This window comes from Protopterus annectens, chromosome 17.part0 (genome assembly GCF_019279795.1).
Source record: "Protopterus annectens isolate FY-2018-M chromosome 17.part0, PAN1.0, whole genome shotgun sequence".
In the NCBI taxonomy this organism is placed as follows: domain Eukaryota; kingdom Metazoa; phylum Chordata; order Ceratodontiformes; family Protopteridae; genus Protopterus; species Protopterus annectens.
The window spans coordinates 508514571-508658749 of record NC_056751.1 but is presented as its reverse complement, the minus strand read 5'-3'; positions in this window follow the sequence as shown (position 1 = coordinate 508658749).

Here is a 144179-nt window from a genome sequence, read left to right as displayed (position 1 = left end):
AATCAGCACTATTTGCTCCATGTTTTAATAAAACATTCCATAATTTACCATGTTGCACATTATTAAATATCTTCATGATATCGCAAGCAGTAATTTTCCCTTCTATACAAAAAATCATAAGCATGTTTTTAATACTCCATCATTTAATATAATATAGCCCCATATTTAATTCCTCAAAGTTGCTTCAAATCTTTTCTGCAAATCTTTGTAATTATTTTGTAATCAACATTTACACAAAGTTATCTCTTTCCTGTTTTGCAAGTTACACTTATCAATCTTCTTCCAGAACAACTTGAAAATAAAAGTACAAAAGGCTCTGTTATACAACCCTTCGCCCACACATTCATCATCCATCTTAAAAATGAGTGTATCTCCTCGTCTACCATCTGTTTATAAAAATCATATCCATGTCTCTCACAATCCTGTCAAATTTAATATTTCCTTCCTTGTTTAAACTTGCAAATTATCCCATTGTAACATCTTTATCTGATCTATTGCTGGCCTGTGCTGATTTTTTTAAATTCCAACATATTTTTTCCCATTGTGTTTCACTACTAAACAGTCTCTTAACATACTTACTTATCACACTCATAATTTCTTCTCGTTTTCTCACTATTATTGCTTTTTCATCTTCTATCTTAAATACCCCTCCTCCATATACAACATTGCTTAAAAAGGTGATGCGTATGCTTTTCTACATTTTGTCAATTAATACTGTATTTTCATCATATCTTTCATCTTTAGCTTTTTCAACTCATAAACTTTCTGGTATGTGTTCAAGCAATAAAGATCTCCAATACCTACTCCTTTTCATTTAAATTAATTAATTTTATACAAATCTTTTCAAATCCAGGCCACATTTTTAACACACACACACACCCACACACACACACATACACACACACACACACATATATATATATATATATATATATATATATATATATATATATATATATATTGTTCCCTATCAGAATCCTGAAACACTATAAGCCTGAAAGTCAAAATCCTGAAAACTAATGACTGCAAATGCAAAATCTCGAAAATGCAAAATCCTGAAAGTCAAAATCCTGAAAACACAAAATGGACATGCTGACGTTATTGTGGCTTTGCTATTGTTAGCCCTGTGGTGTTAGGTCATGCGTTGGGTCCAGGTAAGTGTGCGGTTGGTTTTATGTTAGGGTTAGGGGCGGTATAAGTGAGTTAGGGTTAGGGCGCAGGTTAGGCATGTATGCAGTAGTGACAAATATTGGGGTTAGGGGCGGTTTAAGTGAGTTAGGGTTAGGGCGCGGGTCAGGTGAGTGTGCGATAGTGACGGACCTTAGGGTTAGGGTTAGGGTCAGGGTCAGTTGGTAGATATTAGTGTCTTTATAGTGACATATTAGCATTATTTGTGTTTTCAGGATTTTGACTTTCAGGATTTTGCATTTTCGAGATTTTGCATTTTCAGTCATTAGTTTTCAGGATTTTGACTTTCAGGCTTATAGTGTTTCAGGATTCTGATAGGGAACCATATATATATATATATATATATATCTTCTGCACTTTATCTTATCCTGAACCCACCATGGTGTCCATAAATGAAAAATTGACCCTACTCCACTATAATCACTAAACAATTTTCCCCTGTCCTTCTGCAGCACTTTTTAGTAGAACGTCTTGCCAATCTTTTCATATCTTTCCCTTCCATAATGACATTTTCCTCACTGAAACCTGATCTGAATTTTAAGAAGTCTTAATTCCCCTTTACTGTATCTCATCAGACCCATTATTGAATATAATACATCTTTTGCATACATTTGTCTAAACATATCACTCAACATGAGAAAACTGAGAGATTCATAAATAAAAAGTTCAGTAACCTCAGAAATCTTAGTTATCAAGACAGACTGGCAATCCTCTCTCTTTGTTCAGTCATGCAGAGACTCTACCATGGAAATTTGTGTCCTGCCTTTTGAGTCATTAAAGATCCAACTCTGTCTGACCTCCTATTCCTTCACAGAACAAATGACATCTCAAATATCTGGTTAAAGGAACTAAACCTTCATCAAAATATAAATAAAACATACTGGTGATATTCATATTTCAATGTATGACTCACTTATTACATGTCAAATATTGTAGTACCTTGCCACTGCCAAGGTAAACTTATATAGTTGCATGGGCAGTCTTGCATCATCCCCTAGTTTATCTTGTCTTGCCCACCTTGTGGCTGGAGGGACCTTTTGACTGTGTTTTTGATGGGGATTGTAATGGTCTGCAGACTGATTACCTAGTGCTTACTATGAATCTATGAACCTACATAGTCTGAAAAACTACCACATAGACTGGGTCTATATTAGTTTGCCGAACGTTTTTTTCGGTGAACACCTAATCATTGACCCCTATTGAGCGAAAATCACTTCTGCAATTTGGTGAATTTATTAAAGTAGTTGGCCAACTACACAACTTTGCCCTTTTCTCCAGTGTAGTGCAATCTTGGAGTTGGTATATATATATATATATATATATATATATATATGTATATATATATATATATATATATATATATATGTACATATATATATATATATATATATATATATATATATATATATATATATATGTACATATATATATATATATATATATAGTTAGAGGAGGTGTGGATTCGATTTAGTCAGATGTTGGTCCATTGTGCTGCAGGGCAAGTATTTCCTTGCCCTTGGTAAATTCAGTGAATCGTGGAGGCGATTTCCATTGAATAGTGGTCAATGATTAGGTGTTCACTGAAAAAAAACTTTCTGTGACATAATATAGACCCCACAGTCCCACTAAGTACTATCTTAAAATCCTTGAATGCAAAAAAAAAATATGTCCTAAGTTGAGCCCTGTTGTAGGTAAATTTCCATTCTTTACCCACTCACAACTGAAATTTTACATTTATTTTAAGGTGTTTGTGCATCACAATTAAAATCTTCAGCAATCACAATGTCCATATTCACCAATAAATACTTCATCACATCTAACAACTTAATTCATTAAAACAGGCAACTACATATAAAATATATTAAAAAAACACATGTTCCTTAATCTTAACAATCAGCAGCAAGCACCCTGCCAAGTTTTACCAGTGTTAAATCCAACACAACCTCTCCATCATAGACAAAAAAAGCAATATCTGAAAATTTTTCCCTGCCATACAGTGCAGTTTTCTCTCACCCGGAAATAAGAAATTGTGATCCACGTCTAATAAACAAACAACATCATCATTCTTTATACTGTTTACATTCCGAGAAACTACTACAAAATTGCCCTTTGCCTTTTTTGGATCTTCGCTTACTTTAATGTCTAATTCCTTTTTCTGTTATATTCATTCCTGTCACCAATAAATCATCAAATTGTCTTTTAACAGAATTGTAATTGTACAAAATGTACTGTAGCACATATTCCCTGAAATAATATGTTAACTCATCATCAGATGCTTTCTGTCCCATATAAAACTGCTTGAAATAGTCTGTGGAAAACACTGCTTTTTATATCCAAAATCTGCAGAAACTTCTTAAGCAAAGAAATGGAGTTAAACAGTACCTCACAAAATCTCACGTTCTCCATATGAATTATGGAATGCTCATCAGCTGCAATTACCCCCACCAGCACAAGCAGCTTGTCCCATGTAGTATATCTCTTAATAGCTTTAATCAGATTTGACAACTATACAAAGCACATGATGTCTTCTCATCATGAAATATTGTTCTCATTCAGCCATCACTTTTGGATACTATCTCTCTCTGTTTACTCATGCACACTTGTATCTCACACTACAATGAGCTCACCATGCATCCCTTTTTCCTGTAATTCATGAGCAATACAGTCTTGACTAGCTCACAGTCTAAGTGCCAGAATCTCAGCACAGGAACACTTGTCAATAGCATCATACTATGACAACCATGCTTCATCAGTAGTTTTTGCCTCTTTTAATATCTTACTTAATATGGCAACATCTAATCCCCATTAGGACAGTAGGGCCACTTCCACATCATCACAAACCAGACATCTGCAGTGTCTACATCTTCATGGTAATTGCTCTGTGTACTTTCCAGTTCCATTAATTCATTCACTGGATCTGCCTCCACTGTCTTGAGAAAACACACATCCCTCTCCAATTTCAATTTCAACAGGAAAGAGCACTCCAGCTCTCCCTATTGAAAAGAGCTGGGGACTTTCCCCATAGCCCTGGCGAAATGTCTCCTAGCTTGTGTGAATACTACTTTAGGTCTCCCCAGAAAAAAAAAGACCATATGACTAGTGGGACTAAGCCGGTCAACAAAAGTATAATAAATAAATACATGGAGAATGCACAATCATTTATTTAAGTCCACAAAACACATGTAGACAATATTGACAAACTCCTGCAATACTTCCAATATGTGAGCAAGAACAATGTGTTGACGACTGTTCCATGGCCATGACAGATTCTGCATTGCCTTCCCTAAATCAGAAGCTTGACTATTGCATAAGGTATCCTTTACAACACCCTTCCACATGCTTTACCAGGGAGGCAAAGATGTGGGATCAAATTTAAATTGGTATGTACCTTACTGCCTCCCTTTACAAAATGGAGACAAATGCCCCAGTCTGCCATTCCAGGTATATACAGTATAAATATGCATGTGGATGAGATACGTGAAGGTATAAGGAATTTCTTTTGACAAAGCAATGGTGGTAAATGATTAGAACAGCCTCCATGTTAGATACTGTAGTAACAAAAATGTGACAGAATAAGAAGAACACATGGGACAGACATAAGGTAATTGTTTTGAAAGGTGAGAGGTTGGCATAATAGTTAAGGTGTTTACCTTACAGACAGTAGGTAGTGTTTGATTTTCACTTGAGGTAATTGGCTAGGCTTAAAATGCCCCACAAGGACAACAAACTTAGTACCAACCTATGAACCTAAAACAAAAATAAGTTGGTTATGTAGGTCTACATTGACAAAAGGGTGACAAAAGCTGTGTTCTTTTCTAAAAAGGTATACTACTCATTCATTTGAGGCAGTGACAGAATATGGGAGTTATTTATTTTTGAAAAACACAAGTATGCAAACCAAAATCAAGCAACTTGATTTGAAAATGGTAGTTTTCTTAGTTTTCTCTGAATTTCCAAATGATAAAAATAAAGCAAATACTTAATTTTTTGTGAAAAAATAAGTATTACTTTTTCTCAAGTAAGTATTTCTACCAAAGTGATTATAATAATTTGCGATGACTATAGGACACAGTCTTCTCAAAGGAATATGGGGTTCTACCATTATATCAAATACTCATTTCAGACAATTTTTGGGAGACCCCAGATTACAAATATTGTCTGGCACCATGTATATTATATAGCTATGTTTGTTCTGATTGCATTAGTATGAACTAATATTGGTTAAGTGCTTTGTTGAAAGTGTGGCCTATGCAAGTCTTTCCAAATGCATCACATAAACTCCTAAACACTGTTCCACATACTCAATGCCAATTATACATCACCTGCTCCTCCTATCTGACCTCGAATCGGTGCATACAGCTCACGTTTCTGCAAATGCACAAGCATTAAGAACAGTATTTTAATGTATCTTAACTACATCTGTAAATCAGAATAGCTTAATGTTTATGTCTAATATTTCTGCTAATGTAATATTAACTTCAAAATGTTAGCTACACTTTTATTCTTTGAAGGTTCATGTCTCGTATAACAGCAATTCATTTAAACATAGTACTGTAATGGTTAGACAGTTTTATAAAAATGCTTGTTCCTCACTTTATCTTTCAGTGAAGAGAATACAAATATGTTTGATATATATTTTCTGTGCTTTATGTATTATCTGTGATACTGTAAACTTTCTCTTTTTAATATTTCTGCTGACAGTTTGCTTGTACCTCAAAAATATATATTGTCCAAGTAACAAACTGAACCATGCAGTCTATAAATAGGAACACTTCTGCAGATGTCGCGAAAAATCTGTGATGACATGCATTTTGTAACCAGCTCTGCAGACTGTTGCAACATCTACTTTAAACACAGAGATATATAATACAGGCAGATAGTTTTCTAAATGGCTACATATAGATTATGCACAGATCAGCACATAATTATACTGTTTAGGCAGATTTAGGGCTTTTGAATAAAAACTGCCATGGGACTCTGCTGTCCACATCACATTATAAATAATATAGGTTAAGAGGGGCTTCTTCAGGGAGGAATTGAAGATTACATGCAACCAATATTCCTTAGGAAATGGTGTCAAGCCATTATAGTTTTCACTGCTATTAAAACACAATATGATGTTATACTGCAATTTATTTATTTATGGTTGGTAACTAAATAATAAGCATATGAACCAAATTGTATATATGTTTTGTAGATTTGCTTTTGGATGAGGGGCATATTCTTTTATTTATTTCACTTGTTGACCACTGTATAAACTGATAAGAAAGAAACCTTTTCAGGCTCAGTCCAGGTATATAAAAGTAACAAAAGAAATTGCAATCCAACAAGGTAGCTAATGAGATTACAGTGCAATTAAGTAAATCTTTCCTTAAATGTATGTATAAGTCTTCTGATACTTCTGTTGAGTTTCTGGATGTAAAGGTAGATCGAAATATGATGGGAAGAATAGGCACTACCATGTTTAAGAAACTGCGTTAAAAGAATAACATCTAATATAGGTCAAGTATGCACTCCAGGCATGTCCACAGAAATTTGCTGAAAGGCCAGTTTTTGAGGGCAATCAGATTGAATAATGATGCTATTACATTAAGTAAAGTGGTTAGATATATGTCAGAAGACTTTTTGAATACAGGGAATTTACTCTATGAAGTTGAGCACACTGCTATTGAAGTAATTTCCTTAAGGAGTATGACAGCCAAACTTTTTTCTCTGATCTTGATTTGAGCAACAGAGATAGGTTCATAGGTGTGTACTAGGCTAATGGTCCTGGAGCCTTTACATAGGTATCCTGTTTCATTACATGAATGTAGAGCTACCATAGACACTCTAACTTATCTGAGTGACATTAATATGGCATGTGACATTATTAAGAAAAATTGGCCAATTTTGATGGCAGATGAATCCCTTAAGAATGTTTTAGGTACAACGACTAAGTTTTTGTTTAAGAACAATAAGTCATTGAAATGACAGTTGTGTTATAGACAATGCTCAGCTACCGGTAATAAAACTTCAGAGTGTTAAGGGATGTTCCCTTGTCACTGCTTGTAAGTTTATATCAACTACTGCCCAGTTTCTACATCCAGTATCTAGATAGACTACAGCTTTGAGTTTTTATGTGGATTGTATTAGTAGTAAGTTAGTTTATTTAGCACAGTGTTCTGCATGTTGTAGTTTACATGTAGGGAAGACAAACTGTACTTTTAAAGAAAGAATTTTAAAACATATTTATGTTGCAAAAAATTGAAATTATCTAATGCTTTAGTGAAACATGCAAAAGAATTCGGTCAAACACATTTAGTTTGTTGTGTTGGAATTAGTACCTGCAAGTTTAAGGGATGGGGATTTAGTTAATAAAATGGAATATACTGAATTGAAATGGATTTTATATCTATAAGCTGTTTTGTTAAAGCCGGTTTTGAAATTATGTGACTTGGTTCATTAATTGTGCTTCTTAGGATTGTATAAATACTATCACTGTTTTATTAGCGTATTTATCATCCGCAGAAGCACCTTGTGGTGTGAAAGCACTTACCTTATTGACTTGTTTGATTAAATTTGGTTTTATTCAGGCACGGTGGTCATTATCTCTATTTATTACATTTGCATTGCTTGTGAAAAGTCAACCTTAACCGATTCGATTCACTTTTGTTTGCTTGCTAAGTTAGAAATTAAATGCTTAAAAATGAGGTATGTAGAGCAAATATGTTTGCATGTTGTTGTTGAATTACAATCACCTTGGGATCAGTATGAGCTGTTATATAGTACAGAAAGTGCCAGTGAGTAAATAAAAGCAAATGAGATCAATAAATATAAACAGGATGTTTTAGCACTAAATTCTTATTGGTATTAGTGTGGGATGCTTAGTTGTAGTAGAGAAAGTGTTACACAGTAAACACTACAGATTGGGAACTAATATATATATATATATATATATATATATATATATATATATATATATATATATATATATATATATCACATGCAAAGATAGTTGGATTCATTCAGGAAGGAGTTTCCAGTTTGGAATAACAGTAGTGGATATGGTCTGGAGAAATGTAGGTAGATGAGAATGTCAAGAATATTGTGGTGTGAAAAACAGATTTCATAAGTGTAATGACAGATTGTGATGACAGATCTCTCAATCTGATGAATTCAGGATACTATGAGAAGTAGTCAACACAGCTGAGTTACTGACTGACACTGGAATGAATAAAATCAGCTGCTACTTTACTCTGTGTTCCACCTGGAATTCCATAAGGTAACATAGTCCCTTGGATTCAATAACACCTACAATAAGTGTGCACCTTTGTGAGTGAACAGACAACACATGCATAACTCATACCTTATTCCTCTTAATTTTAGTTTTCTTACTGATATTCTTGTAGCTTTAAATATTGACAGGGATTCATAAAGTTACCACAAAGTATAGACTACATGTACACTTAGTGTAATCTTTCTGAGTGACTAGAAAGCACAAAAAATGTGATAAGAATGTTCTTGAATACATATCGTGTACACTTAGTGTAGGCTTTATTGAATCAGGCCCAGTGTCTTGATTGTTGCTGTTATAATATGTGCTACAGATCTGTCCATTATTTACAATAAGCTTTATATCATGAGATATACCCTGGCAGAACACTATGTCTGTTCTTTACATTGGACATTGGGGGGGGGGGGGGGATTTGGCCAGGGCATCTGGGAACTTATCCTGCACTTTAGAGCTGCTAGATGGCACTGGATGGCTCCAACAGCAGCAAGGAAGAAGTCCAAGGCAAGCAGCAGCATGGAGGAGGAGAGAAAAGCTATGGGGAGTTTACAGGTAGAAAATGAGAATGTGGAGAAAACTGTGTTTGATATGGAGTATCAGAATGTAAATAAAGATTCCTGTGTGGTGGACGATACAAACGAGCTGCATTTAGCTGTCTCAATGGAGAATGAAGTAATCAAGTCCATTGGAGTGGTGCAAATAACAGAACTGGCATCAGGAGGACTTGCAGGTGATGTTCTGTTGCAAAACAGAGCAGGATGATCCATGTAATGGTTCTGCTGTTTCATAGGATGAGTTGGAAGATGACTTTTTTTGGAAGTGCTGAGGATGGTAATGTGGAGAAGGGACCAGATAATGTTGCAACAGAGAATGCAGCAGTTAAAATGTATGCAGCAGTAGTAGAAAGTAAAGGAAGAAAGCGGCAACAAGCTGAGAAGGGGTCTGGTTTTGTGACAGCAGGGAACGCACTAGTTAAAACGTTTGCGTAAGTGGCAGCACGCAAAAAAGGAGAGCAGCAACAACCTGAAATTTAAACAGTTTTTAATAAGAAGAGAAGCCCAACTGTGAGAATGAGAGCAAACAATGAGACTGTAATGGACAGATATGTATAGGACAATTTGGTAACTGCTTTGGTCTACAAAGCTCAATACATTCATTCTTTTATACATATAGGGACAGAGAGTTTTTGTGACTTAACATTTGAAACTAAGGGACTGATAATGGAATTTGTGGAACTGTGTAACAAAAAGAATAACATTTAACCAACCTGGGACAATTATATGTTTTCTGGTAGTAATGTAAATGTTAAAAATTTTACTTTGCAGTTTAGATCTGATGAACTTGTAGAAGAAGAGTTTAAACATGCATGTAGGGTTTATGTGAAAGTATTGGTAACATTTTGAAAGTTAAAGATGAGAAAAACTTAAGGAATGTAGGGTGAATGTTGGCTGTCTTGAAATGTGAAAAAAACATGGTGAAACACTTTTCAAGTGTTATTTTATGGGTAATCACAGAGGGACATTAAGATATGTTGGCCAGCCTAAATCATGTTTCTTTTATGGGGACCTATCTCACTTAATTAATGATTGTGACAAGATGCAATGTAACTTGTGTGGGGAGAAAGGACATAATACCAAGAATATGTAACTGAATGCTGGTTGTGTAAAAAAGGGACACTTTTGGATGGACCATCAACAGCAGACAGTAAATAATGAAAAGGAAGGTAAAGGAAAAAAAACTTACATGAGGAAGGACAACAACATGCTGAGGGAGAGGATGATTTAGGTGGAGAAGTAAATGTCAAAAAAGAAAACATATGGAGGAAAAAAGGAGACCAGAGTCTGCATGCAGGAAAAGAGGTAAGGAGAAGGGATTGACAATAAGAATTTTTTTGACGTTCTAGCGAGTGAAAATTATGATTTTGAAGATTAAGGATTATTCATACATAAACTCAGTAAAAATATTCAGTACAAGAAAGAGTAAAAAATAACAAAATTAAATTAAAAAATATTTCCCATAAACTTAAAAAGAAGGAAAAGCAACAATTTTAGAGTATGTTCAGTAAATGTTAACGGTATTATTAACACTCTAAGAAGGATGCGATACTGGAATGGTGTGCTAAATGTGATGTGGGTGATATTATGTTAGAGAATTCAAGATTCCTGACAAGTGAAGAACGACTGCAAACAGAACAATTGTGGAGTAGAAGTTCTGGAGTGCCTGTGTTGAGTAAAAACAAAACAAAAAAAAAAAAAAACAAAACTGCTAGATGTAACATTGATGTGGATGGAAAGGTTAACTATTGTAGAATTATAGCAATGCATGCATATATAACTAGAAGGGAAAGAGAGAATCTGTTTAATCAAATATTAGACTATGTGATAGTTAACATGAAAATGATAAACTACAGGATACTTTAGTTATTGTAATTTAAGTGAAATAATAAAAAGAAAGCGAAAGATGTAAAAAAATACAAGAAGTGATAAAATATGATAGATTAGCTATATGGAACAAATGTTAAGGGACTTATAGAAGGGGCAATTGGATCCGAAATTGTTTTATATTATTAGACGGCATGGCATAGCGGATAGTGATACAGCTGCGATGGGTTTTCAAAGCATTTAGCAATATAGATGGAGGTGATGAATGAAAGGGTGTATATTAAAATGGGAAGGGGAATAAAAAGAATAAATTAGAAATAACAGAGTAGAATTAGAAAGTGGGAAGTATTGCAGTTATGGCAGGATCATATAACTATGAAGGGCTTCCAGAAAAACTGGTCTGAGTTGTGGACTGAATTTAAAAAGAAGCCTAAAGTAGTAGGATAATGTAAGTAAGGAAGACAAAGTGAAGTATGGGAAAATTCATAGAAATATATTAGAGAATAATACAAAAGAGTATTATGATAGTGAAAAAAGAAACAAAAGAAATTGAGAAAAAATAAAGTCAGGCATTACTGTTTAGAAGGAGATGTCGCTAACAAAGGAGAAAGCAAGTGGTATCAGCATATTTGGGTAAAATAGTAAAGGAGAAATGTAAAAGTAGAGGTAAAAGAACACAAGAGTAAATTATGAGTATTATAGTACAGCATGTGGAAATATGTATAAGAGTGTAAGGATGGAAAATAAGAGAAAATGAAATATAAAGACATTTCCAAATCAAGTTAAGGAAGAAATTTGAAAAAGAAACTATTATTAATGAAATGGATGAAATACTTAAGACGTTAAATGTTGCTTCAGTATCAGGTCCATGTGGTATAGGGTATGGAATATGCAAGAAATTAATGAACTGGCAAAGAAGGTTTTTATAAATTTTCTGAATGAATAGTTGAAGGAAGCTTTTATGAAGAGTTGTGTAGTTGGCTATTCAAACGTATATGAAAGAAAGATGAGAATTTAATAGCCTATCATGTTAATTAACATGAATTATAAACTTTTTATGTGAATAACACAGAGGAGAGTGGAATGAAGGATGAGGGATATTATGGAAAAAAGTATATATGGTATAAAAGGGAAGGGGTGTCAAGAATTGTTATTGGTTGTTAGAAAAATTGTGGATGATATAAGTAAAATGGAGTACAGGAAACTTATGGTAGGTGTTATTAACAAGGCATTTGATACGTTAGGACATGATGCTTTGAGGGATGTTATGGAGAAGTATGGAACAGGAAATAGAATAAGGAGAGTGTATATTTCAGCATATCAGAATAACAGAGTGAGAAAGTTAGTGAATGGGTAGCTGAGTAAAGCAATATGCATGATGTGTGGTATAAAATAAGAATGTCCAATGTGTAGAATATTGTTTGCATTGGTGATGAATGTAATAGGAGAGAAGTAGCTTAAAAAATGAAATATGCTACATAATTGATGCAAAAATATATGATAATACGGGTTGTTTTGACAAAATATTTATAGTTGCTTATAACAAAATATGGATGAGAGAAGTGTTGGTTTGTCTGAATGGATATTTAAAGGAAATTGGAATTACCTTGAATAAAGATAAAAGTAAGGGTTTGGGTGATGTTTTGAAAATTTGGAGTGAGGGTATTTTTCTATGAATTAAGTGACTTTGCTAAGAATAACATTTGGGAAAAATGATGTAGTTATGATGCAAAAGGACAGGTTAATAAAATAAATTAAAAAGATATATGTCTTCTGTGGAGGACATATAGTTTAATGTTCAGAAAAAAAGGTTTATCTGGTGAATTTGGTACTAACTGGTAAAAAAGAATACATGTCAAATGTTTATATGTTCCTAGTATAATAGGAAAATGAAACTGTGCAGTTGGTGTTTTCTTTCATATGGGTTCCAAGATTAAACCCAGTGAAGATAAAGGGCAACTGGGGGTTACTAAATCTAGTTGTTTGTTCCACTGCTTTCAACTTTAAACTTGTATAGAGCATTAAAGTGTGTAAATTAAGAGAATGACAATTTAGCAAACAGAATGTTTAAATATAAGTACAAAAATCCCGGAGATAAGGAGAATAAGAACATGAAAAAAAGAAAATGTGAAGGAAGAAGTTAAAAATGTTAAGAAAAATACTAACATGGAAATAAAAAAATGATAATATAGAGAATGATAGAAGGGTGTGGTTTAATAATGTGATGAAATCACATTATTGTGTAAATCCATGGAAAAGTTTAACAAAAGAACTGATTAAAGGCATTTAAGTAAGGAAAAGGTAGTGTATCAAGATAGTAGAGGATCAGCATTTTCTCTGGAGAGTGGTAATAAATAAGTTCCAAGTAAAGGGGAATATTCCATATAAAAATAAAGTTGAAAGAATGGGCTTATTTTGTGGGGAAAAGAGACAACAGAGCTTGTTTTTTGAAATCTAAAAGAGTGGCAAAACTTTGTATAAAGTTGTATGAATATTTTTTGTGAATATTAATGAATAAACAGTACAGACATGACTATTATTATGTATGATATATAAGAATAATAAGAGAGACTATGGGAGAATGGTAGATAAGAATTTATTTGATATAATATGGGTTATTTGTAATGAAAGACTGAAGGATTTTTTTATTGGGAAATGGATTTTAGCTGATGTATTGTGAAAAATCAGATTAAGGTTGTGGAAGAATAAATGGTATCGATTAAGGAAGAATAACAATGAGGAAATTATAAGAAAAATGATAAATAGTAAGAAATAAACGTGTATATATGTACATGTAAACATAACTTTTGTAAATATGTAAATAATGTTTTAATACTGTGTTAAATAAAGGGCATCTACTCTTTTGGATGGGTATTTTTGGATCATTTACATTCACCTGAGCTACTACCAACTCAAGCAGATGGAACCTTTATTAAACATCTCATCCGAAGTGTGACACAGAGAAAAGTGTAGCAAAATATTGTACCACACTGCATATTGTTCAGTAATATCAAAGGAAACATTTGAACTCGAGTTTCTGTTTGCATCACTATCCTGCATCACAATCCACTGCATTCTGCTTCTGAAACTTAACAGACTATATGAATCTATGAATTACTTCCTCTGCAAACATATGAATAATGTCCTTTATAAACATGCAACTAACTGACAGTGTGAGTCTGCAAATCATTGTCTATGAGACTAAATTAGTGATGGTCACTATGAGTATGCAAATTATATAGACTGACTGCTCTGTGATATCTAGTATTTATATCTGCCCACTGAATTTGCTTTAATGTGCTCAACTGCTCACAAGCACATTTTCCTAATATTTTTGGTTGCCTTACTGAAATGACTTGAAACAAACAAATTGCACTTAATTTGTGACAATGGTTTCAGTTCATGACCAGTATAAGCCAGTAAAGAAGCTTTTGATTCAAGCAGCAAGCTTCTCAAACTCTACTCTCAGAATACACTTTCATTTACAATACTATATTCTGCTCCAGTATCTAGTTTAAATGTGATGCACAGTTTTTGGACTAGTAATTTTTAAACTAATAGCACTAATGTGTTTTTGTGCCCATTGAAGACATATTATATACTGTCTCAACACATATCAAATGCACTAATAGATTCTACCAGCTGCGGGTGAGTGAGGAGATTTTCTAAAGTCTGTGAATGCACATTCATAAGTTTTATTTTCATCAGTCACTTGCAAAATATTTTTGCCCTTATTTCATGCTCTGCATACTTTGGAAAATGATTCTACCATTCAGACATCCGGTATTCTTTACTGAAATGATTTCTTATCAAGCAACTTTTTGAACAATGTGGCAATTGCTGATCTTACTGCTTGCCATTCTAACTGCATCATCAGGCTCATGCATAGTTGTAACTGTTTGCTATCCTACAGTTTGAAACATATGTCATTATATATTACCTTGACTTTATTACGCTGTTTGCAAAAACAGATTTAAGCTTTATTTCACTTTTGCACAATTCCAAATATTCAGCAAGCTCATTCATCTGAATAAAGGCTACATGTACTGCTTACACATATTCACAGTCTTCTCCACTGCTAGTTCAAACTCTGAAAATGTTTACCTCTTACTTTGTCATTTTTAATGTCAGGAGTGAAGCATATAACTTGCCAAATTCCCAGTCTTCATCTTTGTGCTTTAATGAGGTTACATATCCATCAATTACTCATCTGAACCCTGGTATACAGTGATAAATAAATGATGGGTATGTGTCAAGTTTGTTTTAGGCTTGTAATAATGTTGGAATTTCTCTTTAATGGCAACCAAATCAAACTGTTATGCTTAATAAAATTACATGTATTAAATACCTTAGCTGCATCATCTTCAGCCTGGTGAAGAAAATCTGCAACTTGAACCTCTTCACTTTACTCAGTCACTGACATTACACACTTGTAGTAAAATACAGATATCCAACAGAGAGTATATAAGAAACAATACTCTTTACCAACACGGCAATAACTGTATAATCAAATAAGAATCTTGAAATTCAGCATACATAATAGCCTTATGGGTTATGAAAGACACAATAATCTGCATATTACAAGAAGCTTGTGCGTGACTATTTTCTTTGGCACAGTTCCACAATGTGATATAAAAAAAATGTTTTTAATTAGTGTTCATCAGCAGTTGATGTTGTAGAGGGATAATTTTGGATTTGTTGCTAATAATACAATTATATTGCCTATATCATAATACTGTATTTCCTAAGTGCACACCAGTGAAAAATGGCCCTTATTTTTTCACAAGCACCCCAAGAGCTATAGAATATAACAGAACACATATGTCCAATGCACTTTTCAGAAGGTCTAAAGGTATTACTGCTCAATGCTCGGAGCCTAAACAAAAAACTCCACTCCTGGAAACTGTCTTTACCCTAGAAAATGCTGATGTCTGTGTGGTCTCAGAGACGTGGTTTAAAACCGTGGACAGCACACCAACAGTACAGGGTTATAATGACTTACACACATTTAGACCAGCTACTTCACAGGCAGGAACTAAAGGTGGAGGTGTCTTTATTTACATCAAAAATAAATATACTTCAAGGCTGGTCAAACAGGACAATGCACTTGAGCTGCTTCATGTTTAAATCACCATAGGTAAAATATAATACCACTTCCTTGCAAGATATAGGTCCCCCTCTATGACCCAGGGAACACGTACCACGTATTTAAACTTATTAGAAACACTATCCAGCCAACCCAATACCATATTCATGTGTGACTTTAATTACCCCACTATTAAATGGGAATCCTATACGACATGAAACATACATGCACAGAGATTCCTGGATTTTGTAAACACAAACTCCCTGGACCAGGTAGCCAATATACCAACCAGGGGTGCAACCATACTGGAGCTGATCCTCACTAATATGGAAGAGTACTGCACACCCCCCTACTGTAATGTCTTCCCTGGTAGGGTCAGACCACAAAATGGTCTCCTTTGAAGTAAAAATAAAAAATGGGCTCGACTCGACAGAGGCACTAGGAACTAAGGTTAGGTGGCACGATGCCAGGCTAATGCTATGGGCTAGGCTTGTAAGAGCTCCAAGGCCATTAGCCTAGTACACACCTATGAACCTATGGACCCCCAGCTAAACCAGGAATATTCAGAAACTATTCTAAGGCTAACCTCCTACTATTAAGTGAGAACCTGGCAAAATTTCAAGCCCCTATAAACCCTGAGAACACTTCTACCTATGCAGAACTGTTCACAGAAACCCTGTACAAGCATGTTAATAGCTGTATAGAGGCAGTTGTACACACCAGGAGGAAGTAGAGAACTAACTCAAAAAACAACCCCACGCTGGTGGAATCACAAAATCAATCAGATGTAAAACAGGAGGAAGGAAAGCATGGCAAAAATTAGGGGGTGCAGCACCCAGCAGGATAAAATAACTCTCAGTAAGTAAACAAACAACTCAGAGGACAAATAAAGTCTACCAAAGCCAAATTTGAGGTAAGTTTGGCCTTCCAGGCCAAGGACAACCACAAAGCATTCTTTAGCTATGTCTGTAATCTCAAAGGCAATGCACAATTGTGTGCAGAGCTCATTGTAAATGCCTTAGCTAAGCACATTAGTGAACACAAAACTCATACATTTAGTTTCAAGGTCTTGGAACTAGTGGCTTTTAACCATAGAGAAGGTGACAACATCAATCAGCTAGCTGTTAAAGAACTTAAATGGATTTTCACCCTGAAAGCTCACATTTATCCAGGAATCAATCAGTCTGCATCTATTAAACCCATTTTGGATAGTAGAAAGTTATAAATATAAAATAGATTGTTTTAGGATATAGGTCAACATAACATTAGTTGTGATTTTTAGCTCATGGGTACTGTCCCCTTCTTTTGACCTGTTTGGTTGACATTCCTTCTCCCTGTAGCTCCTGGCTTATTGAGTACACGTTTTTCTGTGATCTTGGACATGGCTTATATATGCCCTCTTTTGAATATTTTATATACCTATAAGGTGCCTTTGATGTTTAATATATATCACATATATTACTTTAATATCTGATAGAATATTCCTTACACAAGCCTAAATATAGAAGATTTGGTCTATATATACCTCTTTTGTTTGATTTTTCAATAATATATATTTTTTAATAATATTCTCATCAAGATTCTGGGAAATAATTCATATAACACATTATATGTTTTTTTTCATGTCCTTTTACTTTTAAGTATCTTTTCAGATGATCACTATATGCTCTCGGTTGCAATTTACATTTATTGGCCACAGTATTTGTGCTCTTGGAGCAGTATAAGACATTTTTTTATACATTGAGTTTCACAATTATTAGTTTTCTTAATCTCGGTCTCGTGTTTTATTATGAGTTATATGTTTATTAATTTTATATATGAGGTATTAATAGTAACTAATATTTTATATAACATCTATGGCAGTCATACTGTGTTTGTTTTTCTGCATTTGCTGCCTTTTATAGCGGACTCCCTTGGGAAGTTCGGCTTGTGGCATGTTTGATTCTGCGGTGTATTGTTGGAATGATTTTTGATTTGTTTTTGCTTTGATTGCATTTTGCGACGTTGTTCTTGGTGGTTTTCTTTGTAAATATTTTTAGGTAGGTACTGCAATAGTTGCTGTGAAGCACTGACTGGTTCATTTTGATTGATAACTTTCACTTACGTCATCAGACTTTCATTCTCTTGACAAATGTTACTGCCTCCTGGTAAGCGTGTTTGGCTACTGTTACCAGTTTCTTTAAATTACCATTCATCACCTGTTTGAATTTGAAAATTACATTCTTTCAGGCTGATGAAGAACTAAATAATCAGTTTCATGTAAGCGACTCCCCCTTTTTTGATTGGATTTATATTATTTTAACATATTTTAATATATCTTAGTATATTTTGATACATAATTACTACATTCTCCTAATAGGATTTTAGGTAGTATGAATACTGAAGCAGTTCAGTCGATGTTCCTTGAATGCAGGACTTTTAATAATTTAAATTAAAATAGGCATGATGTTTTTGCAATATATTCTTGATGCTTCCTATAAGTATTTTCTGTCTTTCATAGCTTGAGCTTTGTCTCACATTTTAAGTGTATTGTATGTGTTTTAATTTTTGGATCGGTATATGATCTATGTTAGCGTAACTACGGAGATTCCTCATGATAGTTCTATGACAACATGGAATTTTTTATGCTAAAGGTTGTGTCATAATGACAGTATTTATTAAAATATTCAATGTTTTTGACATCAGTAGCGTTTTTTTAATGGCTGTGTATACACTGTTTTTTTAACAAATGAAATTCTAACATGATTAATGAATTAAGTAAAGGCCATTATTGCTTAATTGTTATTTTGCCCGCCAAAATTTCTGATATATAAGAACCTTTGTTTTTACTGTTTAAATACACCTGAAGAAGCGTAGTTAAACTACGTGAAAGCGCTTGTGTTCTTTTATCTCAATAAAGAAGATTTACGTATATTGGTTCGTCTCCAGTGGTGACTCCTGTTTGGATCTCATACTACTACGTATTTAAACTTATTAGAAACACTATCCAGCCAACCCAATACCATATTCATGTGTGACTTTAATTACCCCACTATTAAATGGGAATCCTATACGACATGAAACATACATGCACAGAGATTCCTGGATTTTGTAAACACAAACTCCCTGGACCAGGTAGCCAATATACCAACCAGGGGTGCAACCATACTGGAGCTGATCCTCACTAATATGGAAGTGTACTGCACACCCCCCTACTGTAATGTCTTCCCTGGTAGGGTCAGACCACAAAATGGTCTCCTTTGAAGTAAAAATAAAAAATGGGCTCGACTCGACAGAGGCACTAGGAACTAAGGTTAGGTGGCACGATGCCAGGGTAATGCTATGGGCTAGGCTTGTAAGAGCTCCAAGGCCATTAGCCTAGTACACACCTATGAACCTATGGACCCCCAGCTAAACCAGGAATATTCAGAAACTATTCTAAGGCTAACCTCCTACTATTAAGTGAGAACCTGGCAAAATTTCAAGCCCCTATAAACCCTGAGAACACTTCTACCTATGCAGAACTGTTCACAGAAACCCTGTACAAGCATGTTAATAGCTGTATAGAGGCAGTTGTACACACCAGGAGGAAGTAGAGAACTAACTCAAAAAACAACCCCACGCTGGTGGAATCACAAAATCAATCAGATGTAAAACAGGAGGAAGGAAAGCATGGCAAAAATTAGGGGGTGCAGCACCCAGCAGGATAAAATAACTCTCAGTAAGTAAACAAACAACTCAGAGGACAAATAAAGTCTACCAAAGCCAAATTTGAGGTAAGTTTGGCCTTCCAGGCCAAGGACAACCACAAAGCATTCTTTAGCTATGTCTGTAATCTCAAAGGCAATGCACAATTGTGTGCAGAGCTCATTGTAAATGGAGCCACCTATACTGTGCCAGAAGATATAGCAAACCACCTGGCTGATAAATTCAGCTCCAACTTTACTCCTGTCTCCCTCCTCAACCTTCTCTCAGGAAATATCATCAAATATAACTCCCCCTACTATCACTAGGGAACAGGTCCGTAATGCTCTGTCTAAGACCAAGAACACTGCATCAGTGGGCCCAGACAGTATCCCAGGATGCCTTCTAAATAGCATGTAAAATGACCTATCAGGGCCTCTGGAATTACTATTTAACTGTAGCCTCCAAACAGGCTTCATGCCACATGAATGGAGAAAGGCAACAGTCATCCCTCTGAATAAAGGTGGGCCATCTGCAGACCCTGGAAACTACAGACCCATAAGTCTCACTAGTCTTATATGTAAAGCCATGAAAAGAATTATCATGGAGATGATCAATAGAGATATAGTAAACCTCCAGACACTGGACCCAACCCAGTTTGGTTTTGTAAAGGGCAGAATATGCCTACTCAACCAGATGGACTTCTTTGAGAAGGTCACCAAAGCAATGGATGAGAGCAAAATTATTCACACCGCCTACCTTCCCTGGCCATGTCATTTGACACAATACCCCACTCAGGCATTGTTGACAAACTCAAGAGGTTAGGTACAAACCCATATAGCCAACTGGCTCACAGACAGGACCCAAGAAGTTAGAATTGGGGAGTCTACCTCTACAAAGAGGCCAGTCACAAGTGAAGTCCCTCAGGGATCAGTCCTTGGACCGTTCCTTTTTGGCATTTACTTCTCAGAAGTCAAGGCCAATGTCAGTGGTCTCTGGCTGACTAAATTTGCAGATGATGAAAATTAGGAGCTGCCATTGAATCTCACACTGACACAAATGTTCTCCAGGAGGGGCTGACACAAACAACTGGTGTCAGAGTCACGGACTAAAATTAAATGCCAAGAAATGCATAATAATATCCTTTGGGAAGTCATCCACCCCTGGTAACTATCATATTGACAACACACCCCTTAGAGTTGACCGAGTAGTCAGGGACTTAGGGACACACATAGATAATAATCTAGCCTTTGATCATCATGTGTCTACAGTGGTGAGGAAATCATTCTATGTTGCGCAACTTATAAACAAAGGTATGGTATCTAAGTCAAAGGAAGTCATTGTTCCACTGTATTCAGCATTCATCAGACCTATCATTGAGTACAATGCCCCCTTTGGTATGTACCTAACTAGGCATATCCAACAACTGGATCATCCACAGAGTTTTCACACTAAAACAATACAGGGCATAAGTAATATCTGCTATGCAGACCACCTCAAGGCCCTATCCCTGCATTCTGTCTCCTACAGGCTTTTGAGAGGAGATCTATGCCTTGCATAGAAGGCATTGTCCGACCCCACTCTGATGGACCTCCTGCATATCCACAAAATAAACAGTACTAGATTTACCCATTCTAAAGACTTAAACCTTGCCTGTGATATAAATAGGACCTGCTGGAGAGATAGGTATGTATCCGAGACTACCCCGTCTATGGAATAGGCTCCCCATCCATGTGAAGCAGAGTTCCTCCCTAATCCAATTCAAGTGCAACTTGGACAATTGAATGGGAAACCAGAAATTCATTCCTGGTTTGGCACCTATGTCTCTGATGCAAACAGGTAACCTATAAATGGTTAATCTCCCAGGCCTATGCTTATACTAATCAAGGCTATCAGAACTCGTCAAAGATTTGGGACGCATGGCTAGGCTTAAAAAGGCCCTTGTGGTCATTAGCCTAGTAAACACATTTGAACCTATAATATTTATATTACCTTCTATTAATTTGATCCAATAGTTGGAAAACAAATTGGCTTAGCCCTCCCCCCCCCTCCCCCAGCCTATTGTTCTTGTTTCAAACCTAAGAATTAAAATAACTAGCATGCAACTGGTTGAGTCTGTATAAAATATAATTTATTACACTATTAAAAATAAATATAACTTAATGAGCTGACATTGATTAAAAGTGCTTTGCAGCTTTAACAAGACAGAAGTCACTTACATTACTTCATAACTTTACTACAGATCTAACAAAGGAAGATCAAAGACCAAGTTTAGTGAACATAGGCCTGCTCATCTCTGTCCATATTTATTGTTCTTTGTTAAAAACTATTTGTAGAGAGGACAAAGGAATTTGATTTAAAACATTTTTAATGTACTCAGTGTGTTCAAGAAGCTAAATAGGGCTTTCCTTTGGAGTAATTTCCAAGGTTTTACCTTGTAAGGTACCTTCCTTAGCCAGAGCATCAGCTAGGTCAGGGGTTCCCAAAGTGTGTGCCACGGTGCCCTAGGGAGCTTCCTCACAGGGGCGCTGTGAATTAATAAGCTTAGCCGCAAAATAAACCATAAACTAATAAGCTTAGTTACTAAGCTTATTAGTTCGCTGTTTATTTTGCGATCTCACTAAAGGTTATAGGCTACACAGGAGGAGAGCAGCTAACCAGGAGATAAATATTTAAGAACACTGGACTTTGCTGTATTACAGAATAATGGCTACCTATTGAAAGCATGAAAGTCACAAAGTGCGAATGCTTAGATGAGTGAAAATGCCGCAAATCGAAAATGTTATTTGTGGGGGGAAACACCCCCGCTAAATATATATTTCAACTCTGAGATCGTACTACATGAAGAAAGGGCAAATATTCAGATCTTCACTGTACTGTGATGAAAAATAAACTAAGATTTGCGGCATTTTCGCTCATCTGAGCGTTCACACTTTGTAACTTTTGTGCTTTCAATCAGTAACCCAGAATAACACCTGTGAGAAACCAGGCTAAATTTAATAGTAAAAGCCACAACACTCACTACTCTACTTAATTCTTAAGAGTTGAAAGCTGTAAATCCACATTACTTCATACAACCGGACTGAGCTGTAATAAACACCAAGACAGAGAGAAGTTAAGTTCACCTTGCATCACAGTGGTACACATACCACAAACACGCACACACATACCTTAAATCCGACTCTGCAATACATGCCATACATCTCAGCTTTCAACTTCTTTGCTCAAGAATTCTGGACAAAGTCAAAAATAACAGGATAAAGTACCCAAATCAATGGCATTTTAAGTAGTACTCTAATTCATTTAAAATTACTGCAACATATTTTGCATCAACATTCAATTTCGAAGAAAAAGATGTAAGCAACTGTATAATGACTGACATTGACTGAATGTAATCCTAAGTGACTTACCAAAAAATGAACATTTTATAAGGGACAGGGCAAAGATGCGAGGCAAAATTGGAAATGTTCTGCAAAATCAGAGCCACTCCGGTAGATCCCACACACACTCAATCCACTTGAGTCACCTAATGTTTGTGCACAAGGGTAACTTAAAGGATGCATTCCTTGTTCACAGACCGACAGGGCAATCCGTGTACATAATTAAGGTTCTACGAGGTGTGCTCTGATAATTTGATTATATATAAAACTGCAGCAAACGCAAGAAGGCACAAACACCAAGTTAAGCATGTAGCATGCTTTATTTGTGTTAATGCCATCGATAAATATATTTATACGTTTAAACACATTTAAAAGCAAAATGAATATATCAGATAGCACCTCACACAGCACAGTCCCGTTTCAGCAATAGTTTACTTTTAAAACAATTAAGCGAAAGTTCACAGTCTACTGTGTATTGCTAAAGCGAAACTAGCTGCACTTCATTTTGGTTCAGCCAAGTACATGAATATCCAGTTCCTCACCTTTGTATCCGAGATGAGGGTAGATAGATGCTTAAGATCCAGCTGTTACAACTCTGGCAGTGTAGCCTCCTTCACCTTTCCACGTTTCAAGTCTTCAATGCTACTTCCTTTTGTCAGCTTGATTGCTTTTATACTGCAACCCAGGGGAGCTGGTCTCCCCAGTCCACATTTCTGTAAACACAACATTATATTAAAGGGCGATAGAATTACTTACTGTGACGCAATCACAAACACACACTAGGCTCACAACCGTTGTTGCTATTTTTGGAAAGTGCGTGTCTCAAAATAGTTCTGCAGCAAACCTCAGATAGTTTGTCGGGGGGGGGGCGTGACAAAGTGGGCACTGAAGTAAGTGACCCTTTAAGTTAAAAATATCTGGGCAAGTCTCAGCAGCAGGGTTCTCCTCTTTGCCTCCTGCCCCAGTAGCTACTGCTAGGCTGCACAGCTGGAGATTATCTTTTTCTGTAGGTGTGCTCTGGCTGGGCATTGATTACTGCATGAATGTTGTTCCCTATCTTTTATTATCCTGATTTGAGGTAAATGCAACTGCTCCTACCGACTGTCTTATCATACCTCTCAACCTGTGTGTATGGCGTGGCTGGGGATTTATTTCTGTTCTGTCCACATGGGTGCCACACTGCCCCAGACCCCCACTGCCCTGCATGACATACATTTATTAATTGGTGTAGTGAAGGCTAGACATTTTAAACATGAATGTGAAGGTCTAATCATATATCCAAAATGCTTAGCTGAAGAATCTGTGACTAATCAGGGATAAAGGATTGAAATCACGGACTATATAAATGCTGGCGCTGATCATTAAAAAAAAGTTGATAACATCTGAGGCATACCTCTCAACTGTCCAGATTTTCGTCTCTTATTTTTTAGTCTACTTGTCATAAAATTTGTGGTTTTCTGGAAAATCATAGAAGATTGAAGTCACAGAGTTTCAGACTTCATACCCTTCAGAAAATATATAATAATGCAAAATCTGTCATTCTAGCAACATTTTAAGTTTATAGGAGCAATATTTTAAATCTGTCCCTATTTTTGGGCCTTTGTTGTCCCATTCTTTCTGGCTTTGTCCAGATTTTTTGTATTGAGAGGTTGAGAGACATTGATATTACTGTTTATTTTTCAAGCACATGAATGCATTTATGCGTAATGTCTCGTTATTTAGTGAGTACATTATCAAAGTTTTTGTTAGGAAATCACATACTGTATGAAGGGCAGAGCAAAACTTAGAAGGAAAATCGGTCACTGTATATAATAAACATTGACATTTAAAAAAGTATCAAGCGAAAATCAATGTGGAGAAGAAAATGAGTGTGGCTGTGTCCAGTTTGATTCCAAGATTTGAGAAAATGTGCAGTGATCAACAGGCTCATCCATCCCACTAATTATAATTAGTTGAATTTGTTCAATTACATGTTTTTGTGATCTTAAATACCTGTGCTATTAATTTGTTCAATTACAATTACATTTTTGTGATCTTAAACATGTGTGTTATTTATTTTTACCTAACTAACCCTTTTAATTAAAAAAAAATATTATTTCACAAAGTATACTTGTTAGAATTTGACGGGGGGACGCCTTGAGAAAACCTGGATTGAACAAGGGAGCTGAGAATCGAAAAAATTGGGAACTACTGAGTTAGGTTTTTTCCAGCTTTGTCTATTCCATTTACTTTTGAGTGCCCTTTGACCTTTTCCCAGTACACTAAGGCATGGTTGTGCACTATCTGATCTTTAGCTATTATTAGTTCATCATGTATAACTCTGAATGTTGGTCATGTAGGGCTAAAGTCCTGGCCATAAACTATCATCCTTTAGTTTCTGGCTTCCTAGAATGGCAATGAGCTGATATTGTATCGGTGTCTTTTTGTCTTGTTGTCCTGTTCAGTCATACACACACACACACACACACACACACACACACACACACACACACACACACACACACACACTCCAATGTAAAATACTAGTTTATATTTCCACAATTAAAAACAAAAGTTTAATAACATTAACAAATTGATCAGTTAAAAAAGTGTACCTATGTGGCTAGAACCTTACTGACTTAGTGACTTGTTTTAAAATACATGGAGAAAGAACAGATGCCTGCCTAACTTTATTTCATAGAAGTATATTTCAAATACAAGTGGGCCAGTAAATATGCTCATTAGAACATCACTGTCTGTTTGGTAGATTCAAATAATTGTTCACCATCCCTCACTGACTCTTGCTTGTCAACCAGTCTGCTGTCATCCTGGACACAAACTCACTGACACTGAGCTCTTTGAGGATGGAGTCAGTTCCCTGGTATGGAATAGTTTCAAATGCCTTTGTCTGAGCTAGGTATGCTACATGAATGGTCATGCCTTCATCCATAGTGGACAAGACCTCTTTAAAGAAGTCCACCAAATTCAAAAATTACAATATACACCTAAAAAACCTCATTAATCCTGATAATGGGAGAGAGCAACTGTTTTGCCTGAACTAAATGGAGGTTTATGTGTTTCATCACAGTGTATAGCATGTGCTTCAGTCACAGTAAATAGTTTTCTGGGTCTGATGGAGTATCCTTCTTTGTGTAGCAGTACAATCACTACATGCCACCAACATTCAGGAACATAATATTGGTCATAAGGAATCTGTTAACTAGAAGGTGAACTGGCCATAGTATATTGTTCTGAATACTAAATAGGAAGATACTGAATGGATATCCACAGCCAAAGAACTAAACTAACAGTCTTAATTTTGATTAGAGCATCTGAAACCATATCAGCTGTGACTCAAGGGGACTGGTTCCTCTGCTATAGTGGGGAGTTTATGACAACTCACTATGAGTTTGAACTGAGTTACAAATTTTCTCACCAGGATCTTTAGTAGGCCAGAGTAAGATTTGAAATTAACTGTTAAGTTACTTACATTCCTTCTGATAAACCTTAAATTTTTAACACATTTATAGAATGTTTTACTGTTACCATACTTTTGATATCAGTCTAAATTTTAGAAGTTTCTACACCTTCTTTAATATACTTTTATTACATCAAGAACAATTTAGTTTCTAAACCTGACAGAACCTGATTTCATATTATTGATTTTAAAATCGTACCACAATATTACATAATCTTTATTATACAATGACTGGCCATTAATATTCAAAAATGTGCACACTGATTGGCCAGCGCAACCAGCGTGCCAGTTATAAATCACACAATATACCAACAGAAAAAGGTCTGGTCACCCAGACTTCTTTCCGTTCGTATATTCCAAAACTTTTATTTTTTTTCAACAAAAATTAAAAAAAAAAAAAAAAAAAAAAAACTATAGTCTCCATTCTGTCTCTCTCTCCTACCCCTAAAGTAGCCCAAACTTTTTTTTTTTAACAATAATAAAAAAAAAAAAGAAAACAAAAACAGAGCAATGGAGACTTTCTTTTCTCCGTTGCTTCCTTTTCAAAGCATTGATGTACTATGTATGCATGGGAATGCAAATCCCATATGCATGTGCAGTACATCAAAACAATGCAGCAGTATACCACCAGCCATGGAAGAACAGTAATGCACTGTTATACAAAGACATTATTTAAGAAAAGTAAGTATTTTTTTTTCTTAAATAATGTCATTGTATAATAGCAATAACCGACTCTGTAGTTGTGGTATATTGAAATTTACCCACGGTTGGCTTTATTTAATTAAACCACACCAACCATGCATACAGCTTCAATATACCATACCACATCATCAGTTATTGCTTAAATAATACACAATATTTAAATGTACTTGTGTATTTGTGAACTACTTGAATATGTATAAGGATATAATCGCTGAGTACCTTAGAGAAGTTTCCCACTATATCTTGGATGGATAAAGTATCAGAACTCAGGATTTTGTCCTAGCCAGTGGATGCAAGACACAACTAACTAACTAACTAACTAACTAACTAACTAACTAACTAACTAACTAACTAACTAACTAACTAACTAACTAACTAAACTAACTTGCTACACAGTCCTTGTTTATTTAACGATGGAACTTAGATTTATTCTGAATCAAGTTGACCTTGGTTCCAAGGTTTACCAGAATATTATCATAGGTACAGGAATCAGTAAGGGGTGGAACGTTGTTCAGAAGGGAGATACAAAAATCCAAAGTGGTATTACATCTATGGTATTCTTGCCTAATGTTGGATTTTAGACAGCTGCTCTGGGTTGTTCTTATAAACAATGCCCAGATGTATATGCTGGAAATGACCAGTTATCAAAATAAATTAAAAAAATAATAAAATGTAGTAATAGTTGACACTAATTTTCACACATTATAAAATGACAGTGTTAAACTCTATCCAGAAAAGTGATTCTGCAGTAATAGGGTCAAAGATCACTGTGTAGAACAAAACATTTATTAGTTTTACTCAAGAACAGTTTTAAAAAGATAAAGAAAAATATGCTGGGAAAAAAACAATTAATATTGGAAAGCAATGACCTTAAATGCATAATTATTTTAAACATACAGTTTCAGGTTAAAAATGTCGATTAAAATATTGCAAAATAAGTAATTCCTTTCTTTAATAATTGTCTTTCGGCTTTTCCCGGTTATGGGTCGCCACAGCGGAACTCCGGTCCGCTAATGATTGGCAGTTGATTTTTATGTGCTGGCTTGCCGGGCCTAATGCACAACCTTCAACGAAAGAACGCCTATCCACGCATGTTGACACACAGAAGATGCTCTAACTGAGAATCGAATGGGCAACGTCTAACTGTGAGGTGACAACGCTACTGCAGCACCCAATTCCTTTCTTTAATATGTATGTTTATTTAAAGATCCTAAGCAATTATCCTAAAATTATTTTAAAGGTGTTTATTTGTTAACATGGTAACCAAACAGGTGATTGTCTAACCCCTTTCCACTATAGACATTAAGGTAAATGCAATATTTATGCACAATTTAGAGTAAATAACCAACTAGTAGTTTTTATAATATGGGCATAAACAGATTATCCAGAGAAAAGCCACACAATCACAATGAAAAAATACAAATTCAAATATCACTATACATCATATACAAATATCTTAAATAATAATAATATCAATAAGTGAAAGAAATATTATTTTTTAACCAGCAAGACTCCAACATATTGTAATTAATTAAACACATATTAAAAACATTTAAACATTTTCAATATAGATATCCCAAGGTAAAAGTATGATTATTTTACATTATTCCCTATAGTATTTGTATAGGAATGTACAGATAACCTGAATTGTCAAAAAATGTTAAGCTTAAAAATAGGGATTATTATATTTTGGATTCAAATGTTATAAAAGATGAAAGTGTTTAATGCAGGCTATTTGATAAGTAAGCATGATTTGGATATGGAAAACTGGCTTATACTCCAAAGCAGTCTATAATTTTCTAAATAATCTCAAAAAGATTGTGATGTAAGCAGATCATATTTATCCATATTATAAAATAATTAAGATGTATAAATGCTGAATCAAAGATAAGTTGAGAGATTATGCTCGTCGAATAAGCTGCTTGACTTTAACTACAATAGTTGAAAAAGTTACCCCCCCCCCAAAAAAAATTTGGGAAAAAAAAAAAAAAAAATATATATATATATATATATATATATATATATATATATACACACACACACACACACACACACACACACACACACACACACACACACACACACACACACATGTTTATTTTGGAGATTATTCTCTACATAGATCATGTATCACTCCAAGGTATTGGTTATCAAAGATTTAAATCTTTAATCAAAGTAAACTGGTAGCATATACTTTATGATTGTAAAGTTTTAAAACCGTTTAGAAAAAAAGATTTAATGCTCTCATCGTAAGTCTGCCCTAATTCTGAAATTCTTGCTGTTAGTGTAAGTGAGTAAGGCCTATCTATAAACAGACTTGCACTGAGGGCTGCTTTCCAAAAGACAGCAAATCTTTTAAAATCAAGCCCTTAATCTTTCTTGCAAGCATTGTGGACTGATACATTTATGTTAACTATCATTTGGTGTTGTTTAATGCTCCATTTCTTAGATGTGCACCAAGCCCCAATTTCAACTTCTCTGGAACGTATTAATAACAGCCAGGAATATTACTGCAAAGAACCAAAAAAATGAGGTTCTTCTTACTCACTGATTTACAGAATTTATAAATGGTGCCACTGTTGTGTGCCAAAAAGAAATGTCTACTATTAAGATGAAAACTAATAAAATGACATAGAATGTTAGCAATGGATATAATATTAATATATGTTTTATGATCATTTTATAAAGTCTGGTTGCTTAATGACTCTTAGTGATGTGTATCCTGTATATAAAAGTTCAACAAAAATATTTAGAAAAGAATATGCAAGTTGCACACAAACAGTAGCTGGAGGTTGGAGCTGAAGACCAGATACTGGAGTTGTAAAGCAGAATTCTTAACCGCTAAGCTGCCATAATACTAAAGGCTGGAACATGAATACTTTTCCAACTGTAATTTATGAAGCAGGTTCTAAAGCTTAAGACAGAATGTTATCAGGGGGATTTGCTCCATGCAAATTATAGCTTATAAAGTTTGGTTTGTTAAGTTTTAAACTATTCATTCTATGCTGTTTTTAATCTGGTTTTACAATTTATAATCATACTATTCCATGATGTTTCTAAAGTTTGTATTTCCCCAGGCTGAACCTGAAATTGTTCCATTTGGATCAGTGTGATATGCTGATCATCAAATGTAAAATAAATAAATAGATAAATAAATAAACTGTAGTTTATTGAAGTACAGCAGAAGCAATAAGAAGTTGTATGCTTTGTTTTAAGTATCTTCTAACTAAAACATTTCATGATTTACCTTATTCTTAATACAATATGGCACTGATTTTAGAATGCCTAGTTAATGCATAGCATACAGCTTGCAGAATACCTTTATAGTTCAACACTTCGTTTAATAATTGTCTTTCTTTTGCCTTTAGTGAAATTACAGAACAAGTCAGACTTATATATTTTCCTATGAGTCTAATGTACATCACTCTTTACGTAACATTGCATATTTCTTGTTCATTTTTTTGCATTTGAGGAATTGGAGTTAAGGATTTCAAGATTTTAATTTTGTTACTTCAGTCATTTACAGTACAACCAAACTATATACAGTCATAATTTGAGAACTATTCATCAGTGTTTATATTCTAAAACAAGACCTTAGGAAAGGGAATAAACTATATATTTTTCATGAAGGTAAATTACACCCCACGTGATATTACGCTTCCCTACTCATGGCTCAGTGTGTAAAGTGAATGAAGTTACAACTCAGTAAGTACTCTTCTCAGATATACAGCTCAGTGATAGGTGTTACCCAGACAGACTCACTGCCATTGTGGTTTCTGTTTGTATGCCGGCACTGATTCAAAGTTTTGGGTCTTCTCTTTCTCTTCTCCTAAGCTATGTGATCATAGTGCATTATAGCTGCACAGAATGCCTGCTGCTGATCTCAAACAATAGCACTGTTAGTGAGTGATAAGCTTTGACAGGTTGCTTAACTACAGTGGTTACATCAAACTCTGCCATGCAACAGTGGCATGACCATCTATCTCCGTAGGCAACAAATGCATCAGAGCCACACATGTTAGGTGCAGTCCCACACTGAGGATGCCAGCCATCCTCTATGTCTGTTGTGGTACACCATCAGTGTTATCAAAAACACCTGCCCAACAAAGCCCATCCTCTTTCCATATATTCTTTGACAACATTAAATTATTACTTAATCAATTATTTAAAACATTTGTTAAAGTGACAGCATAGTTTCAAACACTTCATCTATAAAAAGTCCAATTAATATCAACATTTAAACTATGAGGTTGACAAGTTTTATACATCAATATAAAATAAGTTTCCTTCTGTTGTATCCAACTTTTAGCAACAATTCTAATATCAGGGGAATACTGAAGGAAAATAAAATATCTAAAATTCTCCAATCTATGTGTAGTAATATGTAAATCTCTAGCCACTCAATTCTCCAATCTATGTGTAGTAATATGTAAATCTCTAGCCCCTCAATTTGACATTTTTACTTTTCTTACATCATAAATATGCTCTAAATTCTTTTCTCTAACATTCTTTTCATCTGCCAATATAAATCTTAGAACATTCACATATTAGAGTATTTAAAAAAAAATTGTATTAAATTCTAAACCATTCAAAATACATGTATTCCCTTCCAACATAGTTACAACTATAACAACTATAATTATAATATAATATATTATATTATAACAAGATAGTGTTAGCACCCAATGCACCTCTGCCATGTCAGATGAAGTATGTGAAAGTTAGCCAACAGCAGCTGATGAAGTCTCAGCAGAAATAGTGCCTTGTCCACCTGTGGATTAGATGGCACCCTGTGAGTGCTCTGAATTACACATGGTATGTAACATTAGACAACTAGAACACAAACAATTGCTTTTTGACATGGCCCCACATATACCACAAGGAATACAGGAAATGCCATGTAAGGGGTAAGACAGGTGGAGTTGCTTGTCCATTGTTAGTCAAGCCTTTGTACTCATTTCTTGGAGGTATATATATTCTGACCCTTCCACTGTGCCCTGTCTTTCATGCAATTACTCATGCACCTGAATTCCACGGTCACAAGCTATAGTAACATCAGTAACTTCCTGTTTCCACCAACTGAAAGTTAACTCTTTATTCCTGCTGCAGCTTATTAGTAGAGTACTATGCAGAAGGCATCAGAACTGTCTGTGTTCACTGAAGTTCACCTTGCTCTTATTTTCTGTTACTTCTATATAAAAATGACATTTCAGTAAAGCAGTTTAACTTAAAACAGCAGCAGTGTGAATCTACTAATGTAATGTACAAAGAGAAAAAGAAGGTGAAGTCCAAATGTCTGTCTCACAATACCAACACCAAATGAATGTCTTACTACACCAGGAATAGTGCACAATGAAGTACAAACCTTGATATTACTAGTGTGCACAAATGTTATAAAGATAGTTAAATAATTTTTACTAGGCATGCATATGTAATAAGGCCAATGCCACTTCCAGTTTCATGAATCATGTTATTTCTATGATATGTAGTTCTGCATTTGGGTAGCCAGTGTGTGCTAGTAATAGCTACACTGTCAGTGTTTTGTGGACTCTGCATGTGCTTATGTGCATAGGAAACTGACTGTGCATGTTTCCTTCCATGTTGCAGTATGAAACCTGCATATGTTAAACCTTTTCCAGGAAAAACAACACTATGTAGAAGATGTGTCTCCATGTAATCAGGCAAATAGTTGCAGCAATGCCATGATATGTGCATTCAACAATGTGCACAGCCCTTCATAAATGATTGGCATGGCCACGTTTGAATGGTATCATAGCTACACACAGAGTGTTACCTTATGCCCATTTAATGTGTCACAATAAATTTTTCCCTTTAAAAATGGCTGAAAAATCAGGGAGAGAGCAGTCAGATGTCCCTGCACCCCATATGGGGCAAATAAGAGGTGAGGTTTGTCATGAGCCATGTCCCTCATTAAAATTTAAAAAAAAAATCACGTGGGCAGGAATCAACGCCTGAAGGGAAGACCATGTTGGACACCTACACCAAGATAGGTTTACACATAGCAGCTGATAGTGAGATATGTAGGAATGGGCTCAAGGGTTAGTGGTCCAACCTGTCCTGGTGGCAGCCTGAGTGCCGGGAATGCCTGTGAATAAAGGAAGAGTAGCATCCACTAGCTGCATTATTTGAGTATCAGATGAGCATATGCGACTCATTCATATGTGTTACAGCACTCGCTATAGTGCTAAATAATTTGTTTTAGAGCTTGAGGATATTGTTGAAAGCCATCTGGCTTTTTGGATCAAATAGCAACACCTAAAATGAATGTACAGTAATCACAGAGCTAGTATAATCCAGATTAATGCACATTAATGTGCGCCATATCGTAACGATATGCTGCTTTCCAACATATGCATCCTGTGAATATCCTTTGTGAATGGTTTGCCACATTTTTGCACACTTATCATTGTGTTCTGGAAATACCTGTAGATAAGTTTGCCATGTATATCCATTGCACATTATATACTACATACATGCAAAACTACCATTCTGTTCTGGGGCACCTGTGTACAAAGTGCACCAAACATATCTGTAGTGAACTGTTTTGCTACATTTGTGCACAGTTACCAAAGTATTTTGGGGGCACCTGTGTATTAAGCGCATCATGCATGTTCATACCACACTAGCCACTAATTTATTTTGTCATTGAGAACATTGTCTCTAAAGTGGAGCACATATATATATATATATATATATATATATATATATATATATATATATATATATATATCAATATATATATCCACACTGCACAATGTGCTACAGTCATGCAGTACTACACTGGGTTATGGAGACACCTAATTAAAGTGTATTGTGCAAATCAATAGTGCACTGTGTAGTGCATTTGTACTACTACAGTGCTCTGAGGACACCTGCATATGAAATGCACCTTGCACACCTATAGCATACTGTCTGCCACATTCATGCATTACTTCCACATTGTTTTGGAGATGTGTTTAGAGTGTGCCAGGTATGCCTATAGTGCTGTAAGTGCTGCATTCATGTGCAGTACCACCACCACTGTGCTGTGGGCACACCTGTGCATAAAATACACTTGCTATTTTTATATTTCTATAGGCTATTTCATGCATTATTCAGCTAGGTAAGAGGGTGTTACTTTATGGGTATACCTTTGCTTTAGATTAAAGGACAGTTGGTATTAGTCTAACTGCTCCACAAAAAGAATATGTTTTAAAAACTTATCTGCTCAGATATGCATACAAATGGATGGTTGTCAGGTTGTGTTTGTAAAATTGACATTTACAGACTTGCTGTGTAGCATAATCCTTCATTATTTAAAGGTACATCTAATACTAATTGCTCTTGGTGGGATGTGCACTATCTAACTGACACTTGCCTCACATTCTGCAGGTCCAAACTAAACAGCATATATGCAGAGGCATATTTCAGCACCCATCTTTACAAACATGAGACTGAAACTTGTGTTGTACTCTACCCAGGTTAACTTACTGTAGTTTCATTTTTGAAATACTTTTCACCCAGTACTGTATTTCTAGAGTGTCTTGTTAGCCACTTACACCATTTTATGGGTGACTAGTTTGTCTACAACATTTGGAATGCACATACCCTATTCTAAACATCCTCATATACCACTGATGTAAAAAAAAATAGACACTGTCATTTGTGCTAGCCTGACTGGCTGAGGTTTTGTACATACATTTCAGATTAACCTGTGTATTATATGCCAGCATGACTTTATAATCTATTTGTACAGAATGTTTTAAAGACTTGAACAGTATTCCTTTACTTTTCTAACTGAAGAAGATTCTAACTGCAGACTGTCTCAGAATCGGCTGATCTGCAGATGTCACTCGAATGTTGACAGTTGATATGTGTTACTGTCAGAGGCTGTTGGTTCAAAATATGAAATGAAAATTAGAACTGGAACAGTTATAACAGTTAAGTTAGTCTATAAAAAAGCCTGCTGAAAACAGTTGAAGTCAGTTATAGTTGTTGTGATTTAACAGCCAGTTATAGCTGCAGTTATAGTTACAGTGCTACTGTGCAGTGGCTGCCCAAAAGGACTCACCAAGAACTGTAAGCCTGCCTTTGCTCTGTTATAATAATTTAGTTTAGATCAGGAACATTGTTCTTTAGCCAGATAGGAAAACTATAACTAATCAGTTATATTTTTCTAAATGTTGGATTTCTATCCTTCAGTATTAATTTCATTTTCCTGGTGATTGAGCTCTGTTTATTGGAAGTTATTGTTTTATATTTTTTAGTCTTTTTGCTCATTATTAAACAGGGGTGGCTCATGCTATAGGACTGCAGGACTGCAGCCCTCCCAGCTAGAAAACGAATAAAAATAAAACTAAGAAACACAAAAACAAACACCGTAATTCCCGGAAGTACTCTGCTCATGCATGTATGCTCTATATACATGGGAACACTCTCAGCAGTCTAGATATGGGGAAAGGCATCTCGGCCCCAAGATGCCCAGCAGTCTGTACGGTGGTGACATCACCGAATGGAGGCACTACTGACTGCAGCAGCAGCAGGCTGGACCAATCAAGATGCATGTAGCAGCTAACGAGGTGCGCTGGACCAATGGCGAGCAGCTAATGTACACCAGCGGAGATTTGGACTGTTTGGATATCTAGGGTTGCTCATTGGCAGTGTGTGTGTGTGTGTGTGTGTGTGTGTGTGTGTGTGTGTGTGTGTGTGTGTGTGTGTGTGTGTGTGTGTGTGTGTTTGTGTGTGTGTGTGTGTGTGTGTAAAATGCCCCAGTTGCTAGAGCAAACTCATGGTGGTGTGGTAGAGAATACCTCAGGCTTGAGCCCTGTACCTTGTATGCTGGTGGTAAGGGCCTGAATTCCCTACCCACCACCATTTGTAAAAAAATTGCAGATGTTTTCCTCATATTTGATCTGTTCTATTTCTCATAATATCTGTGGTTTCTAATTATTTAAATACTTAGATATTTGATAGTGCAGTGGTAGCATTGTTGCCTCACAGCTACAGGTTCTCAGGTTTGATTCTTGGCTGGGGTGCCTTCTGTGTGGGGTCTGCATCTTTTCCCTGTGTTTGTGTGGGTTTGCTTTTGTGTCCTCCCATGTTACAAAGACATGTGTCTACATTATTTCTTCCTGGGCCTCTGCTGAAAATTGTTTTTTTTTTTTGTTCCAAGTCAGACTGTCCTAGCTAACAAATGTTAAATAAAATTTGCAGGCATTTGAATTTCAGACTTCAGGTTTCTGAATGTTTAATTCCTTAAATATTTGATGGTGCAGTGGTAGCATTGTTGCCTCACAGCTATAGGTTCTCTGGTTTTATTCTTGCTGGGGTGCCTTCTGTGTGAAGTCTGTATCTCCTCTCTGTGTTTGTGTGAGTTTGCTCTGGTGTCCTGCCATTTTACAAAGACATGTGTTTGCAGTATTTCTCCCTGGGCCTCTGCTGAAAATTGTTTTTGTTCCGTCAGACTTTCCTGGTTAACAAATGTTAAATAAGTAAAATTGACAGGCATTTGAATTTCAGACTTCATATTCTTCAGAAAATACATAGTAACACAAAACCTTTTATTCTAGCAATTTTCTAAGTTTATAAGATGAATATTTGAAATGTGTCCCTATTTTTGGGACTGTATTCCCCCATTATTGGCTTCGTCCAGGTTTTTTGTGCTAAGGTTGACAGCTATGGCAAGAACTGAATTCACTGAATATGTTTGAGGGCTGTATTCCCTCATTACTGGGTTTGTCCAGGTGTTTTGTGCTAAGAGGTTGACAGCTATGGTGAGAACTGAATTTACTAAATGATAGCCATTTAAGTTTCAGTCTTCCTCTTTTTCACAAAGCAGCTGATTTGGCATAGTGGTATGTTGCTCTGACTGTTTTGCACAGGGACCTTGGCAGTAAAATGTATGGTGGTAACACAGCATTTTATTCTAGCAACTTTTCAAGATTATACAAGCAATGTTTAATGTGTCCCTGGTTTTTGGGCTTTTGACCCTCCCCAGTAAATTTTGGCTTTTTCCAGATTTCTTGTGCTGCGAAGTTGAGATGCAGTTGAGTATTGAGTAGATTTTACCAGGAGCTGAGAGTTGCAGGGGAAGAGAAGTGTAGTGCTGCTTATGCTGAGTCTGCTTGCATTGTTAATAGCACAACAGGTTGTGTACTTGCTTTGGATGCAGAAGGCTGTGGGTTCTACTCCCACAAGGGGTGGATGCTGCCGTACTGAGAATGTCTTCTTTGGCGAAGATACTAACTATGAACCTGTTATCAGTTTGCCATCCATTTCCTATTGCTATATTACTAGCTTATCAGTTTTTTAATGTAATATAGGCAATTTATTCCTCAGGGGCAACAGACAGTTTATTTTTCGATGAAACCATGAAATATAAAGGTGTTTGCTAGCAGCAACCTCTTCATTAGTTACAGATTTCTTTAATGTAGAATTATTTAGATGACTTTTACTTCTTCAGAGATTGTGCATATTTACTGATAATGGTGGACTGTAGAAGTTTGAGTAGACTTTTATGATAGAAATGTTCTGAACTGGGTAGTTTTGTCATTATTGATGCGTGTATTTTGTTTCATTGTTTACTGGAAAAATGTTCTGAATTGGGCAGTTTTGTCATTATTGATGCATGCGTTTTGTTTAATTGTTTACTGGAAAAATGTTCAAAACAATAAATTTAAAACGCCCTCTCACAACTGTACTGTGTTGTACAAGGAATATAATGTAGTACAATCAGGAAGATGTATCAAAGAGCACATGTATGTTTCATGTGCAAGGGGCCTATGATTTGAAAACAGCCCAAATGTAATCTTTATCTGCCACTGGCAAAATGTATTTTCTTTGAATGTGGGTTTCAATGCTGTTTCAATGAAAGTGAGTTTCAAGGGCAGAGAAGTTTTATTGCTAAGTCTGATTTCATTGTGAGACTGCATTGCTTTGTTTAGCAGATGTCTTAGTGTTTGTGCTGTAAAATGCAAAATAAAACTTTCAAATGAAGTCCAAGTCATCATAGAAGTAAAGCAGTATGCACATTAGTGTTTATGGTAAATGGGGTGAAATAGCCAAGTAATGGTTCATTGGAATGGCTGCAGGGGGGAGGCTCCATTTGACCATGATTTTGTGAGGGGGAAGGGTGGCAAACTCAAAGACAGCCCCGGCTGAACTATACCTCCCAACTGTCCAGATTTTCACAGAATGAAAAGATTTTTGCTTCTTATTTTTGGTTTGTTCCTCATAAAATTTGTGGTTTTCTGGCAAATCATTTAGGAATCAAGTCACTAAATAATGACAGACACTGAGTTTCAGACTTCATAACCTTCAGAAAAATGCATGCTAAAGTAAGACCTGTTATTCTATCATCTCAGTTTATACAAGAGCAATTTTAGTACTGTTTATATGTTCCCCCAGTATATTTGGCCTTGTCCAGATTTATTGCATTAACAGATTGAGAGGTACATGCAAATAAATTGCTTTATAGAATTAGGCACAGCCAAACCTCTCAACTGTCCCCGATTTTGGCTCAAAATGTTGCTCTTCCCCTTATAATCCCTCCGCAAAATAGCAATTTTGGAAAAAAACATGGAGGGTTTACAATTAAGAAAAAACTGTTAATAATCAGTTATATATTACCTTTTTTTCAGAAATGCATGTAGATTCTTTTATTTTGTCAGCTACTCAAGTTAGCAGTACTAATATTAAAAATGTGTCTCTTCTTTGACAGGTTCCCAGCTGTATTGTGTGGCTATTTTATATTTTTGCATCACATTTTTTGTCCATTTTTCATAAAAGTGTGTTTTTTTTGGCAAATTAGTGGCAAATCATTAAAGACTGAAGTTAGAAAATAATGACAGACATTTGAGTTTCAGATTTCATACCCTTCAGAAAATTCATACTAATGCAAGACCTACTATTCTATTATCTTTCTAAGTTTATAAGAGCAATATTTAAAAATTGTCCTTATTTGTGGGCCTTTGCCACACTTGTATGTATGGCTTTGTCCAGATTTCTTGCTCTGAGGTTGAGAGGTATGACAGATGTGTCAGGGCTATCACAGTCAGCCAGAGACATTTCAAATTGTGACATACTTGTTGAACCCCACTCCCCCATGTAGTGACTCTGGATGTGTCCAGGCAAGGCAAGGAGCAGTTTTGTAGTGTAAATGTGCAGAGTATCCCCCCATCCAAGGTAGACACAAGTACTACAGTGGCTTTTCATTTGTCCTTGATTTTGCAGAATGGTCTGGTTTCTGTCATATTTTTGTACTGTTGATTTATGCTTATTAATCAGAAAGTGCCTGTTGCTCTGTGTTTAAGTAGCAATGCTTTAATGACCATCAGGTAAGCTTGTCTGAGATCGTAAGATGCAAGTAAGCTTTAATAAGCATATTGTTAAAGAATTGTCAACAATGAAAGCCTTTCTGTTGTTGCCATGCAGAGAATACTTACATAACTAGATAATGTATAAGCCTTGGGTATTGAAATGCATATGACAGTATTTGTAATAAAGGACAGGATTACATTATTTTAAGAAGCTCATTACACTTGTTGGAGACTTCCAGTCATCTCTGTAGGCTTTACCCGTAAACTAAACAGAATGCCAATCTATCATGTGTGGTCCTTAACCTGTACAGTAATCCTTTAAGCAATGTATCTTGAGCTTGTTTCTTGTTTGCTTTTCATTTTTGACTTTGATCATGTTTTCCCCATGAAACAAGTAGATAGTTGTCAGGCAGCAGGTCTTTTTTGGATAAGAAACATTTTTACAAGTGGGGGCATCACAGAGATTGCTACTTTCAACATGTTACTTGGTACTTTAATAAAGCTGAATATAAATTATAATTAGAACTGCAGTGCAAGGAGAAGTGGTTTGAGTTGAGTGCTGCTTGCTTTTCTTATACTAGATTTTGACTGGCATTCCAGTAATGTATTTAAAAAGTAATTTATTTTTTCATGCCTCACAACCTTTTTGTTTCCATCTAGATATTAAGTAAGCTGTCATGCAGCCAATGCATTGAAATATTTTTTTTCTTCTACACTGTCTTGGTTGGACTCTCATAATGACGGTTTGGCGCCCAGGGCAGCGTATTTAATTAAAGTTAGTTTTTATGGTTTTGAGCATAGCTCCTCCCCTTTCTAGTTGGCTGCACCCCTTCCCATTGACCCCACCCATTCAGCTGTCTCCTGCAGCCCCCACTTTGATTTGAAGTCAACAGCCGCCACTGTTATTAAATATTTTTATTAACTTACATTCTGGCTGGTCAATCACTGTTTTCTTTAGCAATTTGAGAGTGCTTATATCTGCTTTGATAACTTCCAGGGCCACTCTGAAAGCCTGGCAGCTTTAGATCATTTGCTATCATTTGTTTTAATATCTAATGTATAATAATTGGACATCCCTTTGAAAGGGCATGTGACATTCTGGTGGCAATGGGTTACTGTATTATTTTGGGAAAGGGACATAGCTGGAAATCTGTGTCAGGCTTTCCCAGAAGTGTTTGGATGTGTGAGATTTAATGTATTTCAGTGTGAGTGTTTCAGAGGTCTTAAACTGGGACACATTGCTCTGAAGCGTGTAATAAGGAGTTATATTTTGGTTAACAGAAGTATATAGTCCAGCCCCAGGTTATAGAACATGTTTCTGCTGTGCTATTAGGGGAAATTGTGATATTTTCCTCTTATTTAAGTGACGGTCTCCTATTGGAGTCAGTAGTAAGGATCGAAGCTCCTTAATTACTGACCCAGCCCTGATAGTAAGGGATATTATATTATTGTTGGCAGTCCTGTGGGGGTATTGTCTGGATGTCACAGATGTAGTTCTAGTAACATGGCCATTTTATCATGCCAGTCATCTGGACACATCATAGGCTTTCAAACGCTTTCACGGATGTAAATAAGTGACAGGTTTTAAAAATAGTTTTATTTTGAAGTTCATGCACCGAACAGTGAAAAGTCACCATAATATGTTTATGTGTCTTTTCACACCAAGTTGTGTGACATATTGGTAAATTTGCCTGTAAAAATGATTGTAGTCATACCCATATAGCATGGTGGTATGCACTAGATGGTCATATGTGACTTGTGTGGCACTTACCATACCTGTATCACTAGCACTGCAGTCATACACATATCTGTTTTTGGCACTCATACAGTATGGCCTATATAATGAGTATAGGTGTCATTTAAACACATGACCTGTTGTCCATTGTACATTGTCAGATGTTTGCCTACATGCTGGATCTGAACATTGTTTTGATGGGGGTAGGTTTGTGGTTAAACACCTGTATAACTGTATAACTGAAATGAGTACTGTTGTTGAACAGGTATGTTTGCAATGTAGTTTACTTGGTAGTTTTTTTTTACTTACTTGCTTAGGACTTTGAGATCATCAAAAAGAGGTATAGGAGGCACAACAGTAGAAGGCCCAAAAACAAGTCCTATTTTCTGTACTTACAAAGGGAGACACTGGTAGAACCAGCTGCCTACCTCTTCCTTAAGAAAGAAGATGAATTATATCAGCAGGCTTAACACACAGAGGAACTGGCTGAGGATTCCTCAGTGCTTGAGGGATGCTGGTATTAGAGTAAAGAGGCTGGCTGAAGAGATCTGTACTTTTTATCTAGGGCTTTGTGGATGCCATAGAGTCATATGGTTGAAGGGCTTGCCAGTGTGCAGGTGAGCAGAACATCCTGACACAGATTGTTCAGAACCAAAGAGCGGCCTTATGTATATCACATTTCCTATTTTGTACGGGATTTACAACAGGTAGGTCAAAACATTGTTCTACTCCCACTTCCCAGAAACCTTGGAGAACTGGGTGATGTGCTACAACAGGTAGGTCAAAACATTGTTCTACTCCCACTTCCCAGAAACCTTGGAGAACTGGGTGATGTGCTACAACAGGTAGGTCAAAACATTGTTCTACTCCCACTTCCCAGAAACCTTGGAGAACTGGATGATGTGCTACAACAGGTAGATCAAAACATTATTCTATTCCTACTTCCCCAAAACCTTGCAGAACTGTGTGGCATGGTGAACTTGGGCCCTCTTCAGCTGATACTTCTTCCTGCAGGTGCTATGAGGATTGTTTACACAGAATGTCCATGCTGGCTGCTAGGATCACAATGGCCTCACCACCCTACCTCCTCCTAGAGTGCCTACCACAGGTCCAATTACAGTACAGTCTACTGTTACCTTAATCAATAAGCCAGATGCAGTGGTATCAGCCCTTGGACATCTTGCTGGAAAATTGCAGGCTGCCTAACTGATGTACTGGCGCATACACACACACAAATGTATTTATATATATATATATATATATATATATATATATATATATATATATATATATATATATATATATATATATATACACACATAGCGGTAACAATTTTATTTCTGAAAAATATGTTAATACATTTTTTAATTAATTTGCTGTGGTTGCCTGCATTATGTGGGAGTTGCAGCTGCATCTTTATGGGTCTGCTGCATATGCTAGTTGGGTTAACATTGCACTGGACATGCTTTTATCTAGGTCTGAAAGCTATAATTAAACATCAGACAGAAATGATGACTATGCAAAGAATATGTTTTGGCATATATGTGTGTGGGGCTAACTCATGCATCTTCTGTATTATTTGTAGCTTTGGCAAACCAGTATATAAATTCCCTACAAAATTACTTGTGAAGGGCAGCAATATCTTGAGGCTCACAAAAGGTACTGTGTCCATATGTGGAATTGATAGCTACTTCTCTATTTTTGCAGATCAGTTGATAATATTTTGTTTGCTGTGCATTACATTTCCTATCTAAATGTGTCTTTTGCTGTGTTAAACTTGGTGGGCTGTGAATTCTCTGTGGGGTCTTGCTGAGATTGCAAGAATCATAATTACAGTCATTGGAATATTAAACAACTAAAGCATTGTTGTATTTGGCCTTGTATTCTGGGAAAGTGTAAATATGAGTAAAGCACAAATATGGGAAGTATATACCAAGTCCAAGGCTGCATTATCATGGAGTGCATCCCCTTACACTGAGGTCCAGTAATCTCACAGTTATAAGTAAGGGTATGTGGGATACAGCTGCCTGAATCGATAGTTTTGGGGAGATGATGCTCACCTACAAAAATGCTTTAATGGCATTAAATGAATTTTTTGAGATTCCCTGCATTTCTTTTGCAGTGGCATGTCAGTTTTTTGAAGTTGTGGTACTCACAGTTACTGGTTTCCCTATCATAATATACTATGTTTGGACTCATTAGTAAACGTTTTATACAAATTCCCTCTTTGTGTGTGCTGATAAGAACCACCATTTTTGACAAAAGTGGTGGAAGGTACACAACAGCGGCCAGCTATAGACCAACTTAACTTGATATATATGGGATATGTGCCCATAGAATGGCGCACGGCAACAGTGGTCCCGCTACACAAGGGTGGGGCCACAACTGATCCTGGGAACTACAGACCAATAAGCCTGACCAGTCTGATCTGTAAGGCTATGGAGCGAATTATTATGGAACTCATAAATGGAGAGATTGGAAACCTCCAGTCGCTGGACCCCACACAGTTCGTCAAGGGCAGATCATGCCTCCTGAACCTGGTGGATTTCTTTGAGACAGTTACTCAGGCTATAGATAAAGGAAAGGAGGTACACATGGCTTACCTTGACCTTGCTAAAGCATTTGACACCATTCCCCATTCAGGTATTATTGATAAGCTCACCAACCTGGGCATAAACCCTTACATCACAAGATGGATCGCAAACTGGCTCTCAGACAGATCCCATAAAGTAAGAGTAGTGAGATCTATGTCTGAATCCAGACCAGTAATGAGTGGTGTGCCTCAGGGCTCTGTCCTGGGGCCCCTCCTGTTTGGCATATACTTCTCAGAAGTACAGACAAGCACGGAAGGGCTGTGGCTGACTACGTTTGCAGACGACTGCAAACTGGGTGCTATAATAGAGTCTCCGGCCGACATGGAGATCCTCCAGAAGGGCCTAAATGAGACTGATGCATGGTGTCAAGGCCATGGTCTCAAGCTAAATGCAAAAAAATGTGTAGTAATCCCCTTTGGAAAAAACAGAGTACCCGCAAACTACAACATAGGAGGTAATCCTCTGAAATCTGAAGAAGAAATAAGGGATCAGGTAGATAGTCAGCTTTCCTTTGATAACCATGTTGCCAAAGTGGTTAGAAAATCCTTCTATGTGACCCATCTGATCACGAAAGGGTTTGCATCAAGATCTAAGGATGTAATGGTGCCCCTCTACTCTTCCCTCATCAGACCCATTATTGAGTACAATGCACCAATTGGAATGTACCTGGCTAGACATCTCCAGCAGCTGGAGAGACCACAGAGGTACCTAACCAAGAGGATTACTGGCCTCAAACAGTTGCCCTATGCAGCACGATTGAAAAAGCTAAGACTGTTCTCTGTTGCATACCACTTTCTCAGAGGTGATCTCTGTCTAACGTACAGAGCCATGTCCAACCTAGAATTGTTGAACATGCTCCATCCTAGCAAAACCAAATCTACTCGAGCTACACACTCTAGGGATATAAACCTCAACACAACAATGAATAGAACATGCTGGAGGGATAGATTCCCTTAGAGACTTCCTTACTATGGAACAGGGTCCCGATCTACATAAGACAGAGCCCCTCACTATCACTCTTCAAGAGGAACCTTGATGAGTGGATGGGTAACAGAAAGTTCACACCGGGGATCACATGAACAGCACTACTAGATAGGGGCCAAGGGTACTAGCTGCTAGTACAAGGGTCTAGGGAACTACTAAAGGGGTGGTGAATACCGCACAACCTGGCTGGGCTAATATATGCCTTTGGGCAGATAGCCCAGTACCAACCTATGCACCTATGATCCTAATACAGACTAATGCATCTGGCTTGTGCAGCACAATATACTTTTGAAAGGTCATCTGGGGGTGGTAGCAGGTTCTGCTTTATCTCTGGAGCAGTGAGATGATAGCTGTCACTTACCCCTGTCTTGTTTGCAGTGTTACAGAATTTTTGGTACTGTGCAAACGTAGATGGCAGTTTATACTTCACTGTGCCTTTACATAGTTCTAACACACTGAATAAATGTGCCTTATATAATTGAAATATTCTCCTAAGGATACGTCAGATACAACCCTGCCTGGTGCAATAAGGGCTACTCTGTGTCAGACAGACTAACAAATAATATTTATTCAGCATCCACTGTGTTACCAGGGATTTTAATTAATTGTTCAGCCTCTGCTGCATGGAGTCACTGTTGGCAATTCTGACCCATATAGTGAAGGATTGTGCTAGATCACCAGGGAGAGTTTAAGAATGTCCCCTAATGCGCGTTGTTGCTGTTCTTGCTAATAATGAGGACTCCCAAAAGAAATGCATACCATAACTACTTGTCAGCTCCAGAATAAGAGTTTCTGTAGACCAAAAATCTTGATTACATTTTCCCATAACTATTTAGTTGCTCCAATAGAAAATATCGCACTTTGTTGATTTTGTTTGTTCCTGATTCAGCTGTTCCTAGAACCAGTAAAAAATTAGAGTTTTACTTTTGTTTCGTATCACTGTAGTAGCTCTATATATGCAAATTTGGAACAGAGCATTTAATCAGCCTTAAACTAGGAAAAGATCTAACTCCCTGTGGCAGTAAAAATGGTTGATGATGTTCCTTTAAATTGTAACGAACAAGACAAAATGTGACGGTGACAGAGAAAATAATTGCCTACAGTAGCTCTAAACTCACTTACTGCAATGCGGTGATATTCCTTCCTTGCAAATATGTTCATCAAGCCTTTTTAAGGTTTCTTGTAAACAGTACATCAAAACAGAGCTCTGGATGCACATAAGGGAGCCTGGGAATTAAGCAATTGTTCTAATTATAAATGTAATGGGAAAAAAATGGTAGCAGTTCATAAAGGACCACTGGGTGGTGCCATAAGGTATAGAATGAGTTTCCAGTAAAAACAGCATCAATTTAATTCCTTGCTTCCATGATCCAAAATCAATTACTACTTCAGAGGTAAGTGCAAGCATTTTATTAAAGAGTGTCTATTTAAAGGTAAATGAAAATATTTTAGTACAAGAACCAGTAATGAACACATGGTCTGTCTGTACATGACTGCTTTATTTTGCAAAACATGCTGTTTATGTCACAAATTAATTTTTCTACTTGCAGCTTTAAACAAGAGACTAATTTACTAATGGCTGTCTATATAAATGTTTGCACTACTTTTCAAGATAAAAAACTGAGAGGCAAGAAGTGTGCTGTCATCACATAACAGACCTGGGTTAAAAACTGAAAACAGTTATGTGATGACCTGATATTTGTACTTCCAACCCACACCAACCAAGACGGCAAGAAAGCCGCTTCTGTGTTGCATATGAACATATGCGTATCTATGCATAAAACAGTAGAGCAGAATAAAAGCCTCCCACTGTTTATGTAATTCATCAATGGAGAGTGTCCCCTTACTCTTAGTCTGCAAGGCCAAACAAGCCAAAAAGCCTGTATTAAATTATTAGACAAAATATAGTCCTGCTAACAACTTAATCTGTTGTTGAGAAAAAAATATATTTGTGGTCTTCCGGGTTTCAAAATGCTTTTCCACTTGAAATCACATTGGAAGACATCTTAGTCCCCATCAAAGGCTAAAAATAATGTCTCTGTTGGCCCAGATAACATACCAGGCTGCATTCTCATCAGTACCAAGTGCACTACTTAAACTGTTCAAACTCAACCTAGCCACAGGATTTATATCTGATGCCTGTACACAAGGTTGGCCTCTCTACAGATCTAGATAAATATAGGTCCATCAGCCTCACCAGCCTTATATGCAAAACCATGGCATGAATCATAACAGACCTTATATATGCAGAAATATGCTACTCAACTGACTCCACTCAGGCTGGTTTTGTGAAAGGCAGGTGCTGTGTCCTGAACCTAGTAAACTTCTTTGAAAAGGTTACAGAGGCTGTGGATAAAGATCACTTTGTGCACACTGCTTCTCTTGACTTGCCCAAGGCTTTTGACATTATTTTCCATACTGATATTACAGAAAAGTTAGGCAGACAATGTAATCCCGTATGTTGTCCACATTATTAATTATATCTAACAGATCCCATGTAATGAAAGCTGCAAGTATCCTCTCTGAATGTGAATTTTTAACTAGTGGGGGTATCACAGGAATCACTGCTTGGCCCTCTTCCTGTTTGGCATTTATTTTGCAGACATCCACACTAATATCTCTGAAGTGTGATTAACCAGGTTTACTGATGACTGCAAGCTGGGCACTGTTATCTGCTCATCCAAAATATTAAACTACTCCCAAAATAGGCTGGAATATGCACATAGCTGTTGTACTGAAAACAGTTTCAAGCTAAAAGCAAAACAGTTCAGCATAGTAGCATTCAGCAAAAAAGCCGTTCCCACCTTATGTGTTATAAATCGTACTTCTCTTTAGACATACACAGTCATAAGAGATCTGGGTACTTACATGGGCAACTCTCTCATTCAGTCAACACGTTTCTACCATACCATAATCAAAGAATCACTCTATCTGTCCCACATAACTTACAAGGGATATTTTCAAGATCCAGAGGAGTCAAGTTACTACCATACACTTTCTTTATCAGACACATTATCAAATATAGTGTACCCTTTAGTATGTACAAATTCAAGCATATTGCTTAAGTAGAAAGGTTGCAACAATTTTTAGACAAAAAATGAAAGGCCTTAAATCATTCAACTATCCCGATATACTGGCACAACTCTCCTTATACTCAGTAATCTACCAGGTGATCCGAGGTGACTTGTGTCTCACATTTCAAGCCATGAAAGATCCAGTCCTATTTGACCCCCCCCCCTAATTTTTTGCAAAACCAGTGCATCTAGAAACACCCATACCAGGGACCTAAATTTACACCAACAAATAGGATAGGTTCCTAACTCAATGTGTTCCAGGCCATGAAATAAATTACCACCACAGGTCGAGCAAAGTACTGCTTTTAAGGCTTGTCTTGATGATTGGATGGCTACAGGTGATCCCCATTTTTCCATATACTGTATTATATTTAGAGACTGAGCTAAAGTAAAGATGATGTAGGCAGTGCGAAAACATAACGGTAATCTCAGACTAATATCACTGACCACCATCACAGATTTTAGTCTAGAAGCTAAGGATGTATTCTGAGACCTATTTAATCTATTTTGTTCCTGCCTTATGTTGAATGGTTCAGCCACTTTAACCCTAACATGGCTAGTGACAAGAGCATTCTTACCTTTTGAAGCATCCTTCTGAGGTTTGTTTCATCCTACCTGAAATCACAGGGCATGGCCCCCATTTCCAGAATGTGAAATTCAGTATAAGAAGATCACACTTCTAGCATTACTTAGGAGCAGTAAAATTTAAATGGCATCATTCTAATTCCCATGTCTTGTACTGGGTATAGGTTAAGCAAGTCATGATGTGCTTACAGGACAGAGTAAATAATCCTTACTGAACCATTCCCAGAGCCCGACTCCTTTTTTATATAGATTGTCATTATCAGAACTGGAGATTTTACTGTAAGTAAGGATGTTCAGGGCCCTGTAAAGTGTCAGGTGTACCCAATCCTTTCAGCTTTGTGGTAGTTTCATTGTCAGTAGCCACACACTAAATGGAAAAGCTGAGTTCTAGTGTAATAGTATCTTAACTGCTAAAGCATGTTTTTTCAGCACAGTGTCAGTATCTATGGGTTTCTACAACCAAAATAGATGGCTCTGTATTACACAATGGCCTGTGTCATGTCCCAGTCAGTTTTTACATTTTTTGTTTTATTTATTTATTTAGTTTTGCATGAGGGCAAGTGCTACTCAGAGTCTACAGAACTGGTAAAAGGCATTTGGACTAATAGACCTGTAATGTTTATTGTTGATATGGGACATGGTTCAACAAAAGAAATGCAGGGTGCATAACACATTCTTAACAACTACATAGCATAGAACCACTTGCCAGACATTTGAGTTTTGAAGAACCACACAATGAGCAGTCTAACAGCATGGAATTTAGGAGAACCATCATCTACTCCTTGCCAGAACAAACGATACTTAACTTACGCCTGGGGGTGGGGTGGGGTGGCATAATGGTTAGGGTATTCACCCTGTGGGTGGTGTGGGGTGGCATAATGGTTAGGGTATTCACCCTGTGGGTGGGGTGGGGTGGCATAATGGTTAGGGTATTCACCCTGTGGGTGGGGTGCGGTGGCATAATGGTTAGGGTATTCACCCTGTGGGTGGTGTGGGGTGGCATAATGGTTAGGGTATTCACCCTGTGGGTGGTGTGGGGTGGCATAATGGTTAGGGTATTCACCCTGTGGGTGGGGTGAGGTGGCATAATGGTTAGGGTATTCACTCTCTGGGTGGGGTGGGGTGGCATAATGGTTAGGGTATTCACCCTGTGAGCGGTGTGGGGTGGCATAATGGTTAGGGTATTCACCCTGTGGGTGGGGTGGGGTGCCATAATGGTTAGGGTATTCACCTCATAGATATAAGGTACAATTTTGGTTCTGACCATGGGCTATTGGCTAGGCTTAAAATGGCCCTTAACAGCAGTTAGCCTAGTATTTTTCTATGAACCTAAATGACTGAAACTTATCTGGCGATGGATGTCTGACAAAATCAGTAAATTATGACCTCCCAGACTCACAACTCAAAATGGATGAAGGACCAGACCTTAAACAAGAGAGGAGACAGATAATCAGAGTAATTTTACATCACTGTGTTAATGACGTGAAGATAAAACACAGATGCTGAAACTGTATGCAAGTGATGTAGAAAAACAAAACAGCATTCTGTCTAAATACATGACCCTGATAAACTTCAAAACTGTATAAAAGTGTGTTTTTAAATACCTTCTGCTGTCTTGACATTTGACCTGTAAAGAAGGAAACAGTGTTTTACATCTACTTATTTAAAAAGCATTAACCAATCAACTATACCACTCATTTATGGCATTGGTTAATTGTGATCTTCTATTAATTAAGCATTTATAGCTCTCTTAATGTTTAAATACATAGTATACTATAAGGTAAGGTTTTAAATATGAGTAGATAAATATTTCTGCTTAACAAAAATCAGCTTTGACATGAGAGGCAATGACTTAAATTTTTGGCATAGTGGGCCATTTTAGGCCACATTTATACTTTTTTGCTGCAATATACTTTAGTCCAAATTTTATTTAAATTCCAGAGTCATGAGACAGGATTCAAAATCTCCTCCCATTTACAGAATAGAGTTTGTAAGTACACTAAAGAGTGAGGCATTGGTGTTGCTTGTATGTGCTTGATGCAATGAACACATACTGTAGTTAGTTGCTGCATGGTTTCTTCTTACATCACTCATGTGCTCAGTAAACCTCAGTTTCTGTTTCTGTTTAGTTTCACCTATGTAGCATTTCTTACACCCAATGTGAAAACATTTCTTAATGCGGCCTGTAAAAGGCTGAATGAATTTTGGAGGTATCTTTCAGTAAAACAAGCAACAAAAGCATCTAAAGCAATAAATAAGAAAGTAAAGCACTCCAGGGATGTCATTGTTTCCCTTTACTCAACCCTCATTAAGCCAGTCATTGAATATAATGCCCCCTTTGGGATGCACCTGTCCAGATGCATACATCTGGAACACACACAGAAATACCTTAATAGAAGGATACAAGACCTAAACAACATGTCCTATGTGGACCAACTGAAAGCATGTCACTATACTCGGTATCCTACAGACTGCTATGAGGTGACCTGTGACTGGCATACCCAGTACTGATGGATTTAATGCACATCGGCAAGTCCAAAGGCATCATAAATACTCAGTCCACAGATCTAAACCTCTTGTATAACATCAACAGAATGGTTTGGAGGGACAGGTATATCTTACACAGGATACTACTGCTCTGGAACAAAGTACCCATCAACATAAAACAAACCTGATCCCTGTCCATATTCATGCGCAACTTATATCTGTGGATGGGAAACAAAAAATTTACCCCAGGCCTGTCCCCTGTACTACTAATGGACAAAGCCAACTCCTAAATGCTTTATTTAATCCATGGGTACCCTCAAATTATCTATGGTATGATCCCAGTTATTCTTATTAGGGGTAATATACAATTATTGACCATGGGATGGGCAAAGCCAATCTCTAATGAAATGGAACAGGTTAATTTGAGCACAAAAAGAGAAACTGGCTAGACTTAAAATGGCCCACAAGGGCACCTAGCCTTGTACTTACCCATGAACCTATAATAAAGATGTGAAGTTCAGAAAACCTATATTAAACTGAGTTAACCATAATTATTTTCAGAAAATAACACAAAAGCTATGCAAATCTTGAGTTTACTGCTTCCAGTAAACCTTGCAACATGGGAAATGTGATTGTTTGTTTTAGTTATCAAACAGTTTTAAGAGTAAACAGTAATTGTGTTCTTGATTTGCTAGATTGGTCTGGATGGTGGTAATATTACCTAAAAGACAAAGAAAGGGGCACTAGCACTAGAAAGTTATCTAAGGTATCACTAGTCTCTCCTGTGTGAATATGTGTATATACCAAATTATCTTGGCTGGGTTTGTTTACAGCACTGAAATATGCTGGTCTGAGAGCAAAATTGGTGAAATTCTGGGAAGTAAGTGATTATAACTCTGATCTGCAGATGTTCACTGTAAAGCTTGTTTTTGTGTGGAAAGTGTTGATCATAGTCTGTGGAAGTTATGTACATTTGCTTTTTGTACATTTTAGCTGGAAATGGCACTGCAGAGCAAGTGACTGCAGCCTCTGATCATTTCATGGCATAATCTTTAAAATTTGTTTCCTGTTGAAGTGCCCTTCCCTTATACTTTTATGTACTATTAAGCCATACACCAGCATCTACATTTTTCAAATCTAATCCTTCAACAAAACCTCCTCCTCCATATTCATTCATGTGCTTCACTAAAGTTTTTTCCTTCTGGGGCTCTAAAAGTAGAATGCCCTTACAGAAGAGCACTAGAGTTCGCAGAATAGATTTATTGAATTAACATAAGACCAGATTTGCAGACTTAGTTACCTCATCAGTTATAACAAACAAAGCTTGTGATCTTTCATTTAATCAGATCTCCAGTCATGTGAATAAACTCAAACTCAAAAAATCAAAGAAGAATGATGAAAAATAGAAAGCATTATTCACAAAATCAAAACAATGGCAAATGTATAATAAAACTAAATATATTTTGTTTGTCTCAACATCTTATTATTTTAGCATATTCATGGCTCACAAAAGATGCAATGTAATATCATCACTTATATTCCTAGGTTCATAGGTAAGTACTAGGCAGTCTGCTGACCATCGCAATCCTAGCCAATAACCCATATACAAAAGTTCCTTCTAGCCAACAGAGGGCAATACAAGATAGACAGGGAGAATCTGAGGCCGCCAATCAAATTGTCTAGGTTTGCCTTGAAGCCCACAAGGGTTCTATTCTGCTTGACATGTAGCGAGAATTTGTTCCAGAGGTGGGCGATACATTGAGATATGAATCTAGCATGCAGATCTATCTTATTTATTTGAGGATTAAGTTTTAGTTCCATTAACCTGGTATTTCAGAAACCATTTGTTTGTGAAGAAATAGGTCAAAGATCTTTCATGACTCAAATGGCTAGACATAGATGCCCATGAAGTTGTCTATAAAAAAGGAGTATAGAGAGATGGCTGCCAGTATATCATGATGGGTTTAGGACACATGCTCGACTAGCATATGTCCGAATCACAAAACATCAAACACACATACACAAAAGTGCTTAACATCGAAAAGCGCTTTCTTGTATGTGTAGTTCAAAAAAAAAATCTACATTTCTGCAGGGGGGCTTCACCCCCCTGTACCCCCCATGTGGGGGCTGTGCCCCCACACCCCCTACTTTATTATTCTCACTCCGAGATCACACTACAGTGGGGAAAAGGGAATTTTCCCTTACCGGCACTGTAGTCCGATCTATGAAACAGGCACACATACACGGAAGTGCTTGTCGATGTTAAGCGCTTTCGTGTATGTGTGTTCGATGTTTTGTGATTCGGACATATGCTAGTTGAGCATGTGTCCGGTTCCCAACATGATATCTAATATTTTTGTGACCATTGATCTTTTTAGTTAGGAACCACTGAGGTCTCCAGAAAAGGCACTATATTCAACAATGGCCTGATAAGGTATGAATTAAAGGATTTAAAACTGCTTTGGATCTAGAAAAGATGTCTTTGAAAATTAGGTAAGTGAGAGAATGCTTTCCTGATTACTGCAGAGACATGATGTTAAAAAGATAAAGAATTATCAGCAAAAGCACCTGGATCTCTTAGAATAGTGCCTGATTGGAGGGGTTTGCTACCTAAACATTTTATTCGCTAATATAAACTATACTACATTTTTTGAATTTAATTTGAGACCATTATCCTTGCACCAATTGTTAACATGGTCTAATCCATGTTGGAGCAATTGTGAGTTAGTGGAAAATGGAATAACAACTCCCACTTTACAGACAAATCTAGATAAACATTAGGCCAAGATTGTTGGCCTGAAGATCTGAGAAACAGATGCCAAGTAGGAGATGGTTTCAAAGTGAGCCCTGTGTTGCACCACTGGTACCATTTTTGCTTATAGAAATACCACCTACATAGGTTCTATCAGGAAACCAGTTAGCTATTCATGTTAAGGATTTATATTCAGTATTACGAGATTGTCAATAATGCCTGCATGGGGAATACTTTTGAATGCTTTGTCCATGTCTAGATATGCTTTATGCACCACATAAACAATATCCACTGCTTCAATGACATTTTTCAAAGAAATCAACAAAGTTTCAGAGTCAGGACCTTCCTTTGACAATGCCAAATTGAGAGTCCAGATTAATGACATCAGAGACAATATGTTCTTTACATATGATGCTAGTGAGACTAACTGGTCTATAGTTATCAGGCTCTGTTTTTTGGGCCACCCTTGTTGACAACATTACTTTTTCTGCTCTGCAGGCTTCAGGAATGTAATCACTGGATAGATTTATATTTAACAGGTTATGTAGAGGTTCAGATAGGACATATTTGCATTGATAGTTAGGCAACCTAGTATATTATCTTGGCCTATGGAGTCATGGAGAGAACAGCTTCTTGTATGAATATATGTACAAAAGGTATAAAAAGCAGATAAGAAAAATTACAATGACTTCAAGCAATTGAACAGGATGAATGTAAACAGAATTGTTTTCCCTGTAACAGCAGGAGTCACCTCTCAATTCAGACTAGTCATTCAATGTAAATGCCCAACACTACCTTCCCAACTAAGCAATCTCATTTAAAATAACCCCACCCTTCAGATGTGTAGCTTGAGGAAACATATTATTTAATATTGGACCTGCTTGCTGGTATAACCTACCACTGGACACCAGAACCCTGCCAAGAAAATTAAAGAAAAAACTCATTGCTGAAAATCTGTGCAAATTTTTCAGAGATTCTTGTTCATATATGTCAGATTAAAACCTTCTCTGCAATATTGCTGTGGCTACACATCAGTAAATATGCAAGTATCCTTTATTGTCAAGTTTTTGCATTTGAATAACTAGATTAACACATATTTGTATTATTTGAATATTGTGCATTGTATTAGCAGTTTGTACCTCTATATCTGTGATATTTTCTGGTGTTGCTGACTGAGCCCAAGTTGTGGTTGAAAAAGGCCTTTGGGCTAGCCTACTTCTCTGGTTAACAAAATAAATAAATAACATAAAAAAGAAACATACATCTGATTTTGTACAAACCTTATAAATTTAGAAGCTCCAAGACTGAGAACTATGCTTCATGCCATCTGCATCCTGTGTATCCAGTGCATATCACATGCTAACTAGTTTTATGTGGATCATGACTAAGAAATTAGTATCATGCCTGCAATGCATGATGCTGGCTAAGGAGAATAATTCAACTCAATGCAGACAGCATGTTAAATCTGAGCATGGGATTATGGCATTCCACCAGATAAAACATCAGATGTCCGGATACATATCAGGTCTTACATACAAGCCTTGAGCCTCCTTATAAATTTCATTCAGAAGGCTTAATAATGAATGGAAAAAACAAATGTACTGCTAAAACAAGAAGACACAAAGGATTATGTCATACAATTCACAACTGTTTTCCATACCTCCTTATTGCTGCTTTATTAAAGTCTTAAGAAAGATTACTTCTTGAAGAATTGTTTAACTCTTTGCACTTTTGCTTTGCAACAATTTATACTGAGAAATTATACTAGCTTCTTTTGGCTTGATCTAGTAGGATTTCTATAGTGTTGGTATTGTGGAAAAAGAAACATGGAACTTTGTGCTATAGTGCTCTTTTTTGTTTCATTTGTTTTTCTTTCAGTAGGTAGTCATTTAAAATAACCATATAATGCAATGTTGTTGTTGTTTGTCTTTCGGCTTTTCCTGGTTAGGGGTCGCCACAACGAAACTCCGGTCCGCTAATGATTAGCAGTTGTTTTTTATGGTATTGAGTTGCCAACCTGACACCCAACCTTCAATGAAGGCACGTTTATTCAATGCATGTCTTTTGAACGCCCACCTGACCGCAGGGAGGCCATGCAGACTCCACACAGAAGGCACTCCCAACCCAAGCTGAGAATCTAACGGGAGAACCTCTTGCTGTGAGGCAACAATGCTGCCGCTGCACCACCGCGGAAATCAGCCATATAATGCAATATTTTATATATTTTATTTACTTTTTTGTAAAACAACAGCATAAGAATTTAATAGCAATCATTAATATGTGATCTATTCATTACTAAGACCCATCCGTTACACTGAAAAACATCATCAATATTGCTGTATGGCCCAGGAGAGTCCTGTGTGATATATCAAATTCTAGTAAATTTAATGAGCGGCAGGAATAGAGGGAGAAGACAACTGTTCTTAATATTAATATGCAATAAAATATATAGAATAGAAACTGACCACAAAGGAAAACTCAATATGGGGGAGCATAAGAGTTTATTTAATATGTATACTTGTTGAAGTCTTAAAAAAAGGCCTTTTGGCTATTACAATATAAAGAAACAGACAGAAAAGAAACAGCTTGTTCAGTTTTGGTTTAACATATTCTAATATGCTGAAGAAGGCCTATTTTATATCCTAGTAGTTTTGTGTACGTAATTTGTTTTGAGCTGTGCCATTATTTTATATGTAACAGGCAGATTTTGAGACTGTAGGAGTGAGTACTTGTGATGTGAGGGACTGTATTACAAGTCTGTTATAGTGCAAGCATGTATTTAACTGCTAGTGCACTATTTTCTATGTTGCAAAAAACAAATAGAAAACTAAAAGATAAAATCAAGGAATATATGAAAAAAATAATGAAAACGTTTGTTGACATTGCTTTGCATTAACACATTAAGGCTGGTATTCATAGATTGCATAGTATGTTGTGCGGTCATTCAGAAAGTTAGAGCATGCATTTAGGTAATGATTCATAGAATTTGGTAGTGCATTGGGGAAGGAGAGAAAAGCTGCAAATAAGGGGCATGCAAATGAGTGTATGATGACATACAAATGACTTACATTTTAATTAGTACATCTACTGGTTATTTCCTTCCCTGTAACTTCTACCTGTTAACTTTCTTAGGAGGTTAAGGCTTAAACAGCTCTACCCTCCAATTCTCATGTAACAAGAACATGTTTAAAGTTATTTCCCATGTGTAAGTCTATTGTATCTACCATGGTTATGTTTATATTTTGTTTCTGGGATTTTCTCAAATTTGTAAATTGTTATATATTGCCATTTTTACCTTGCTTATTTTCATAAAACTGTATAAGTATTTGGGGATTTTCTCCTCAAGTCTCCTCTGAAAATGGGCTTTGGCACAGTAGGACCAACCCAGTTAACAAATGTCAAATAAATAAATAAATAAATAATAAAAACGTAATGACTTGTAAGTAAAGAAAGCTGAAAGTAGGTCATGATTCATAGACCTCATGTCTGAAGTCTGGAATCATGTGTCTGGTGATAATGCTGGGAGCAGGGGCTTCATTAATGCAGCAGCAGTGCTTTTTATATATTTGTACTGCTACCACTCACCTGACAGGATTTATTGGCAGTAATCAGCATTATTGAATGCGATATTGAAACAGGATGGCATTACATCAGATGACACACTGGCAGGCCCCGACCATCTACATGTGGATAAAAACATCAGGCAGACATTAATAAAAACAATCACACAATGGAAAAAAAACAACAAATACATTTATTAAATTAAGCATTTTCATACCAGTTTCATAAAAGGATGTCATCAAAACAAAAATCAGAACACTGAATCGGCAAGTTGTCAAACCATGTGGCCCTATTGAATTAACTCCTCTAACATTATGTGGTATCAGTAACTTCACTATCATTAATCAATCCAAAATGAAAAACCTGACGGAAAAAAAGGATAAGATGAAAATATTTAATGAAAGAAACTCATGTAGTATTGTTAATGCTGCTCTGCAAACTTCAAATGGCATAGGAATATTAGGCTAAAAATATAGATTTCTCACTAACTCAATATCTGCATGTTTGCAAGAACATTGAGAAACAGTCATTTTAAGGGCCTCAGCCTAAGAATGTTCTTTTGTAGCATAAGAATATTGTTAATGCAAATGGACCAACCCTAAATCCCACAGCCCAACAAATCATAGGTTCATAGGTAGGTACTAGGCTATCGGCCCTGGGGCCTATACAAGCCCAGCCAAAAAGGTGCCCTGGCTTTTGCCACCCAAGAAAATTATTTTCCTGTGCCACTGTTGAGCAGAGCAACAGAGGTGATCCCCGGGGTGAATTTCCTATTTCCCATCCAATCATCAATATTTTTCTTGAAGAGTGCTAATGAGGAGCTTTGTTTGATATAGATAGGTAGTTTATTCCAGAGTATGGGAAGTCTCTGGGACAGGAATCTATCCCTCCGGCATGTTCTGTTTATAGTGGTGACAAGGTGTAGGTTCCTAGAGCGTGTAGCTCGGAGGGATTGGGATTTCTTTAAGTGGAGCATGTCCAACAGCCCTGGGTTTGACATAGCTTTGTATGTTAGGCAGAGATCACCTCTGAGTAGGCGATATGCGACGGAGTAAAGCTGGAGTTTTTTGAGACGGCCTGCGTAGGGCATCTATTTGAGGCCGGTAATCCTCTTTGTGAGGTATTTCTGCGGCCTTTCCAGTTGTTGTAGATGTCTTGTGAGGTACTTACCAAAAGGGGCGCTGTACGCTATAATGGGTCTAATGAGTGATGAGTAGAGGGGAACAATGACCTCTTTTTTTCTGGATGAGAAACCTTTTGTGATGAGGTGTGCCACGTAGAAGGATTTCCTGACTACTGTGGCGATGTGATTATCAAAGAAAAGACTACTGTCCACCTGTGTCCCAAGGTCTCTTATCACACTTTCGGTGTTAAGTATACTACCGCTTATGTTGTAGTTCATGGGTACAGAGTTTTTACCAAAGGGGATGACAATGCACTTTTTGGCATTGAGCTTGAGACCATGGCTTTGACACCAGGTATCTGTCTCAGTGAGGCCCTTTTGTAGGATGTTCACATCTTTAGGAGTTTCAATTATGGCTCCTAGTTTGCAGTCATCTGCGAACTTCATTAGCCAAAGACCTTCTGTGTTAGCCTGTACTTCAGAGAAGTAGATACCAAACAGGAGAGGACCCAGGACTGAACCCTGTGGTACTCCACTTGTCACTGGTCTGAAGTCGGATTTGGAGTCTGCTACTTTCACAGTGTGGTTTCTGTCAGTGAGCCAGTTGGCAACCCATCTTGTGACATAGGGATTTATACTTAGTTTAGTGAGTTTATCTACAATTCCAGAGTGGGGGATGGTGTTGAAACCCTTGGCAAGATCTAGATAGGCTGTGCTAACCACCTTACCCTTGTCTACGGCTTTGGTGACTGCTTCAAAGAGGTCTGTCAGGTTTAGGAGACATGATCTGCCTTTTACAAACCCAAACTGGGTGGGGTCCAGAGTTTGGAGATTACCAGTGTCTTTGTTTATAAGTTCCATGATGATACATTCCATTGCCTTGCAGACCAGGCTCGTCAGGCTAATGGGGCGGTAGTTCCCGGGGTCCGTAGTGGCTCCCCTCTTGTGGAGTGGGATAACCGTTTCTGTGCACCATTCAGCAGGCACAAAGCCTGAGGTGAGGCTATGATTGAACATGGTACTTAGGTGGGGTGCCAGTTTGTTCTGTAGTTCATGTAGAACACAGCCTGGGTATTGTCTGGTCCCATGGATGCTGTGTTCTTGGCTTTGGAGAGTGTGGTTTTAACCTGTGCAGCTGTGATTACAGGAATTTTGCATTCTTCCGGTATAGAGATGGGCTCTTTAGGGGGAGAGAGGGGGGTAAAGTTAGCACTGAACCTATCTGCCAGGGTGTTGGCAATATCAGTTGGGTCTGTATATTAAGTGCCATTGTGCTGTAACTCAGAGCAGATCTGAGTGTTGCCATTGAGATTCTTAACATAGTTATAGAATGCTTTGTGGTTGTCTTTAGTATCAGTGGCGATTTTGTTTTCGTAACTAGCTTTGGAGGATTTTATCAGGGATTGCATCTTCTTACTGAGGCTGACCAGGGAGCTCCTCCACTCGTGGGATTTTACTCTCTTTTGCAACAGTTTCTTCCTTCTGTTGTACAGTTTGTTTATGGCTTCCTTTTTTTGGAGGATAGCATCTTGGTTCTTTTTGGGATAGCACGATCCATGCACTCATGTAAGTCCTTATAAAGTGCAATTGTGTAGGATTCAGTAGTCATAACTGTATTGTCCATCTGCATGGGTGTCATGAAGTTCACGACTTCTGTCTTAAGAAGCATGAAGTTGGCTTTGGAGAAATTTTTTACCATGGTTTCCTTAATGGGGGGGGGGGGGGCAGGATGTGGATATCTAGGGTAATTAGCTCATGGTTGGATCGGACCAATGAGGCATTGACTTCAGGTGTGGAACACCGGTCACTCATGTTGGTAATGACTAGATCTAGGATATTGTTGCCCCTGGTGGGGCTGTGGATAAGTTGATCCAGGGCATTGGAGTTTATGAATTCCAAAAAGCGTTGAGTGAAGGAGTTGGTACATGAGTAATTTTCCCAGTTAATGGTGGGGTAGTTGAAATCACCCATTATTAGGGTGTTTGGTTGAACCCTAATATTTTCCAGTACATCAAGAAAAGAGGAGTGGGAATCCTGGGGCATGGTGGGTGATCTGTAGCAAGCTACAATTTGGATTGCAGTTTTGCCCAGAGTTAATTGCACTTGGATAACCTCAGCTGCATTATGCTGAGCAACTAGCCTGGAGGTGTGGATATCCTTAATGAATATGGACACACCTCCGCCTTTGCTGTTCCGGTTCAGGTTAAATGGCTGAAAAGTGTGCAATGAGTTATAGTCTGGTAGTACAGGGGTGCTGTCTGGAGCCTTAAACCAGGTCTCAGTCACTGCACTCCAATGTTCTCCATTTTAAGGAGTGCCTCGAGTGAGTGCATTTTGAGATTTAGACTTCTAGCATTGAGCAGCATCACACTCAGTTTTTGCTTGCCTGTTCCTGTTACGGTGGTGAATTTGTCATTTGAACCTTGCCTAAAAAAGGCACTATAGGGGCGGCAAGAACCTTATCCAGTATCCGGAATCCCAGGGGTGACAGGTGCAGGCCATCTCTGGCAAAGCATCGTGGTCTGTCGACCATGTCATCCCAGGCAGACAGATACTGGATCCCTTTAGAATGGCACCAGAAGCTTAGCCAATTGTTGAAGTCAATCATTTTGTCCTTGTACTGCAGCATCATTCTGGGTGATGGCAGAATGCTACTCAGGGCTAGGGTCATACCTGCCTGGGCTACAAGATTGGAGAGCTCTTCCATGTCTCTTTTCATGTAGTCCAGGGAGGTACATCTCAGGTCGTTCACACCAACATGGACAATGACAGAATCATATTTGTACTTGCTGTGGAGTGACCTGAGTGCATGGGTTATGTGGTGGATCCTGGCACCCAACAGGCAGCTGACAGTAACCTTCTCCTTGTTTAGCCTGGTGAGTAGGACATCAGTGTGCCTGACTATAGCATCACCTATGACTAGTGTGTTGGGTACGTTGTTTTGCATTATGGGCTGTGGTTGAGTGGCACACTGAGTCTGCGGGCTATGTGTCATTTGGGTTGTGTTGGGGGGGTGGAGGTTGCTTGCATTTCTGCTTTGGAGGTCTCTGTTGCTTGAGCAGATTATTATTGAGAGCCTCCGCAAATGTTTTTGTGTTTCTATGTGTGGATTTTGGTGGTGTAGATTTAGTGAGACTATGGGATGAGTGTGGTTTGGTGTGGTGCAGGTGTTTACCTTCTCCTCTTGACTGTCAAGTTCAGTCTTGATTGGAGAGAGCTTTACCTCCAGTTTGGCTAGATAAGTGCATCTCACAGGTTGTAGTGTTGGGTGGTAGGAGGAGAGGGCTGTCTGTGTACATGAGGCAATTTCTACATTGCCCCAAGATGCCCAGATTCATCAGATAGACAGGAGGGAACACTGGGAGCTGACCCTTGGACATGCCTCAATAAAAAACTATTTTCTTCTAGCTAAGTGAGGAAAGTGAGTACAAGAGCTATTTTTCTCTAAGCAAGTGAGGAAAATAAGTACCAAAACTGTTTTCCTCTAGGTAATGAGGAAGGTTGAGTGCTGTAGTAATTAGTAGGTTATTTAGTGCTTACAAGTTCTGAACAAGTGCTGATCATGAATAAGCAAATTCAAGTGCTAAAACTAAGAATCTGTGTCTGGACTAAACTAGTTACAGGAAAGGGGAGAAACAAATGCAAATGTGGGCTTTTAAATCAGAAAGTTGAGAGAGATGGAAAAACTGCCCATACGGCCAATAACTACAATTTCTGGGCCAGAACCACTCTTTATGTGGTAGATAGGTTACCTAGTGCTTACCACTCCCACTGATAAGCTAGAAGGCTTCCCTCCAACACCGAAAGCTTGGGGGGGCTCAGAAGCTTACATACAGTCCTGGATAGAGCAAATCTGAATCTGGACTACACTAGTTACAGGAAAGGTATTTATATATATATATATATATATATATATATATATATCTACAGAAAAGTAGCTAAAACAGCAGTCAAAACAATTCAAATGCAGTGCAAGCTAGTACACGAGTATGTAGCAATGTTAGACCAAACAGTTTAAAAAATGCAATTTTTGCAGGTAGAATGAATTAAAGAGATGGGACTGGGGGGAGTGTCCCAGATCAAATCTACAGTGGGGGCGGGCAACTGCAAAAGCCTCCAAATTTAAACAAAAACACAGGAATAGAGAGGGTGGGTATGGGAAAACCAACACCTTCAGCAGAAATCTGAAAAACTATACAGTGAAGCAAAAATAACAGTGCACGACTCTGAAGTCAGCCAGCAATGATATAAAATTAGTCAAACAACAATTACCAGTACACAACTCTGAAGTGCCAGAAAAATATACTCAGCTCTGTATATCTCCAGATAGTTTGAAGAGCACTCTGTCAGGACACAGGAAGGCTCCAGCAATGATATGAAATCAATAAATCTCTCACCATAATGACCATTAACCTGCAAAGTATCAGGAATAAAATTCCAGACTTCCATGCCTGGATTTCACACAGTAGGCCAGATATCATAGCAACCACAGAAACTTGGCTTAAACCATATATAAAAAACTCAGAATTTCTACCACTTGGCTACTCCTGCTTAAGATATGTCAGACCCCGTAAAAACGGAGTGGAGGTGTTGCATTAATTTACCCAAGTAATTTCACAATAGTACCATATACCGACCCCCACCCCATAATTCGCATCTGCTGAAATTGTTGTAGCATTCCTACAACTGAATACCACCAAAAAGCTCTGGATCATTGGAAGCTATGTCCCACCAGGCAATAACATATCCATCCTAGAACAAATCATTGCCTGGACTTCAAAAACCTTTACCAGTGAGACAATTATCCTTGGAGATGTCAACATAGATTGGACAGATGAGTCAAAAAATCAACCCTCAAATATAAATCTATTCAATTATGCCCAGCTTATCAATAAAGTAACTAGACCCAACAAAACAACTAGTGTTTCCATCATAGACTGGATACTAGACTCATACCCAAACAAAGTAGCTTCAGCAGGGACTGTACCTCAAACCATAAGTGATCACCTCCCAGCATACATAATACATAAATCCATCCAAGTCCCCAGCCAACACCAGTACAGACTAACTAGAAATATCTCCAATTTTGACCAAACATCTCTAAATGACACTCTGGCACAAGTAAACTGGAGCATTCTCAAAGTCCTCCCGCTAGGTGAAGCTGTTGAATTCTTTAATTCAGCCTTCTTAGATATCCTAAACAATCTAGCCCTCACATGGCAAAAAAGAATTAAAAACAACAATGCTACCTGGCTTACTCATCCCACAAAACAACTGATGTCTAAAAGAAATAAATGTTGGAAGCTTTGGAAAAAATCAGACTCCCAATGCCTCCTACAATTCAAACAACTTTATAATCAAGCAAAACATGCAGTAGTAAAAGACAAAAAACAATTCTGTCTAACTAAAAATGCCATAAACAAAACCCTAAGAAATTCTGGAATGCAATCTCTACCCTAGTTAACCCAGGATCCAGTAACAACCCCTGCCCTGACCCAGACAGAAATTGCCACAATATTCAACTCGCAGTTTATAGACTCCATTGCTAAACTTACAGGAAACTTCCCTCAAATAAATATCACAGCACACTTACCAAATATAAACTCCACACCAAACTTCACCTTCTCCCCCATCCCTACCTCAACTATCTTGAAACTACTCCTTAAACTCAAACCATGTACTAATGCATCTGATAACCTACCCCCAACATACCTACAGATGTCAGCAAAGTTTATAGCTTATCCAATTAGCATACTTATCAATAGATCTCTCCAGAAACAGCAAGTACCCACTATCTGGAAAAAGCTTATATTCTCCCACTACATAAAGGCGGCCAAAACATAGATTTCACCAACTTTCCACTCATAATAATCCTTTCTCCTCTATCCAAAATTCTAGAAAAATGTGTCCACAATCAACACCTAAAGCACCTCCTAGACAATAAAATCTTGTCCCCCACCCAACATGGTCTCAGACCTGGACACAGTACCAGCACTGCCCTTATATCATTCTTGGGCACTGCAAACCGTGCAAGAGACAGAGGGAAAATTGTGTCCTCTTTATTCTTCGACCTATCAAAGGCATTTGATACCATCTCACATCCCCTGCTGGTCACTAAACTATCTAACCTAGGAATCTCACCCCGTACCTTAGATTGCTTCTCTAACTACCTTACAAATAGAGAAGAAACAACAAAATGGGACCAGTACTTCTCACCTTATCTCCCGATATCAACAGGAGTTCCCAACGGCTCTGTACTTGGGCCCCTCCTTTTCAGCATATTTGCTAATGACTTCCACTCTTCCCTGTCCCAAACCTCACTTATTCAATACTCAGATGATGCCACCATAATCTGTTCTGCTACTCCACCAGTGAACTTCAAAAACTAACTCAAATCGCCTTCTCATCCACAGAAACATGGATGAACAACAATCACCTAGCTCTAAATGCTAACAAAACCAAACTCCTTCTATTCACCCCTAAAAGATTCACCCCGATAAACAGGTCAGAATCTACTATTCAGTCTCAGCATTGTCACCAAAGTAGTGCCCCACACTAAACTCCTTCCAGTTACTATGGATGAAAATCTCTCCTTTGATCTTCATATCCTAAACAACATCAAAAAGACCCGCCAAAAGTTAGGTCTGCTTTACAGACACATAACTTACCTCAACCACTCAGCCAAAAAAAACCCTAGCATCCTCCTTTCTTTTACCATCTCTACTATATGGTGACTCCTGCTCACAGGCATTCAACTCTCTCCAAAAAACAAACTCGAATCTTGTTACAATAAAGGAGCAAAGTTTGCCAACAATGCTGCACATACCTCCCATCACTGTACATCCCTTCAAAACTCAATTGGCTCAAACTACCTCACTTCATAAGTTACCTACAACTGACTACTGCAAATAAAATCACAACTAAACCAGAAACTTGACCATCTGTAGCCTCACTAATGTCCCCGTACAACCTCGCTAGATACCTCAGATCAGAAAATAAATGTCTTCTAAACTTAGAATTACCCAACCTTACAGCTGACCGAGCTCTTTACTCCATTGCTATAGCCAAGATGTGGAATTCCTTACCCACCACAATCAGAAACCACTTCTAACCACACCATTTTCAAGAAGTCTCTGCAAGAATACCTCTCCAAGCTATGGCTCTGTATATGCTCAAATACTTCTTCCAGCATTAGATGAAACTAGAAACCTCTTCTAACAACTTTAACACTTTGAAATATCTATATTCACTTAAAATAACTCTTCTCCCTCTCAGTTTCATATATCTTCAGCTACAAGATGAAATTTAAAGAAAAGAAAGCCTAATACTAATTGTACATTAACATGTATATATTGTACCTGGATGTAAATCATTGTTATTGTTGTATTTTGTATAATGTTGTTTACTAGTAACTTGAATCTGTTAATAGTCATTATGTAACTTTATCTCATCAATGTATATGTAATATGTGAAGCTTTTCTCCCAGAGCCTCCACTGAAAATGGGCACTCCTAGGTCCAGTGGACTATCCCAGAAAACAAATGCAAATAAATAAATAAATAAATAAATAAATAAAAGTAGTCAATTAGAGTAGGTGGGTGACTGGCATATAATAAAAATTGCCAGTGTAACTCTTTGGTCTCCAACCTACTATTAAAATCACCCCTCTACAATCATTGCCCAGTTTATCTAGTATATTGAACACCTTTTTAAAGTTCTTAAGATGCTAGTGGATGTTGTTGGATGTTAACAGGGCATTGTTAGAAGTTTTAAATATTATGACATAAAGGTGGTCATATATATTCTGCAGCAGTTTTCTTGCTGTTTTACTAAGATATAAAGTACTGCAAGTTATGCATCTAGCCACATAAGCTAAACCAATGGAATTGTAACAAAACTTACCATTGGCATCATACAATTTTTGGATATATTATATCTGAATGTGAGGTCAAGGAGTGACAAATCAACAGTAGCTGCTAAAGCCACACAAGTATGTACCATCTGATCTTCTGCCACCCATGCTGTCTATCATGACCCTTTTGGTTACCAAAATCTGTCTGAGTCTTAATGACCTCCACCCTTCCTTGTTAAACAATGCAAACATCCAACTTATTGTAATAATCCCACATACAGAAGCAGCATCAATAGAAATTGTGATAAAAATACTCATCTTAAGAAATATTGTTCATTGTTTTTCCATTGTTAAGTGTTTGTTTTTTTTATTGGCTGTTATTATTACACACTTCCTGCATTTGGCTGGATTTTTTTTTCCGGGGTTAGCGGTATAGTTAGTATTTTGTATGATGGAAATACAAAGAACATTGGCCATCCTCTAGACTTACTGTTACATTTTCTACTTGCGGATTATTGTTAGACATTTTTGTAGCTTAACAAATCCATTACTGATTGTCAGTTTACACAACTGAATATAAAGTACTGTAAGTTATGCATCACACCACCAAGCTAGTTGCCCAACCCAATGTGTCTGAAATTCTCCAGGTGCAACTAACACTAGGTAAGACTGCAATCCAAATTGTAGCTTGCTACAGATCCCCCACCATGCCCCAAGGTTCTCACTACACCTTTCTAAACATACTGGAAAATTTTAAGATACAACCAAACACCCTAATACTGGGTGATTTCCACTACTCTGCCATTAACTGGGAAAACTACTCTTGTACCAACACCTTTGCCTAACGGTTCTTGGAATTCATAAATTCCACTGCCCTGGATCAACTAATCTTTAGTCCCACCAGGGGCTCCAATATCCTAGACCTCGTCATTACCAACATGGGAAATCGATGCTCCACACCTATAGTCACCTCCTTGTTGGTCAGGTCTGACCACAAGCTAATCACCCTTGACATCCACATCCCACCCCCAACCCCCAGGAAGGAAACCTCTGTAAAGAAACTTCTCCAAAGCCAACTTCATACTATTCAAGTCAGAAGTGACAAACTTCATGATACCCATGCAGACGGGAACTGAAAGTTCGACTGCTGAATCCTGCACTAAGGCACTGTACGACCACATCCACTCGTGCATGAATCGTGCCATCCCCAATATATCCCAGATCCTCTCCTCCAAAAAAAGGAAGCCAATCTGGTGGTCCCTTGCCATAAACAAACTTTACAACAAAAGGAAGAAACTGTTGGAGAAAAGAGGAAAATTCCAGGATGCAAAAAACTCCCTTACCAACCTCAGTAAGAAGCTGAGATCCCTTATAAAATCCTCCAAAGCTAGTTACGAAAATAAAATTGCCAAAGATTCCAAAGACAACCACAAGGCATTCTATAGCTATGTCAGGAATCTAAACGGCAATGCTCAGATCTGCTCTGAGCTACAACAGAATGGCATTAAATATACTGATCCCAAGGATATTGCCAATATCCTGGCAGATCGATTCAGTGCAAACTTCACCCCCCCCCCCTCACCCCCTAAAGCGTCCATCTCAATACCGAAAGATTGCCAAATTCCGGTAATAACAGCCATACAGTTAAAAAAACGCACTCTCCAAAGCTAAGAATATAGCATCCATGGGACCAGATGACATCCCAGGCTGTGTACTACATGAACTACAAAATGAACTGGCACCCCACCTAATTTTCATGTTTAATCATAGACTCACCTCAGGCTTTGTGCCCACTAAGTGGCGCACAGCTACAGTTATCCCACTCCACAAGGGGGGATCCACCTTGGATCTCAGGAACTACCACCCCATCAGTCTGACAAGCCTGATCTGCAAGGCCATGGAATGTATTATCATGGAACTTATAAACAAAGACATTGGCAACCTTCAAACACTGGACCCAATGCAGTTTGGGTTCGTGAAGGGCCGATCTTGTCTCCTGAACCTGATTGACTTCTTCAAATCAGTCTCCAGAGCCATGGACAAGGGTAAGGTGGTCCACACAGCCTATGTGGACCTCACCAAGGCCTTTGACACCATCCCCCATTCTGGAATCATAGATAAACTTACTAAGCTGGGCATTAAGCCCTACATCACTCGATGGGTTGCCAACTGGCTTACTGACAGAACCCACACTGTAAAGGTAGCCGAATCCACATCCAGCACCAGACAAGTGACAAGTGGAGTACCTGAGGGTTCAGTCCTGGGACCGCTCTTGTTTGGCATCTATGTCTCTGAAGTACAGGCCAACACTAAGGGACTCTGGCTAACAAAGTTTGCAGATGACTGCAAACTGGGAGCCATTATTGAATCCCTAAATGATGTGGATATTCTACAAAAGGGCCTTATAGAAACAGATGCTTGGTGCCAGAGCATGGGCTCAAGCTCAATGCCAAGAAATGTATAGTTATCCCCTTTGGGAAAAAAACATGTACCTGTGAATTACCACATAGGTGGCAGTACACTAAACACTGAAAGTGTGATGAAACTTAGGGACAGTGGTCTCACCTTCAATAACCACATCGCCACAACAGTCAGGAAATCCTTCTGTGTGGCACACCTCATCACTAAGGGCTTTCCATCCAGAAAAAAGGAGGTCATTGTCCCACTGTACTCATCCCTCATTAGACCCATTATAGAATACAATGCCCCATTTGATATGTACCTCTCAAGACATCTGCAACAACTGAAAAGACCACAGAAATACCTCACTAAAAGAATCACAGGCCTAAAGCAGATGCCCTATGCTGACCGTCTAAAAAAACTCCACCTATACTCTATCGCATATCGTCTACTCAGAGGCGATCTCTGCTTAACATACAAGGCCATGTCAAACCTAGAGCTGTTGGACATGCTACACTTACAGAAATCCCAATCCCTCAGAGACACACGCTACAGGGATCTAAACCTTGTCATTACAATGAACAAAACATGCTGGAGGGATAGGTTCCAGACCCAGAGACTCCGGAATAGACTGCCCATACATGCCAAGCAGAGCGTCTCTTTGGCCCTCTTCAAAAGGAACCTTGATGATTGGATGGGGGATAGGAAATTCACCCCGGGGATCATGTCAGTCGCCCTGCTAGACAGGGGTCCAAGGAAGTAAATACTGTGGGAAGAAATAGCCAGGGAATTGTTATGGCTAGGCTTGTATAGGACCGATAGCCTAGTACCAACCTATGAACCTATGAATGTCCCTGGTGTCTTGACTAAATATTCTAGCTCTCCAGATATGGCACTGGAGACATTTTGGATTTCACCTGAATCACATCCTCTTTTGAATCTTGTCCAGGAGTTGGTATAGTTTGCACAATAGCCAATGCTGATTTTGGATCAAAATGGGACATTCAGTTTTTTTCTTTTGATGTCTACTTATCCGTTAAGGACTAACAATATTTTCCCACTTACTGAGCCAGTTACGTCTGATTTAGATACTTTTATCTAAAGAATTTGCATGAACGAATATTTAGTTTAAACTGTTCATTTGGGACAACTATAGTTAAACAAAGCTTAAACCACAAGCATGTACTAAAGGTCTTGGAATGTTAAAATTTCCAGATCTTGTCCATTGTTTCTTGAACTGATAATGTTTTGACAAGGCTGGCTTGCAATTCATAGAAAATTCAGTGAAGCACAAGAATAATCAATTACATTTATTATTTATTTATTTCCAGTTTGATTACTGGGGAAGTCCATTGGGAGCAGAGAGCCCATTTTCAGTGGAGGCCCAGGGAGAAAAGCTCTATGAAACAGATTACAGTAAAGATAGCAGTCCAATAAAAATAGAAGTACAAGTGCAAATACATATCAAATAATACAAAGTGTGAGCAATACTGCCCATAGTGGAAAAATATTGTGCAGATACATTTAAACAAATTCACAAATTCACACGGTTAAAGTCAAAAGCTATTTACAATATTTAGAGAGTGGGAATTGGCTAAAGAAGGTTACAGCCAGCTATAAGGTGCTTAGGAACTCAGGAGGATACCCTCCCAGGGGCTTTTGTTAAAGAGTTCTAGGTAGGGAGAATGCAGTTACATTTCCATTTGGAGGAGAGGTAGCTGTAAAGCTGAGTTTTGAAGTTGTTTGTGTTTGACAGCATCATTAGTGTGGAAGGGAGAGAGTTCCATTTCTTACCTAAGGATAAGGAGAGGAGAAGTTGTCCAGCAGGACGTTTATGTTTGTGGACAGTAATTAAGTTTTGGTGTTCAGATCTGAGAGTTCTATTTGGGGTGTATGGGGGAAGGATGTTAGTTAGAGCAGGGCATTTAATTGGATTAATTACATCTTTTTCAAACTGACATTGAGAAAGTTGATCTTGACATTATCAGCAGCTTCAGTCAAATATAAAATATATTTTGCAAACGAGAAAGACATGAGGCAGCTCTTAAATGTAAAGAATTAAAAAAATATTTAGGGATAAATGCGATTTTTCCAAAGGTAAAATAAATTTTATTGAACAGCTAATTTTGTTTTTATGTATAAAACTTGGTGATAAATCAACAATATAACAATGTGGATATTCACAGGGAGGATTTTATTTTTTCGTTTTAGAGAACTTTCAGGATTCTGTCTCTCAGCATCACTGACCATCCAGATTGATTGCAAAACAGCCCAACAGTTTTCAGTTTCAAACAACTTACATTAAATTGCTGTCTGAATTGTTTTTGCATGTGTCCTCAGCCAGATCAAAGCTTCTGAGAATGCTAAGGGAATTAAAAAGTTACACTGGCAAGTAGAAATTGGCTTACTTTGGTAAGGCAAACTGTGTGGATACTAACATGATGCAGGTATTTTAAATGATAAAAATATAGCCTCTACCTTACTGAATACCTTAGCAAACATTTGAGATGATTTGTGAGGCTAAGATTGAAGAACTTTTGGCTAAACATTGTGGAAAACACTTCTAGTACATAAGTGCTGATGAAAGAAGAGCTTTGACTGAATTGAGATCTCTGGAGGAGTCGACTTTATGGCACTGTGATGTTTTTGGGGCAGGGCGCATGCCTTTGCCTTTGTACAAGCTTGAGGTCTTACTTCTGCAGAATTGCATTTCAGTGTGGTAATGCAGATGGTACTGCCCCAATGCACATACATGTTATAGTGTGCCCTATGTGTAAAGTTGTGGGCACCTTGTTCTACTTCTACTTTATTGCACATACCCATAGTAGTACAAAATATGTGCCAGACTGTAGGTACTCTCACACAGACTTCTGCAGACTGTGGGTACTGTTACAGACTGCTGCTTTACTGCACATACCCATAGTAGTACAAAATGTGTGCCAGACTGTGGGTACTGTCACAGACCCCTGCAGACTGTGGGTACTCTCACAGACTTCTGCAGACCGTGGGTACCGTCACAGACTTTTGCAGACTATGAGTACTGTCACAGACTTCTGCAGACTGTGGGTACTGTCACAGACTTCTGCAGACTGTGGGTACTGTCACAGACTTTTGCAGATTGTGGGTACTGTCACAGACTTCTGCAGACTATGGGTACTGTTGCAGACTTCTGCAGATTGTGGGTACTGTCGCAGATTTCTGCAGACTGTGGGTACTCTCACATACATCTGCAGACTTTGGGTGCTGTCACAGGCTTCTGCAGACTGTGGGCACTGTCACATATTTCTGCAGACTGTCGGTACTGTCACATATTTCTGCAGACTGTGGGTACTGTCACAGACTTCTGCAGACTGTGGGTACTGTCACAGACTTCTGCTTGCTTGCACTCACATGTTTAACCGTAGCTTTTCACTGTTGTCTACATCTCCTTCACACCTGTATGTCATGGCTTGTTTGGTCTGTTTGTTTTTCAAAGTAGAGCAGCAGGCGAATGACTTCAACTGCTATAGGAAGCAGAAGAGACTTATGGCAATGCAGGATTGGTGGAGCTCTATTTTGTCACCTGTTCCTCATCAAGATCTAACTGTGTGTCTTCATCATTAGTAATGGCACTCATCACATTATGTCTCCCATCTATAGGTCACAGTAGCACTTTGGAGCTACAAGCATCTCTTCCCTAGCTGAAGCTGCAGTACAGGTGGGTGAGCATGGTGGGAGTGGAAGTGCCTAACCTGGGACTGTTGTGGCCAGTCATGGGCATGTAGCCCATCCCAATTACCTGTTGTAGCACAGCTGGAGCTGGAGCAAATGATGAAAGTTGCTGATGACTGGGTGTTGACATTCTGATTTTCTGAACATAAACCCCTCCTGCAGTGGACTGCAGATTTTCTGGATGGGTTGGCTCATGCACTAGGCTATCCAAGGCTGATGTAGCTCATGTCACTGGCCATCTAGATCAAAGATTTCCATCTCTTGGGTCCTAGTAATATCCCACTGTGTTAGTCAGCAGCTGGCATATAGCCTATGTCCCACTCTGTGCTTTAACATTTGTCCATCCTCTTTTTTTCTGTTTTTATCCTATGTCTCACCCACTCTGTCCTTTACTATTTGTCCATCCTCTTTTTTCTGTTTTTATCCTATGTCTCACCCTCCTAGTGTGTTCACATCTGCCCCTGTCTTTCCAATTACTTTTGTGTATATGCCCCTGCCCCCTGTCCTCACACTGCATTGTCTCACTCCTCCCTTCTTCCCTTCTTTCTCTTTCTGTCTCTCCACTTCTCTCTCTCTCTCTCTCTATATATATATATATATATATATATATATATATATATATATATATATATATATATACATAGATAGATATAATGGTGGCCCTCTCCCCACAAAGAAACATGTGCCTTTCTCACCAATATGTCTTATTTTTATGTGTTTATACAATGTACTGCACTGATTGTTAACTTCCTTTTCATCATTTCCTTTACTCCCCTTTCTGCTCCTTTCAGGGAATCAGTAAAGTGTCCATATAGTTGTGTACCTGTTGAATGGTCTTCACCATCTGTTATATGTTGTTCCTTTGTTACAAGTAGTGGTAAGTTGATACAGCAAAAGCCTATGTGTGCTATCTGCTGTACATGTCATATGCATTCTTGTAAGGTTCACACAAGGGCGTGCGACAGTACTACTTTGCCCTTCTTTGTATGCTACCAGCTACATCATTGTGCTTCATTTATGTCATTTCCAAACTGATTATTATAGCTCCCTATAGTGCAGTGTTTGTCTGTTTGTGTAACAGAGCCATGCTTAGTTAATTATGTCTATTTTGCACAAAAGTGTATTACCTCCACGTTGTATAAGCTATCACCATGAGATGCATCACTATGAATTTCATTCCAAGAAAATAGGCGGTGATTGTGGTTTTAAGTTGGCAGTAATATGTACTGTCAGTGATATGTTCCAAGGTGATATGACAGGTGAACTTTTGTTTTTTGTGTCAAAGAGACATAATGTATCACATGCACATGACTCACCTGGAATAAATAAGAGGCTTCTGTGGTTTCTGTTGAAAAGTAAGCCTTTATACTTACTAAATTAGTGTTTTTATTTCTTAAAAAAATAACAAACAAAAACACTTTTGTATTAAGTGGTTGTAATTTTTTTTATCTTGACAAAGCATATGTTCATGTCACATGAAATCTACATTGATTTAACAAACTTGTCACTTCTTTTGATCATTTGATTTAATACATTTTTCACTGCTTTATATCATTGTACTTTTTGTCTTTATTTTTCTGTCTTATGTTTTGCTGACTGGGTTAGTATTTTCAGGGAATTCATGATGACTAGGAGAAATAAGGATGCAGCACTTCCCCTACACTGTAGTGCGGTGATGTTTTGTTTTCTGCAAGAGTTATGAGTGAGAAAACACCCCAGAATTCAGAAAGAGTATCTCTTCCAGCACTAACTGCTGTAGATACAGGCATCCAGACAGATGAAAACAACATGCTACACACACACACACACACACACACACACACACACACACACACACACACACACACACACACACACACACACACACACACACACACACACACACACACACACACACACACACACACACACACACACACACACACACAGTACCATTATGCTTGTGTGTGTGCAGGGGAGTGGTTACAGTGCATTTAAAAGTTAAAAGCTGATCATATTTTCTTATACTTTCCATTATAAAATAGACCTTACAGATGATAGTTGGCTGTCTTTGGTGGTTTGGCAGGAAGAGGATGTGTGAAAGCAACTATTCATTGCCACTATGGAGCAGTGAGTAGCATTACGATCTTACAGTGCTTTACACTGGTTGAGGTCTGCATCCCCTCCTTTGTCTGTGTGAGTGTCTATCCATGTGCTCTAGTTAACCCCAGCACCTCAAAAACATGCAGCAGGTGAAATAGAATTCCTACCTTTTCCCTGAAGGTAAATGTGCAGCATGTTTGTGTGTGTGTGTGTGTGTGTGTGTGTTTGTAAAAAAAAAAATCACCACTTTTTATCTGTGCATACACAATAATGCTTGTACACATATACTAGACTATCAGTCTATTACATGCCTAGCCAATAACCAGAGATCAGAATCAATCCCTGTACTTTGCATCTGTTGGGGAAAAGATCTTAACTGTTATGCCAACCCCACCCCCTCTTCTGGATAGCAGTAAAAAATGTAGTTGACAAGTAATTATATTTCAAAAATAAGGCTTAATATATATCACAGAACATTCTGACACATGGATTATCTAGGAGTCTGGTGGCCTCCACTCCCCAGATAGTATAAATGGATTTTGATATGGATTTAGTGGTAGCCTTTGCCCTCACCTGCATCAGTTCTAAAACCAGCCCTGCTCAGATGTGTGTGTACCCAAGGGTGAGGTAGGTTATGTGGGGGGAAGGGCCAGAGATTATGTGGTCATTACTGTAATTGTCATCACAGTCAAACCTTTGAAGTATACACAGTGGATCATTATTAACTTGTGTATGGGCTGGGGACAGTGTGGTCATTGTTTCATTTACTTTTTTCACAGTCCTCAAAGGTGTACAAAGAAGGTTACTATAGCTTGTGCAGGGGCAGTGAAATGTATAGTAGTAACAAAGTGGATAAATTAGTATAATCGTTACTTTTTTCACTTTCCTCACAATCTCACATCAGACATGTATACAGATGGCTGCTGGGGGGGTGGGGGTCATGGAAGAGAAGTGAGGAGCATGCTATGTATATGTATGAGAACAGTCACTTAAAATACATGATTGTGACCTTTTGAACCAGATAGATGCACAGGCAGTGACTCTTTTTTTGGGAGGGGCGAGGTACAGGGAGGCAGGTAATATTCCCAGACAGGATATGTGTATCCTCGAAACAACATAACAATTGTCTTGTTTGTTATGAGATACTACTTTGTCAGCTATGAACATTACATTAAGTTTTGGGCACAACTTATGTCTACTTTGAAAGAAAAAAAATCAAGTTTGAAATTCTTTTCTTACTCATGATTTTTGCTCAGGCTACCACTGGATTAAAAGGTTTCGAAATGATCCAAAATGCATCCTAGAGCATCTATGGCTTCTGAAGGTCCCAGTTTAAGAGTTATTTGCTAAGAGGTTATTACTGCACTTTTCTGGTCAGGAAAGGTCTGTTGAAAGGATGGAAGGAAAACTAAAGCTGAACAGCTACACTGAATTTATTTCCTTAAACATAGTTTCTGTTCAAGTCATCACTGGATGAAAAGGTTGTATAAAAAGAAAAAAACATTAAAATACACTTCAGAACATATAGAAAGTCATGGCTTCTTGAATAAGCTGAAGAGCAAATGTAATGTGCATAGTGTGGTTAGTTCAAGATAGGGGAAAACAAAGGGGAGCACTGGAGTGCATGTGTGTGTGTGTGTGTGTGTGTGTGTGTGTGTGTGTGTGTGTCGGGGGGGGGGGCAAGAAACAGTAGTCAATGCCTAGGGTGCCATTTTGCCTAAGTCCAGCCCTGTACATAGAGCTGTTGCAACTAAATGCCAGTAACTGTGAATGTTCTTTTGTGAGAACGGCCAACATATTGTGCTACATATGCCTATCAGAATGTAAGAGCATTTTAGCTACAGTTCAGTCTGTTCATACTACTCCTAAAACTTTGCAGCATGAACTAAGAGGTTGCTTAGGAGTGGTGGCAGGGACAGCATGATACTTAGACGGGAAGCACCCAGAGGGCCCCCAAATTGATATTTGGTGGGGGCCCTCAAAATGTTAACACCGACCCTGATGCCAGCAGAAGGGAGTACACTTTTCTACTTCATGCTCCAAACAGAGCAGTAGTGCTAATCTCCGAATCAGTCTACTGTGATATTCACATGCCAGTGATATTTCTGGGGGAAAGAATACATGACTAATTAGCATTAGCTGCACACCCTCCCTTGACTTTCACATTTGCATTTTGTCAGGCATAACACTCTGCAAAGATCTGCAAAGGACAGGCTAGCAAAGTGCATTATGCCTTTCTGAATCCTACGGACAATGTGAATATTGCAGTAAATGCTTCTGTTTCAAGACCTTGATCTATCATTGTGGAAAATCTTATTATTTCTGCTTCCAAAGCTGAAGACATTCTTGTGGATATTTTTGATCACTCAGCTCAGATCAATGAGATACAAAGATGAGACCTTGGTGATTCAGTGGTATGGAAAATGCTGGATGCTACAGCTGTACATGAACACAAAAACAAGTGCTGGAGCCATATTATGGAAGATCTTGACTAAATATTTTCTTTCACCTTTCACTACTTTGCTTGGCAGTCAGGATTTCCTATAATCACAAGTTGCAAATAATGCTGCTGTTTCATCATGCACAGTTGGGCCTTCTTTTTGTACTGCTTCTATTTCTGTTCAGTCTGCTATCGGTCACTCAATGTTTAGATCTTACCCTGCTATTACTGCTTCAAATTGGATGACACTGTATGACCACACCAAGGTGTTTATGGGGTGCCAGCATAATTCAGCATGTTGTGGTGAGAGTGTTTTCCAAAACAGGTATTATTATTGCTAGAGCTTTTGTGTGGGACTTTGTAAATAGACCATTTAGTTGATAGTCTCTTATTCAGCTTTGTATAGGTATTTGTTTACATGTGACATTTATGTCATCTGGTCTTGTTGGCAAGTTTCTTAGTATGTTTGACTCCAAATGGAATGTATCAGTTTGGAGTGAATAACATTTTGAATTTTACTGGAAGCAGAAAATGCTGTCTGTTTATACAATTTCACAAGGAAATTTTAGAATTAGAGGATTTGTGCTTCTTCTTGGAATAACATTGTGTGAAGATGTTTGATATTCTACAACTCAGAGATTTAAGACATTTATGGAAAGGGGTCAGGAAGCTTGGGCTGAAATGAAAGTTTATGCTGGCAAGGCTGAATATTTTGATAGCATTTTCTCCATACATGGGCTTAGGGGAATGTTAATGATATTTTACACAACCACAACTCTTGTTTTTCCCATTGAGATCAGAATCATTTGATACAAGATTGTTCTAAATATGTGTGGGACAGGAGGTTATGAAAGTGAACTGTGGGCTCATTGTCAGCATTATAAAAGTGCTTTATGTTTTTTAATTTGATTGTACCATGATTGATGTTCCAGTACAACCAAAAACCCTTACTCCAGAGCAACTAGTAGAAAAATATGTAGCTGTAGGGGTAAAAGGTTTCCTTCCACCCCTCCTATACCCACTGTGTCTGCCCCTTCTTCTTCTCCTGATTTCATGGAAGGTAATCAGGATACTGTATGTTGTCAAGCACTGTCTCAAAGTTATAGTTGATCAGATACATTTGCTTTATTATCTCCTGAAGCAGAATGTTCTGAGGAGGATGGTACGCCCACTGTTTCTTTTCAGGGTAAGGGAAACCCATCTTAGAAAGTGAAGAGAAAGTCAAAAGCTGTGAAAAACTGAGGGCAAATAAGTATTTGTTCTTTTGAATGTTAACAGCATACAGTCCTGTTTGTGGAGATGGTTAGTAGTACAGAGGACAATTATCTTTCGTACATTTACATTTGTTTACTGGGAAATTCCAACTGGACACAGGTCCTTTTTCAGTGGAGGCCCATACATGATGTTTAATGTGCTTTGGATATACATCTACAGCAAAATCATCAATGTCCTGATTTGTCAATTATTTGGAGATGCCCATCTCCATTTTTAGACTAAAGGAGATGATAGATGTTTTAGAGCTGTTGTTTCATTGCCTTCTGGGTACTGGACACTAGCTGACATAGCTGCCATTCACCCTGGGACATGTGTAGTTCTGGACGTGTCCTGTTTGCAACACATATTAGGATTATATATTTTTATTACTACTCATAGAAAAAAAGTGTCAGAAAGATTATGCCATTCTTTTCAGTTGACGTGATGATTATTTAGCTAGGAAATTGCCATCTGAATCTTAGAAGATCTACATGGGCATTTGTCGTGATTTAAAGGTATGGCAGGAAATCTGCATCTTGGCAAAGTTTTGGCTAGGTGTGCCTCACCCTTCACCTTTTGTTATAGTTATAGGAGGTCTGAGGTAGACTTTTTGTCTCTTTTTACTCTTTTGTTTGAATTTTCTTCTTCCACTTTCATGTCATTTTTTCTGATTATGTTGGTGTTATTTCTTTTTGTTTAAGGGCTGTCTTTTAAGTCTCTTTTAAAGGTATTCTGCATTGTAGTACATGAAGCTTGGTTTCTAAAGGAGCTTGCAGTTTTGTGTGTGGGCTGGGGGAGGTCATATTTATTTACATCTTCATTATACAAGTTGGGTTAGTTAGTGACTGGATTGGTTGGAGAAGTTTAAGATGTTTGTGAAATCCCATCTCTTGATTAGGGAAGTTAGGAAATCTGATTATGATGTGATATTACAAGCTTTTAATACAAGTTCCATTTTAGAACATTTCTTGCAGCACAAATTGCTAGAACAGCTTCACAAGGCTAACTTGTTGAAAGCAAATGATTCTTCATGGTAGCAGTGTTTTTGGTTAGGGGCACATAGAACCCTTTTTTTAGGCAAAGTCCATTAATGGGAATGGATGGACATTCCTGAACCATAACTAGGTTATCTGGTATCCTGAGCAATTCCTCAAAATAGTACCCCCTCAACTGAAAGTTAAGGACAAAAAAAGTCTTGAAGAAGTGAGGACCAAAAAAAGTATTTTGTGCTCTTGTAACTGTAGCAGGCTAATGGCTACAACTTAACAATCACCTTGTTGCACATGCTACCACATGCTCAGCTTCAACAGTGGTAAAACAAATGCAATATCGATATTTATTTATTTATGAAGCCACAACATACTTGTGGCTTCATAAAACAGTGCTGGTATTGCAGTTTGTCATTAGGTAATTATTTGACTTTTTTGTCGTCATTCAGAAGACAGGTTTATTTGGTTCATACTGTTCTTTTGAATCTCTTTACTTACACTGTATTGTTAGTCTAATCTTTTCTTTGAGGAAAGCCGTCCTGATTTTAGTTTTCACATTTGGCATGGGATTGTATACAACTCCTACTGTAAGGGATGGTCTTCATTTGCTAAACCTATTTGTTTATTTTGCATCTTTTCATGTTGTTCATGTGTTGACTGCCATCTTGTCCAGTGCCAACTCCTAACTAGACATGTTCTGCTTGTTATTTATGCCATTTATGCCATTTTTAGGATGGGATTACCACAGGAAAACTATAGGCATATCCTAAGACTTATTTAGATGTTGATTATCAGGTTGGGATTAAGGTGAAGAACATTAACTCACCTTTTCCAGCATGTTCAAGACAGGAGTGGTATGATTTCATCATGCTCACATTTTTTTTCTCATTAATTCTTGGGACTCTTTGTCACAATCGATTCTTTGTGGTTTGCATGCAAGCCAAAGGTGTTTTAGTAGCTTATTGTAATGGGGAGCTTTCCTTTGTCTTTATTGGGAAAATTTCCTGTGAAAGGATGTCATGCTATACAAACATATATGGGAATATTAGTGCTCTGTACAAGCTTGAGGGGCTCATGATAAAATTTGCCATGTTTTTCTTTCTTTCTTTCTTTCTTTTAGGAGGACTAACAACAGAAAAGCCTAGAAATACATAAAAAAAACAGTATGAAACTGACCAATAACTCACAAAAAATGCTGCAATGAATCACTCGAAGTGTGTGTGAGAGTGTATGTATGTGTGTGTGTGTATATATATATATATATATATATATATATATATATATATATATATATATATACATAAATAAAACAGTTATTTCCTTGTATTTCTGATGAAGTTCGACTTTGCAGTGTGATAGTGAACGAACAAAAGCACTTAAATACCTTTTTTTTGTTTTGCAGTTATGTGGATATTTCACTATTGTTTTTAATCAATTTTTGCTGGAAGATTGTGAATATTTTACTGCTGGAATTAAATCAATATTTTGCTGAATACTGATGGAATTATATAGATTATTTTTTGCTGTGAAACAAGTACCTGCTGCTTTACTTCATTTCCACAAGGTTTGTGTTTTTTATAAGTTTCAGTGAACTTTGAGACAGTTAAAGTGTTTAATATATATATATATATATATATATATATATATATATATATATATATATATATATATGGGTCTACCTGAGAATATCGAAACCCCATATCAGTGAATCCTGTTTCATCGAGATATCAATATCGAATCTTCACTTACACGAAACCTTAAAACAGTGAAAATGTTTGCTGGGAAACTAACCACTTGGCCACCCTGGAGGTATTTGCCCTTTTCCCCACTATAGTGTGATCTCTGAGTTGGTATATCTAGGTGGGGGGGGTGAGGGGGGAGTCCCCTACTTTGGTGGGCTTTAATTACTTTGTTGTATGGATGTTGTCCTGGTGGTCAAGTGGTTAGTTTCCCGGTGAATGTTTTTGCTGGTTTAATGTTTTGTGTAAATGAAGATTTGATATTGTCTCGATGAAATGGCATTCGCTTATATGGGGTTTCGATATTCTGAAGTAGATCCATATATATATATATATATATATATATATATATATATATATATATATATATATATAGTTATATACACACTCACACACACATTCACACACACATACATACACACACACACACACACACACACACACACACACACACACACACACACACACACACACACACGTTATACTCTTAAATATATATTTATATTTAGGAGGATTACAGGATTTTGGTTTGTAGTTAAACGAATGTACTCACTTTTATCATCTTTACCAATCATTTTATATGACCATTATGATACCTTCAATGGGCACAGATTGAGGTGATTGATAGAATTTTATTTAGTTGGCTATAGTCTATTTGTATGCCTTCTGAGAAGGTTGGGCACCAGGCTGGCAACTCGACAATGTAAAACTACTACCACTCATTCTGTCGACCTATGATCCACTGTGGCAAGCCCTAATGGGAGCAGCTGAAAGTAGTAGAAGAAGAAGCAGAAGGAGAAGAAGAAGAAGCAGAAGAAGAAGAAGTAGAAGAAGAAGCAGAAGGAGAAGAAGAAGCAGAAGAAGAAGTAGAAGAAGAAGCAGAAGAAGAAGAAGAAGGAGATGAAGAAGAAGCAGAAGAAGAAGCAGAAGAAGAAGTAGAAGAAGCAGAAGCAGAAGAAGAAGAAGAAGTAGAAGAAGAAGCAGAAGAAGAAGAAGAAGATGCAGAAGAAGAAGAAGTTGAAGTCTATTTGGAAGGGCTGATGTTTTCATATGTTGTGGAGTAAGCAATGGGGGCAATTCAGACAGGAAAACATATGGCGGTGGAATAAAGGTGACTATGTTGTTTACACCAGAGCCATGATTAGGGGTAGGATGAAAAGGCAGCTGCTCCAGGTGCAAGGTGTTATGTGGCTTGATCATCAGTTGCAGACAGGGTGTGAGGGCAGTACCAATATTCATGTAATAAGTCACAGGTGATATTGGGGATTCTTAAATGAATGGATTTAGTAGCATTTATTAACTTGTATATATATTTTTGGTTGAGGCAAATGCCATTCTGGGTACTGATCAGGAAACCACACCTAGCCAAGGCACTGGTTTACAGCAAGCCTCTGTTAATTCAAATTGGTTCATATTTAATTTTTCTGTTATTGTTTTTTCTGTGTTTTGTTATTTTTATGTATTTTATGATTTTGTTATTTACAATAAAATTTACTGTACCCCTTCTATTTTCAATAAGTACTATGGGATCTTTTACATCCATTTAATCGACAGATAAGTCAGACATTTGGGACCTTGGTTTCATGTCTTATCTGAAGTACAGTATACTCATGAGTGCAACAACCTTATTAAGATGTTTTACAGTGTTATTATTGAAAAAATGAATCTAAGCACATGGTGAGGACTAGAACCTACAGAGTTTTGATCTTCTATCATCAAAAGCAAGTGTGCAACTTGTTGACCCTTTGCCCATATACTGGCATCTTGTTTGGATTATTCTGTAAATTCTGCTTGATCTTGATATATTGTATAAAGAGTCAGCACTAAAATGGGTCTGTGACCTCTGGTGCCCTTAAATGTAAAATAACAGTGTCTTCCTTTAAATTAAAATTTGGAAGTATCTACAGCAATAGCCATTATTTAACAAGAATGACTTTTCTAATAAGCTACATGGCATAGAAGGCATGAACACAATGCAGATGACCAGGTTATGGGAGCTGTCCAGGGAGAATGGAAGTGAATGACCACTGCTGACTTGCCCATTCTTGGGGGTGGGAGATGACTTTGGCTTAACACATGTGTTACACCTAGTGAAAGTATATACACACACAAAGCGGAGCCTGAGCTTTCTAAGCCCATACTGTCCCAGTGCACTCTCACTGTTCTCCAAAGGGGAAATCAGTATGCAGAGGCATGCTTCCATTAGAAGTTAACAGTAGCAGAGCTTGGAAAAGCTGCCTAGGGGACGGGGGGGGGAGGTACTCTTAGGTGGAGATGGTAGGCTGTCTTGCAGGGCTGGTAAATTGGCCAGCCCTATTTCACCCAACTCTCATCAGCGAATAGAAGACCATACAAGACTCCAAAGCAGGAACAAATGGTCCACAGAGCAATAGGGCTGCCAAATTTCTAGGAGTGTTTGAGTCCCATCCTCCCCAGAGTAAATGGGCCAATTGTATGACATCCTGCAGGGTGCAGAAAGAAAAGGCTACTCTAGACAATGAATATCAGCTGCTGCCATGAATCTACTCCATTTTGTTTATTAATTGTGTTGTATTTATCAACTAATATGCATTTCAAGGATTATTGCAACTCTGATGATTTGTAGAACTAGTGGGAAAATAATTTTCATATATGATTATGAATTAAAAAATGATTTTAAATAGCATTCACATTCTATGTCAAAACATTGTAAGCCATACTCTAAGCCAGTAATCTAGCACAGTACTATAAGAATCATAGCAGCATAGTACAACAGTAATGCTACAGAAATGCCTTTAAATTGACTTTTATTAAATATGTCTTAAGAACAAAAAACTAGAATAGTAAAGTTCTACCTTAATCACCCTGGATCTAACCCAACAAGATCAAGTCTGAGTTGAGATGTAAAACAACTAAAAATAATGTAATTTAAGAAGTATGCAATTTACATATTGAGTTCCCTATATTGCATAAAAATATGTACAATACTTAAATAAGCTGATATATAAAAAGTCATCTAGCCTAATCCCACATGACAAAATCTAACCAACGACATGCATACTGAACATTATTATTACCTCTTCAAAAATATGAGTAATTCACCTGTATATTTATAAATCTAATAAAGTGTCAACAGGTGAGATATTTTGAAGACTTCAGGGTATTGTCTGCTTGACATCAATCATGTATTTCTTTAAACATTTCAGAAACATTAATGGTAAAATACTAACATAGTCACTCATATTAACTGAAAGTCTTAAATTGCCAAGATCTGTAGCATGTACCATATAAAATACAGTCCCCATTGTATTATTTTGTACAATACAAAACCAACTAAATATGTTTAAATAGTAACACTCTAGAACAGCTTGACAGCTTGAATGAAATGTTAAACATTAGCCCTCTTTCATTTCTTTATATTTTTTCCTGGATAAAACTCAGCAAAGAGCAGCCATCAAAGTTAAAAATGTATATGGCTCTAATAGTGTTGAAGTTTATATATTATATTAGTTACTTTCCCCATATCTTAATTGGCAGTGGTATTGTATAGCACAAATTAGTCTAAAATGAAAGAATTCTCAACTATTGTAGCTAGCAATTTGAGTATATATTGAGTCTTTCTAACTTCTCCAATGTATATTTGCTGGTAGTTATACCATTAATAAATTAGGTGCTGGTGCAACATAGTAAATACATATAATTTTAAGTTGCCAAATGTTTTTTCATTAAATCACATTTTGTTAGAGCCACTTAATCAAGCTAAGTTTATATAAAAAATTATGAGCTGTATATCTGTCATCATGTAAGTGTGTAACTGTGCAGCTATTGAGGTTCATTGTATGCTGTATTGCTTTAGGACTCACATTATTTTGGGGGTGCATATAAGGTATTGGGGGGCAGTAGGTGCATGGTGCTTGCATTGGACCACAGTAGTTTGTAACAGTGTGATTATGGAATAGTGTGGCTTCTGATCAGCTTACATTTAAATGTGATGTGTACGTATACCAATATACTTTCCAAAAATATCAGATACAGTCCTAAAATCAATTCTGCAAAGAAAAAATAAGTCTTGGAGATACCTTATGTATCATGCAAATACAATTTTCATATTATATAAGTTTTCAGTTACACCAATATAATAACTGATCAAGCTTTACCCCTACTAAGATTAAGAGCATTATCAGTGAATGCTATTGGAATTTTTTAATGCTATTTCTCCCCCATTTCCTGCTGATCATCACCCCCTCACTCTCAGGAGCTATCATACAGGAAGCTATCAGAAGTTTTGTGGATAAGTCTCCATCCTCACCTGCAGTGGATGACATAAACACCCACATCACTCCATTAGCATATCCAATCTCTAACATATGTCTATGAGGGTGCCATCACTGTGTTGCAACAGTCCTGTAGCCATTGTTGTCATGTTTCAACAAGAATGGCTACCCTGCTTGGAGAGGGGCAATTTGGCCAACTGGTTACACCATTTCCTCCTCTTGGGAAGGGCAAACAAGCATGAGCCTCTCATTCCCACTGTCCCATGTCTGGTTCTTCTAGTGCCCGAGGCACTGCTCTAACTCTGGTACTTTGGGTCATGGTCAGGACTTCATCCACTTTATGCCATAGACCTGGGAACAGTTAAGAATTTGTAACCTAACTTAATTTGGTACAATTTAATGTTAACAGCAGCTTAGCAAATCTAATCACTTCAGTATAATCGCAGCATTAAAATATATATTATTCATATCTAGTCCAGGAGGCTTTAATGCATCCATAATAGTCAGAAACAAATGCAAAAAAGGGTAATTTATATTCAAATTACTAAGAGAAAACAACTAATTAAACCTCTTGCTTCATTAATCCACAAAACAGTAAAAATCTCCATAAAGAAATTACAGCAAAATATGTTAGTGGTTGTTACGATATTCAGTATGTGTTTTATCTATAATGTATCAGCTTCATTAATTCCAATTCACATCAATTTGGAGTAACCATATAAATCACAAAAATTTAATCAGCAACTTTTTCTCATTAAGCAGAAAGTTGTGTTGCTTCCCAGTTAAGACTAATGGCTGCAAGTATGAAAAACATTAACCTTGTTGGTTTACCTTAAATCCAGTTCCTATCATGCTCGTGACTGTTTCTGTGGCACATTAATTTATTTTGAAAGCATTAGTTAAGTGTTGCTAAATTGGAAATTGATTACAGTAAGTCTATAATGCAGACACTTTCATTCCATAGTACCAGATACTGCTTCCATGAAGTCAAAACAACATATTTATTGTATCTAGATACATGACATATGATTACTAATGTGTGTAATATACATTAAGATTAATAAAGTAAACTCACTTACCTGATCCTGAATATGACTAACAAAAATTCTATTTTCAAGTAAAATTCTCATTGTATTTATATTAATTCTGTGAGTTTTGATTCTCCAAGGGACTGTAACTTAGCATTAACATTTCATAGTTATATATTTGTCATATGTGTTACATTATTAAGTAAAAGCCATGCATACAATAAGCCGGATCAGACATGCTTAAAAAAAACAAATGCCCTCTTTACTGTGAATGTGCTGTATTAATTTTACATTGGTAGCCTTTCTGACATATTGAACTTGATGCATTGTGTCGAGTTAAATCTTTTTCAGGAAAGAATGTGACCTGAACAGTGTACAGCAGGAATCTAATTTCTTGAACTAATTAGAAGTTTGTAAGAGACACTATTGTGTATGGTGTCATATTTTGCAATGCAGCCGTCACTCTCCTTTCTCCAGCTGCAAACAGTGTCAAAAATGTATATATCTACTATCTATGCTAGAAAGCTAATATGGAAAGCTATTGAAACAAAACCCTGTTTAGATAAGAAACACATTCCAGCTTGTACCAACAACAGAGAACAACCTACATCGAACATATAATAAATATGAAAACACTAAAAGAAAAAATAAATCAGTTAACTGTCAGACATGCAATAAGCTTCCTGAAAGCTTAGTAATGCAACAAACTGGCTAACTCTCAGATATGTTATGAGCTCCCTGAAAGTGTACTAACACAACATTTTAATTCAGAGAGGCCAGGGAGGCTGCTGATTCTTATACCCAGTACTTAACAATACATCTGATAAGCCATACTGCTTATAACAAAACCATCCTGGTGGATGGTGCACTATTTAGCCTTCTTGTTTAAACTGAAATTGCTTTGGAAAGTCATAGTTGACTTGCAAAACATTTTTTTAATTTTAACACCTTTTTGAATTATACATAAGACATAAACAAACATACATTTATATAAAAGGAAACATACCATGTAAACATGTTTACATTTCCAAACCTTATACATCAAATATATTATTTTATGCAATTATCATCAATACAATATTACATAAATTGATCAATTCCTGCTTTTCCTTAAACCTCACTCCTCCTCCAAAACATTTCCATTTTTCTATGTAATTTGCTCTTACCCTTTTCTAAAGATCCCACTTTGAGTTCTATAATCTCTGCTACAATATTAGGTACCTGAAATACAGTGCATTTTCTTGTAACTGCATCATTGTCAGCCACCAGAATTAAACGTAACAAGACCCTGCTATGTCTAGTCAATTCAGATCCTGTATCCCAGCTCAAATAATAATTTCCTTAGTTATACCCATTTGCTCACCCAATATTTCTGACAGTACTCTGCAGGGAATTTTTAAAGTCTGCCAAATCATTGCACCCCAAAATGTATGTTCCCAGTTACTTCTTTCTTCCCCATAACACCTCCAACATTTGCCATCTAACTGAGGAAAAAAAATCTTTGGAGTTTGCTTGGGGTGTAAAAATACCTATACAAACAGTTCTAAGTAAAAATACTAAATCTTGTAGACTGTGTTGCATATTTGGGAGCCATGCATATGTTCTCCCATTGTTTCCTTGTGAATTGTTTATCCAGTCTGTCTTTCCAGCCTTTTCTAACCTCCTCTGATTGATTTTTATAGTTATAATGCAACATCTTATATGCTCTGTTAATTTTCCCTTCTTTAACAGCAGCTACTGTTCTGGATTCAGCTAAAAACTCTACCAGAGCAGGTCTTTCACTTAGGATTCCCCTATCCCTTTCTGTTTTTCTATACTATGATATCAATCCCTGACAGGGAAGGCAGTCTGCACCCTGTAGAGAAGGCAGTCTCTAGCCTGCAGTCCAAATGTCTTCGTGGCCTCTTCTCACTCTATTACCTTTCTCTCTCTAGTTATTTGCTCCAAATAGCCTGGTTTCTTTGCCAGTTTTCTCCAGTAAATTCCAGCCTCCTCTTGCCTATTCTCTGCATCCCTAATTGCAATCATCCCTATTGGTAGAATCTCCTTTCTCCATTCTTGTTTTGGCTTAGTTCTTAAAATACTTTCTGCTGATTATAAATATAATATTTGTATCACTGTTGTTATTCTCCTTCACTCATTCACTCCAATGGAGCTCAGGAAGTGTGCAACATAACTTCCAATGGGGGGAGCCTCATCCTTTTGACAGAATCAAATTATGACCTCACATTTCAAACAAAAATGTTCATATCTCTGGAACTACAGGGATTACGAAAGAAGTATAAATGGCAAACTCTTCAGCACAAACTATTTATATAGGTGTGGTATTCTTTAGGTTCTAGGTTTTAATACTGAATTGAATTTTATAACTTACAGTAACACAGTAACTATTACATTTATAATATTTTGTAAACACCTTATAATATCTCAGCAACCACTCAAGTTACATACATACTGGCAGCAAAATGTTATTCATCTAGCTGACAGCTTTCATATGAGGCTAAAGATTTCTGTCTGCGTTACTTGGTTGTTTGTTTAGAAAAATGTGAAAATTATATCTATATAAATTATTATCATAAAAACAACAGTTAATATCTATTTACCTGCACTAGACAGAGGTCAAATATTAATGTAGCTGAGTTTGCCATTGTGTACGCTTCAAAATTAAATCTTTTAAAACCTTGTAAATAGCATGGTTTTGGAATTATTGATGCAAATATGAACAAGCAATATTTGACACTTAGAGGTATACGTTAACTAGAGATGCACCTGGAGGTGTCACTCGGATGTAATGAGTTAAGGATCTGGATTCAAAATCCCACTGTCACCTTATTTCTTGAACCCCACAACAATAAAACCAGGAACCTGGTAAAGGCACAAAACAATAAAACCAAAATCCTTGGACAACTTCTCACCACGACAAAGTTCTTTTATTGGAGAACCACACAAATAAGTTAAGTGCTTTCGTCAGCCTAATCAGCTGACTCCATCAGGACAGAGTAAAAAGTGCTAACAGCCATATATATATATATATATATATATATATATATATATATATATATATACACATATACTAAAAAAATGATAGAATTTTAAAATTGAATTAAAGTGCCAAGTGCATAAAAACGTGTATATAAATAAAAATAAAAATGCATCCAACTTGTTGAAGCACATAATATAGTTAAAATTCCTACAAAAATTCACTCATTAACAACAAATACAAGGGAAGTTGATGAAAACTAACAGCCTAAATACAACAAACATAAAAACAGTGCAGTGTGTCAGGAATGTCAAAACAGAATAAATAAATCAAAACAAAAAGTCTCATCACATCATGTCTTATATGAGAGCAACTTTAACAAACTGCTAAAATTCAAACTGTCATTTAGGCCAGGGAAAGTAAATGCATCTAATCTCACTTGCCACCACAATTCCCTGAACTCAAGATAGTCCTCCCAAGGACCCCGCCCTAGGATCCTGCAACACTTTTTCAAGTACAAAAAACTTGAATTCGTGTCCAGGAAATTTGTCAATGTGTTTGAATAGGGCACTTGTATTATTACCGGTTCTAATGTCCCTCAAATGCTTGTAAATTCTCTTCTTGAGCCGTCTTTTGGTTTTGCCAATGTAAAACATTTACAATTGCAATCTGTGCACAAAACCACATAAACCACTCCTTGGGTGTAATAAGAATATTTGCCCTTCGGTCTAATAGTAGTGTAATTAATTTTAACTTTATCTGAACATAAAATAAAATTACATTAGGCACAAAATCCACATCGCGTGGTACCTGGGCCACTAGTAAATGAAATAACACTAGTTTCCTTTTCCAAAAGATTTTTAATAGATGGCCCTCTTCTAAAAACCACACATGGCTCCATCCCTACTTTGCTTAAAATGCCCTCTTGTCCATAAAAAACACACCAATTCTTCTTTAAAATACTGTAAATGTCTTGACAATCAAGGGAAAATGCAGTGAAAAAAGAACAAGCATAGTTCTCATTGGTCCTAACAAATGTAGGGTCATCAGAAAAGTTGTTTTGTGCATTGTTGTCTCTACTAAGGAGAGGTTTAAATTTACCTTCACACCTCTTGTTTGAAACAACCTTAAAAACTTTATCGATCAAATCAATGGGGTATCCCCTAGCCAAAAACATTTCTTTCATTAGTACAACCTTGTGAATAAAAATCATCCTCAAGACTAACCATACTCGAAATTCTAACGTATTGGCCTTTCACAACCCCCTTCTTTATATGCTCAGGGTGACTACTCTGATAGTGAAGTAAATTATTAATAGGTAGGCTTCCTGTACAAGTCACTTATAAATTCAGCTTTGTCAATGTTCTTCTTAATTGTGACATCCAAATAATTGATGTCACTTGTTCTATAAACGTGGGTAAACTTCAAAAAGTCAGTAGTTCCATTAATGAAAGTAAGAAACTCCTGAACATCTTTTTCATCCCCCTTCCAAACAAAAAATAAATCATCAATATAACGTAGGTATAAACCCCATTTGTAACAGAAGGGGGATGTGAATAGATACTTTCTTTCCCACATAAGCATTACAATATTCACAAAAATGGGGGCACAAGAGACCCCCATGGCAACTCCACTTTTCTGAACAAAGAACTGCCCATCAAAATAAATGAAGTTGTATTTCAAAACTATTTCCATCAAAGTAACTAACACAGAAACCTGGTTGTTATCAAACAAATGGCTATCAAATAAAAATTCTTCAAACCAGTCCAGATGTACAGAATGAGGAATGACGTTAAACAAATTAACAACATCAATGATAAGAAAAGTGGAGTCCACATCATAAACTAAATCTTTGAGCTTGCTCCAAAAATGCCAAGAGTCAACACAGATGTGTTCCTCAGTTTTAAGAACATTTTTAAGAATGGTGTCAAGGTATCTACCCAAAAATGGGTCTTGGACCCAGCTGCGCTGACTATAGGTCTCATAGGCGGGTCATTTTTGTCCGTACGGATTTTAGGTATGCCGAAAATACTCAACACCCTAGGAAATTTTACAGTAAGAAAATCCAACAAAATTACATCAGTTTGCCCCTGGTCAAAAAGATCTTTAAGTTGTAAATCATTTCTATAATAAGAAATACTGACATAGTTCAAAAGAAACTTCCTCATAAATGTTTCATTTAATAACAAAATATTCATTCTGTTACTGTAGTCCTGTTTATTTCTTGAACCCACCCCCTGCTTCATCATCGTCCCTTTCCACTTTGAATTATAGCTTTCTACTTGCGTTACGTATATGAGCCCAAACTTTGTAGCTCTAAAATATCCCATTCAAATCAAGTAATCATAAACCACTTTGTTTTATTGCAAGAATCAACTTATCCCTTGCCCTCTTCCCCTACCAGATAAAATGTTTCACTTCTGAAACATTGCCTATTTGATATATTTTATTCTGCCATGAAAATGACACCTTTATGGGGGATAATAATTTAAAATCTTATGTTACTCTTCATGATACTGGCTAACAGAGAAAGTTTTAGTCACTGAAGTGTGCACTCTTGAAGGATATCAAGTCAGGAACTTAGGCTTGTGATTATTTTATTGAAAATCCTTCTTTCGTTTGATACATTTGAGAACTTTAACCACATCTTGATAGTTCAATATTTTAATGTTGATTTGCTTGGGAACATCTAACAGCTTCACTACCTTCAAGACTCCGTCAGCTATTTCTACAGTTCATTTTTTGTAAGTCCATTAAAACAAAAATCACTTACTTCACAGGCTCTATCAAGGGATTCATCTTTTTCTGGGTGGCCACACAATAAAATATCATTTTTTTCTGCTTCTTGGCTCAAGATCTAATAGAGTTTCTATAGGGCTATAAATGTCCATTTAGTTAAGGTCTTACCTTTTCTCTTTGTTGTATTTATTGAATATAGTTATGTAATTGGGTCTATATTGAAAGCCCGAAAGCCCTAGTCACTGAATACATAAACACCGACACATATTCCGCGAACCGCGAACACATCGAATGCCCTAAACCGTGAAATTCAAAAACTCGAACCATCATAGTTGTCCCACCCTACCACCTGCTACATACTACCTACCCAAACAAACTAAATAAACCACATACATGCACTAACCAAAAACCCTACTTCTAACCCTAAACTAAGCCCTACATCTAACCCTACACTAAATCTTGCATATACCACCATTTATGCACTTACCTTAACCCGCACCCTAACCCTAAGGTCCATAACTATCGCACACTTACCTTAAGAAGCTATACCCAAACAAAATAAATAATCCACACACATACACTTAACAAAACCCTACTTCTAACCCTACATTAAATCTCACATACATTACCATATATGCACTTACCTTAACCCGCACCCTAACCCTAAGGTCTGTAACTATTGCACACTTACCGCAGAAGGGCCAACCATGATGATTCGACATTTTGGATTTCGCGCTTCAGGACGATCGATGTTTTCATGGTTTGATGAAGACATGTCGGCGTTTACGTATTTGGGTAAGTGCACCTTTGAGGTTGTAATAGTGAATCATGTAATCATATTTTCCATGGAACCCTGGATAGACATAAGTGCTTCTTTTAGTTCTGCTAGCAAATTTTTAAACAGGACATGGCTCTTGAAAGACTTGTCTTCATTTTTTCCTTTAGTACTTTTATAATGAGTGTCTTTTTCAGATGATAGAATGTCAGATGACTTACTGTTTGCATCTCAGTTTGTTTACCTGCATTCTCCCTGTTAATTGACCGCTTTTCCTCCAGAGCAGACATGTTGGACAGTTATTTATTTATTGCTGACTGGGAAGAGAAACCTACCCCTTTTCAGTGGAGGCCTGGGGAGAAAAGCACCATTTATACATTCACAGAAATTTCCAATTAGGTGACTGAGTACATTTGACAGCATTGATTATTGTAATTAGAGCACAGAGTAAAAGTATTATTACGTGTCAGCAGCTAGCAGATTAAGTACATTTGGAACTATAATAATTAAAATTTGATTAAGTACATTTCACAGATGTGAAAATTATAATTATATTGCAGAGCAAGGGGATATAGAGGAGAAGAAGGTAAAACAAAAAGGAGAGAGGAATGAAGGAGAAGTGGCAGGACAATGAGTATCTATAGACTAGATATGTTTTTAGGTACCCTTGGTAATTAAAGAAGGCAGGAATTCAGTATGAGTATGGGGAGAGTAATTAGAAAGAACCGAGACAGAGAGATGTGGATGATGAGCTAGATCCTTAGGTACTTACAGCCCAGAGAGATGCAAGTGCAGATCCATTGGTCGGTAAGGTATTAATTTAGTTGCACTTTGAATTCCTTTGTGTTTTGTAATACTCTAAGAGTGAAAGGAATGGAATTCCATCTCCTGCAGAGATACAAGGAACACAGAAAGTGTGATTTGGTGGTGGATAATAACATTTTGTCTGCTGAGCAAAGGGGTCTGCTGGGTGCATAGAGTTGGAAGATATTTAAATTTGGACATTTGCCATTTGGCTTGTTGTTAGATGAGTTTGCAGCGACTATCTGTGAGTTAGGTAGTATCTTACTTCTAGACATTCAAGTTGCTTAAGGGCATGGCAAGGATAAGACCTATAATGTTAATTAGTTACGGATTTCACCATTTTGTTAAACCATTGAGCTGATAATGAGAGCTGGTTGGCCTGAAGATTCATTAGAATGAATGCTGTATACAGGACACAAGGAAGGATGTAGTAATATACTTCCAGGCATTGTTAGTGGAATATGATTTAGCACTATGTAGGGCTCCTGGTTTTAGCTGGGTTTTCTTTACAGCCTGTTGTATGAGAATTTCAGGTTATCATCAATGATAACCCCAAGTAGTTTGGTGTGGCTTACTAGTTCTACATTAGTATTATTGGCAGACATTATTGTGAAGTTCTTTTTGTAGTGTGGGATTTGTTTAGGTGTAAAATGGATTAGTTAGATTTTGGTACAGTTGGGAGTCAGTTAACCAGGAATCAATGTTGAAAAAAGATTCTTAGATAAGCTGTTGTAGTTTTTCTACTTTTTGTGCAGCAGATGAGTGTTGAGTCATCTGCAAATTGGATAATTGTGACTTATTTACTTGCTTGGTGCAGATCATTTATGGGAATATTGAATAATGAAGGACCTAGAACTGAACCTTGAGGAACACCTACTGCAACAGGGAGAAAGGAAGAGATATTGTTTTACCATTTCAATGCCTGTTGTCTATTTGAGAGGTAACTGTTAAACCAGAATACAGAAGATGTATTCCTAGGGAAAATAGCTTATGTAGCAGCTTATGGTGTGACACTTTGTCAAAAGCCTTTGACAGATCAAGAAATAATGCACAGACAAAATTACCTTTATTTCAATACTGATGTACTGTACTTAAAGTTTAGTAGGGCTGTAGTGGTGCTGTGGTGAGGTTGAAACCATGTTGGGTTGGGGATAGAAGTTTGTTATCAGAGATAAAAATAAGTACTTGTGATACATTTATCTAGTATTTTTGATAGAAGGGAAAGGATGGTTTGGTCCTAACATTGGACAGATCAGTTGAGTTACCACCTTTGTAGACAGATATTATGTATGATTTTTTCTGAAGACTGCATACATAATTTTCCACAATATAACAAATTTGTTATTATAGATATTGGATATACCAGACCATTAGCAACAGTTATTTTGATGTATTCACCTGGTATGTTATCAATGATAGAAGTAGGTTTTAGAGTTAGGATGTTTTTTTTTTGTGGAAGCTGGAATAGGCTGAAGTGATAGAGTGTCAAAGTGCAGTTTGGGGTTGGGAGTTTGTGTGCTATTAGTAGAGGCTGTAGAGGTAATGAGTGAGGTAACAGTTTGAGTAAGATGTAAATTAAATTGGCTAGCTATGCAGTCTTTTTGATTGGGGTGGATGTAGTAGACTGTGTTATGGACCCCATACTTAGTAGGTGATTGACAGAGGACACTAACATTTTTTTCATTAGTTATCTGAAATTTTGTAGAGCAGTTTTTTTGTCAGTTTTAACTTTTTTTGTAATGTTTCTAAGATGCATATATTGGTTGTGTGTGGTTGTATTTTTTTTTTTTTGGCTTCTATATTTTTCATGCACTGTCTCTGATTTTCACTAGTTGTTTTGTTGCCTTAGAAATCCAGGGTGCTGGGTTAGTTCTGAGTTTTTTAAATCAACTAGGAGCATATTAATTTAATATGTTGCAAAATAAGGAATTACATTGTTGCTTTGATAATATAGTGCAGATGCAGCCATGTGAGCACTGTGAATACACAAATGAAGCAAGAACTCATTAGCATTCATGAATTCCAAAATTTGTACTATGTGCAAGGAGTGTATAGATGGTGTAAGGACCTACATGATTGTATGTGCATGCTCCACCTCTGCACAGCAGGTCACTGAGAAGTGTTACCTGCTAAATGTTTGCAAGTATAAATGATTAGTCTGATTGCAGAATCAATCAGGGTGTGTCGGTGAGAAGGGACTTACAAGAAATGTTGTGACTTCTGTTGATTGAATTAGATAAGGAACATTCCTAACATTGATATGGATTGTTTATGACAACAGTTTCTGCCTCTCAACACAGTTGTGTCTGTAATTATAAGAAAGTAGATTGATTACTCTTTGAAACATATATCAACTGCAAGGCAAAGCACATAGAAGTCTTGTTAGTGAAGCATAGAGCTTGGAGTGATGTTCACAAAATAAAGAGCAGGAAAGAGGTGCAGTGTTCATTTTTTTAATTTTATATTTTGTGAGGAAAAGTTATCTTCTCTTTTGCCAGGATCACAGATATCCACACATCTAACTGCAAACTACACAGGACAAAGGTCAGGAATTTTTCCTGGTGTACCAATAATGTCAACTGATATTGTCACATATTAAGTATACATAACTTATTTTTTATTTTCACAGTATAATGTGAGTGGCACATAGAGATAAGAATCTGAACAGTGTCTTGTCTATGACCTGGTGTCCTGTGGTACTAATCCAGAGAGTGTGGTGTTTGTATGAACATAATGATGTTTAATGAACATATGTTCATGTTGAAACACAACCAAGTTGAGAAAATATTAGAACTATAAATTTTAACTACTTGTTTCATAATGTTTGCTGTATTTCAGTACCTTTATTTTTCCTTTTGTCTGCATTATTTGCACAGCATTTGATATTGCCCAGTCTGGATTGGAAGCAATCTCTATCAGTGAACTACAATTCACTTCCTAAAGAAATTGTGAAAGCATCGATTTAGGCTGCCTTCTGTAAGACCACATTGCAAACCATCTTGGTGCAGGTGCATGGCTGTCTGTACTTTGAATAATACTTAGTGAAGAAAATGTACCTGCCAGGTGTCTTTCTCTGTGGCACAAGGTATAAGTGCAGTGACCTTAGAGAAAAAAGGACAACTAATGCAGGACTTGAATCCAGTTAGCTGATTATTTTACATAAGGAGACTGAATGTGTATTAACACACATTTTGTGATATAAAACTCAACTATTCTCAGTACTGCTAACATGTGAGCTCTTGTCTATCTACTTTCACATTATTTGGCATTAACTACAGTTCTGATAATTTGTGATAGAAATTAAATTTGTGATGTGTCAAGGAGATGTGAGAATGATGAATGTGCCACTTTAATGCCATTTTTGCTCTGTTCATTGCTAGGTATACCTTTTGCTTGATTTAAGTTTTCCTTTCAGCTTTTTTCTCTGTTAATTTTTTGTTTAACTTTTTTATAATGTCTTTTGCATTTGCTCTGCACTCATGCAAACATGGTTCACTTTGTAAGGAACAAGGAGAAATTTTCATTTAGGCTGTCTTGTGTAATTCCACTTAGGAGACGTATTTTCTATGACTGAGGATTACCCTCTAAATTTGTATTACCCCCAGGCAATAAACAGTTTTGGAAACACAAAACTTATATCACTTTATCAAAAATAAACCATATGAAAGTGGTTGTATGAGTTACCCTGTAGCACTGGCTGTTGACACTGTGGTCTCTAGACTACATAAGTACAGAGGGAGGAGGTTTGAATCCAGAAATAATTGACTACTGTCCATGGGTATTTGTTTGTCATGCTGTGTAGAGAAGGCTTCTAATGCATGTAGTATGTGCAGCTGTGCAGTGTTACTGTGCACTTCAACCACATTCATATATTTTTAGAACAGCCACAGCAGAGGTGGTGAGACAGCTAGAAGGGTGCTTGGTGTGACATCTGGACAGAGGAAGGAGACCTGGTGGTGGAATGGGGAAGTACAGGAGAGTATATAGAGGAAGAGTTTGGCGAAGAAGAATTGAGATTGTCAGAGAGATGAAGAAAGTAGACAGGAGTACAAAGAGATGAGGTGTATGGTGAAGAGAGAGGTGGCGAAGGCTAAGGATAAGGAGTATGAAAAGTTGTGTGAAAGGTTGGTCACTAAGGAGGGAGAAAAGGACCTGTACTGATTGGCTAGACAGAGAGACAGATACTGGGAAAGATACGCAGCAGATTAGTGTGATAAAGGACAACGAGGGAAACATACTCACAAGTGAGGAGAGTATATTGAGCAGATGGAAAGAGTACTTTGAGGGGCTGATGAATGAAGAGAATGAGAAGGAGAAGGGTGGATGATTTGGGGATAATGACTCAGGAAGTGTGGTGGATTAGCAAGGAGGAAGTAAGGACAGCTATGAAGAGGATGAAGAATGGAAAGGCTGTTAGTCCAAATGACATACCTGTGGAAACATGGAGGTGTTTGGGAGAGATGGCAGTGGAGTTTTTAACTAGATTGTTTAACAAAATCTTGGAAAGTGAGAGGATACCTGGGGAGGGAAGAAGTGTATTGGTACCGATCTTTAAGAATAAGGGTGATGTGCAGAGCTGTAGTAACTACAGAGGGATTAAACTGATCATCCACAGCATGAAGTTATGGGAATGAGTAGTGGAAGCTAGGTTAAGAAGGGAGGTGATGATTAGTGATCAGTAGTATGGTTTCATGCCGGGAAAGAGCACTACAGATGTGATGTTTGCTCTGAGAGTGTTGATGGAGAAGTACAGAGAAGGTCAGAAGGAGTTGCATTGTGTCTTTGTGGACTTAGAGAAATCATATGACAGGGTGCCTAGAGAGGAGTTATAGTATTGTATATGGAAGTCAGGTATGGCAGAGAAGTATGCAAGAGTGGTACAGGATATGTACGAGGGCAGTGTGACAGTGGTGAGGTCTGCAGTAGGAGTGACGGGTAAGTTCAAGGTGGTGGTGGGATTACATCAAGGATCAGCTCTGAGCCCTTTCTTATTGGCGATGGTGAAAGACAGATTGACAGATGAGATCAGACAGGAGTCCTCATGGACTATGATGTTTACGTATGACATTGTGATCTGTAGTAGTGAGAGTAGGGAACAGGTTGAGGAGACCCTGGAGAGGTGTAGATATGCTCTAGAGAGGAGAGGAATGAAGGTCAGCAGGACTAAGGCAGAATATATGTGTGTGAATGAGAGGGAGGACAGAGGAATGCTGACGATGTAGGGAGTAGAACTGGCAAAGGTGGATGAATTTAAATACTTGGCATCAACAGTTCAGAGTAATGGTGAGTGTGGAAGAGAGCTGAAGAAAAGAGTGCAGGGAGGGTGGAGTGGGTGGTGAAGAGTGTCAGGAGTGATTTGTGACAGATGGGTACCAGTAAGAGTGAAAGGAAAGGTCTACAAGATGGTAGTGAGACCAGCTGTGTCATATGAGTTGGAGACAGTGGCATTGACAAAAAGGCAGGAGTCGGAGCTGGAGGTGGCAGAGTTAAAGGTGCTAAGATTTGCATTCGGTGTTATAAGGATGGACAGGATTAGAAATGCGTATATTAGAGGGTCAGCTCAGGTTGAAAGGTTTAGAGACAAAGCTACAGAGGTGAGATTTTGTTGGTTTGGTCATGTACTGAGGAGGAATGCTGGGTATATTTTGAGAAGGATGCTGAGGATGTAGCTGCCAGGTAAGAGAAAAAGAGGAAGGCCTAAGATAAGGTTTATGGATGTGGTGAGAAAGGACATGTAGGTGGTGGTTGTGACAAAACAAGATGCAGAGGACAGGAAGAAATGGAAACAGATGATCCATGACTGTCACAGTCATTTTACTCGCCGGTATGAAAGACATACCTTTATTCAACACATTAGTCTCATCTTCTGTTAGTACTCGGTGGGAAATATTCCATACTACCGTCCGTTGACATGCTACCACATTCTCTTGATTGTCAGCGGCTGTTATTCCTCTGTGGAAGCCTTCCGTTTCATTTGGCCCCTGTTATATAGATACTGATGTGGAATTTATTTATCCAGATACAAAGAGAGTTTTTATATTTAAGTTGGCAGCCAACTGTAATAGCATGAACATTGTCTATTTAGCTCATTGTTCAGTCTGCACTTCTTTCTATGTGGGTATGACCACACGGAGACTGTGAGATCACATGAGGGAACACCTGTATGATATTGCAAGAGGGACAGATACTAATGCCTAGCAAGACATGTTAGGGAGGTTGGAGATGCACATACGTTTACATTTTTGGTGATAGATAAGGTGTGTATCAACAATAGAGGGGGAGATGTTAAGATTAAAGTAGAAACTAAGGAATTGGAGTGGTTTGTAAGGCTACGGGCCAATATGGGAAAAGGCTTAAATGATAAAATCAGTATCAAACCAATCCTGATGAATAGGGACTTACAGAAGTAACTATGTTAAATATCATTGGAATTGGACCCATATTGAACTCCAATATATTAATCTGGAGACTTTCTATGTGGGACAAGATTTAATATTTAAGTCCTATTTAATATGGTTTGATATGTTAACATACTACAGCCCTAAGCATTGTTTATAAAATTTCATAAACATATAACTGTCAGATGTGTTTTAGAAGGTTATTTGTGTGTTTGTTTGTATTGATATATGCAGGAATGTCTATGAATGTTTATTTATATTTTTATTTTTTTATTTTTATATGTATATTTGCATATGCTTAAGTTATATGAATTTATCTTGGGGGATTGTGTTTGTTAATTTTTATGAGGGTTGCAGGAATGTTTTTCTAAGGCAGTGCTTAGGCTGATTAGCCCTTTATGTAGTGGTTTTTATTCATTACTGTGTGACTTTAAATTTCTTTAAAGGACAATGATGTTTTGCATAATTAATTGATGCACTGAGTATAAATTTTGTAGAGCAGCATTCTTGTATTGTTTGATGAAGTGGCTTGGGGCACGAAAGCGCTGACCTGGTACTTGATTGTTATTTTAATAAACCTTTTTATGTGTTGTACAGCCGTGGTCTGGAGCCTCCTCTACTTGCTTTATAATTTGGATTTATTGCTGGAGGAACATTTACTAGCATCATTTGCTTTTTGTTTGTTGGGATGCCCAGTATAATCCTGTACTAGATGCGGTTCATTTACAAAAGGAAGCCTTGAACTACAGCATTGTCTTCATATCTGTGTTGTCATTTGTCACTTGTGTATTTTGATTGGTATTGTATTACTGTTTGTGATGCATATGTATATAAAACACATATTTGTCTCAGACATATGTCAATGTAACATAGCCCCCATCTATGATTGTCTAATAGCAAATGTTAAAACATCCCTTTTGGCTGTGTATGACACAGCTGTGTATAGCTCATGCCTTGTTTATACAGGATGGCTTGGAGGATACAGCACTACAGGCAGTTATCACACATACATTCTCTGTATATACATATTATATTTAATAACTGCACTGTATGGGAACGGCCCCTAACGTATCCACCGTCCTTGCTAAATATTACCTCAGCTTGGAATGTTATCAACATTAATATCACATTTACTTACCTTTCTTGCAATGTTGCATCGTGTCCCTCTCGCATACATTGTTAGCATGCTCATTTTGAGTTATGTACATGGGTAAACACTTAAAACAGGATTATTTATTATTGCCATCAATATGGATGTCTTTCTATGTTTCTTTGTGTCATCATCACATTTGAATACATTGAGAACATTTTTTTTTCTATTTACCCACATCTCATAATTATCCCTGAACTATTCAGATTGTGTTCTGTGTAAATCAACCCATTTTCAAATCCCTTACATCTTAAAAGTCATTTGCCTTTATTTCAAATAATCTGTCCACATATGGTCACATAATACATTTGCCTACAGGCAAGTACCTTTGTTTGCACTGTGTGGTCATGCTTCCAGCACCATTTCATGGCCATCAACACTGCTGCTGGCCATGAAACTGTGCTTGGAATCAATTATAGCCTTCATATGTTTAAATGTTCCCTTAATTTTAGTGTACCCTTGTTTTGCTTTTGCTAACAGTTCTAACATATTTTATGTTATTTACAGAAATTGCAGTTCTAGTATCCATTTTCTGCCAGGAAGTGGTGTTGTCCCTCTGTTAGCACATATACAAGTTCAGCATCTGTGTTCTTGCATTGTACACAATGAGTACCTTATACTTATATTTAGGGGCCAGATTCTCACATGCATTCATCTTTAATAACACATTCAATATTTTTAATGGATACATGTTTGATATTTGTAATAAATAATACTATATTGGTGTCACTTTCTTTATTTTTACCCCTGCTACTTTAGTGGTGACCCATATGATTTTTATGATCACTTTTAGTCAATCTATATTTCAAACACAGTCTCTCCTGCCATTTCTCTTTCAGTTTCACCCACTCTCCTCTAAATTAGTTTTGTGATCCATATTGTCGCCTTTGTATACCTTATCTGTCTTTGATGTACCTATTTGCATTTTGATTTTACAACTTATAAGCCTTATATAACTATTCCATTTGCACAGTTTCTAATTGTGCCCTTTTTATTGTAATTTATGCAGGTTTTGTCTTTAAACTAACAATCAGAAGCATTATGTGACATTTTGCCATAGCAAAAACATGATTGTCCCTGTGTGTGTTTACTGGTTATTTCGGTAATAGTGCTCTCAATCAATTCCTATTGTAATTCAGTGGCATCTCTTGCAGCTTGAACATCCCATTGTGTAGTGCCTTCTGTAATGCTAAATTCTTTAATAGCATTTTTACAATGGTGCATGATCACATAATGAATATGACTCACAAGCCTGTCGCTTTGTGCCTCACCAAGTCCCTCTGAGAAGTGAAAAGGCTCTGACAATCTTCACACATCTAACATATTTTCATAAAAGCTTTCATATCTATAGCTATATCTATATCTGCACCTGTTATCTGTACCTATAGTTATAGCTATCTATATTAATTTGTTTACTTAAACAGAATCTATATCATTTTGAAACTGTAAATGGTTGAAGTCCAATGGCTTTACAAAGTTTCTAAAGTTTGTATGAATATGTTTTTTTCCCTTGTGAAACCACTAATTATTAAATTATTACGAAAACTTGCTGGTATTATCTTAGATAACGCAAGCCAAATGTACTTTTCATAAATTTTTCTTAACATCCTAAATTGCACTGTATAGACCATTTCCTTGTAGAACCAATCATTAGTTTCTTTATCGTGCGAAACTATCAGTATTGGCTTAGACAAATCACCTTGCAAAGTGTGAGAGTAGGGCCTAAAACAAACAAGGAAACACATTTCTACTAGCTTCACTTGATCCTCAACCTCACCCCAAGGAACAAAGATTAAGATTATCCATAGCCCCAGGACTGGTTCCTTTGGTGGGCATGGCGATGAGGGAGTGTCCATTTGCTTTTTTTCCAGCTTAAAGCTGTCTAAGCAGCAAGGTGGTGAGGTCATCTCCTATGAATATGTGCTAGAAACAGGAGTAAATTGTAGATTCCTCCTAGTATACTGTCCACCAGGTTACTGGCGGTATTTCTGCACGAGTTCACAGATGTCCTCATCAGCCTTGTCCTTGAGTCACAGAGTTGGTAAGTTCTCAGTGATTTTAATGCTCAAGTGGACAATGTGTCCTACAAACTTGATATGTTGCTTTTGAATTTAATGGAGTCCTTTGGCTTTATTCAAACTGGCTTGACTGCTGCTTACACATTTGACCATTTGCTGGACTTGGTCTTACAGCCTGGGTTAGAAACCAGGGACTTGGTGGTGGTGGAACGCATCTTCTAGTCTGACCATTTTTCTAGTGCACTTCAACTTGGGTCTCCCCATTAGTCAGTACCCCATACACAATGGTTAAATGCAGGTTATCTCTCAGATTGTTTGTTCTACTCTTGACTATTTATATGAGGGGGATCAATGTTAATGATCCAGATGGGCTTGCTATGGCTTATAACAAAATAATTACAAGTGCAATGGATTCAGTCACCCTAGTGAGTGCACACTTCTGGCCTGTGTCTTATTGTGTCTGTGGCTTGAACATACTGTCTTCATGCAGACAGGAGCAAAGGTCAGAGAGATGGTGGAGACAGATGCATGTACTTTAGGACAAGATTATTCTGGACAATCATTATACTCACTGCTGAGATCTCTAAAAAGAGAACCACATTTTTTTTTTCAAATGAGACATCAGCAGCAATCAGCCTACCTTCTGAATTCTTCTGTGTTTTTTGAAGGCTGTGCAACACATCCAGCTTTGCTGCCCAAATAATTTTTCTCCACTGTTGACTACAATGAGGTAGCTCAGTGTTTTTTATTATTAAGAGTGTCTGGATTGGGAGCTGCATCTACACAGGGTCTTGAGATGAGCATGTTCAAATGTATGAACTGGTTGACCTGGATTTTTCTTGGGCTGATTGAATATGTGAGATACAAAGTCTCATGAACATGGTTTTGGTGATGCATTCAACCTGATGTGATCTGGAACCATGGTTTTCAAGACTGACTAAATTATGCCTTACGACCCTAGGTCCATTGATTGTCTGCATTTTCGCTAATTTTTGAGGATAGGGAAATTCTCAGACATTTAAGGGAGGCACTGGGGACCCAGTTGGTCAAAAAACCTTCTTTCAATTTTTAACATTTTGGAGAGTCATCAACCTGTATCTAGACTTTCCCTCATCAGTAATGTTATTAAGAAGGTAGTTTATGCACAACTGTATTCTCCTTTAATGTGGGTGGCCACGGTGGTGCAGTGGTTAGCATTCCCACCTCACAGCAAGAGGTTCTCTGGTTCGATTCTCGGCTGGGGTGCCTTCTGTGCGGAGTCTGCATGTCCTCTTTGTGGTCGCATGGGATTCCTCCGGGTGCTCCGGTTTCCTTCCACATCCCAAAGACATGCAGTAGGTGGATTGGACACTCTAAATTGGCCCTAGGTGTGAGTGTGTGCATGTGTGTGCCTTCTGTGGAAGGTTGGGTGCTGGGCTGGCAACTCAACACTGTAAAACTCCACTGCCAATCACGAGCAGGCAGATGATCTGCTGTGGCGACCCCTAACCGGTAAAAGCTAAAAGAAGAAGAAGAAGAAGATTCTCCTTTAATGTCTCATGAACTGCTGGATCTTTGCTAGTTTGTCTACAGAGCCAGGCATAGCATGGATGCAGAACTCATTAAAAGGCGTGAATGGTCTCTTGATGGTAGTGGTCAGAAGAAATACTCCATACTGGTCCTACTTGATCTTTCGGCAGCATTTGATGACATGTTTCAGGGGATGCTGATTGATTACCTAAATCAATACTGTGGGATTACTAGAATAGTTTTGAACTGTTTTATGTCCCGCCTTTCTCGTCAAATGCAGCAGGTAGTCTCTGGTTTAAATTCATCTCGAGCATACACATTAGAGGGTATTTCATGAGCTTGATAATGGATCCTTTATTATTTACGCTATGCATGTTGCCCCCTGAGGGAGGTCTTTGTACAGAAGAGTATTTCTAACCAAGCATATGTTGATGACACAGTTTTACCTTTCATTTTTTCTCCAAGTGCAATGCCAGACTTTACCACTCTAGAATGTTTAGAACCTAAATTTGACTTGAATGTTCATGCCTTGATTGATTGAAATGAAGACTGAGGCTGTACTAATGCATGTTATTGTCCCTCTGTCATATATTCCAATATTATCAGCTATGATCATCTGTGGTGATAAACAATTGGAATTTTGTATCTAAAGTTTGTAACTTGGAAATAATTATTGATGACAAGATGACCTTTTGGTATCATGTCAGCTGTTATAAAAATATTCTATTTTCATCTTAGAAATATTGTTCACATTAAACACAGTTTATCTAACTTGGACTTTATGGTGGTGATAAAAGACTTCTGACCACTATAATGCTCTGTAGCTTGGACTATCTGATAGTGACATATTGTACCTGTAATGAGTGCTGAATTCCACTGCCAGATTGATTACTGGTTGCTAACTATTGACGGCATACCAGTTCTCCAGTATGTGCTCTAGCTGCCAGTTGAGGCTACTGGTATCTTTAAAATCTTGACGGTCACTTTCTATGCCTTTCTTGATCATGGTTTTATCTATCAGAATGAGATGCTGCAATTCTACATCTTAGGTAATTTCAGTCTTTCAGTCACTGCCATATTGATTATTGGTTGCTAACTACGAACATCTAAGGGACATTAGAACGTGCAATACCAGCAGTGCTTTATTTAAACATGTAGATAGATATCCTGGTCATGAATTTAGATTTCTTGTGATAGAAAAGGTGTTGCAGAACCTCGGGGTGGTCCGTGGGAAGACTTCCTCGAATTTGAGGAATTATGTTGGCAGGTAAGGTTGGACGCCCTTACTTTTCCTGGGCTTAATGACAGTCTCAATTTAAGCAGCTTACTAAAGCTGCATTCGTATAAAACGTAATGCTGTTTTTATGAACTAAGACATCATTTGTTTGTTTTTACTCTGCAATTAAATTTTAAAAATATTGGGTTGCTGTATGTGTAAACAAAAGGATAGAGAAAAATGAAAAGTTTTAATATTATTGGGTTTACCAGTTAGGTATTTTGAATTGTATTTGGTACTTTAAATGTTTTATCAATTAACATACTTTATTACTTGAATGTATCATATGATGACTTTTTAAGGAATGCATTAAGGAGATAAAAGGTTTTTTATTGTTCTGAAGAAGTCAGCTGGTTTATGCTGACGAAAGCGCTAAACAATAAAGTTCCTTGGTTGAGTTTGAGAAGATGTCCTTGGTTTTGGTTTCTTTTGGATTGTCTTTGTGCTAGATTCCCGGTTTTTGTATTGGTTGCTAACTATTTACATCATACCAATTCTACAGTATCTGCTCTAGCTGGCAGTTGAGGCTACAGATGTCCTTAAAATCTTGATGCTCACTTTCCCTGTCTTACTTGATCTGGGTCTTAGTTGTCATAAAAAGTTGTTGGAATCCTACATCCTAGTTAGGTATCTTTAGTCATTTGGTATGGGGCTTCTTGCTATTCCTGAGGTGTGGATAAAATACCAGAGAGAGTGACTTGTTTTTATCTTGGTCCTGTCATCTGGAATAGGCTATCATGCTGGACTTGGGCATGTAAGGCAAAGTCTACCTTCTGTAGGTCCCCAAGATACCATTTTTTGGGACCGTATTACGACCCCATTAGGGGTTTTCAGTTTCTTAATTTCTGACAGTTTTGGATTATGCACTGTTTTCTGGTAATTTCATTTCAATTTTTCATTCTTAGTGCATCTTTTGAGTTCTTTTTACCTTACATGATGACTACAAATTGTTCACTTTGATTATTATCTTTGTTGTTCATTGTTTCACTGTAAATGCTTAGAGATAAGCATTATATTTTAATAAATGATTAATTAATTAGTTAATTAATTAAGTAAATCTTTACATTATTTGTTTTGGTATACTACATAATACTGTGTGAATGTTTCTTTATAGTATATGTGAAGTATAATGATTCTTAATGTTAATTTATTAATACAGTTTGATTACTTTTGTATAATTTGCCTATGTCACAAGTGACATTTCAATAAAGGTATTTAAAAAAAAAAAAGAAAATCACTACATAATCATGTCCATGCCAGCTATTCTTCAATAAAATCAGCTTCATGCAAAGAATCAGTTGTGCAAATAGTTTTTTTCAGAATCACCAAATAAACTCTTATTATGGGGAAATTCATCTTTTATTGCTTCATGAATCTTTCTTATGCATAAAGTACTCTGTATAAATAATTCACTTGTGTGCTTGATAAATGGCATCTTGTCATGGGAAAAATCACACTACATAAATCTCTTCATATGTATAAATCACTTTATACAAGTTTGTGTTAATCCATAAATAAATTGTTTTATGTATCTGTAAATAGTCTATTGGGGGTACAGCAATATAGTGACATTGTCAACTGACAGCAAGAGGTTCTGTTTTTTGTTTTTTGGCTGAAATGCCTTGTTGTGGAATTTGCATGCTCTCCCTGTGTTCACTTGTTGCCTCAGGGTACTCCGGTTTGCTCAATATTCCAAAGACATGTAGTAGGTGGATTCACAAATTTAAATTTTCCCATAAGTATGTGTTGCTATATGTGTGTGACATGGAAGAAAGGCCTGATAATCAAATTCCATTCTTATCATGCCATGTATTTATTTATTTATTTTGCATTTGTTGACTGGGCTAGTCTAGCTGGATACATGTCCCTTTTCAGTAGAGGCCCAGGGAGATTAGCTCCAAGCAAAGTAAAATTACAGAAAACAATAGTTAAAAAATACAATAGTTAAAAAATACAATACTTAAAAATTTCTAAATTGCTATACATAGGAGAATATATATAATATTTGGAAAGAAAAAAAATAAAAATTATGTTTAAGAATAGTAGTATAGAGTCAATGCAAAGTTTAAGATCCACACAAGTACAGGTAAACTCAAGGGTTTAATGTTACCATTTATAAGACAAAAAGGAGAAAAAGAAGGTTTTAGAGGAAAAAAAAGCACTGGCTAGTATACAGATGGCTTCTATAGAATCTTGTTGCAGAGAGGACATAGTACAGGAGGAAGGGGTATAGTAAGAAGAGAAAAATAGGGGGAAGAAGTAAGGTTCAGTCTGGTTTAGAACAGGGACAAAGCCAGAGGAATTTCTGATTTCTGATGTAAGCTCTGTGGATGGCACTGACTGTTCATGGGGCTGCTCGTGGAGTCAGATAAGTCTTCCTTTTAAACTTGACAATTAGCCTATTTTAAACACTAAACGCATTTTTATTTCCTTCGATTTCTAATTCACGTTTACTGACACCTACATCTTCTAGATTCATGGCAACACAAGTTCTCCTATAACATTTTTTTCTGCTCAGCTCACCAATATTATTTTACTCTGTCCTCCACTGACCTCAACACTCCCCACTACCCATGCCATTGATTCACTTGTTCTCTCTTTGTGAGATGCTTACAGCTCATTTATTCCTTATGGGGGGAGGGGGGATCAGATGAACTGGGAACAAGACTGTCATTTATGAAAAGGAATTGTTTGTGTGCTTTATGCTCTAACATCCAACTGTGCATGCCCGGGACATTTCAAGGTGTTTACATACAGTGTGTTCAGTTATTGCTGTAAATGTCTCTGCAAGTGATGTAATCAAAGCTGAGTGCCCCTGCCCCCCATAAGCTGCACCAAAGTGTGAAGCCTAACCACCACCAAAGATTCAACAGGTGAAAGTGTGCACATGCTTCCGACACTGTTTTCCCTAAGAGATTTAAACAGACTTTGCCCCATCATTCTTCTGTCATCCCACCTGGCTTTTATATCGCTGGGGCTACTAAGTGAGCTCCAGTCACCTGGGTCACCATTAAGACATGTTCATCTACGTCGCAGAGCTGGACTCTGTTCATCTATTCTATCAACATTTGCTAATCTTGTCAACACTTTATGAATCAGTCTGCAGACTCAGGTTCCCTAGAATATTTAATAAAGAGCAGCAGGGAGGCATAGCATGGCTCATTACATCCAGTCACCACAGTTTTGTATATTTCAGTGGTGCAGCCAGTAAGGCACATGCTTCCCCATGATCCTTTACACATGCAAATGAGCATTACATATGGTACTGGCTCAATCCACCCATCATGGCAGCTCTCAGCATCAGTTAAATCCTGTTTTGAACCAGCTCAGGCATTCTGTGCAACTACCTGTTTTTTACTACTTCTCAGTTCTCAATCCAGAAATGTACTATTGCACATAACAGGTTAATACTTGGCTGTTAACTAAGTGAAAACCAATCATAGCTCATATCCACACCCCAAATCTCTCAGAAAACATACTGTCGCTGCATCAGGATTTTATCACTTCTGCTTACTCTGCCTCATGCAATGGTACTAATGTTCCAGTCATTAACTCCATTGCTACTGGTACAAGCATGATCATATCTGTTCATGGTTATGATAACACTCACTAAGGTCACATACCTCATTATGAGGAATGTTCCTCATTTTGAGTCTTAATATCTCATTGTTCCACATTCTTCTACACTGAAAGGGTCTGCCACACTTTCAGTGGTAAGAATGTTTTAACTGATATCTATGGTAAATAATACTGAATGATATTATTTCATCAAAAGAACTTTGTATAAGTATAAAGTAACACATTTCAATCATCCCATGAGCTTCTGAGTTGAAGTGGTTAGTAAGCTGTCAGCAGGTGTTTCACATTTTGACCATTTGTTCCACATTATGGGACGTAGTGCTCCACATTCTGGACTTAGAAGGTTTAGAAGTATAACTAAGTTGGTTGTGTCATTAGGAACATGATTATCATATATATTCAAGCTGTCAGCAGGTATTTCACATTTTGCCCATTTGTTCCAGATTATGGGACGTAGTGCTCCACATTCTGGACTTAGAAGGTTTAGAAGTATAACTAAGTTGGTTGTGTCAGAAGGAACATGATTATCATATATATTCCATACGGTGTCTAGTATAACTTTTTTCTATCATATAACCCAGCTGTTCGAGTGCCACAAATGGTGAGAATTTCCATCCTGTTCTTCATCAACATTTTTACTGCTAAAAGTGTTTTTTGTGTGTGAAGGAGCATGGTCTTGATGGGTGGTGAGAAAGGCAGTGGGATGCCACTGTAGTCTGTTAAACTATACTGTATAATTAGCAGACCAGACAAAAAAATGCATGCCCCAGATTTTTAGAATGCCAAAACATGCTACTGACTTTATTATAGGGACATATGAAATACATTATATCTCCTTGTATAGTAATACAGTCTTGACCATTACATATACAGATATATGTTGCGCTACTGCTATGCACAGTTTATTAAATTACTCATGCAGAATTTAATTCTGTTCAATGTACATTTCATGTATTCATGTGACATCTCACATGCTTGAATATCAGGTGCTTGGGGGGTGAGTAGAAGAACAGCTAGGGCATAGCGGAACGCCCTTACTATAATGTGATGTGACCGCCCCTGAGATCTGCTGCCCAGTCTTGGCCTTTCTGGGAACAAACACGGCACTAGGCTTTGGGTGAATTCTCAGAGGTTAAGGACAGTGGTGTGGTGAGAAAAAAGTCTTCATGTAACACTATATACATTATATATTATATATACAGATTATATTTTAACACATTTACAATGATATCCCTACATCTGATATCTATCACACACAACCAGTTGCAAATCAATACAAATTAATTTGTGTCTGCTTGATTCTTCACACATTTTTTGTTCATTTTATTATCTCACTGGTCAGATTTTAAAGAGAAAGCAACTATTAGCAGAGACTTTTGATTGTGACAGAAATGTTCCAGCAACCCTGCCTTTTCTGATACTTTGGAACGGTAGTAAATTTGAGCCATGATTCTTATTTTGCCGCAGAGGTCAAACAATGAGGGGATGTCTTCACAAACCATTGTCTGATGACAGGTGAAGGAAGCCTGGCAATGCTTCCTGACATGCTTGAAATATGTACTAATATGCATTTTCTTATTTATGCAGAACTTGCTAGATATATTCATTAGAGGACAGAGAATTACTGACTGACAGAATGACAGCTTTCTAATGCACTTTTATTTAGAATATATTAAGAACATACTATATGAGGTGAATAAAACAGACATTTCCTGATGTTATTCTTGGAGCCTGTGAGTCCTGAGTCAATGCAGACTGTGGCTGAGTACATACATTTATTTTATATGTCAGGAAATGCTGCATATTTTATTCACTTGCAGATAACTGCATATGAGCTGAGACCCTCAGCGGTGCCATTACTAGTAATTACGCTATAAAACAGAGTCCTGTAGCAAGCAAGAATTGCAGCTTATTTTGGTTGAAATGTTTTTTCCTTGTAAAGTATTGGAAATTCATTTATATGAAGTATCTGCAGGGGGCTTTATCCAGCAAAAGTTAAAAAAAAAAATCTCTGCTAAGACTAATGCAGAAATTCCATTTAAAATGAGAATGGGACTGTTATTACTTGCTCATAGAATCGGCTTTCCTGGAATGGGAAGGGGCATGTCTCTTCTGGAATGCGGAAGAGAGTGAAGTTAACAACCAGATCAGTCAGGAACCACAAAGAACCCCATATTTGTAACTAAATATCAATACAGTGTTTTAATGTCCATATTTTATAACTGAAATTAATAGTTTATGAATGTTCTAATAATGTGTCATATCCCGTACAGAAGCGATTACTTTGCTTTATTAATAAAACCTAAAACAAGACAGTCTTACAAAGTCTGACCCAACTGATAAGATACTACTTGCACCATAACGTTTCAGTCTCCATGTTTTATCATTGTTGGTATTATATGGTGCATTTGATATACTGTATGGCCATCAGTTCATCTACTTCATTTACAGATTTATTACCATAATCCTTCAGAAATGCATAACATGCACAGCTTCCATACAATGTTTCAAAAATTACAGAAAAGCAACCTTGTTATATCTAGGTACACGGGAGGAGCACTAAGGATTTGAAACCGTTCAAAATCACAAATGCATCACATTCTTACATATTTTTTTGGGAACTAGTAGTACATATGAGCAGCTGAAGTATTACAAAGACTTTTGATCGGGTGTAGTCAGTCATTAAGGACTAGTTAAGTTTCTCAATACAGATGGCAGAATTCACTTCCTGAATTTCGCTTTGTTCTGCATTGAGGTGAATTTCTTGACACCCATGTCTCTTAAAACAAATTCATTATGGTTTGGGACATCATTATGGTTTGGGGCATCATTATTATCTTATATATTACAGTCACATTTTTACACATGAACATCACTTATAAAAAGTAAGTGAACTTTGCACTGCCACACAGATGGCAGTCACTAGAGAAAACAGCTTACAGCTTTAAAAGCTATAACACACCATAGACCATGAACTGCTACACAAATAGCATCTAGATGTGAAAAGTACTGTTAACTACCAATAGCTTTAAAACATCTTACACACCATGAACTGCTACACATCCTTAGGTGTTATCATATATTGGCATCTGAAACTCCCCAAGTATTAGGTAGTAATCAGAATTAGGTGTGCAATCACAGCAATTTGCTATGAGTTCTGAAAATGAGTACAAGAAATGCAGTCCTTGAGTATCACTTGAAGTGAATTTCTTTTCATCCATTTCTTGAATAAATAAGTTATGATGGGAGATCCCATCATAATGCTCCATATGATTAGTTTACTCATGCAAATATATAAATGTGGTTCCATTGTTAATAAGCAGGAGAATCCCCAGGGACTGTGACATCCCCATGCTATGTTATTTAGTTTGCTAAAAGATGTTAATGATACTTACAAACATCAATGCAGCTGGCTGTTTACAGGTTAAAATACTTTTGGTTGCAACAACATGAATAAAAATAACATTAAGCTAGTCACCTTGATGCTTAAGATATAAAATTGAACAAAAATATTACCTTTACCTTAATTGATGGTGGCAGTTATGCAATTATGTAAGGGTGGAAAATGTAGGCTTTATTGCAAAATATGCAAGATAGGATGTATAGATATTACTGCATGCAGGTGGTGTTGTGAGGCATGATGGTACTGATGAATGCAAAAAGAATCCAAAGGGTGGGTTTTTGTTATTTAATTTTGGGACGCAGAAGAGAAGAAGTGCTTTTATTTGCATTTTATTTTTAAACTAAGAAACCAAGAAGTGCTGTTATTTTAATTTCTTAATTGTATATACACTATAAGCATGTGTTTTTGTATAACTCAGTGACTCCAGTGTTCCTTAAACTTAATAGAGATGGGAGTGCATGTGCAGCTGGCTAGTGACTTGTAATGAGCCCTTCCTCACAGTTACTCTGTTGGCAAGTGCAAAACACAGTTTGTTTGCAATTCCATGTATCTCTACTACTGTTGTTTTCCTGAAGTGTTTCTATCGCCGTTCATGCTAACTGCTCTACTGTCCAGAATTTTGCAGAATATCCTGACTTTTGCCTTCTAATTTTGGTCTGTTCCTCTTAAAATTTGTAGTTTTCTGGCAAATCCTTGAAGACTGAAGTCAGTAAATACTAATGCAAAACCTGTTACTCTAGCAACTTTCTAAGTTTACAACAGCAGTGCTTAATACCTGTCATGATTTTGGGGTTTTGTCCCTCTTCCTCCATTATTTTTTGCTTTGTCCAGAATTCCTGTACTTTGAGTTGAGGATAATGTGCTCATGGGTTGCTGACCTGGTCACTAAAACCACTGAGGTCTTACTAAAAATGCTTTTTGATTTACATGTGGAAACTGGCTAAAAGGTTGTAAAACTACAGAAACATCTAGTTGTGCTGGTCAGTGTAGCTGCTAAGTCCAACTTGGTGCCAACCATGAATAAAATGAAAAAAGGATGATGACCACCAGTCTCACTTGGTGGCTTTTGAATGGTATGCCACCTTAAAGACCTGTGGAAATCAGACCGGGCAAAAAATCCTGTCATCCCTTCTGACAGGAGATGCACTGAAAACATGAAAGGACATGGATGAACTGATTACATGGAGTATGGCAAACTTAAGAAAGACATTTTAGCTAGGACTCAATGAAATCTGAAGTACAAGCAAGACAATGTTATAACTGGAATTTTAATGCTAACAAACTGGCAACTATTTAGATGCACAATTTAAAACATATTTTTTTTAGCTATGGTTAGAGTCTGATAGCAAGAGCAAAGTGAAAATGTCAGACTTTTCATCAGTAGATAGAGTTAAAAGAGCTTTGCCTAGTAATATAAGAAAACGGATATTGCAAAGTGATCCCAAAAACTCTGATGGGCTAATAACTTTAGCAGAAATCTCAGTTAATGAAACAATATTCAAAACTAAATTGTATACTTCTAATACTAAAGTTACAGTAAGAAATGTGCCATCATCTCTGAAGCAAAAAGTTTGAAGTAATGTATTAGAGTGTTTCATATGTGGGAGAAGGGCCACATTGTTACATTTTGTACAATTAGTACTGACCAGAATGCTAGTAGTAACAAGAAAATTGAAATAAATGCTACAAATGAAACCATTATGTTATAACCAAGTTATATGTGTGCTATATTTTTAGAAATAGGGGAGGTTCAAGCTGTACTTCATCAATGGGCCCAGACAATATCTCGGGATACCTTCTAAATAGCATGAAACATGATGTATCAGGACCTCTGGAATTGCTATTTAACTGTAGCCTTCAAACAGTCTTTGTGCCTCATGAATGGAGAACAGCAACAGTCATCCTTCTGTAAACAGGTGGGCATCTACAGACTCTGGAAACTACAGACCCATAAGTCTCACTAGTCTCATATGAAAAATCAAGGAAAGAATTAGAATAGATTCATAGGAGGTTACTAGGCTAGTAGCCCTAGAGCCTTTACAAGCCTAGCCATGTTAATCCCAAGTATCCCTATTTGTTCTTTTTGGGTAGTTTGCAGAAAGAATTTATTAACAAAGCTGGTCTGTGATCAGCAATGGCTACCCCTGTCCAAGCGGGACAAGAGTGCCACCCCAAGGGTGAATTTGCAGTCTCCCATCGAATTTTCTAGGGTGCATTTGAATAGGGTCAGCAAGGAGCTCTGTTTTACATGAATAGGAAGTCTATTCCAGAGAAGCGGCAGTCTCTGGGAGACATATCTGTCTCTCCAACATGTTCTGCTAATGTCACAAGCTAGGTTGAGATCCCTAGAGCTAGTGATGATTGTGCTATTTGACTTGTGAATGTGCAGCATTTCCATTAGGGCAGGGTTGGAGATTGCCCTATAGGCCAGGCGCAAGTCACCTCTCAGCAGCCTATGAGATACATATTGTCTTAGAATATAAATATATAAATGTATGTCATGGAAGATAGATATATTGTCATGGAAATGATCAATAATAACATAGGAAACCTGCAAACACTGGATCCAACCCAGTTTGGTTTTGTCAAGGGCAGGTTAAACCTACTCAACCTGGTGGACTTCTTTGAGAAGGTTACCAAAGCAATGGATGAGGGCAAAATGGTTTACATTGCCTACCTTGATCTGGCCAAGGCATTTGACACAATACCCCACTTGAGCATTGTTGACAAAACCAAGAGGTTAGATACAAACCCTTATGTCACCTGGTGGATAGCCAGCTGGCTCACAGATAGTACCCAGGAAGTTAGAACCGGGGAGTCCACTTCTACAAAGTGGCCAGTCCCAGGTGGAGTTCCTCAGTGATTGGTCTTGGAACTGCTCCTTTTTGGCATTTACTTCTCTGAAGTCAAGGCCAATACCAATGGCCTCTGGCTGACTAAATTTGCAGATGATTGTAAATTAGCAGCTGTTATTGAAGCCCCTACCAATGCAAATGTTCTTCAGGATTTGCTGACACAGACAAACAACTGGTGTCAGAACCATAGACTAAAACTAAATGCCAAGAAATACATAATATATCCTTCAGGAAGTCATCCATCACTGGTAACTATCATATTGACAACATGCCCCTGTGAGTTGACCCAGTAGTCAGGGACTTGGGGACAGACATAGACAGTAATCTAGTCTTTGACCATCATATGTCTACAGTAGTGAGGAAATCATTTTGTGTTGTGCAACTTATAAACAAAAGTGTGGCATCTAGGTCCAAGGAAGTCATTGTTCCACTGTATTCGGCATTCATCAGTCCCATCATTTCTTAAGCAAAGGTTTGAATGGAATGGTTGTATATTTACAGCTACAGTGCTGATTTTTTTATTGAGCAGCAACTCGAACAGCATATAGGGCACTGGATTATTTTACATGTAATAGTGAGTATGTAGTTTATGTAGCTGTATGCACATTCTGTGAATGCTTCTACACAGGATAAACAAACAGAAGGCTAAGAGAAAGGATATACAAACAGTAAGAAGAAGAATGAAATGAGTGTCCTTTATAATCATAAAAAGATACATAGTGGTTTTAAAAAGTTTGTATTTTCAGTAGTAGATAAAGTAAATGGGAGTTCTGTGGGGTAAAAAGATGATAATTTAGAGTATAAAGAGTTACAATGGCAAATTAGACTGCAAGCTAATAAACTTTATGGACTTAATGGGATGGAGAGTTTTAAGGCATATTTAAAAAGAAAAAGAAAAGGGAGAAAATGAATGCTGGACTGGTCATGTGAATTTTATTACTTGGTCCTATGATTAATGTGCATGATCATGTAATTTTATGTGGAGGCTATATAAGTTTTTTTTTTTTTTTAATTTTGCTTAGTAGTCTGATAAAGTCTTGGTGAAAGTACTTATCTGTATCTTCCACAATTTTTTATATCAGAATAGAACATTGATCCCTGTGGACCAATTTCAGGCTCAGCTCCTGAGGAAGAATTAGCAAGGTAAAATAAGAAATAAAGCAAAAGTAACTAATAGCTAGATATTAAATTTATGCCAGTAAACAGAGAGTTCTTACAGTCAAGAATTGGTGGCATGCTCAGCATAAATGGCATAAAAGGTAATGTACATTTCAAATGAATCTAACTTAGTAAAATCAGTCAGAATATACTGATAAGGAAGGTGTGACAAAGGAGAACATGGATACATCACAGAAGAATGGAGTATCAAAGGAGTATAGAAAAAAGCAAGTATAAGGATATTTACTAGCAGAATGTGGGAAATAGGGGAGGGTCATAAAGGACATATGGAGTGGCACTACATGGAATGGGAGGGGAGATCATGAAGGAGAGTAACAATGTGAGTAAGGGGGTAAAAAGTGTAGAAGTGAATTAGGCAGAGCAATGGGAGGAGTGTTAGAGTTATGTGATATGGACTACAGTGAGGTATTTGCAAACTGCTAGCCTTTGCAGGTGAACTTTGCGTTGAGAGCTGACAAAAGAGTAAAATGTTATATTTTTAGAGATCAGCAGGGAGTGCTTCCCAGAGTGTTGGACAAAAGGTTGAGATGTAGTTCTTTGTACTGTTAAGATTAATTTTTGGACATTTTCCAGGCCATCTTGGATTGGAGGGGGCCTATCTGCACTTTAGTGAGAGAATTGTGTTTGATTGGCATCTGACAGTAAAGGGAGGACAGTCTATGGCTTGGAATAAACATCATTATTGGTCCTTTTGAATTTTATTTCTTCATGTGATTTTCCCCATTTTAGAGCACTCATGGCAGTAGAAGAGACTATCCATCCCAAACATGCAGAATTTCAAAGAACTGTAGGAAACCTTTTGCATTTTGTCACTGTGATACCTGATTTGGCTCATGATGTAATATTAGGAAAGATTTCCCCATTTTAAATCACTATGGAAAATGTGGGAACAGGGAGAATCCATAGACAAAGTGTGGCAGGCTGACACATTTGATAAGGAAGAGGCAAAACAACAACTTGATTCACCCATTCAGTATAAGAATGAGGAGAGAGCAAGACATTGACACTCATATAGAGGTCTAGAATCAAAGCCAGGAGAAGAGAGCAGGTATAGAAGCTACACATGAGCTATTATTTGGTTGTGGTAATTGAGCAAAAAATATCCTGTTTGTTATAAGAAACATGCTAAAGTGATAGAACAACAGAAACCTAAAACTGGGCCTGCATGGAGAGATGAAATCAGTGCAAGAAAGAAAAGGAAAATGGAGGTTTTGTTTTGGACTGAAATCATCCTCAGGCCTTGGTGGGTACCTTCACATACTGGGCTCATTGTTTACTAAATCCCACCAAGGGTGTATATATATATATATATATATATATATATATATATATATATATCTATATGTGTGTGTGTGTGTGTGTGTGTGTGTGTGCACGTGTGTGCGTGTGTGTGCGTGTGTGTGTATGGGTCTACTTCTAATTCTCGATGACCAGAATACCAATGTTCAACATTCTGACTCGAAACTGATGAAACCATGAAAACCCAAACGTTGGTTTGCATCATGGTAAGTAAACACTTGTACAATGATAAACAGAAAGCATGCTGAGGTAAGTGTAATATCCACCTAGGTGGGGGGGCTGTGCCCCCATACATCCTCCCTAACTTAATATATCAGCTCTGGGATTGCACTACAGTGGAGAAAAAAGCATGTTGGCTTTGGTGTGCATTTCGTTTTGCAGTGGGCAACTGTTTACTTACCTTGGTAAAATGCCACCATTTGGGTTTCTTTGACTTCGTGATTTTCATCTCAGGATATTCGTCTTCTGTATTCTGGTTTTCAGTAATTAGAAGTAGACCCATGTGTATATATAGACTGTCACATATATCATGGAAAAAAATAGGAAAAAAGGAAGAGCTGGATGCACTCATCCCAAGATAAAAAAAATGCCCAGCTCTACCAAACACAGTAGGGCCAGAGCTTGTAGAAAGATTTGTGCAAAGTTCTCCAAGAATGGAAGAGATCTTGCTGCTCTGCTAGGCCCTGATCCAACAGATGATCTAAAAGGGCATTCAAAAACCATAGTCCACGAAGAGTTAAAAAATTGATGAGCCAGAAAAGATGCCTGGAAACAGAGAAAAGGACAGTTAAGAACAAATAAGAACTTATATTTTGTTTCTTCTAAGCAACAGCCCAGAGTTCTCAAAAAGGGTTAAACTGCAAGAACAATGGAAAATACAGAAGAGAAAAATCATTGAAATAGAAAAAAATGGCAAGCATTACTGAATAAACTAGACAAGAAAACATTGAGTGAGTTGGAAAAGGAAGCAAAAAATGAAATAGTAAGAGAGAAAGAAAAAAATCCACAGGTATTTGTAACATTAAAGTTTGAGGAAAAGACACGATTGAAGAAGCAAGACTTAATATGATGCAGTTTATAGACAGAAAAATGAATGTTAACTAATAATTGTAAAGCAAAATCTAGATGCGAACCCTTTTGTGATTAGGTGGGTCACATAGAAGGATTTTCTAACCACCTTGGCAATATGATTATTAAAGGAGAGATTACTATCTACTTGGGTCCTCAGATCCCTTATTACATGTTCTGTATTTAGGGGACTACCACCTATGTGGTAGTTCGTGGGTACTTTGTTTTTTCCAAAGGGGATGACTATGCACTTTTTGGCATTTAGCTTGAGGCCATTTTTTTGACACCCGGTATCCGTCTCAGTGAGACCCATCTGGAGGGTGTCTATATCAGCCAGAGAATCAATTATGGCCCCTAGTTTGCAGTTGTCTGCGAACTTGGTCAGCCATAGTCCTCCTATGCTTGCCTGTACCTCTGAGAAGTATATACCGAACAGGAGGGGTCCTAGGACTGATCCCTGGGGGATGCCACTTGTAACCAGTTTAGAGTCGGATGTAGAGCCTGCAACTCTCACCATGTGGGTTCTATCCATGAGTCAGTTGGCAACCCATCTCATGATGTAGGGGTTTATGTTCAAGCTGGTGAGCTTGTCTATAATACTAGAATGGGGAATGGTGTTGAAAGCCTTTGTGAGGTCTAGGTAGGCTGTGTGGACCTCCTTTCCCTCATCTAATGCCTTGCTAACCATCTCAAAGAAGTCCACCAGGTTTAGGAGGCATGATCTGCCCTTAACAAAGCCAAACTGGGTAGGGTCCAACATTTGGAGGTTCCCAATGTCTCTGTTAATGAGTTCCATGATGATGCATTCCATAGCCTTGCAGACCAGGCTAGTCAGGCTTATAGGGCGATAGTTCCCGGGGTCCTTTGTGGCTCCACCTTTGTGGAGCAGGATAACTGTTGCTGTGCGCCACTCTGTGGGTACGTAGCCTGTAGAGAGACTGACTTTGAACAGTGTGTTTAGGTGAGGGGATAGTTCATTTTGGAGCTCTTGTAAGACACAGCCCTGGACACCGTCCGGTCACATTGAAGCTGTTGTTTTGGCTTTAGATAGGGCTGTTTTAACCTGTGTGTCGGTGATTGATGGGGCCCTACATTCTTCTGGTATGGTTAGGGGGTGAGAGGGGGGGGTGAAGTTTGCACTAAACCTGTCTGCCAGAATGTTGGCAATATCAGTCGGTTCAATGTATTTTGTCTTTATAAAATTCACAAAACACAGAGGATGAGCATTTTCGTCTAATGACTAGACTTCATCAGATAGACGAAAGCGCTCATCCTCTGTGTTTTGTGAATTTTATAAAGACTTTTTAACCTATGTGGAGTCCAGGACTTTTTTGATATTATTTTTGGTTGAATTGGTACAATTTATTACAGTTATTTTGTCAATGTATTTTGTGCCATTCTGCACTAACTCAGAGCAGATCTGAGAGTTTCCACTTAGGTTCTTGACATAGCTAAAGAACGCTTTGTGGTTATCTTTGGAGTCACTGGCAATTTTTCTTTCGAAACTAGCCTTGGATGATTTAATGAGGGATCATAATTTCTTGCTGATACTGATCAGGGATGTCTTTCCTTCTTGGGATTTTACTCTTTTCTGTACTAGTTTCCTCTTTCTGTTGTATAGCTTGTTTATGGCAGGGGTCCACCAGACTGGTTTCCTTTTCTTGGAGGAGTGAGTCTTGGTTTTACTTGGGATAGCACGATCCATGCATTCCTGCTGATGCTCATAGAGTGCCTTTGTAAAGGTTTCAGCAGCTTGGACAGCATTGTCCTTTAGCATAGGGGCTGTGAACCTTTCCACCTCGGTCTTAAGTAATGTGCAGTTTGCTTTTGAAAAGTTTTTCATGGGGGTTTCCTTGATTGGAGGTGGGGGCGGAATGTGAATATCCAGAGTGATTAGTCTATGGTCTGATCTAACCAGTGAGGGGTTGACCTCCGGTGTGGAACACCGGTCACCCATGTTGGTGATGACCAGGTCCAATATGTTGTTCCCTCTGGTGGGGGTGTTGACCAGTTGATCCAGGGCATTTGAGTTTATAACTCCTAGGAAGTGTTGGGCAAGGGAGTTAGTACTTGAGTAGTTCTCCCAGTTTATGTTTGATTAATTGAAATCACCCAGTATTAGGGTGTTTGATAGGACCTTCATATTTACCAGTGTCTCCAGAAATGCAGAATGGGGGTCCTGAGCCATGGTGGGTGATCTGTAGCAAGCTACAATTTGGATTGCAATTTTGCTCATTGTTAGTTGCACATGGATGATCTCTGATTCATTGTGCTGCACCATTAACCTGGAGGTGTGGGTATCCTTGATGAATATGGATACACCCCCACCTTTTGTCTTTTGGTCCTGGTTCTGTGGCCAAAAGGTATGGTATGAGTTATAGCCTAGTAGTGCTGGGGTGCTCTCAGGAGCCTTAAACCAGGTTTCTGTTAATGCACAGATGTCAATGTTTTCCATACTGAGGAGTGCCTCAAGTGAGTGCATTTTGAGGTTAGACCTCTGGCTTTGAGTAGCATTACCCTCAGTTTTTGGTTACTTGTGCTATTTATGGTGGTGGATTTGTCTTTTGAGCCCTGCCTAAAAAGGCACTATGGGGGCGGCAAGAGCCTTGGCCAGTATTTGAAAGCCTAACGGTGACAGGTACAAGGCATCTCTTGTGAAGCAACGTGGCTTTTCGAGCATGTCATCCCAGGCGGACAGATACTGGATCCCCTTTGAATGACACCAGAAACTTAGCCAATTGTTGAAACTGATAATTTTTTCTTTATACTGTGGCATCATTCTTGGTGAGGGCAGGATGCTACTCAGGGTCAGGGTCATACCAACGTGGGCTACATGATCAGAGAGCTCTTCCATGTCTCTTTTCATGTAGTCCAGGGAGGTACGTCTCCGGTCATTCACACCAACATGGACAATGCCATAGTTGTATTTGTACTTGTTCTGGAGTGACCTGAGTGCCTGTGTTATGTGGCAGATCCGGGCACCCAACAGGCAGCTAGCTGTAATCTTCTCCTTGTCCAGCCTAGTTAGTGGGACAGCAGTGTGCCTGACTATAGAGTCGCCTATTACTAGTGTGTTAGGTATGTTATTTTGCGTTAAGGGCTGTGATTGTGTGGCACACTGATTATGTGAAGTATGTGTTTCATGGTTGGTGATGGGGTGTGGAGGTTGCTTGGATGTCTGCTTTGGAGGTCTCTGTTGCTTTTGCAGATTTTTATTTAGAGCCTCCGAGTATGTTTTTATGTATTCATGTGTGTTATTTGCCACGGTGTTGGTTTATTAGGTCTATGTGAGACTGGTAGTGTGTTGCAAGTATTACCCTTCTTCTCTTGACCCAGAGACTCCCCAGACTCTGGAACAGATTGCCCATACATGTCAAGCAGAGTGCATCTTTGGCCCTCTTCAAAAGGAACCTTGACGATTGGATGGGAGAAAGGAAATTCACCCTGGGGATCATGTCAGTCGCCCTGCTAGACAGGGGTCCAGGGAAGTAAATAGTGTGGGAAGAAATAGCCAGGGAATTGTTATGGCTAGGCTTGTATAGGCCCTAGGGCTGATAACCTAGTACCAACCTATGAACCTATGAACCTATGACTGTCAGTTCCAGTCTTGGGTTGAGAGAGCTTTGCCTCCAGTTTGGCTGTATAATTGCATCTCTTGCATATATTAGTGTTTCGTGGTAGAGGAGAGGGTTGTCTGTGTACATGAGGCAGTTGTAACATTGCCTCAAAATGCCCAGATTCACCATTTGGACTGGAGAGTACACCAGAAACTGCCCTTTGGACATGCCTGAATAGGTAGAGTAAGCTGTTTTTCTGATTGACTGGTGGGGACGAATAGAGAGCCTTGTCCTTCTGGACAGTATAGGGGGGGTCTAGTGCTAGGGTTAATTAGTGCTTGCTATGAGTTTTAAGCAAGTGCTTGACTGTGAAATGAATGGTTTGTGTGCTAAAGTTAAAGGTTTGTCTAGTTCCAAGGGAAAAATTGAAGAGTAGACTTCTTGGAGCAGAGAATAGTTTAACTCTAGCCAAATGGCGCTGCCTGGTGCGCTTATAGCAGGGAAGTGAAAGAGATAGAAATTAGCCCAAAATGGCCAATAAACTACTAACTTCTGGGCTGAAACCACTCCTCCAAGGACAGATAGGATGCTCAAAGCTCCCCTCTCTCACAGGTGAACAGAGAAACTTCCTTCTATCCAAGTACGGTATGGGCAACACAGAAACTTGTAACTCTGCCCTGGATTCAGCAATAACCTGAAAACTGGACTATACTAGTTCAGAAAGGCAGGTAACAAGTATATATTTTTTTCAGAAAATAGAGCAGATATAATCAAAACAACACTTTAAATGCACAGAAAAGGCTATCGCACTTTAGTGTGTAGCCTACAACAGTTAAACAGATTATTTAAACAAAAAATGACTTAATTCAAGTGTAGGCAGCAAATAAGTGCAATATGTAGCAATAACAAACTTTTTAAATCACAGATTTGCTAAAAAAACTGGCATTTTAGGCGGAATTAGTTAAGACAGCAAGAAAAGCAGAAAAATGATACTTAATCACTCCAAAGTCACTCTTTTGTCTCTCTGCTGCTGTAGACTCTGAGAACACCTGGAAGGCACTTGCTGAGCGGAATACAAGTGCAAAAACTGTGCAAATGCGGTTTTTATGGCAGGGAAGTGAAAGAGATAGAAATTAGCCCAAAATGGCCAATAAACTACTAACTTCTGGGCTGAAACCACTCCTCCAGGGACAGATAGGCTGCTCAAAGCTCCACTCTCTCACAGGTGAACAGAGAAACTTCCTTCTTTCCAAGTATGGTATGGGCAACACAGAAACTTGTAACACAGCCCTGGATTCAGCAATAACCTGACAACTGGACTATACTAGTTCAGAAAGGCGGGAAACAAGTATATATATATATATATATATATATATATATATATATATATATATATATATATTTTTTCAGAAAATAGAGCAGATATAATCAAAACAACACTTTAAATACACAGAAAAGGCTATCGCACTTTAGTGTGTATCCTACAACAGTGAAACAGATTATTTAAACACAAAAATGACTTAATTCAATTGCAGGCATCAAATAAGTACAATAACAAACTTTTAAAATCACAGAAACGCTAAAAAATTGAGTTTTAGGCGGAATTAGTTAAGACAGAAAGAAAAGCAGAAAAATGATGCTTAATCACTCCAAACTCTCTTTTGTCTCTCTGCTGCTGTAGACTCTGGAAAACACCTGGAAGGCACTTGCTGAGCGGAATACAAGCGCAAAAACTGCGCAAATGCAGTTTTTATAGCAGGGAAGTGAAACAGATAGAAATTACCCCAAAATGGCCAATAAACTACTAACATCTGGGCTGAAACCACTCCTCCAGGGACATATAGGCTGCTCAAAGCTCCCCTCTCTCACAGGTGAACAGAGAAACTTCCTTCTATCTAAGTAAGGTATGGGCAACACAGAAACTTGTAACACTGCCCTGGATTCAGCAGTGACCTGAAAATTGGACTATACTAGTTCAGAAAGGTGGGAAACAAATATATGTATATATATATATATATATATATATATATATATATATATATTTTTTTTTTTTTCAGAAAAATAGCAGATACAATCAAAACAACACTTTACCTAATTAACCAGTTAAAAAGCTCTTTAGCAGAAGCCGTTAGGAAACAAGCAAGGATGGAAATCCAACCAAACATGGAGAAGAATCAGGTGTCAAAAAACAAAAAACTAATGAAAGAATGGGATTAGAAAAAAGAAAAGATAAACAGAAAGCCCACAATTATAGCAATGATGTATAGAGATCTACTGGAGCAATAGCATGTTGATCCAGAGTTGACATACAAATGGCTCAGGAAAGATGAATTAAAACCAGCAATGAAAGGTTAATACTGACAGCCCAAGATAATGGATTAAGTACTAGATGATTCACAAAATCCATAAAGGGGGTAGGAGATACAGACAAATGTAGGTTTTGAGGTACATAACTAGAAACAGTTTGACATCTTGTAGTAGGCTGCAATACACTTATGACCAAAGGTTTATATATTGAAAGACATAAAAATGTGGTGAGACCGCTATACTGGAAACTTTATAAACATTACAGCATAGAAGCAGCTGAGAGACATTGGAAACGTAAACCACAAAGGATTGTTGAAAATGACAAAATTAATGATGACATAGAATCATTGCATACCAGCAGCTAAGGAGGATGAAGCAAACAGATTGGATAGTGTTGTTCAAGAGAAATATACAGAAATAGCATTGAATGTTGAAATTGCTATACCCACTGACTTCAGTGTTTCATAAACTAAATAACAGAAATTTGTACAATATCAAAACTTGCAAGCAGAAATTTGAGCAATGTGGAATATGGATAGACAGATAATTCTAGCTGTAGTAGGAGCAAATGGGCTAATAAGAAATAATCTTCTTATATATTTAAATATGCTACCAATAAAAGTAACCCCTTATAAAGTTCTCAAGAGGCAATTCTGGCTACATTAAGAGTATTGAGGAGAGCACTCGAATCAAATGTCAAAGACTGAAGCAAAACTGATTTCATGAGCTTTAATTATGCCCTGACATAGGAAAGAGGTCTGTTCCCATCAAGTTATATAAAACATAAGCATTTTGAGAAAATGTACTAAGAGATGTCAGTACAGGAACTGAAGGTTAACCAGCAGAGAACCCTAAAATAAGAATTAGTACGAGACCACTGTATGCACAGAGAATTAGCACAGAAACCAATCCAAAATAGATGAAATGTTACCTAAGTGAGAATTTGCCAAACAATGTGAGTACAATAAATGAACTAAACATGAAAATGCAGAGTTCTGAAACTATTTTTGCTAGTATCAAGGAGAGAACTCAAGTGAAGGCAGACTCTAAGCCACTGATATCTGTAAGTAAGGAAAGAAGACAAACTGAAGACGCACTTTATTCTTAGAAATCCTTTGTATGGAAAGGGCAACAGAGAGAAGGAAAAGAAATTGAAAGGCTGGTTAAAAAGAGAACACTCAAGGCGCTTGTACTGGTAGCAGAAGGGGCCTCTTGCAGGGGAAGTCATAGAACAAGCTGCAGGGTCAGTCTTTTTGGTAGAGGAAGCCACACCTTCCATCTCAGTGCAAATTACTGAAGAAAGTAACCATGAGTAAGTGGACTTACAGGTAAGCCACAAAAATGTTTAAAAGGCACATTGACAAAGTGATAATTTATGTGTGGCAAGAGAAAGCATAACCAAGGGTGTAGGGGAAAATAACGAACACGATTTTCCATTACTTCGTACTCTTACCCTTATTTTGAGTTAGAAACTGACCTCTTTTACACAGTAAGGAAAGAAAGGGAAGTAATTCTGCACTAGATGCTAGTGCCAAAACATTGTAGGACACTGGTAATGAAACAAGCCCATAGTAACAAGTTAGGAGGTCACCTAAGGATGAACAAAATCAATGCAAGTGCATTAATACAGTCAATTTTGACTGGCTAGGCATAAGAAAAGAGATTGAAAACTGCATGCCATCATTAATATATGTCTTTTAATCCCAATATCTGTCACAGAAGCGCAGTTTGAATGTATTGCTAAGGATATTGTAGAGGCACTAGTAAAATCTAGCAGTGGGTATTAAGTCATACTGGTAACACTGAAGTATACTGCAAAGTCTTCAGAACCAATCTCATTACACACAATTAATGTCATGGCTGTTGCCAGAGATCTGGTATTATTTCCTAGGGAGGTTATCCCTATAGAAATGCTTAATTACCAAAGCCCCTGCTTTATGTGAAGGCTACTGCTTCAGTTTTGTCAGTGCTTTAAGGTCAAACAGTTGCAAACCTTTGACTACCATCTGCAGACTGATGATTGCTAGAAAGGCTCAATGAAACAATGAAAAGTATGCTAAGTAATATTGTTGTAATAGATGTTAAAACCTGTGACAAGCTGTTATCTTACTTATTTTTACCAATTTGAGAGGTACCACAAACTTCACCTGAGCCGACCCTTTTTTGAACTTCTGTACGGCAGAGAGGACTACTTAAGAATGCAAAGAATCCTGGGGAATAAGAGAAGACACTGTTTTAGAAGCGTGATAGAACATTACATCAGTTTGGTGGATGGATTAAAACTCATTATTCATATAATAAAGGAGTACCTGTAGACAGCCCTGAAAAATGAATGTATATTATAAAATCGAGAATATAACACAGGAGATGTTAGTACCTTCCATGGAAAATACATTTCTGGCTAAATGACAAGGGCCACTTGAGATGACTGAAACAATAAATGCAGTGAACTATAAGGATAGACAACTGGGAAACAAAACTTTCTATCACATTAATGGACCGAAGCTATGAAAAGAAGTAGAAAAAATTCTGCAGTGAACTTACAAGTTGAAGTACATTCATGAGAGACCAGACAATCTCTACCAGAAGTGCAGTTAGAGGAATCCTTATCAGAAGTCCAGAATCAGGAAGTAAGAGAATTTCACACACACACACACACACACACACACACACACACACACACACACACACACACACACACACACACACACACACACACACGCATGAAAAAAAAAACAGAGAAGTTCAAAAGCTGCTCAAGCTAGGGATGGCACGGGTGTCCCTAAGTGAATGAAGCAGTCTAGTGGTGATGGTTCCTAAAGCTGATGGAAGTATCAGATTCTGTAATGATTTTTGGAAACTGAATAGCACATCAAAATCTGATAGCTATTCTATTCCCAGAAGGGATGGATTGATTGAAAACCTAGAAAAGGCTGGATACTTGACAAACTGGACTTGATGAAGGGATACAGGCAAATTCCACTTACCCCTTCCACCAAAGAAAAAGCAGCCTTTGTAACCTCAGATGGTTTATGTCAGTACAAAGTACTACCATTTTGTCTGTTGGAGCTCAAGCTACCTTTCAGAGGTTGATTTATAACATACTGACGTTCCACTCATGATATGTTGCTGCATATCTGGATGATATGTTCATTCATTCAGAAAACTAGGAATCTCACCTACCAAAAGTGCCGACTACTTTGGAATCCATAAGGCAGGCAGACCTGAGTGTGAATGCTAAAAAAAGTTAAATCAGTATTGTGGAAGCCAAATACTTAGGATATCTTACAGAAAAAAATGGCAAGGACACAACTAGAAAAATAAAAATGTCCTGTGCCCCCTCCCCCACATCCAAAAGAATGCTGATGGGTTTTCTTGGACTAGATTAGTAATACAGAAACTCTGTGCCTACTTTTGTGGGTACTGCCTGTTCTTTGACAGATCTCACAACAAGGAAAGCTTCAGTCAAGGTGCAATTATATCTTCAGGCAGACAGAGCATTTAATGGACTAAAAAGGGTCATATGTTCTCAACCTTATTGTTCACTAAAGAATTCACTCTATATCCCAATGCATTTGAGGTAGGTTTAAGAGAAAAGCTGTTCCAAGACATTCAAGATGAAGAAAAGCCTGTCTACTATATCAAAAAGTAGTTGTGTAATGTGGAATGGAGGTACTCAGCTACTGGAAAAGAATGTCTTGGCATAAAGTGTCCCTTCTGTGCCTTTAAGTATATTTTCTAGGGAGGCACTTCAGATGGCAAATATTCCTGCTCCACTGCAATGAATGAGTAAATGTAGTGGTAACAATATGGTATTCAAAGGGCACTATTTCTCTATCATTTTCAATAAACAGTGATCCACATGCCTGACCTAGTCAACAGAAATGCTGATGGGCTGTTGAGGGCTTATAACCCAGCATTAGGAGTGCAAAACCTCTGGTTCTGTGCTGGGATGGGTGTAGTTCATTGGACCTAGGACATTTTGAAAAACTGCTGGATAGAAGAACTGGATAATGTGTCTTTAAATGTGTGCTGCAGAGTGATGTATGGGAATATTATGAGAGCAGTTAGTCAGTATAATACTCTGTATTAGTCATTAATGAGTACTTAATTACCAATTACTGTGTTATAAAAGGAGGTTCCTGGTATCAAAACCCTCAGGTTTTGACCTCATCTGGAAGATCATCTGGAAAGATGACCCTAAGAAGCATGGACCATGTCAGCCCAGTCAGGGCTAATGATAGAATTCACCATGGGGAGTACCTCTGACAGGGAGATGGAATTAAGGTCTGGATAAGGCCTACAGCCTATGCATCTTGTTTCCTGGAGGGACTGTGTGGACCCTGTAATGATACTAGAAGGGTGCTGTTTTACTTTAAAGAAAAGGGCCATGTTTGAATTATTTAATTTTGGGATAAGAAGTCAAAAGGTGTCATTAAGGAAAGGAAAAAAATTGCTGTCCAGGATCAAGAAGGAGCAGGTGCCTAACTGAAACAATCTCTGATTGGCCTAATCAAGCAAATAAGAGGACTAGCGAAATCCTCCAAAGCAAACTTCAAGTTCAAACTGACCACATCTACTAAAGACAATCATAAAGTCTTCTTCACATATGTCCGCAATCTCAAAGGAAGCACTCAGATCTGCTCAGAAATGGTGGTCAAAGACACCACATACACAAATGCTGTAGATATAGCCAACTTGCTGGCAGACAGGTTCACTGAAAACTTCACCCCTCTGCCCCCCCCATCAGTAAATCAGGACATCCTCAGCACCTACCCCACTCCCCTTATCTCTAGGGAGCAAGTCATCACTGCCCTCTCAAAGGCAAAAAATAAAGCCTGCATGGGACCCGATAACATCCCAGGCTGCATCCTACATGAACTCAGGCAGGAACTTGCAGCACCATTAGGCACCCTATTCAACCAAAGCCTAAGTACCAGCTTCATCCCAGCTGAGTGGAGGACAGCCACTGTCATCCCTTTGCACAAAGGTGGTGTGTCCAATGATCCAGGTAATTATAGACTCATCAGCCTAACTAGCCTGATCTGCAAGGCCATGGACCTCATTAACAAGGACATTTGCAAACTCCAAACACTCAATCCTACACTCGATCCTAGGTGTAACTGATGTATACACACCATATAATCTTTTTTCACTGACTATTAGCCATTATCAGCCCATTTTTTACCAGGTGGGGTGAGAGACATTTGGGGGGGGGGGCATCATCCAGGCAACCATGAGGATAATACTATTTTTGGTTATAACCCTTCTTCTAGTGTCTGGTTTATATACTCACAGATGTAAAGGCCTGTGAGTTTATGCATTCTCATACATTCCTCATGAATACCACCACATAGATAAGGCATGGCAGGGTGAAGCGCATATCTCCAGTCCATACACTGCATACCATGCAAGCTTCTCTCTCTCTCTGTCAAAAGTGCTGGCAGTGCTAGTGATCAGACTGCTCCCACCCAAGATGTATAAGCTGGTATTGGCCACTCACTCCCACCGTCCTTCATTAGCTTCTCCATCACCCATGTTATTTGTCAATCCCACATCATCTTGGTCTAAGTCGAGGAGGGCTTCATCTCTTTGTACCATACAACCAATAGTATCTTAATTTTAATTAAATTGTTAATTTTTAACAATTATAATGTTGGACAAAAAATGATGCTTAACATTGTGGGCAAAGCTGACCGTGCTTCATTTCTTTGTGAACTGTGGAAACACGTACATGATGTGTATTAAAATGATAAATGTGAAATGGACTATTTGAACATAGAAAAGTAGCAAATGCATTTAAGCAACATCCATTTTTCTCAACATTTGAGCATTAGAAGTCATAACACTGTCTTTAAAAATTATAACAGAGGTTTGGAAAGGGAAGCATTTTTTTTATTTTTTAAACAAAATGTCTTCATACACTAGACCCTATATAGCTAGTGAATCTTTTTGTAAGCTTATTTTATTTATTTAATAAGGTAGGTACTGATAAAGAGGTCTGACTTTATGAGGAAATCTGTAAACCTAGGACAGCTAATGTTAAATATAAAGACCAAAATCATAGTGCTATGCCTAAAATCATGCCAGCTGAGAGATAAGGCACCTTCCCTGAAGTAGAAATCAAGCTGCAGTATCCTCTAATGCCATTGCATGCTCCAACTGTCTTAGGCAATGAAAGAGCAAGGCAAGCCTACTCATTGTAACTAGCAAATACTATTTACACAGCTGTGCATAGCACTAGCTTAGTTTGAGCACAACTTACCCATACTATGCCCTGTCATTATAACCGAGTAAGTTTTCAGGAAAACAGAGAAAGATGAAAGAACATGAAAAGAAAACACAGGTGAAAAGAAACACTGTGCCTGCATTAAATATGGAAGTTGTATGCATGAGTAGTGCTAGTATTAAACCAATTAAAGGGTGCAGTAAGGGGTCATATTATCCACTCAGTGAGAAACTACCTGTATGGAGTCATTTTTGTGCACAAATTGATTTAAGGGAAGGCATTTTTTACAGATATATGGCACTTTGTGGAAAGTACTTTGTGTCTACAGGTTACCAAAATATTGTGCATAAGGGCTTTTTGACAATTGGAGACTATAATCTTTTAAACTATAACTTCATATATAAGGATATCAGTTTACATAAAGTAATCTAGAGTGGCTTATTCCCCCTAAAAATTTTGACTTGCATAGCCAATTAATCTGAAAGCAGAATAAAATATTTTCCAAAATCAAGATTCTAATTTTTGATGAGAAGAGAAATTATTTACGTAGTATGACCTGAGCATATTATAAAAAGGCTATTTAGTGAGCATTATGCAAATATTTAAACAAGGAAAATGTCAAGCCATGCTGACTATGTGAGGGTATTCAATTTTATTGTAGAAGAATGGGTAAGGTTTGCTAAAAAAGTCAGACTTCATTATGAATTAATAAGGAAGGTTTTAAAGCTATTTGATGCAACGGGCATCAATGGGCATTGAGCTGTTTGTTAGTTTTTATTTTATTTTGTTATTACACTCATTTTCCCTGCTGCTTGCTGATCATGAGGCCCTTTCAGCCCACATACCCATTTATTTATTAATTAATTTATTTTCCAATCTCAGTTATATATAGGGGCTGTTGATGCTTTTCTGGTTACTATGCCGGAACATGTTTTGACTAAAAAAGCTTTTATTAATAGGTTCATAGTCAAGTACTAGGCTAGCTCCTCTTGTGGGCCATTTTAAGCCTTTCCTTTCCAAAGGTGAGAATCAGATTCTGTACCCTGAGTCTGAGTAAACACCTTAACCATTACAGTACTACCCCCAACCTGGGGTAATCTTTTTATTGTGGACAAAAATGTTTCCTTCAATTGTTTATATTAGAAATAAGATTAATTATAATGCCAAATGTGTTGTGTACATGGCAGTGTGCCAGTGGGACACATTTTATGTGGGTCAAACCTCATGTAGTTTTAAACAGCATATTGCATTGCACCTTAGTAACATAAGATGCAACAGGGATCATAGTGCTTTATTTAAACATATGCAAGTGCATATTGAGGTAATGTATATGTTTATGGGGACTGACTGTTGTTAAAGGGGTATCTGATGTTTATATACTCCCTTCTCACAAATAAAGAGAGAAGATGGTTTATTTTACTTGGGGCTTTATTAGCCCCAGGGTTAAATGGGGAAGTAGTGTAAATTAACTATAGATTATTTAACATTTGTTTACACTTACATATGCTGTGTACTTTTATTAATTAAAGAAATGTGTAGTTTAATTTGAGTGGTGGAGGGATCAGTCACATGGTATGGTGTACATTATTTAAATCCAACTGTTTTGATTGTAATCCAGTATTGAAAATGTCTTTGTGGTGATACATGGGTTTGCAGTAATAAAACTGCCTTCCAGTTGGAGTTGGTAATTTTTTATTTGTGAAAGTAATTTTTTGTTTTCGTGCTTCATACTTTAGCATGCACCCTTTGTGTTTGGGGGTAAATATATATATATATATATATATATATATATATATATATATACATATGCACATACATGTATATTCTTCAATCCACTTTTCTAAACTGCTTTAGTTTCACAGTGGTAGCAAGAAGAGCATAACAGATCAGAATTTCTTTTCCTCAGTGAAAGTCCTTAGCTCCTCTTGGATGATGCCAAGGCATTCCTGGCCAGCTGAAAAATATAGTCTTTCAACATGTCCTAGTGCTGGCCCTGGCCTAATTTCTGTGGGTCATGCCTGGTACACTTCCTGTGGGGGGGCATCCTCACTAAATGTCCACACCATCTTAAGTGGCTACTCTCAGTCCTGAGGAATTGTGGCTGTACTCCATGATTATCCTGGATTGTTGAGTGCCTCTCTCTGTCAGCAACATTACAAAGAAATGTAATTTCTGCTGCCTGTTTCCGTAATCCTCTCCTCTCAGTCACTAGTCAAAGCTTGGGCAAGATGCCAAAATAGTTTGAACATGCCTGTTAGGTAAGCAAATAAAGCTTCACCTTGTGGATTAGGTGTGTTTCTAGTGTATAACTTTCTAGATGACATGGACAGACCCATCTTACTTGATTCAAGGCATTTAAAGAAAGTTGAATATAGCTGAACTCACAGTGAAGCATTTAACTTAAACCATGTAGTAATGAAGTTTAGCGATATATGTATAGAAAGAGCAATACAGTGCCATTGAATAATTGACAACTTATGTGTACTTTTAACCAATAAAAAGGGCATCCTTAATGACTGCAGCACAGCTCTGGTTACTTTTTCTGGTCCCATTCTCCACCAAGATTAATTTCAAATGAGTCAGCAGTACTGTAAAGCTTATGGACTTCTGAATGAAAAAGCACAAGGACTAAGCATTATAGATCAATTGGACATGCTCTACATTATGATAACTGAATAAGTGCCAATGACCAACAATCTCATTCAAAGAAAAAAAACAGAAATTGTCAACTAATGTTGCAACTAGAGACATTGTCACAAAAGGATGGATTTAAAGGGATACATTTATCAAGACCTTTTCAATATAATTTGGCTAAAGATCAAAATTTGGGAAAAAAATCTCATTCAAATTCTGCTTCATATCATAAAAAATTTGAATGCAAAAAAAACAGGGAAACCCATAACAAAATATTATAATATTTCAGAATAATAAAGATATAACAGCATCAAAGCTAAGTATTATTAATGTTTAATGACTATTATAAAGTAATCTATACTCGTTTACAGAATAATTTTGCAGAAAGGTTCTCTGGGTCAAATAGATACAGTCACGTGAACAATGAACGAGGGAGAGCATAACTAGCTGTACATCTTTGAAAGAGATGTAATATTTAACAAACATTTCTTTAAAACCAGCTGTGATGTGCACCGATAATCATCAGCAAAAATATTATGGGAGGAAGTCCTGAGGATTTTAGGTTTATAAAGAATCCAAAAAACAATAATGTGGTGTGGAATGGAGTAAAAACAGCACCTCTAACTAATAATGGTGCTATATAGTGAATATAACCACTATTTTATTAATAAAAAAAAATAAAAAATATGTAATTTCAAAAAATAATAATAAAGTTAAGTGCTTTTGTCCATTCCCTTTAGGGACTTCATCAGAGCTAAATCTAGACTAAGTTCATGTTGTTTTATATAAAGTTAAATTACTTCATGGATTGATTATCTAATTATCACTCATAAATTAATTATTAGAATAACTCAACCATATTTTGGAAAACACCTTCTGTTTACAGGAACCATGGGTCTAAGTACTATTTTTGTAAAGGCTGAACATGAAAGCATCACTACTCATCACTACTTTCTAAGCAGTAATTAAAACTATAAATTCCCCCATACTTGTTTACCTGTTGTACACTCATAAAGATCATTAAAAAATAATTTAAAAACTACCCCATGGATGTATTGTCAAAATAGTAAATAAATAGTAAATAAAAGGTACTGTTGTACGGGTCTACTTCAGTAGACCGAAAGTTCACTTACACAACTTTTAGATAGCCAAGACAAAAAGGCAGACAACCGCAGAACACCGATATCCTGGAACACCAACAACCCACTCCAGGTAAGTAACCCCTTGGCCACCATGTTGAACTTTGCCCCTTACCCCACAGCAGTGTGATCTCGGAGTTGGTATATTTAGTTTGGGGGGGAGTGGGGGTGTAGCCCCCCACATGGGTGGGTTTACTTTCCTTTGGTTTTACTGTTTTTTTTCAGGATGGCCATGCGGTTATTTACCTGGAGTGGGAAGTCAGTGTTCCAGGATGTCGGTGTTCTGCGGTTGTCAGCCTTTTCGTCTCAGCTAAATGAAAGACAGGTGTGAACTTTTGGTCTACTGAAGTAGACCCTGGTGTATACATTATGTAAATACTGTAAAATAATACTGTAAAACAATGTACACTATAATTAAACACCATACCAACTCAAGGAGCCTAAGTATTCTTAAAGCTCTTAAAATTATTACACAAATCACAACTTTTCTGCAAACATTTTTAAAAAAGTTACAATAGAAACAGCTTAATTTGAACTCAGGTGGTGTAGTATCTTCAGGCCTAAACTGCTAGAGGAATTATCAATGTTCCAACTTATTCTCCCAAAAAACAACCTTACAATCATGTGTAACATGCTTTATTATACCAAAAGTAAAACCTGTAAAATTGGAACATATTGTAGAATGTTTAAACAAAGCATTATTGATATTACCTCTGGAAACAGCACAGCAATGTCTGTATATCCTTTTCTTAAATAACATTTTGAATTTTAAAATCCATGGTATACATTACATTTTGCAAGATATACCGCCCCATAGTGTTACAATTATAAGGTTAAAAATAAATCTTGGTATTGTTGAAATTGTCAAGGATGATAGTCTGATCTGTAAGAATATATTTGCATTGTGCACAATGTCCACATTTTCCAGTCCCATGGTGTTTAGTGTAATATTACCCTTTCATTCAGAACAAAAACTTTTTAAGATTCTTCTCTGTTTTATACACAAAGTTAGGTCTACTATTTATCACATTGTAAATATCCTTATTTGACTTGAAAATATTCCAGGTCCCCAAAATAATATTCTTAAGCATATGGGTGTTGATGTTATGCTCTAAAATCATACATTTTTACCAAACTATTTATCACATTGTAAATATCCTTATTTGACTTGAAAATATGCCAGGTTCCCAAAATAATATTCTTAATCATATGGATGTTGATGTTATGTTCTAAAATCATACATTTTTTACCAAATTATTTGTCATCTGAGATAGTCATACTCATTACTAATATTCTTGACCATATTTTGGGGATAACCACTCTCAGTAAACATTTCTTCCAGAATTTTACATTCCTCATCAAAAGATTCCCTCTTACACACCATACAGGCGAGACAAATTAATTGGCCCTTGATTAAATCCTTTTTAGAATAAAGAGGGTGTAGACTTTCAAAATGTATATAACTGTTACTAAAATATTTGGTTTAATTAGCCTAGTCAAGCATTTTATTAATAAACACAGTTCAGAAGTTGAAAAGGTTGGTTTTAAATTTTCTGTGGTCAATCAAGTATTGAGTTATGCTTGTAGGTTTGATGCTGAGGATGACTTAAATTGGAAAGAATACTGTTGGCAAGTAAGATTAAATGCATGTAATTTCCCTGGATTAAATGAAAGGGAGAATTACAAGGTGGTCTTAAAAATGAAAGGGTTAATTCATTGATTCACTTTGGTCAGCTATTTCTGATGTAATCTTTTAAATAAGGTTTTTTAAGTCTTTGACTTTGTCTGAAGAAGTTCCTTTTGGAATGAAAGCACTTACCAGGTTTATATAATAAAGTTTATACAGTAACATAACACAGAAATACACTCACACACACCACACATTCTATATCTATCATGTTGTCAATGAACGGTAGTGCAAAAGTTTGTTATCCTAGTGACTTTCTAAGTTTGTAGGAGGAATAATTTAAATCAGTCAATGCTTTTGGCTTTGTCTTGATGTCTTGTGACATGAAGTGGAGACATATTCTTAACATTCCCAGCCTGTCTCCCTTATATGTTACAATCTACTGCAGGATTCGAATACAAAAAAATATATATCAGTGGCCAAGGGTGTAGGGTTTGAATCCTTTTACCCCCCCCTTTGTAGTTATCTTTTCATTTTTCTTTGCTTCATTTTTATGTGGTATCCTTGTGGTGCAGATGACTAACATCCTGTGGGAAAGGTAGCAAGGTACAGGATTAGAATCCTTTTTAGTGCCTTTAATGCACATTAATTAATGCTACCCCTGGTGTCTAATGTTCCCTGCACTATGTTTAATTTTTCGGTTAAGTGTCTTTAAGGCATGTAGAGTATCCCTGGTGCCTAGTTCTCCCCTGGACCAACATTATTTGTAAATGTCATTTAGGCATGAGTCCAAAAAGTTTTCTCTGGTGGCCAGCAGACCCTGCTACCCTCTAATCCACATTCTGTTTAAGTGTTGTTCATGCACATGTTTAAAGAGGTATCCTTGGTGGCTAGTGGTTCCCCTCACCAAATGTTGCAGGATTTGCTTGTTACTCCATGGGCGGTTTGGAGATATGACAGCCAATCCAACCCAATAAGACACACACACACACACACACACACACACACACACACACACACACACACACACACACACACACACACACTCACATCTCCTTCGCCACCTACTTGTACTTGTGGACACACACACACACACACACACACACACACACACACACACACACACACACACACACACACACACACACACACACACACACACACACGAGCACAACTCCCTTCCCCCGTAATTGCACTAGTGGACACACACACCAACTCTATCATACACACACACACATTTAACTTACAACCTCAATAACCCCTACTATTACTTCCATGGTAAACACTCTCACACATTCATTCACCCATGCAGCCCACACATACACATATGCACACATGCACATACCCCTTAGCACTACCTTTCCACTAAACTACCCAGCACTTACCTCTTCTGCAGTGGATGAACATGGCCATTACTGCGGGCAGCCAGGAGCTTCTGTTTTGATCTATGCACCTAATTGATTCTCTGAATGATGCATAAATGCCATAGCACAACAGTTCAGTTTTGTAGGCACATGGCTAATTAGTATATGCCTCTCCCCCAGACTGCCTTATTAGAATGTATCATGGCTGCAGAGACAGCTCACCGTGGTGTTGCATGTCTTCATGCAAAAGCATTGTGGTAGGGCTGTCACTGAATTCCAAAATGCTACTGCAAGTAACATGTAGCATGAAAGACATTCTGTAGTAGTTATAAGAGTGGTAATATTTTTGCTTCATGCAATGGTATTATGAGTTTCAGTAGTCAAAAATATAGTCTAGTGCTGCAGTTTTCTTCCTTGTTTTGGTTTATCTGTAAGAAATTATAGGATAAATGAATGCGAGTATTCAGTTCAATGACAAAAAAAAAGGAAAGGTTGTATGTTAGAAATGTACATGGAAACAATGACATGACCAAACTGAGCTTTGTGCTTGCTCCCATGTTATTAAAGCAATGAGCACAATAAATATCAAGCCATCTCATTATATTATATACATACTGAAACTCACAGCAAAAATGCAGCTGTTTAAAATGCAACACAAGCTATGCTTGGATGAGCTATTGTGATATCCAAATAATGCATTAAAAGTGCTGTTTATACATTTTATACTTAGTACTACATCAAGTGGGTTTCTGTTTACAGCCATCTGAATAGCAGAACATTGTGGCTATATTCATAATTTAAGACATTTCTGAGTACTTTATTTTTATTCACTAGCTAGACATTATTCTGTGCCTACAATTAAACAATGTACTGCATGAATGTGTAGTAGAAAACATGTTGGGAGTTTAAACAAGTATCATTTAATAAGCAGGCATTACAATTATAACATTTATGAACACTGATGAAAGACGTTTCTCTCTTAAATAAACCCAAACACTTCTGGCATGAAGTCAGTCTGCTTAGTGGATGAAAATCCTCTCTCAACAAATCTTCTCTAAACCTAATCAAGGACCGTTCACCCGTTCTGACTTTGTGACAGGTTTATCCATGTCCCACAATCTATCAGCAGCATCTCCATTCCCTTCCCTTCTCTCCCAGATTCGCCTCCCTTCATCCTCCTTTCTGCTTTAAAAAATTCTCACACAAACAAATCAGTAACCTTCTTGAAGATGTCAACAGACTCTCCCACAGGTTCAGAAAACATCTTTCCCCGATTATCTATCACTACAGGAAATTCCTACTCCAGCAGTGTTTTTGGCCTTTGAAAATGCATTGATGACCTGTTCCCTAGTAATGGTTGGGGGGGATTGTGGTATGCGGTATTTCCTTTGGACTATCAGCGGGGATGAGAAGACAAAGTTGAGCTGAACCTGTCAGCAAAAAGGATGGTAATGGCCTCTGGTTCAGTGTGGGTGATGCCATTTACAGTAAGTTCTGTGGATTGTTGTGCATCTTCCTTGAGGTTACAGGCATAGCTGTAGAAAACTTTGTAGTTGTCCTTTGCCTAAGAAGCTATTTTTTTTCTTTAAATTTAGCCTTTGAAGTATTAATTAACCCTCTTAGCTACCTGTTTAGATTGGTCACGGGACTTTTAGAATATATATATGGTTTTGTTCTGCCTATGCTCCCCCAAGATATTTTTTCTTTTGCTGTATAACCGATTGATATTGTGATTCCATCAGGGTGGCTTGCCTTTTGAGTTTTTCTTATTCATAATACAAATGGGCACAGCTAGCTCCATACAGCTACCAATATGGCCAAACAAAGATTTTGTAAATAGCTCCACATATGCTATGGTGTTTACTGGGTCTGGGGGTGCTTTGAACTTAGCCATGGTGTTGCTTAGTAGAGAGAGGTTAACTTTGGAATAGTTTTTAAGGGTTTTTTGTTTCACTGGATCCCTGGTGTAGATCTGTATGTATATATGTATACCTTTAACAAGCTTTCCATGGGCTTGCACATGTGTATAAATACTGAGCACATGTGAGCCAGACTGCCATTTTGTAGAGATCTGTCGAGATTAAGCATGCATGTATGTAATGGTCTGTCAGTTAATCAGTTTATATTTTATGTTGCTGCTATCCATCCTGATGTGTTTCTATATAATAAAGCATATAAACGAACTACCCTGCCTGTTCATCTTGAATCATAATAAGCAGCTGCAGTCCCTGGTGTTGTGAACTCCCATATGATTCATTTCTATTGTGTGGAAATCAGATGTACTGTTTCTAATCGTGTGGATTATTAAAGATATCTCTCTGTTCGAGCTGTGCCGTTTATTACATTGCCAGTACCAGCGCTAACATTTTGTTTTACTCTTCTCATGTTGGTTACTTGTTCTTGGTTGAATCATAACATAGGATAAGCGACATGGTTTCAGTATGGGATCCAGAATCAAGACCAAGAGGCACTCAGTTAATGTTGGAGGAATATAGAGGAATGGATCATCCCTACTGCATGTACAACTTGCAAAACAGGTCAGAAATGAATTTCAGGTACTAAAACTTGATTAAATGATTTCTTACTGAAAGAATAGAAAACAAAGCACTCAGAACACTCAAAACGAATTTCTAGTTAAACGAAATGTCTGAAACTGAGACATATTGATAAAAATATTCAAAATAGTTATGAAAGTAAATACCAAAAGCACCACAAAAAGCTAATAGTCAACTAAACTCACAATGGAAATGGCCTCTGATCAGTGTGAGTGATGCCATTTACAATAAGTTCTGTGTATCTTCCCTGAGGTTACGGGCATAGCTCTAGAAAACCTTGTAGTTGCCCTTTGCCTGAGAAGCTATTTTTTTCTTTAAATTTAGCACTTGAAGTATTAATTAACCCTCTTAGCTGCCTGTTTAGATTGGTCACAGGGCTTTTAGAATATATATATATATATATATATATATATATATATATATATATATATATATATATATATATATATATATATATATATATATATGGCTTTGTTCTGCCTATACTTGCCCAAGATTTTTTTCTTTTGCTGTATAACCGATTGATATTGTGATTCCACCAGGGTGGCTTGCCTTTTGAGTTTTTCTTATTCTTAATACAAATGGGCACAGCTAGCTCCATACAGCTACCAATATGGCTGAACAAACATTTTTGTAAATAGCTCCGCATATGCTATGGTGTTTACTGGGTCTGGGGGTGCTTTGAACTTAGCCAAGGTGTTGCTTAGGAGATAGAGGTTAACTTTGGAATAGTTCTTAAGGGTTTTTGGTTTCACTGGATTCCCAGTGTAGATCAGTATGTATATATATACCTTTAACAAGCTTTCCATGGGCTTGCGCATGTGTATAAATACTTTACCCCTCCTCTCACCCCCTAAAGGGCCCATCTCTATACCGGAAGAATGCAAAGTTCCTGTAATCACGGCTGCACAGGTAAAAACCACACTCTCAAAAGCCAAGAACACAGCATCCATGGGACCAGACAACATCCCAGGCTGCATTCTACATGAACTACAGAATGAACTGGCACCCCACCTAAGTACCGTGTTCAATCATAGCCTCACCTCAGGCTTTGTGCCCGCTGAATGGTGCACAGGAATGGTTATCCCACTCCACAAGGGGGGAGCCACCATGGACCCTGAGAACTACCGCCCCATTAGCCTGACGAGCCTGGTCTGCAAGGCCATGGAATGTATCATCATGGAACTTATAAACAAAGACATTGGTAATCTCCAAACTCTGGACCCCACCCAGTTCGGGTTTGTAAAAGGCAGATCATGTCTCCTAAACCTCATAGACTTCTTTGAAGTAGTCACCAAAGCCGTAGATAAGGGTAAGGTGGTTCACAGAGCCTATCTAGATCTTGCCAAGGCTTTCAACACTATCCCCCACTCTGGAATTATAGATAAACTCACTAAACTAGGTATAAATCCCTATGTGGGTTGCCAACTGGCTCACTGACAGAACCCACACTGTGAAAGTAGCAGACTCCAAATCGACTTCAGACCAGTGACAAGTGGAGTACCACAGGATTCAGTCCTGGGTCCTCTCCTGTTTGGTATCTACTTCTCTGAAGTACAGGCTAACACAGAAGGTCTTTGGCTAATGAAGTTCGCAGATGACTGCAAACTAGGAGCCATAATCAAAACTCCTAATGATGTGAACATCCTACAAAAGGGCCTCACTGAGACAGGTACCTGGTGTCAAAGCCATGGCCTCAAGCTCAATGCCATAAAGTGCATTGTCATCCCCTTTGGTAAAAACTCTGTACCCATGAATTACAACATAGGCGGTAGTATACTTAACGCAGAAAGTGTGATAAGAGACCTTGGGACACAGGTGGACAGTAGTCTCTCCTTTGATAATCACATTGCCACAGTAGTCAAGAAATCCTTCTATGTGGCACACCTCATCACAAAAGGTTTCTCATCCAGGAAAAAAGAGGTCATTGTTCCCCTCTACTCATCACTCATTAGACCCATTATAGAGTACAACGCCCCTTTTAGTATGCACCTCACAAGACATCTACAACAACTGGAAAGGCCACAGAAATACCTCACAAAGAGGATTACTGGCCTCAAACAGATGCCCTACGCAGACCGTCTCCAAAAACTTCAGCTTTACTCCATCACATATCGCCTACTCAGAGGTGATCTCTGCCTAACATACAAAGCTATGTCAAACCCAGAGCTGTTGGACATGCTCCACTTAAAGAAATCCCAATCCCTCTGAGCTACATGCTCTAGGGACCTAAACCTTGTCACCACAATAAACAGAACATGCTGGAGGGATAGATTCCTGTCCCAGAGACTTCCCATACTCTGGAATAAACTACCTATCTATATCAAACAAAGCTCCTCATTAGCACTATTCAAGAAAAATCTTGATGATTGGATGGGAAATAGGAAATTCACCCTGGGGATCACTTCTGTGGCTCTGCTTGACAGTGACACAGGAAAATCATTTTCTTGGGTGGCAAAATCTAGGGTACCTTTTTGGCTGGTTTTGTATAGGCCCTAGGGTCGATAGCCTAGTATCTACCTATGAACCTATGAGCACGTATGAGCCAGACTGCCATTTTGTAGAGATCTGTTGAGATTAAGCATTCATGTCTGTAATGGTCTGTCAGTTAATCAGTTTATATTTTATGTTGCTGCTATTCATCTTGATGTGTTTCTATATAATGAAGCATATAAATGAACTACCCTGCCTGTTTGTCTTGAATCATAATATAAGACGAGCGACATCCAGATTGAATTCTTATTTCAATTAATACTGCCTTATGGTCAGATCTGACTAGTGAAGACATTACATTGGGTCAGGGACATTGACCCCCCCCCCCTTCTTGAGTACAAGGTCAAGGATGTTTGTATCACTGGTAGAAGAATAGACCAACTCTTCCAGGATGTTGGTATTAATGCAGTTTAGGAATCGCTAATCTTGTGCATTAGGAGTGGTACATGATTCCCAATCTATAGAGTGGTAGTCGAGATCTGCCATGAATATCTTAATGGGTTGATCAGTGAGGGACTGTAATAAACATTGATAAGTAGTATGGGTTTCCCGGGACCTTGAGGAGGACCTATAGGTTACATAGATATGGTATGACACCCTTTTTATGGTGACTTGCACATGTATGAGTTCCAGTGAGTCACACACTTTAACTAGTCTGGATGTGAGGCTGTTTTTAATATATACTGAGACTCTTCCACCTATAGTTCCCTTCTGTACAGTAGCTAGTCTAAAGGTGTAAAAGGCCTTATAGCTTTGTATTGCTGGGGTAATCTCCGTGACTTTAAACCATGTCTGTTACTACACAGATGTCCACACTCTCTAAGGAGAGGAAGACTTGCAGGGAGTGGAGTTTCTTGTTAAGACTTCTACCATTAGGCAGTACCAGCTTCAGATATTCCTTCATAGGTTCAGATCAGACAGTAGATTTATCAGTTTGGCATTGCCTAAAAAATGCGTTATGGGGGGTGGAAAAGGTCTTTGTCAATATCCAAACACTTAGAGGGAATAAGTGCAGACCAACCTTGGTAAAGCAGCGTGGTCTGTCAGTCATGTCCGCCCATGCTGTCAAACATTGTACCCCTCTAGATTGACACCAGAAGCAAAGTTAGTTGTTAAAATCAATCACTTTTTTGTTGGTAATGTGGCATCATCATTA